The sequence below is a fragment of the Falco rusticolus genome, chromosome 11 (assembly GCF_015220075.1).
Source record: "Falco rusticolus isolate bFalRus1 chromosome 11, bFalRus1.pri, whole genome shotgun sequence".
Taxonomy (NCBI): Eukaryota; Metazoa; Chordata; class Aves; order Falconiformes; family Falconidae; genus Falco; species Falco rusticolus.
In genome coordinates, this window is record NC_051197.1 from 19,912,530 (window position 1) to 20,055,981 (window position 143,452).

Below are 143,452 nucleotides of genomic sequence, written 5' to 3' on the forward strand. Positions count from 1 at the left end.
TCAACAAGCTAAATATTAATAGCCATCAGCTTTATTTCAAAGTGATGTTTGGCTACAAAAACGGTACAGCAAAACACACAAAGGAAATGCCTGCAGGGACTGTGTGCGTTACCAGAACTGCTGCTTGTGAGGGAGATCAGACTTGTGCATCTTCGCCGCCTTCTTTGTTTTATTTCAGGCTTGTAAAGAAAAAACAACAACTCAGCTTTCATATCTCTACTTAAGGCAGACTTTGGTAGGCAAATAACTTGGCACTGTGTCTTCATGTTCCTGTTAAAGAGAACACTAGACCCCTTAAAAATGATGTCTTTTTCCCTCTTAATTATTTTGCTTCTGATGGCTCTTCTTAGAATTTCCCATCAGTTGCCCTGTTGCTCCTGAAGTTCACTGGGACACTTCCTTGGATGTCAGAGAGCTGAGCTCTGGACCGGCTGATCCGCATATGCCAGAATTTTTCCTCCCCAGTGGCAGGGAGCAGAGGACATGCATACACACACCTATTGCCAACAGACAAACTGTGTTAGAACTGTAATTATGTAGTGATGGAGAGAAATACCCAATGGTCTTCACAGTAGCCAGTGATGTTAACCTGGGAGCATGCTGCTCCAGGAGCCCAGGGAGTGCTCAAAGCCACAGGCCATCTCTGCCCCGATGAGAGGGGGCTGCTGGCCGAACACCTTAAAATTATCAAGACTTGATACTAAGGGAGTGTCCCACACTTCTTAAACTCTAAGCAGATGCAAAAGTGAATGATATAACCAGTTAATTCTAATGCAGAATGACTTTGAAACCTGAAGCTTTCTTTATTTTACCCTTAAGCTTCATGAATCAGTTTTCTGCTCTATTTTGGAGAGGAATGGAATTAGAGGAAGGGAGAAAACAGTAAGTTTGTGATGCTTTGTGCTTCTGTAATTCTTGACTTTTAGCTACCGCTTTAACATCATCTACACATGTAACTTTCCGTGTATGTTTTTCAAAGAGGCAATTTCTGGCTCTCCTTGGTGTGGACAGAGGTGCTACATTTACCATTTGGCTGATGCCTGCTCAGTGTAATCTGAGATTGATTTGAACATTTTATCTCCCCCCCCAAACTTGATTTTTATGCCACTTGAGCATGTTTTCCTTGCTTTTGTTTGAATGCAGCTCTGCATAGGGTCTGGACATATGCACATCTTTCAAGGAATGCTGTGTTCAGCCAGTCTTTCTCTTCATACTCCATTGTGTTTCCCAGTAATAACTTCAGAACAGAATTGATTTAAAATAATATGTAGTAAGTTTTAATGCAACTTCATGTTGCATTAGTCAAACTTATTTATTTGGATACCAATTGCAAAAGAATTAAAACACATGGACCTATGGATAGATCAGTTTTCTGATGGTTAAAATCTTCACACATACTTATTGAAACAAGGCTATGCTTCAGCAGTGCTAGTATTTTAAAAGGCTGGTTAATTAATCCAGTAATACTTTTACCATAATGGCCAAAATCTGAAAAAAGGAACAGAAATCTTCTCCTTGCTCCCTAATTCTGTGACTTCTTCCCATTATCTAGGCAGTGTTTTCTAAGTGAGGCTAATTCTTCATCAGAAATATTTCCCACTTCCAACATGGTATTCTTACAAGCTTAAGAAAATGCGGTGGGTTTTGCTTTTTTGTTAACTTTCCTTCATTCTCCTTCCCTGGACTCCCAAAGTAAAGCTTTACTTAGAAGTTAAGGTAATTTCAAGAGCAAAACAATACCCAGCAAGCGATATTCAGAGTGCTTTATAGGGTTATTTGGGACTGAAATGGTGCAGGGGAGAAAAGGCTGCTGAGTGTTGCACATGATGAGTGACTAGCTGAGACACAGTGGCATTTAGCCAGAGGCTGGCTACCATGGTGCGGAAACTGTTACTACAATAGTTAGGATCCTGAATCTGTTTGAATAGAGAGGTTTCGAATAATCCGTGTCACTGTTAATGTACTTCAGTAGATGTCAGAGGATGTGATTCAGACTTTGGGGGGGAGAGAAGGGAATTAGGAATAGCTGATGCTCAGATAACTGAGACTGTACCAGAATACAGAATCCTGAGGTTTTTAGCCACTTTATCCCAGATCATTAATCTTGTCCATTTTATGCTCGTATTGCATCCCACAAAACTTCAGAATTTCCAAAAGATGTTGAATGTGGGGTTGGTTTTTTTTCAGTGGGTTTTTCTGGGGGTTGGGGTTTTTTTTTGTGGTGTGTGCATGTGCTATGGAGTTTTCCCCCTCCCTCCCCTCTTCTCTCAAACTGGAACAAAGATTTAATATCTAAAGTAGTTACTTGCTTACGTTTTAATGCAAGTAGTACCTATTTAACACTCGAGTGATATTAATACAATGTACTTTGTGTGTGCTAGGTGTGCTCACTCAGCAGTAAACGCAGTATTGGGGATGGTTCTGCTCTGTACCCGCCATTCTCGCCTGTGTTCTGTTTGTATCTCCAAATGGGGGGTGTAGGGCAAAGCCAGAGCTGCAGACAAGTAGAAGGTACTGGTAAGGTTTACTTGTAAAGACAAAGGAAGATTCTAGTTATAGAGGTTAAAAACCCTAAGTAAACAGAGACAACTTTATTTTGTATCTGCATCCCGTAATGAACTTTCTTCAGAGGAAAAGCTTGGCAAATGAGCACGATATTCTAGAAATATTCATGACATCGCAGCCAGCACAGTTCAGCATTACAGACCAGCAGTACATTCAGCCTACACAGCATAAAACCTTAATTGCTTTGTGATATATATTCTGAATCTTCAATAAATCTGAAATAACTGGGGGTTGGGTGGATGGGTGTGTGTGTGCGTGTGTGTGTGGGGGCAAGGCAGCAGTAATAATTTCCCTCCTCTCAGAATTACCTGTTCAGTCCTTCCAAAGTGCAGCTTTACATGGAAGCAGCTCTTCCTCAGCCTTCCCGTTGTACCCCCATTCTTGTTACTCAAGGAAAAAGTTAGATGAAGATTTTCAGGAACTACCTCTAGGCTGGAGTTAAGATTAGGCTTAGAACTGCGACTGTGCTCTGAGACAACTACCTTTGCTTGTCAATGGCCAACTTCTGTCTGGAAGTGACCTAAGAGCGGAGAACCTCACACCAATAATTTTTGAAGGTATCTATTTTGTATCTAGCTACATTGCAAAATCTGATTTAGTGTACCCTTTTGCAGCCAGGTTACTTTTTAAAGGAATTATTACAAATATTAATGCAGAGCTGTTAAGGCAACACTTAAGTGCTTGTTTACAAATATTTTTCTTTTCAGTGTGGCTATAAAAAGAACATTAACAGTGATTCCCAGCTCTCATGCTTGCTTTTTTGCAAACGGTTGCTTGCAAAAACAATCCCTGTTTACTGCTGCTGAAGAGTAATTTCTGGACTTCATCTTGGCAGTGAATGTTGGGGAGATATCCTTTAAGCCACTGAATTGGAGGTTAGAACATTCATTTTGGTGTCAGCTGACATCCTAAGCTGGATCATAAATAAAAGCAGCAGAGTTCCATTGCACTGTATAACAATAAAGCAGGAAACGCTAATTGCCAAACTACTGGCAGCTCAAAGTAGAATTTACAGTAATGCTAACTGAGCAGATCTGACTGATATAACATTACAAATATCCACTTTTTTCTTAAACCAAGTAGAGTTGGGGTTTTTTATTTTTAAGAACTCACTGTGCACCAATGCATAGAAGGGGCAGGATTATGCACAACTACTTCACTTCATGGTTGAAAATACTTCTTAAATCTCAATATAAAAAAAATAAGTATTGTAACATTGTGTTATGGACTCCTTTAAAATTATCTGCTCTATAGTGCAAGGAGAACTTCAGACTACCTATGAATATTCTCTTTCTCTCTGTCTGTCTTTCTGAAGTTTATACAAAAAACTTTTTGAGTGCCTGTATAAATCCAGTACTGTCCAGAAGGTCTTCTCATTGCATAATCATGAATACCTGATTTCTGTATTTAAAGAAAAAAAACCCAAAACAACAACAAAAAAGAAAACACACATCTCCTCCAAAAGAAAAAAAAAAAAAAAAAAAAAGCCCTCCAAACTCCAAATGAAACATTCCGAGTGGAACAGTGACAAACATCTGGTAATACTGGACTAGTGTCTGTGCTACCATTCATGAAGCATCAATTTACAATAGATCTGTTTAATAAATATAATATTTTAATTTATAAAGTACTATAAGTTGTTTGAAATATTCCTTGCAGAGACCCCTCGCTTCTCCCATTTTTGTCTGTTAGATACTACTATTGCCCCCAGTCTCTCTCTGGTTAGAGAAACATGTCAAACATCTTGTTTAGCTTTGTTTCTCACGTACCAGCAAAGATAACAGAAGGTATGTGTAAAACTGATCTTATCAATCAACAAATACAGCTTTTCATAGATATATGCATGTTTAAAGCGTATCACTGGCATAGTTAAAAGTGAAATTGCTTATTTCTTTTGCTTGCCTATTTCTGCCTGACCCATTAACTGGACTACAAAACGTGCTAAAAACTTTTTGGGTAAGAAAGTAAAAAAAGATACAAGAAATACTAAATGTGAAATTTTACACTGTGTAGAATAGTCACCTGAGTTTAAATAAGCATGTTAACAAATGTTGATCTTCTTGTATCACATGCCACTCTCTCTTCTTTCTCCATTACCACTGTAGTGTGAAACAGCAATGCAGACGAAAAATGCTGTCCAAGGCTATCACAGTGAAAGCTACTGTTTTTTTTTTTTAAATTCTCATGCAAAATCCTGTCCCTTATGAAGCTGCTTTTTGTAAGAGGACATCTGCCTCAATGTACTTCCTATTGATTTCAACAGTACTGGTCATGAGACTATCATTATGGTATTAAGGAGGTATGGTGATTAAAAAAAGTCAAATCCAAGTTTCAGAAGGGTCTAGGTTAAAATTGTCCCAGGAGAACAGGCTGATGCTTGGATGCAATTTGTGATAACACGTTGGCTAAGCACACCGATAAGCTCATTTGGAGGTGAAAAAAGGATGGAAAAGATGGTCTCACTAGGTCTGTTTATGCTCTGTGGCCCTTTGCATAGGTAAAAGAGGATCTTTTTGCTTTACAAACATGATTTGCTTTTGTACCTTTTAAATGGTCTATGTGCTATTTGTATACAGCAATCTTTCATTTCAATGTATTAACTTTCATCTGTTATAACAGGATGTTTTTGCATGTGAAGAATTGTGTCAGTACAACTTCAGAATTTACTTTTGAGACTTCCACTACTGTCCCCATAAATTCTTAAAGGCTTACAAAATGTTACAGAACAGCACAACTTTACTGGAAGGGTCACTGCAGAATTGTAAGAAATTTGAATCTCTAGCTGAGAGTAGATCAGTCTGTTTAGCTTTCCGATAGGCCTGTTTAGCTTTCTTCTGGCATAACTTGGAAATAATCTTTGAAGCTGTATTTATCAAGAGTCAACCTTCTCATTTTGTTACTTTATTACAGTCCAGCTGGCACTCCTCTTTTATCTTCCCTTCCTCCTTTTCTGAAATAAAATTAACCTGTTTTCTAACATACATGCAATATATACCCTCCATTAGAAGACAACCAGGTCAAATGAGAAGCAACTCTGAATACTCAATATTTGTCAACTAATGCATATCTAGATAAAACAATCTGGTAACTAAAACTCATTTAGAATTTGGCTTCCAGGCTAGGGCTCAGGGAAGGAATTTCTGGATGCCTTCTGTTCTCTCTTGAATCTTTGCCACTTTTGATGATGGCATTTCCATAAAGTCATATTTGTTTTATTTAAGAATACATCTTCCCTATTTTGCTTTAAATCTTTAAGATAATTAAGTTTTCCTCTTTTGGAAGTGTAGAAAAAGAGGTAATGTATTTCACTCCAAACGTCACTTGTACGTAACACAAACGTGTTTGCCTTGATGTTAATATTTAAGGGAAAGAATGAGACACAGCAAAACCTAACAATCTAAACATAAGGAATCCAGTCAGCAACATTTGAGTCTTTGGCGAGACTCTGGGAGCTGTTTTCTGTTCCATGCTGGGAGCAGGAAGAATGCAGTTTTCCCCTAGAACAATGACAGTTTGGTTGTACCCACCTACTAAAACCAAAAGATAAGAGCCACTCAAAAACAAAATGCTAGTTTACTTCAGCTCCACCATGCTTTTGGAGAGAACTAGCAGTTATTTGAGATAATCTTTTCAAGGAAAAGTCTACCTAGTTGATAACAAAACTTCCCTTATGAGGATTCAAGCCAGGAACTCTTTTCTGTGTTCCATCCCTGATGGCTGGGATGCAGCGTTTTGTTGAAGGCTTTGGTCAGAGTCAGGCTGTGATCTTTCTGTTCCTGAGCTCTCCTGAGCTGTTCTTGTTGCTTCAATTTTACAGACTTCTGGGTCTTTTCTAATCCAAGTTTTCACCTGCTAAGACTAAAAAACTGCTGAGAAGAGTCCTTAACTCAAGCTGGCATTTGAACCATTAATCGGTAAGGAAAATAGCAACAAATATAAGGAAATGGGTACTGTTCCTCTCTCAGCTGATTATCTGGATTAAAAACCACTTTATATGCCCTATTTTAACCTGTGTTTCCCAGGTTGACCAAACGGAGTAAAGAACACTCTGTTGGGGTGCGCAGGCAGAGATTCTCCCAGCTTTGGTCTGCCAAAAGGCTGGCAGTGAAGCAAAGGGGGAAAAGTCTTCCCAAGTCCTTGAAAATGAGATTCCTCCACATCACACCTGGAGCGGTTTGGTTTTTCAGAACAACTTCTTGTGAAGAACTCCACCATTACCTTCAGAGCATTTACATCGGAGGTTACAAGTCCGAACAGGCAAGCGCCTTCCTTTAGCAGCACTCGTTGCCGTGCAGGTGACAGGTGGAAGAAAACCCCTGGAACTCCCCATGTTCAAAGGCAGGCGCACAGAGTTTATGAACCACAGTCTGAATGCACACCAAACCCCAAAATCCTGCCTTGGGCAGGGCTGTGAGGGAGGAACCGAGCAGCCGGAGATGCTTTCGGTGAGGTATAGATCTAGAGCAGGAGGAGGCTGGGCTACGTTCTGCTTTGCTCTGAACAGAAGCAGCATGTGAACTCAGCGCCGTTTGAGCCTTTGCTGTGTTTATGGACAAGGCAGTCTAGGAGTCTGCCTTGCTGTTCAGGCACGGATGGGGTGCATGAATGGAAGCATTCATCGCCTTTCTCTTCTCATGCTTCCCTAAGCCTCGGGGCGTTGATCCTGTGCTGTTGCCCCTTACCCAGAGCAGAGGAAGAGGCCGCCTCTGTCTTCATTCCCCTCTCCTCCAGTTCCCTTGAAAAACAGAAAGCAAAATTCAGCGCAGAGAGCACTAATCTAAAATAAACTACCATTAGTCATAATAAAGTCCATTGTATCTCCAATTTACCAAACTATCTGCAACTGTGCAGAAAGTCCTGATAAGATAGTCCTCACCCCAGGTCAAGGAAAAAAAGCCCTTGAACACATCAGATTTACTTCAGCCAGGTCATTTTCAAGGACCTGATGAGTACGTACTACACAGAGTCCTCACATAGTCTTAACCTATTAACTATTCTTTCATGTCAGACTAATCAAGGTTAAAAACCGCAAAACCTTTCTGTTCTGAACTCACATGTGACCACATCAAGGGACTCTGCTTATGCTGAGGACTATTAAGCCTGTTGGACAGGTTATAACTATGATGGCTGCCTTTCCCAGAGGGCCTCACGACGTCATGACAGTAGCATAACATTTTCTGATGATTTCTAATGATTTTCTGCATAAAGCAGACTATTCCTCTAGACCCTTGTTTCCCAACAGCAGGAACCACTCTTTCTGTTCCCTGCCAGAATAGCTGCTGCAACGTTTTGACATCTGATGCTGAGGCAAAGGCTGCAGAGCGCGAGTCTCCTCCTGCGGCAGCGCGAGGAGCTGTTGGTTCCACCAGAATAAGGCTGTGCAGTCTGTCGAGTGTTTCTACATCTCTTCAAGCTTTTTTCTTTGTATGTGTTTCTGTAGCCAGACACATAGCTCTGCGTGTGTACAGATGACAGATGTGTTTACATTGCTTTATAGGTGGAACAGTGTGCAGGATTACATCTTGCCAGATGAATGTGAAACACTGAAGTAGACTTTCACACACTTAGCTCCAACAAAATGCCTTTTAACAGTTGTTCCAATGTACAGAATACCACTTTCCATGACAAAATCTTAAGTGCATATTGTACTGCTGAAAGTAAGGTGCTTAAAGTAAGAAAACAGGATATAATGAAAGTCAAATTCACTGGATCAGGAAAAGAGGGAAACTCTGTTCTTTCACCTATTGCTGATAGTAACACTTCGGGGTTTTTTTTCTATATTTCAGAGCCTGAACCAGTTCAATTTTCCCAAGTGGCAGTTTGCTCTTCATGATGTAAATCTGCTAAGGATGTTTGCACGTAAGCTTTGAAGAAAGTACTTCTAAGTACTGTGCCTGTAGCATTGACACTGATCACCTTTTTATTTATCTTAAGCGAGCAACAATTTTCAAAAGGTGCACTACAGATTATAAGGACAGCTTTGACAAGCCTAGAGGAAAAATGATACTGGTTTAATGCTTTGGGGGTTTTGGAAGACTGTAGAGTACAAACTGTCATGAAGCCAACTTAACATAACTGTTTCCTTTATACTCCAAGGATTCACAAGGGACTTCACTGCTAGCATACAGGAAATAAAGTCTGTTGTGCTAGAACAAGACTTTGTTTCTTACAATTTAGAAAACTACACAAAGTTTCCTTACAGGAAATGTTACATTCATACAAATTCCAATATTTATTTGTAGACAAAAATTGCCATTCACATAGCAGGAAAACTAGATGAAAACAGACAGCATAGACTTAAGGCCATTATGAGGTATTGGTGAAACAGACCTGCATGACGGCAATAAATACAACTACACAAAAATGTGCTTAAATGTAGAGATATCTTTATTATTGTTTCCTTTTCCAGTACCAGCCTAATTTCTTAACAGGAATCTTTGAAAATAAATTGCTACATGAATGCATTTCTTCAGTGAGGAGCTTGCAGAGTTTATTTTAGGTAAGGCTCGTCTTCTGTTGTTACACTATTCGACCAAGATATATTGACTTGGGATATTTTTCCTTTAGATCAGGCCACTGAACGATGAAATAATCCGAAAAGTAGTACAGAATCTTTCCAGACAGGGATAAAGTTTCCACACGGCAGATGCTCTCTACATACACAATGATTGCTCTCTTCATTCCTAGAAGCCCAAGAAGAAGAGCAGATATACAGACAGGAACACATGTTCCTGGTCCATTGCACAATATCTAAAAGAGATGAAACATTTTACACAAGTAAAGCATGAGGTTTTTTCATATGGTGAAGAATTAAAAGTGCACACATTCATATAATATTACATTAAAAAAATATTTCCAAAGATATTTTATAAAACAGAAGAGGCAAGTGAATATGAAAAAAAAAGGGTGGTAGGGGGTGGTGGTGGGGGGAACAGCACAAACAAAAGGAATTATTTCAAAGTAGCTGCCAAAAAAGATAATCTTTCTTTACATGTCAAGGAAGAGGAAAAGAGCTCTGAAAGGGCACAGTTAATTTCTATGAAGGAAGAACTCCCTGACTTGTGGCTATGTAACTAAACCAGCTTTCAACCTCAGTCACAGCTTTGCGTCTCAATCATGAGATCTCTGCACAGATTAAGGCATAATAAGGCCAAAGAAGTTTAATTAGGCTTACTAAAGCTGGGATCCAGTTATAAACCTCTTGAACTTTGGCTTAAGTCAGCAAAACACTGAAGAGTTCAGCAAAAATGTGCTGATGAATTAGGACCTTCATCAGAATCTACCAGGGTACATTAGGCACTCAGGCATCAAAATTGATTTCAGGCAAGATGTTTCTTAGTAAATTTAACTACTACCGTGGAATCAGCACTTTTCTGCACAGCTGGGGATTATATGGAAATAAAGAGTTCTTTTATAAAATCATGGCCCTATATTCTATAAACTCACATGTCTTAACTCCAAATACAGCAGTATCTGAAAGATATATTGGTGGGGGGAAAGAAAAATACTAGTTTCTGTTTCAGGGCCGTAGCAATCATTTCAGAGTGTTTCCTTCCCTGCTTTGTGGCAAGATCCGACTGATGAACTGACTAACAGCACCTTGCCTCAGTCAAAAGCAGCAGCAGTTTTGATGCTACTGAGTTCCAAACTATCACCTATACTTTCCTTTGCCTTTAAGATGATGCCAGAAATCTAGCTTGGGGATGTGATGACCATGATGCAGGGCTTTCTTATCAGAACCAACAGAATGTAATACTGTATGCAAAATTGTTCTGATTTTATTGTTGATCTTAATTTAACTATTTATTCATGCAAGATTTACTGACTTTTTCTTAGAAGTCCCTTATAAGCAACAGGCTGTATACTGGTTTAATTTTGAAATTTTAGGTTATCAACAGCAACAAATACTTGTATAAGAAAACTGCAAAAGTGTAATTCTTTTATATTAGCAATTATTTAGCTAAAAGGCAAAGAAGCTGAACACTTCAACTTTGCATACTATATTTTTGAAATCAGAGTAATATACTATTGTTCCAAACCTGCTGAACCTGATTGCAAATAAATCCATGCTGGGACTTTAAAACATACTATACAACTTGCTGAGAAGGAAGATCTGTTTTTTATACATTTATACATGGCAAGCAAGGATATAACCACACACGCTGCCTTTTCTTATTTCAAAGAAACGTTTCCATACCTGTGAACTAAACCATGCATTTTGCCCTATTTCTTGACAAGTTTGATGAATTTGCACTGATGTTGATTGTGCTACTGGTACATGGCTACCGATATTTCAGTTAAGGCATGTTTAGGTATCTCTATTTGTAGTAACATTTGTTACTGTGGTGTAAACATAGGAAACAACTTGGAGCATTCTCCTGTGTTTGCAGGCAAAACCCACCAGGGTCCCTGATATGGAATCTGGTCTGTTTCAGACCAATACATAAGAAACACGAAAACAGACCAAAAAAGTTATTTACTACCTTTTTTTTCTGTGAGCTGAGTATTCAGTCTGACTACTGATTTCAGATTCAATATGCAGCTTTAAGCAAACAGATAAAAATGTGCACCATTGCTAAACAGAAAATCCACTTTCTTTTTCCTTTAGTAGAGCTACCTAGAGTACAAATATTGTCTGATCTTCATTGCTTCCCAAGCCCTTTTTCTGTTGCATTAATCTCCCCTGTCCTTTCTTCAGTGTCTTTCATTTTGATGTTTCTCTGTGCTCTACCCAGCCCTCAGATGTCTCCTCTCTTCCCTGGTTTTCTTTGTGATCTCCGGTATTCATCTCCCTCTGCATTCCTATTTCCAGGCGCCCTTCCACCTGTCTTCCTTCTGGACTTGTACTGGCTCTGCGCTCTCGTAGACTCCCTCCACTATGTAAGCTCAATCCAGTCGTCTAAAGCAAGTAGAGAGTTTGACTTTGGTCTCTTACTTTCCGCAGTCTGACATGAAAAAATACCAGTCACAGACATGATTTAGGTCAGGTAGGCATCCTAACATTCTCCTCAGCCCAGAAGTTGAGAACTGTAGAACAGGTTTTATAAAAAGCTGAATTATTACAATCATGGTCTTTATCAAGCCACTGTGCCATATGCTTCATCGTGCTTCCCTCCTCTATTAAACTTGTCTAGAAGCTCCAGTCTTTTTGGTATTCTTGTGTTTAGATGCACTCACAAAGGTAAATGCTAGAATGAATTCCAAACTAAAAGATCATGAAATGAAATAGTAGTAAAGGGGTCTATTTGTGAATCTATGTGTAGCTTTAAAGGCCACACTGAGTTGCTGTTATTACTTTGCTGAAGCGCAAAACAGAAAAGCGATAATCAAAAATTTAATTTATCATAATCATGATAAACTACCTTTACTATATCCAGGTTTTAATATAATGCACTCAGTTTATACCTTCTATTGCTTTCTTATAACTTGTAAGCTGCTTTTCAGATGCCCTTTGATTAATGGAAAAATACTTGCATGCGGAGAAAAAGGATCAGGAAAATTATGGACTAGGCATCTCTAAAAAAAACCATGATCGTAACTCATGTCCTCTGCTCTTTCCCCTTCCACACATATTGGTTCAAACAGGACAAAGGAGATGTGGTTCTGCAGGATCTCTGTATGCAAAATTCCCATAAAATACTCATCTGCCTATAGATGTTCTTGTTCTAAAATGCTTGAGTCTCGGAATTGTCCCCTGAAAGAGACTCTGGTACAAACCTGCTGAAGCCAACAGACAAAGAGATACCTATCTGAATTTGGGGTCGTGATCTGTAAGTCAGAACTATTAATCAATCTTTCTGATCATTAAAAATTAACCTTCAGTTAACCTTCAGTACGTGTCTGGAGACATGTTGTACCTAGGACTGGTGCAGCTGCTCATGTGTTGGAGTGGCAATTCCCCTCCAAAAATCTGGTCTGACCAGTCCTTACTTACTCCCTCTCACACTGTCAGCAGGAATGGAGACCAGTATTCCTTTTGCTTGGAATCTAACATCATACAGTCAACTTCTGAGAAAACAAGTATGCACATTACTAAGAGGAACCACTGTGGAATCTTTAAGCTAGAAATGCTGCTGTCCTGCTGCTGACAATATTCAAAGCTGTTGATGGTGGAAAGGAACTGAATCATCTACAGCCTTCCTTAAACTTGTAAGAGAAGATGAGCTGTCCTACTAGTGAATTTCAAAACATTGTTGAGAAGTAAATTTTGGAGAATGATTGATGTCTTCCACCTTGAAAAGACTTTTGTTTTTCCCCTCCAGCAGAATACAAACATCTCTCAGGGAATCCAGTGGCAATCATTAGTATGCTGTGGAGAAGAAGCAGGCATCTATTGGGCAAGAAGGGACCAGGGCCTCTACAAGGTCACAGGCTATTCAGGGTAAGTGTTTCCCAATATCTGTTTACTTTAGCTACAAGACTGCCTGTAGAATATTTGCATTGCACGAGGTCTCGCTGAGGATCTCTAGTTTATTTGGTTCAGCCTTGCTTGGTGAGGTTTGGAGACAATTTTTGTGTCACCTTTGTGACCTCTTGAGCTGCAACTGCCTAAGGACTTTCTTGGTCACTGGACTATCTGACTTTGCTGCCAACAAACTGTAAGGGATCATTCCAGAAGCCAGTGCTACAGGTCTCCCTACACCATTTACGTTCACCTCTAATGCAAGAAATGTCCAGCAACTGTTATATTGGCTCGCTGGCTGCCTGGCTTCACAGGCCTATAAACTAAATCCTACATACTAAAATCCTCCAGCAATTAAATGTAACTAGACTTTTAAACAGTACAATAAACTAATCAATCTGTATATTCATGGAGGTTTAAAAGTAAAGGATCAGAATACAACATTTATACTTAGCAACTCTCTTGATAAATCTAATTTCATATTAATCACTTTAATATAAAACCAGAATAGTTCTTGCCTTTCTGTTTCAGATATTTTATACAGTCGTTGAAAGAAAACAAGCTAAGCCAGCAGTCTGGCACACTGGGAACACTGGCACATGGCATCACTGCTGATAAAAGCTGCTTTAGTGTTGGTGAATGCAGCACTGTAGCAGAGTGACATTTACCAGCTAAGACACTGAAAGCATAGCTCACAGCTTCACTGGGATTAAATGTCAGGCCAGCGGTTAAAACAAATATGAATAAAGCAGAAAGCTTGCAGTTTTTCTCATAAATATATAAACATACATTTGCTGTACATCTTTAATGAACAAGTTACAACAATCAAAGGGAGGACAACATAAGTCCCCTTAAACTTAGAAGAAAATGGAAAACTAATGTGAGATTTGCTTTGCATAAGAAACTGTGAACACCTGCTGTTCTCCTTAATGACTTCCACAGAGATTGCCCTTTGCCACCTGGACAAGAGTAGAAAAACTGCCCAGCTTTCTGGGGCTGGGTGGACTTGTGGTGGGAGAAGGCTACTTGCTGCTGCAGGGTGATACACATATGTGAGCTGAAGACTGTGCTGTTTGCCAGCTATGGAGTAACCTCCTGGAGCACGTTTAGGACATTGCTCAGGCCTCCTTAGTCTTGGTAATGTTCCTTTCCCCACAGTGTTAAGTAACTGGAGATAAGGGAATAGAATGGTGGTGATAGAAAACTACTAAAAGAGGCAAAGGTGAGTGCAGTGATACAGAACTGACCCAAGCTGGGCTAGCAGCATGATCTTTGTACACCCAAGCAAGTAAACAGACCTACTTTTTTAACAATGTAGGAAAAAACTCCAAACAATTAGCTATTTTCTGCTTATTGAGGAAAAACTGTGGGCCTAAAGCAGTAATTTATTAATAATTTTTTGTGTGTGTGTTTTTGCTGGACTGCTAAAACTCAGCTTTTGTTGATAAGTACTTTGTTTCAATGGCTATTTAACAGCTGGAGACAAAAAAAAAGAAAAGCCAAGGAAATTTGAACAGCCATTCCTGATATTTTAAGGAAGGTAAGGGAAAAGGGGATTAAAAAATGACAAAATATCAAAGAGAGGAAGTGGGAAACCAGTTTGAACTATGACCAAAAAGAAGTTCACATCAGGAAGAAAAAGGAGTTTTAAAACATAGCCATATTGCCATGCTCCCTAAGAAGGGACCTGAGAACAAAGCTTGCCTGTTTGCAAATAAGACTTCATTCATAAACAAAAAAATCCCCAAAACAAATCCCTTAATTCCTCTATCAAGAAAAAGGAGGAGCAGAAACCAATCTCACTTGGCTCTGATGAAAAATTTACACCATCTACAGATGTGACAAAACTCCTCAGCCAAAGGTATTTTCAGCAGAATGCTCCTTGATTTGGACAGTTTGACAGGTTTCCACCTTCCTAGGCAAAGGCTTTAGAATGAGTCTTTGAAGGTCAGAAAGGAAACACACCAACTGGAGAAAGCAGCTAAAGGGATTGTCAGTCTATGTGTGTTATATTTTTGTTTTCATTGTGTGTTCTTAGTTGAGGACAGATACCCAAATGTTGGGTTGTTGGTAGCTGGACTTGTATAGCAAAAAAATGCCAAACCAAACACACACAAAACCCCAAAACAAACACAAAAAAACCCAAACCTGAAGTGCCATAGCAAGTTACAATACATGGAAACCTTACAAAAATCAGCTTTTAAGAAATGCTAGAAATAATGGTCGACAAAAATAATAAGCCTTTCACAAAGGTATCAGGAGTAACAATAAATGCAGTTCAATAACATACAAATACAGAAAACTAAAAGGGTGTAAAAGACATGGTCTTGACTCAAAGAAAGCCTCCTTCGTGAAACTACAAATCTGACCATAAAATAACCTGAAGGATCTTTCAGAAACAAGGGAAAGGGAGTACAGAATGACTCCAGTGACAGGGAAACTAAGCAGTCACATTTAGTGAAAGCTGAGTAGAGGTCCTTGGACACTGAAAGGAAAACTAAAAAAACCCCACTGTACTCCTTTTTATGTCAGGGCTAGTTTTGGACTCCTGCGTTCACCAGGTAGGTGCTAGGGGTTTTGATGTTTCAGGAGTTTACTGCCTTTTATGCTTTCAGAGTGGAATAACCAATGTTTTCGTTTGTGTGTTTTTTTGTTTTGCTGGGGGGAGGTTGTTTCTGTGGCACAAGAGAATCTGCAATGAATTCATTTGTATTCTGCTATGTAAATTACAGTATCTCATGAGCTCATCAGCCCTTGCTTGTTTTTAGTATCATGTTACTGTTTTGAAAACTTCATACTAATGCCCTGTGAGGTGAAGAATCCAGCCGAACATTTTTTTCCTTCACCTGCAGAAGTACGGAGTGCTACCTAAAAAGGCAGCTGTAGTCTGGCTTCTCAGCCTCTGCTGTTCCCATTCCTGCCCCGTGATTCACAAGGCCCAGGTTTCACCGGCTACTCAGTGTTTCCCGAACAGCCCCTGAGCCTGTGGGAAACACAACTGCAGGCATTACAGCCCTGCAGTTGTGGGACCTGCTTTCTTAATATTGGAGATGCTCTAACCGTGAAATTAAATTAACAAACCCATCAGTGAACAGATACCTCAAATTTTAACTGGAACTAGATTTACCTGATGAGCTCGTGACCAAGATGCAAGCTTGGAGAGTCAAGAAACCTGGGCTGTACTCACAGCTGTGCTGTGGACTTATCATGAGATTTGGGGCAAAGTATTTACTTTCTCTCACATCGGTATTTCTTACTTTAACACCAGGAAAACAATAGCTTACTCCTCACAAGGGATGCATCAAAATTCCTGTATATCCTTCTCAGTGAAGATCTCCAGGTATGGAGAGTATTGCTTTTATTAGCATGCATTTTGAGTCAGTAGCATATTCTGAGAATAAGATAAAATGTATGCGCTATTTTCTTTTGACTAGAATTATTTTTTTAATACGTTCAGATATAGCAGGCCCTATTTATTAAGAATCAATTTCTGCTAGTAACTCTGACGGCAACTTTAGTTCACCTGGATGGTGAACAGAAAAACTGTTACTTTTTCTTAAATGAGATAACTGTAAAAAGTATCAAGAAATACATTGCTCCTCTACACAGAGGTACTGCAGTTATGACAGAAACAAGATCTCTTCTACGGAATATAAATTTATTTAGTAATCAGGAAAACAAGACAATTCTGAGAATTTACGACAGAAAGGGATTTATCCTTAACTCAAATACTTAAGTGTGTGGGAGGGAGCGTTCTTATTAAAGCTCTTCTTGCTAGTCTAGCTCTTTAGCATGTCTGAAAATTCAAGTTTTGAACCTCAAGCAAAACTACGTTAGACTTGTTAATATTTTTTAAGGTGTTTTTTTTTAATAAAAAATTAGGAACCTTTTCCAACAATTCTTTATTATTGTTATTGATGGGGAGAAAGGAGAATTTCAGGTACTGTTTGAACAATATAAAGGTCATTAAGCTACCTACTACTTAAAGATCTTCTTTTTGAAGAATTAAGATCTTATCCAGTTCGCTTCCCTCCACAACCTGTTCATTAAACGAGCTAAAACTTCACAGCCTATTTGCTGTTTGAACTTACCTGTGGAATGCAGGCTAGGACAAAATAATCTAGATGTGTAGTTTGATGTAAATCAGACAATCAAGTAGAACTGAATTATCCCTGGGTACACTTTTATCTTCTACTGTCTAAATCAGTTGAATCATCTGGGGTGCAAAAAGATAGCTACAGCGTTCTGTAGGAACAGCTTGTGTTCAGGCTGGTCAGCAGCTATAGCTTTGTAGCATTGCCATGAAAACCTTTCTAGTCCACGTGTGTGTCTTGTTGGTACGGTTCCCATTGTTGTTATACAATACACACAGTAGGTGAGATGCTCTTCAAAACAAGCAGAGGCATGTGTGGTCTTACAGGCCGATCATGGATCTTATTTATCCTGGTTAGGTAAATGCCAGCATGGGGAACAGGGAAGTAGAAGAGAAAGGACTTAAATTAGCATACTGTGCAGTTGGGTTTCTGACATGCACTGTTTTTTCCCCTGAGTATTATTTTCATCGTAGGATGAATTATATTGGGAAGCATGACCAACTCCCTCGTTTCCATAGCTCTCACTTTATAAAAGCTTGGAGAGAGGGAGACAAAAATCCTACCTAGTGGATTTTTCTATGGGAGAAAAGGAGAGCTTCTACAAAACCACTAGGAACTAGATCTAACAACAGGATTTAATGGTAACAGCACCAGGTGTTGTCATTTCTGCCTTCTAGGCACTTAGTGGCCTGAACCAAAGTTACCAGCCCAGTGTCCTCAGGGGCAAAAGAAAAGAAAAGAAGTCCAGCTGATGTGATCTGGATCTGAACCCACATGCATAGTGAGGGAAGCTACTAGTTTCTGGATCTCAGCAGAGCTCAGGAGTTCAGCTATGCATATGGCTATCTGACGCTGTAAAGACTTAAACAGCTCAGGTCTGTTTCTGGGTACGCCTAGGGGCTTTACTGATGAAAAGGCAGATAACTGGGGCCATTAAGAACCTCAGAAGTTAGGCAGTAGTTTAGTAAGGAAAGTCTGAGAATCTAGATTTGGACGCATAAAGAAACCCCGCAGGCTTGGCTTTTTTTTTTTTTTAGTATGAAGCTAACCTTAGGCACACTACTTAGCTGTCTCTATTTCAGGTGAAAGGTGGCAGGTCCATCAGTGGGATTAAAAGGTCTTTGAAGTGGTAGTTTCCATCAGCATAATCCCCAGCCTAACTGCCAAATGTAAAATGAGAAACATAGAACCAATGAATGGAAAATACTAATAAATGACAGGTGTGAAAGTAGTACTAATGCCCAAGTCTGTGGGAACATTAGTGGTTATTAAAACATTAAACTAACACCCAGACTGTCAGTGGGACCAACCAAACATCATGACCTTTGCCAGAGGCTTGTGTCAAGAAACAGTGGCAGCAGTGAATCTTGTGAGAAACTATGGGAGACAGATAGAAGGCTGGTTAAAAAAGGACAAGATTGCCAAGGCAGATGCAGGCTGGAGAATAAACTAAGTCCTTAACTATGTGTTCTTGTTCTAAATGTCACCTTGGCTGAGTCTGAACCTGACCAAAGTCTCTTGGTCAGAGCACCATGAGAAATACCATCTAACCGTACAGACCCTACTTAAAAATAAGGGCTTATTTCACCTCCTGATATCAAAAACTACTGCTTATTATAGCAACCTGCTTCTACTCAAAAGGAAAGGAGAAATTACATCCAAAGACTGATGAATATAATCAAACATATTACTAATAATGGCCTAAAATGAGCCTTTAATTGCAAATCTCAATGTGTGTTGCATTAGTCAAGCATTCATTTTACTAGAACTTGAAAGTGGCATTTTAAGTTAGCTAGAACTGATATTTTTATGCGTATACAAACATCTTTGAGGCTATTGCCTAATCACTGCAGCTGGTATAGCAAGAATCTGCATCAAATACCTGCCTGAAATGTCTTCACAACGCAAAACTTAGAGGTGTTAGCAGTCTGTATCTGCATACCAGTGGCCTGCTTCAGTGGTCACATTCAGCAAGACCGTTTACTTGAATCCATGCTTTAAAACATACATGGAAGTGTGACCAGGGTGTTCCATTAGGTTCATAATGAACCTGATAGCTGATGAGTTAAGACTGACCAATCTTTAGTATAGACTCTGCTTCAATCTAAGCTGTCAGTTCATCTTTACTGCTACTTCCATCTTCTGTCTGAAACGTGGTGTCTATAAGCATGTCTAACTGGCGGTCACAGAAAGAGCAGAGCTACAACCTAGCTTAAAACTGACTGCTTTGAATAGCTTTAGATGTTTATCTGTGCTCAGCGGTGGCTGCAGGGTAGCTGTACACAGCGCACAAGGTAGAGGAGGGATAAGACTCATATTTTCATTAACACTGAGAAGTTAAACACAAATTTTGATGGGTTAACTTTGTTTTCTTTTTAGACTATATGATTTGTGTCACTGAAGGTCTTATTCTGATGTTCTTATTCTTCCTTATTTTGACTGTTTTGATCCTAGAAGAACAATAGTACATCAGACATATTGTCAATCTGGTTCAGAAGAATTATGAATAGTGGGGAAAGATTCAGTGTACAAAAGAATGCACTAGCTAGTCTCAATACTGCATTATACAAAGTTCACTTGTTATGAAGTGAATAGAGAAAAAACGCTACCACCCAGATTTTGTAGCTTTCCACAAAGTTCTAATAAGAACAGTGATATACAGGACAGTAACTTACTATTCGTCATAGTAATTTGTTAAAGTGCTATGAACTTAAGACATTTTAGGCAGGGCACAAAGAATGGAAAATCTTAGCTAAATGAAATAATGATCTCCTTTCATATTGCTTACTGTGTGAACACTTCTGTAACAACTCCAGAAGCTTGTAGTGAATTTAACCAGCCAGGGGAACAGGCATGTGTGATGGGATGTGCAGTCATAAAAGAATTGGTAGAGTGCTAGAAGCATAATGAGCTGTGGAGGTTTCAGGCTTCTAGAAGGAAGTTTAAAAAGGAGAGACTCATTCAATTGACCGCTGGCGGGGAGGGAGACAGCAGACCTTGTACTTGCTGTGCAAATGTAAACTTCTTACTACAGACTTCCCACGGGAAGGAGGCCCTAATGTGGAAGGACTGCTGCCTTTGCCTGATTTAACCCAGGTTTTTCCAAATAGAAGTGATCTGAAAGTATCTGTTTATTTCAGGCAGTAACAACTGCTGAGAATGTTGTCCAGAAAAGCAAAAAAAGTCTCATCCTAAGGGTCCAGGATGCACAGTCTACTAATGAATGGAGCTTTACATAGCATTTCTGCACAGTTCTAGGTGAAATTTAATGTAATTACATTAAAGGAGAGCAAATTGCTGACCCAATTACATAGCCTGTCTATGGCTGAGAACAAGGACTGGATGCAATCTCTGTACAGCTTACTGCTGTGTGGTGCACCCATATAAATTCTTTTCAGTTTTAATTTCAGGTATGCCAGAATGACCGGAATAATCACATCTGGCAAAAGGGCTGTATCACCTGAAGACCTGACTTCAGGGTTAATAAACTGGCCCAGAGACAAGGACAATAGTTCTGTAAGCAGCAAGAGAACTTAAGACTGGTTTCCTCTGAACTTGTACCTGTGGACGGACTTCAAGCATATTATAGGAAGGCCATAACATTAGTTTATTCCTTCTTAGACATCAAATGATCTATGTAAGACTCAGTAATTTTCTCTATTTTTGGGAAAAACCTCTGTGCAGCTTGTCTAATTTTCTGTAACTAAGAAGAATTTTCATCTTTCCCTAGAGAGCAGATCTTCTAACATCTCATTCTGGGTTTATGTTTCTTCTCAGCTTTTCTCTCAATGAAGGCAATAAAAGTCTCTCTTCTCTAACCAGCTGCCTGTTTTCACGGTAGGAATTTGCGGTCTTTGAAGATATGACTGTATGTTAAACCTGGCTGCAGCTGATGAATGGTTTTAAAAGCTTTTCTGGGGGAAGAAAGGTGTAGACAGTGTGTGTTGGCACAAGCCTTTCTTTCCTGGAATTCAAGGCTTCTGCATAGGAAGCCTATCTAAGGTTGACACGTAAAAACTGCCCAGCATACATGCAGAACACCGACACTTGTAGTCCTATAATTTTTGGCTATAGGAACATAAATGAATCATCACTTCTGACATCTTAATTCTGTTACTTGGTTTAATATATCTAAAGGGACTTAACTTAGCAGAGTGCAGATGTTCATAACTCAGAAATGGGCCTCTTGAAGATGATCTCAAACCGAACAACTAAGCTAACTTTTACATTTCTTAAACTCTCTGGGGGCCCATTTCAAGTGTGGGTCAAGTCCCGCAAGACAGCAAAGGTCTCCTGGAAGTTGTTCAGTTCTTTCTGAACTCACTGTCTTGAGGAAGGGTTAGATGGAACCGCTTTCTCATGCAAAGTAAACTAAGAAGCTTTGCCAGAACATCAGTGTGAGATACAAAGGGGACACAGTGCTCATGTAAATAAGCACATATAAAGTAATTCCTGTGCAGTTATATTTGCTGTTTCCCCTTTACAGCTATTTTGGCTCCACAGATATGCTAGTTATGCCAACCTAAGCCTATCTGCTCCAAATCTTGCTTTTGTGCACCTAATGGTTTCAGGCTCCCTTTGTAGTACTTCTGCATTCCTTGAAAACTGCAACGTTTCTGCTTTTCTCTAGCTTTTGGGTGTCTGGAGGACTTCAGTCATTCCTTCAAACATGCACATGTTTTTGACATGCCTAAAATAGAGTGTAAGGATTTAGGAATCACTCATACATACAAATGACTTAGAAGCAATTAAAAGCTGTCTTTTCCTCCTGCAGTTAAACAAAAATAGTTGCCTAGACTGAAAATGTACAGTACCCATGAGCTCCACTGTTTAAAAATACGAAGCTCTCAGCATGATGTAATACTGTGCTTGTTTCTAAACTCGGTGTTGATTTCCATGCCAAAAGCTGTAGATGAGTCCTGTAAACGCCAGGATTTGTCCCATCCTTTAGTTCTTTAAACTACTAAGCATTTCATTTTGCCAAGGGTATGAGGAGTTGCAATTCACTGTGAACATTTTCTTCTAAAGGTGATTAAATATTACCAGTTGCTTCACATACCACATACAATCATTTCACTGGCAATCTGAGGCATTTTAATCCCTGAATCACTATACTTTGATAAATGTTTTAAAATCTTTACAGCTCTCAGACTTACCATATTTTATAGAATCCTTAAACTAAGATATGCATACAAGTAGTAGTATGCAAGCAGCTTTCAAGTGGTGTAAGATTTGGTGTAACACCAGAGGTGCTTTTGCCAGTGGCAGTTACCAGCTGCTATTGTGGTTGACGATGGTATCTGGCAAAAAAACACTTGGAAACTCCCTCCCTTCAAGCCCTTCTCATGTCATGGATGACTCTTTGGATAGCATTTTGAGTCAGTGGTTCCCTTAAACACTATAAAGGGCTTAAGGGCCTTGCTAAAATGTATCCTTCATTTTACAAGGACAAGTGTTTTTCAAAAGCATTAGGCTTTTACCAGTTTATCAACTCCAACACCATTTCTAATAATTCTATGTGTAAATCCCACTGTCACTTTAAATTCTTCTTGTAAACAGAGAAACCATGGAATTAGATTAGTAACTTCCTGCTCTTCTATGATGTGCCCTGTTGACACTTTTGGTAATATATTAAGCTACACAGTGAGATCTTCCAGTCAATTACTTTTGCAATAATAAGTAAAATCCACCCCACCCCCCAAAAAAACCCCAAACTAAAACATTAACTAAAACCAGTGGTGTAGCAAAGTGATTCCAAAATTTGTTACCCATGTTTGTTCTAAGATGTCTGCTTCATGTAAACATCCCTCTGCTATTTCCCCTCTCAAATTAAAATCACTGTAAAAAGAATAGTAAGCCATCTCTTCCTCCTGTCCAACTTTATCTCCAGTTTTCAGAACAGGCTTGACAAACAAGAACTGCAAAAAGCTACCTCTGTTGTTCTGCTCACTAAACTGCTCTGAAAATTCCAGCAAGTAACTTTTGATCTGTTAGGAACTGCCGGTACTATTGAAAACAATGAGATCAAATTTATTCCCAACTTCTCTAAACGTTTAAAACATCACAAATCTATATGAGCCTCTTTAGAATTAGCCATACACTTCACAGTGACAGCTAAAAAATAAGTCTGCTTACAAAGATCCTCTATGGGTGTATATATGCTGCTACTAAATTATGAAAAATATCTTGAAACTGCACAAGTTTTTACAGGTTTCATTAAAATATTTTAAACCCCATACCATATTAATTTGAAATTCTGCTAAAATAATACTTTTTTAAAAAACCTCGTTTGAATAACTGACTACTTAAGATAGCAACAACTCTAGCAGAAAGCCACCTTTAACTAAAATTTCTCTTAAACAACAGTAGAACTTAAACTTGGGAGTCCAATGCGCTGCCTTTTGAGTCTTGGATTAACACAAAACTTTATTGATTGCCTCCCTCTATTTTAGTTCTATAATCTGCCAGCCCTGTATGCTTCTGGCTTGATTAACCCTGTGGAATATTGTAATTAGCATGAGAGTGCAGTTTTGTGAACAGCTTGAAAAAGTTACTGAAGTGCTGAGGCGTTGCCATTTCAGCAGTGATGTTTTTTGTTGAAGCAATTAATGCTAGTCAGCCAAAGACTAAATAAATATGCATGTAGCTGAAAAGTCCAGGTAAGCACAAGAACTGAATTTGTATGTATTTTCTGCTGGTCTGAACCTGCCTGTTCCAGACCGGTCATACCATTTCAGGAGCAAGTCCAGCCAACAGGACAACCAGGTTTTCAAGCACAGTTTGTGCTGTTGCAATCCTGAAGAGATAGTATCAAGAACCTGCAACCTTGTTTTTGCTGGCTCTACCAGCATTAACAAGGGAGTGACATGCTCTCTGATGTTACCTGCAAACTTTGAGAGGGGAAACTAGTATATGCTGCTCTAATTCACCAGCAGTGCAACCTGTTCTTTCTTTCTTGGTGTATTGCTGCTGTATCTCTTTCAGCTTTAATTTTACATTCAAAAATACCTTTTCTGAGAACCATAAATCATCTTAGCATACATATGCAATGTCTCGATATTACAAATGCTTTTATGATTGAAGATAAGCAAGTTCTCAATAAGTTAAAATTTACTTTACCTACCAAATCTGGTTTCCATTTGCAGGTCAAATGAAGGGAGTAAAGCATGGAGTGCAGGGTTGTTACCACTGAGGAGGTCCAAGATTGTCTAACCTCACGGCTTCTGGGAATGCTATCAAGGGTGAACTGGAAGAAAGCACGATAAGCTGAATTGTTATTTTTTTAAAGAATGTTGTTGCTACTTCTATAGTTATTAGATCTGTCTATGCCATCTTTTTTTTTTTTTTAATCTAGCTTGGAAAAGTTTGGGTATGAAAACTTTTCTTAGATGCCTTGTTTAGTGTCGTGCTTAACGCTCCTGGCAATAAAGTAAAATGTAATACTAGAACTGTATATCTATTTTTTAAATCTCGTCTCACGTTACTTTAAAACATTCCTAACGTAATAAACAATTCGGCTAGAGCAGCTTCACGCGCAGTATGTTAACGTAGCGCCCCACCTCGTGGTCACCGAGACACAAGTCTGGGTCTGATTAGATACAACCCCAACCCGGTGATACTCTTCTGTCTCTTGCCTGTTCAAATTCTTCGAGGATTTACATTGCACAAAATGTAACAACTTTCCTCAGTTAATGTCCGGTGCACACTACTAAAAATGTAACAGCAAATATCACTATCCTTTAAACAAGTACTCAATGAGTATTCGAAAGATACGCAAAATGCATATTCAAAATGCAAAAAAATTGCATAAAGAAACAGGAAATAACATCTTATCATTAAATAAAAAATAAGTGTAAGAAATCATTTTCTTTGTTCTTTCCCTAGGAAAAAGTAGAGCTTATTCACTGTGTGTAAAAGGCATCAAATTAATAAAACACATGTGTTTTGTCTCGGAACACTGTAAGCAGTTAACTGCAGTTAGGTTTCTTGTACTCTTTGCAGATGACTGATGCAGAGGAACTACACCTAAGAACTACTGCTACATCAGAAGGCAGTCCAGATGCCAATGAGATTTTTGACTGTTTAAATGAAAGACAAATATAATAGCTGCAGTGCACTGTTCATTGATGTTGACATATTGTTTAGATTGCTTCGTGGGACCGAAGATCACTACCGATCTGGAAGAAGTCATATTGGGAGTGAGAGACCCTAATTATCATTATAAATACTGAAAATTCCCCAGTTACTTAAGATATACCATTGCTAATTGTCATAGTTTAGCTCTGGTGATGTGTGCCCAGGAAAGATTACGTTGTCAAAAGCTAGCTGTACAGTAAATACAAATTACAAATCAGTCTTGAATAATGTGGAAAGAATAAAAAAAGCCCCAACACTTGCAAATGCAGAATATTAAGTTAATTTTCTTGACTGAAATTACCCTGTTTCATTGTGATAAGGTTTTTTAATTGCTGTGATAGTGGAAAGCATTAACAGATGTTAAAAACTGTTTGTTTTATGTTTTATTTGCAGGTGTTGAAACTCTGATTGCATTAGTCTGATAACAGAATATGGAAAAAAACATGCCCTCTGCTCCCCATTCAACAGGATTCTGGTTATCACTGCCTCTGTTTCTTAAAGCTTTGGAAGTGTTCAGGTGATAAAAAGAAATGCCGTAAGTGGAGTTTAGACCCTTGCATAGTATTTGGTCCTGCAAGGAATAAGTGTATGATAAGGTGGTTTTAGGCAGATCAGGTTTCAGGGGAACTATGCAGATGCTCCCTTCACTGTAAGAATGGTGTTAAACAGTATTTCCCAAAAAACTGTATGTAATTTTCTTCATCATTAAAAAACCAATTTCAGCAAAAATTGGCAGGGACCCCAAACAGTATTAAAGTAGAAATTTAGTTGCAGAATTCAAGTAAAGATCACACTGATTTTATCTATAATCTTCAAAAAACATGCTTGAAACTCTGCACATCAGTGCTATGTCATATGTTAGGACTTCAGCCCACATGTTAACTCTTAAATCTTAGGCTGAGAAACAAAACTGGATTTTGTTGTTGCTGGGTTTTGTTTGTTTAAAAGCCACTGCCAGATACTTTTGCAATCCCAGCCTTTCATCTGATGGAGTACTGCTAGTATTCCAGACAAAGGCATCTCCTGTATCTTTTGCTGGAAAACTGCAGAGTACATGTCTGATATCAGAAGCAGACAAATTGCTCCCCTATATTCTATGGTGTCACATTGTTGCATTTATTTTTCCTTATATTTTTAGTGGAGTCAGAAATCTTTTTGTTATTTGAAGACAAATGTTCCAAACTGGGAAGTCTATAATGGTTGACTGGGTACTGCAATTTCAAAACCAGTGATGTAGTCCTTTACCTAGTTAATGCTGTTGTTTTGCAAACATGCCAGGAGAAGTTGGTGGAAAACTGACACTGCTGTGAACTACAATAATATGCTCAACTGAATGTACTGCAATGCTTGCAAAGAAACTGGGTTTACATAGTGGTTTTTTTTATGTTGAGCAACAAGGTTTCTTAGTATGATACCTCTCATGAAACATAAAATGGAAAAGAACATGTGTCAGATGAGCACTACATGAAGGTTAGTTTATCCAGTTGCTCATCTTGGACATGACAAATGTGGATATAAGATCCAGTGAAGAATTCATGTTCTTCAGTCAACAAATCTAAGTTGTCTTTCTGCTGCTAGAGTAGGTTGGCAGGAGCTGAAGCAGGTTCTTTGTGCTGAGCACAGAATGTTCCCTGAGTAACAGCTCTGAGGGCATCCATGTAGAATAGCCGTGGTTACAGGCTGGGGGCAACAAAGAACAAAAAGACAAGTAACAGCAGGACCAGACACTTTTCGTAGGAGGCATTTTGGATATCTCTTTTTCCCTCAAAAAGACTTAGTGGGTAGAGGTGCAGCATTTTGCTTCCTGTAAGCAAGATGCTCATTCTGGCTTCCTTACCTTCTCCCTGAATACTGTAGCTTTTAGAACTGGGCTAGACCACAGACCAAAAAGAAATATTTTGGGGGGGTTTACATTATAATTTGTTAAATGAGTACACTGATTTCACCTTGGGTCATTATTGTAATGTCTTCTGTCCAGTCCTTAGTTCTGGAAAAATCTACTTTCCTGATGAGAAGAGAAAGGGAATGACCACAGGATGAAGCATTCAGACTTTTTCTTTCAATTTATTCAAAGCTGTAAGAAGCTACTAACACACGATTTTTAAATGCTTGATGATCTCCAGCATCCACGGTGCCAAAACACATACTACTTGAAACCACAATGAAAGTTAGCAGATACATGTTATAGGCATGTGACATTTACTTTCCAAAAGTTATCTTCCACTTTCACTCTAAATATTTTTGCTCAGTGGAAAAAGAATGGTCAAAGGAAAATGTTATCTGGACAGCAACCTTCGATGCAGCCAAAAATGTTCCTCTGACTTTCAGTGTTGAAGGAAAATACAGCTACCTGATCTTTTAGGAGTTGGAGGGGATATGGAAGGGAAGCTGCTTAGCAAAACTAAGTAAACTAGTGGAAAATAGCACAATCTTTTAATACTCAAAATACGTATTTTTAAGAAATGTAATAATCTAGGGTTGGACATTTTTCAGAGAAGTGAGTATGACTGTGTGAATGACTAATTAAAAAACAAGATTTCTCTGAACAGCAAATACCTCCAGTCACTTTACTAAACTTTCATTCTTGATGCACAATGGGAGAAGAGATAGCACGCTCAACTTTAAACAAAGTCGTCTTCACTTGGTTCAGCAGCTTGTGGTAGACAAGGAACCTTCATCTTCCATGGGGAAGTGGGGTAAGCAAACTTAAAAATGTCATTCCTAAGTGAGCCTGTTGCTCACCTCAGCAGCAGCTGCTTTACATTAAAAGGGTTTTTTTCTGAAAATCATTGGTACAGTCCTAAAATCTTTTGTCCCAGTAGCACTTCTGAAGACAACAGAAATATCAGAAGCGCACCATATGAAATCAATACCACGTAAATAATTATTGTGTTGTACTACTTGCTCAAAAGGACTAAGGTTTTTGTAGTTAGACCATTCATTTCCATTGTACTTATTCCAGTTTCTGAAAAATAATATAATCTTTCTACTGGTTTAACTGGACATCAGGTAACACTTTAAGTCACCAGAGTCATACCGCTGGCTGTTAATCATAGAGCAGACTAGCTCAAAGCAAGCAAACATCTAATAAAAAGATAGACAAGGTAATTTCAGGGGTTTTTTTCCCCATGATTTTTAGGAGTTCAGCATTTGCTCCGGTCATCAACCAGAAAACTATCTGATACCAAGAGGTATTGCATAATTTCTAAACGTGTAACTAAATGCTTAATTTTAAAATCCAATCAAAACACAGTCTAGAACACAAAAATAATACAATTTCAATTAAGGTTTCCTTAAAAAAAATACTTTTACATATAATTTCTTAAAAAAAACCCAACATGGCACCAAGAGAAATGCCAAAATAAAAGGAAAAAGACCACGATACTTCTGCCCCAGTATTTTTATAGCTAAAATTAACATTTTGATGGCTAACTAGTTCAAAAAATTGAGAGATTTATTTTCAGCATGCATGCTTTTCTTGAGCAAGACATAGTCTTCTTTGTACAGTCACTTTCACTACAATTATGTTCCCTCATTGCTTTAAATGGACTGAAAGGAGGTAGAGACCATTTTAAGAGAAAGTAAGGAAGGTGGTAGTGAAAACTGGTAGCAACAATGGCTTTTGCTATTTTTAGGTATATTTACTCTGCATTTTCAGTGTCTTTCTAGCACAACATTAATCAATAGTGTTTATTTAGTTCACTTTTAGAACCGTAAAACAAGTATGGACAGAACAGCACCTTTAGCTGAACTTTAGTGCAAGTGACTATCAATACCTAGTAAATCAAAAGCACCTGCTGATCTTAAAAATACCCTTTTAAAGAATCACTTCGAAATTGCCTTTAATTAGAATGTCATGTTAAGATAATTTTATCTTACAAGAGCATATTTAACAAGTTACCTGAGAATTGGGGAATGTTTCAGCCCTTTTTTGTTCAAAAGAACGTATTTTAGCTTCACTCATCTTATCTGAGTTTGCAAAAATATAATGTCTAGGAGAGTATGACTCTGACAAACAGCTAAGTAACCTCAGGATTTCTGTTGTGTGCCCACCTGTAAAAACAAAATGAAATGCAGTTAGTATATGAAAGATTTTGTAACTTTCAGTTTCTTCAGCTAAATCAGTCCCTTTTCCTTTTAAGACCTGTTAGTACTACACTTCTGAGAGTGGAGGATTCAGTTAAAGGATGGTTGAGACTGTTTAAGTAACATGGAGATGGTTCAGCTCTCACTGAAGCCGTATTGATGGAAGTTCTTCAGTTAAATAGGATTGAACCAGGATCAAACAGAAGTACATTTATGTTTAACATCCTGTACATGATGCAAAAATGACTGGGCAAAGAGTTATACTGTAGTCCATGCTCAAAAGCCATACCATGGTCAAAATGAAGCTGAACAGCATCCAGCTTAGACCTGCACCACGGGAGCGTTAACTCCCACTGGCCTGGCCCAGTGTTCAGTCCTACAGCCTGTAAGAGCAGGGGCTGCACTATCCCAGCTAGTAATACTGAAATGAAGCAGGCAGCAAGTTCGCTCTGCAGCTAGCCAGTGTAAAAGCTGAGTGCTGACAGAAGAAACAGTCCAGCTCCTGCCAAGTGCTTTAACCGCTGCCCTTGGACAGGTGCTGACAACCTTCTAACTGCAAGGTCACTTTGTTCAGGTAGCTAAATTGGCTCTAAACTGGAGAGAAGGGGAGGGTGTACTTACTGGGGTTTTGGGGAGTGGGCTTTGGTTTTGGTTTGGTTTTTTTTTTGTCAGTTGCGTTTCCTGAACAGGAATACGTGTAATGGTGGAAGAGGGGAGAGGGAAGATGGTGTGCGTAGGTAAAGTGGAGCTGGCTCATCTTTTAACTTTTGGGCTGGATTGGCTCAACATCAAACCATACCCCTAAGTATGAGCATAAGCGTTTACTAGATGTGTTACTTTTTCACTCTGCTGGAAGTTGAAGACCGAAACAGTAAACAAAATGTATTCCTTCTACCTCCTGCTGTCCAGCATCATTAGCCTCCTAAGAGACCTTTGCTATACAAATCAAGCACTCTTAGCTGGCAAACCGACAAGCAGCAAGAGCAACGATGTTGCATTAGACACGAGTTTGCCACCTTTCTACAGAATTCTGTGCACTACTTTTCAAATGTGTTTGGAGGGATTTTCTTGTGAGTGATGGTTTCTTGAAGGTTTCACAGATTTTAATGCAATCATCTGAGTATTCACAGAAGAGCAGGAGATTCCTACTTCAAAGAACTCTTGAAAAATAGGCTTGAATGTTATATGAATCTTAACTGACTTGTGAATTATTTCATGCAGTAAGCATATGTTCAGTGAATGTATTTTTGTAATATGTACAAACTGGATTCCAAAGGACTGAAGGAAAACAAGCACGTTTCCAGCCCTGGCGGAAGTAAAGTGCCAGTCAAACTCTGATTGCAGAAAGCTCGTGGGATTATCACTCAATTAGCCAGTGCACAAAAACTACGGAGACACTGAGGTCATGAAATCAAAAGCCTGCCTGGATTTGTCAACTGCAAATTTTCAAGGTAGTCTAATTCTGGGAGGCAAATTAATTGCTCTGCAGCTCTGGGGAGGTAACAAGGAGTAGCAAACGCGTGTGCGTCCCCTTAGTGTGGGGGTGACTCGGACAACGGTGCTGCCTCTGTCAGACTCACGTGAGGCTCTCGTAAGTAAAGCACAGAAACGTGGTTCGGGTAAAATCACTACAAAACACCTCACACGTAAGGGGGGTCCCGATCTGTGGAACGCCTTGCCCTGAATCACCGTCAAGCCCCTTCTGTCAGAAGTTCCAGCAGCTGCACAGGGCTGTCCTGCATCAGTTTTAGTCAACGTATTTGTTAATGATTTCGGGGAAACGCATGTGCTGCCCGATGAAAAAGTTCAGAAACCAAATCGTAAGGCACAAATACGGGCGAAAATGCCGCAAATAATACTGAAGCTTAACAGTTGCTCAAATCAAGAGCTAAAAAGCCCACAGGCAGGCGGCGGCCCCGAGGGCGCTGGGCCCGGCGCGGGTGGGGTCCAGGAGCAGCCGTCGCGGCCAGAGCGGCGCCAGTCACAGGGCCGCCGGCGGGCAGGCCTCCCCTCAACCCGCCGCCGCTCCCGGCACACACCGGCGCGGCCGCCTCGGCCGCCTGGGCCCTCGCTCCGCGCTGCACGCCGGGAGCCGTAGTTCCCGGGGCCCGCCGCGGAACCCGCTCCCGCCGGCAGCAACCCCACTCACCGGAGCCGGCCACCACCAGAAGCCTGAGGGGAGGCGTCCGCCGGCCGTGGCGCCTCCTCGCCAGGAGCCCCAAGGGGACGAGCAGTAAGAGAAGGAAGAGGAGCAGGAGGGCGACCAGCCGCAGGGGCTCCATGGCGCGGCCGGAGCTGTCCCGCCGCCCCGCGCAGAGGCGGGCGGTGGCGCCTCCCCCGTACGGCAGCCGGCGCGGCTCAAACCTCCCTGCGGCTCCCTCAGGGGAGCGGGCCGGGCCGGGCCCGCGGTACGAGCGTGAGCGACGGGCGCTGAGGGGCAGGCGGTGGCTGGGCTGAGCCGGGGCGGCGGCGCCGGGCCCGGGCCAGGTTGGGTTGGGCTCGGCCGGGCCGGGCCGGTTTGGGGTGCCGCTGCGGCCTGTTCTCGGCCGGTTGGGCTGGGGGGCCGCTGCGGCCTGTTCTCGGCGGGAGCGGGCGCGGGTGCAGGCGCAGGCCGCCGCCTGAGCGGGGCCGCGCGGCAGCCCTCGGGTGCGCGGTGCATGTCAGCGGTAATAAAGTGCGAGGCGCTTCCTAAATGTGGAAAGGCTTCGTCTGTGCCCCTGTGTTTGGCGTGTGAGACCAGAGTTGTCCTTTATCCGTGGGAACCGCGGAAACCGGCCGTCACCGCTGGGACTGCTCCTCGGCCGGGGCCCTGGTGCCCCGAACATACCCCCGTGGCGGAGCCTGACCACGAGGGTGCGTGAGCACCGACCGTTCCACAGCCCCGCATGCCGGGCCAGCTGCCCTGCCCCTGGCCAGCCTTTTCTGCATGAACTGCGGTCAGCCGAAAAGAAATCTCACTGCTTTAGTTAAATTTGTAAATCAAGAAATGCAGGCCGAAGGAGTCATGTGGCTCCATGGCGCGTACAGATTCCTGCAGGAATTTGCAATCGTGCGCAGGCATAATCTTTGTCCAGGTATGTATGCTTACAGGTGACTATAATTTTACATACCCTACAATAAGGCATGAAATGAAGACTGTTGATATTTCACTGCCTCTCATGGTTGTTGTTTACATTCATTCTAATAGTTTAGCTTTTTATTTCAGTAAGAAGTGTGGAGCAACAGGTCAGCCCTCTTTTCATCTCTGTCAGCATCCATTCTTTGTTGGGGAGATGGTGATGATTCAGCCCTTGGACTAATCTCAGATGGGATGGATGTGCATTTCCTAGAAAGAGCCAGATACTACATTTTAGGATTAGGGGAGGTGGAGTTTGTTCATCCTTGTCCTCAAATTATCTGCCAGGGAGCAAGGCACTCCTCTTGACCTATGAATCAGGATGAGTGAACTCTAGAACTTTTTGGAGTGGTTTGACACCATTGCTTTATGGGGTGACCTGTCAAGCATATGAAACACGACGGCTGTGCACTTGTACCGCAAACACAATAGATCAAACGCATTGCAATTCTGCATCTGTCTGCATGTTTTTTCTGGCTGGATTTTTTTTCCTCTTGTTCATTCTGAACAAGTTGGACTTTTTGTGTCTGTACCAGCCTTGGAACCTGAACATTTCTTTCTCAATTTTAACAGAAACTTGTACCAGTTGAGGGTTCCAGTGGTTATTGCATATTTACAAGTAAAATATATACTTTTGAGCTTCCCTTTGCCATCTTAGGATCTGAAGTAAAGCGAATCTTTTTGATTTATGTCTCACGGTTCTACAGATTATGTTTTGGTTTTCTTTGCATCGGTGCAGCATGTAATTTTGCATTTGTTTTAAGCAGAGACTATTAAAAACAGTGTTAGCATGGTAAAATTTTCCACCCAAATGAGTAACCTCGGAAAAAATACTTCACTGCTTAATCATTGTTGACATTTGGAAACAACAAGGTTTTAATTAATAGCTATATTGATGATGTATGAATGTCAAAAAATCATTTATCTTTCCACTTAATTAGCTACATAAAAATAGTAATTAGGGACAACAGAGACCCAAGTCCAAATTATAGAAGGAAGAGGAAGAAAGCACCATAGTCCTTGTCAGAAAATAAACCACTACATTAAAACAAGACAGTAAATTCTATAGGGCAATTTAAATACTAATTTTGTCTGTGGTGATCTTTCCCCTTTTGTACCTTCATCAGTAAAAATAATTGATGCAGAATGTATCCCAGGTTGCCACGGGGTGTATAGCTACCAATTGTTTTATGTAAAGAATTTTTTCCCCAAGGCTTTTTTATATCTTCCCTTTTGCTCTTATTCTTCCTACCATGAGAAGTGTTAAAGAACTGCTTTCTATTAGGCATTTAATACAGAGAAAGAATCCCTGAATCTCATCAGCAGAGAGTGACATTAAGAACTTCAACTTATTTTCTCCTTTTCATGTTATTTCTTCTGTATGTATGTACTTCCCCTTCTTATATAGAATTCTTCTGTAAGGCCGTTCGGTGAAATTGATGAGGAACTGACCTAAAATGACTGAAGTTGGAAGGGTAGGGGTTTTTGCTAGGGAGGTCATTTAAAAATGAGGAGAAATAAGAGTGATGCCTACCTGTTCTTTGGGCTGTAAAATGAGGATCTGACAGTTCCTTTGACACAAAGCAAACATCCTGACTTTCAATAAATCTAAAAAGCTAACCAGTGAGATTGCCTCATAAACTAGAACAAGCGTTGGAAGTCTTCTTGCTCATTGGGAATCCTGCTTGAATAAAGAATATAGCTTTCAAGTAGTATCCACAGCAGATTGCAAGGGTTGAGGGAAGAGTCAGGGCTTGGTGAGACTAGTTAAAACACCTACTTAAAGATTGAAGCAATGGACTGCAAGCTAGATGCCATAAAGTTTTGCAGGCTTTTTTTTTTTTTTTCTGTTAGGAAAATTGAGTAGAGCCCATGAAGATCCCATTTGCCATGTAACACTGCTAATTATGTCTTTTCTCAGTAGGACATTTCTGTATTTGTGTGTTTTCATCATGGCAACTCCCTGTTCACTTAATACAGACAATGTTCTGGACCAGGGAGACTTCAGTCCAAGAACTGTTATGAGTAACAGAGCAATCAGGTTGCTCTGCACTAATTCAGTTGCTCTGCTTGCTTGGTGCTTGATTCCCATCTGTCAAGTGCCTTGAGAATACTTCGTCTCAGCATCAAACATACATGTGAAAGTTAATATGAAAAAGCACTAACTGTCCCAAAGTGTAGCACAGCATGGTAGCGTTAGCTAAATAACACGAAGTATAGGACTTCTGTGAGGAAGGCAATGGCTAGTGCTGCATACTGTTCTCCAGTCTGTAAAATTAATAATACTGCAAGTGATGGTATAACCTGTTTGTCTGGGAGGAAGCAGTGCATTTGCCCTGAAAAGTCATTTGACAGAAAGTGATGCAAATGCACTAATTGTAAGGGCTGTCTCTGGTACCTCTGCTACTAAAGCAGGAAGTTAGCTTTGAACTTACTGAAGGAGAAATAAGCCACGTTCATTCTAAATAATTGATCACTGTTCAAAAGAAAACCCTGAAACTCCTGAATGGGGAGAAAACAGGTTTTTATACAATAGTACAGTTTTTTCCATTTACCATTTGTGAAACAATGTTCCGAAGAAAAACCTGCTGCTATTCTTTCTACATGTGAATATTCTCTGTGGAAGCTTACTAGTACATCTGGTGCATGTCTCCTTTGAAAGTTACACTGGTGAGTAATAAATTGAACTGGGGAAGACTCATTCTCTTCATGTTTCAGTTTCTTTTGTCTCCAGTGGGAAAGGCTGCAATGGGAATGTAAACAGAAGTATTTTTTTCCCTGAAATGAAATGTAAGCAGCTTTGGCTATCTGGTGGCCATTCACTTTCTGAGATTCCACTTCAAGTGATTTAACATTAACTGTTAAACAATAGAGTCTTTCCAGCCAGCTGAAATACACCTTATATTCATGTTTTCTTCACTGGCGTTTTGAATAATTGCTTTCCTTTTCTTCTAATTACAAATTCTAAAAGTAGACCTATGAACAAGAGCGATTGTAGTGTTGTTTTCTTGAATAAGGTCTTTTTGCCTTGTTTTGGCTTAGAATGCAACTCTACAAGCAGTTGCATGACCAGAACGGAGGGGTAAAGAGCAATAGGGTGGAAGGAGTTGGGTGAGGAAAAGAGCAGGAACCTCTTACTCAGGCTTTGCTACTGGAAAAATTGTAACGTGGAACCATTTATCATGTTAAACCTCAGACATGTAGTTTGCCTTAGTTTCTGCATGATTATTTCATAGGAGAAGTGATTTGAAAATCAAGGTGTGTTATATAAGTAAACTTGATTATTTTTTTTTTCTACAGGAAACAATTCTTTCTTTTTGTATGCTTATGGTGTTTTGGTGGCAGAATTAGGATGTTACCAGAGTTGGGCTGTGGCAAAATTTGTCCCTTTTAGCAGCAGTTACTTTCAATTAGTTTGGGCTAAGTGCAATTTACTTTCTTGTGAGTCATTACAATTATGGGAATGTAATCTTAGAAGTCCTGATTTGTATTTGTAATCAATAACATCTGTAATATTTATGTTAACATTACAGTTAGTTCTGTGTTTTCGTGTTATAACAGCACTTCTCATATATATTTAAAATGACCCCCATTTGTTTAGATGCAAAGTGTTTGCAAGCACTTATACACTGTTTGTCCTAAATAGCCAAAAAGATAGAATGAAATTCCCCAAATAATGAGATTTATTCTCTATTGAAAATTAATTAGTTCTCCCATGCATGCTTGCCGTTCTTTACACTTTAATTTCCAGTGGTGTACTGTGGGGTCTAACTGCCATCAGTGACAAACAGCAAAGTGGTTGTGAGTTTACACAAACTCAATAAATAAGGTATCCTTCCCTCCCACTATTTAAAGATTTCCTGGAAACGCTAAGGTCTTTGTATGTAGTCTTTGGAAGTGGGGGAGGAGGTTGTTTTTAGAAATTTGTCAGGGTCTAAATATGGTGTTAGAATTTACAATCAAAGAAGCAGTTTGTAGGGAAAAATGTTTTTTTTCTAACAGGGATGAGCCACACTGCTAGCAGATGTTTCTTTAACCTACTACATCTGACAGCATGGCTAGAGAGCTGGTGCATGTAGCTTTGATGACACAAGGTCTGGTGACACTTTGGGTGCATTCTGAATGTGATTTTTATGAAGCAAGAACATTTGTAGTATACAGCACCAAAATTACATATTGCAACTTGCTGTAATTACTGGGTAGCATGTTCAGGGAGCAGTCCTTGTAACATAATGTAAACTAATGTTCTTCTGTCTATTCAAAAAGCCAGGAGAAAGAGACTTCTGTTTCAAATCTTAAAAGTACAGAGCGTCCTGGAGGTCACTGGGTGCCTCTGGCCTCTCAGCCTGTAAAAACAAGGCCTTTTAAAAAAATACTGCTAAAAATAGATTTGGACTCTGATATTACCTTCCTGGAAATATATCTTAAAATCTGTTTACAACGTTAAATGAAATTTGCAGGGGTACTTGGAGGTTAGAATGTAGCATTCTCTGCATACTCACTGCAGGTTTTTGAGGGGTTTTCCTGAGCTTTCCATGGATCTGTCAGGAGGATGAGAAGAAGTGCACTTTTTTATTTAGTCTTTCCTGAATTCCTGTGTTCAGAAGACTGGCCATTGCTTGTGCATTGGTCTCATTTACCAGCTTGCTTCAGTGCATACCTCTTCCTCTCTCAGACTGAAAATCAGGTAGCTGGGGCGGTTGCTGCTGCCATCACAGGCCATCTGGATTTCAGTACTTGGCCCTCAGCATTCCTAGGCCTGAAAAAAAGGCCCCTCACCCTTCAACGCTCTCTCCACCCTCTCCTTATGAGCGTACAAAATGCATCAGAACTGATACCCTCCACTGTAGAGACAGGTTTCTGAGATGAAAGTGAGGACAGTTTTGTGAGCTGTTTAGGTTTCCAAAAGCCTAGCATTGAATTAATGACATGCTGGTGTTGAACTGATCATATTAAAATAGAAGAGATGATGTGTTCTGGTTTTGCTCTACACTGTCTTTGATTTTCTTTTCCTCCCATTTTTCTTGTGTCTTTTCTTTATGCAGTTCTATTTAAAAATGTCATTTATTGACTATTGTTTTGGGGATGTCAGGTTTGGGGATTTGCCCAAATCCTGTTAAAGTCAAGTGAAAGTAATGACTCCACTAGCTCTCAGTGGAGATAAATTGAATTATTTGTAGAGTTTGCAAGAGCTGGATAAGTTATCTTGGCATTTTAATTTCTGTACATTTGTATATAATTCTTGCAAGACAATATTAAAATTTTGAAATCTGAAATTCCTTCTATTGCTTCTACCTTTTTAAAGACATGTAAGATGTCAAGCACAGTAAACAGTGTTAACAGAAAGCTGTCATAGTTAAAAGTCCAGCTGTAGCCAATATAACTCTCCTTCTGCACCATATTTTAACATTCTTTAATTATGTGATTACATAAAATTTAAAACCAGATCCCCCTCACATTTTTTTCATCAAACACAGGTGATGTGTAACACTGTTCTATCGATGCTTGTATACAGTAGTACAAGAGAATGCCCTTGCCTATATTACAGGTTAAATAAATGTTAGGAAATTACACATGATTTGCATTAGTTATTGTGAATTTAATGCATTGTTAGGGTGTCAAGAGAGTTGTTTGATTCCTGTTGTTGTGAATTAAACAGCGATAATAAGGCAGTTGCTTAGAGTTATGGTATTAATTATTTTGCTGACTGATGATTAATATATTACTGAAAATTAAAAATATGTTATGCATGTGGAAACACTTAGGAGTTTTCATGGCAGCTTCTGGTTTACTAACGCTCACCTGATTTCCAAATAGGGATCTTACGAGTGGTTTCATATTCTTTTTGGAATACTTTGAAGACAAACTATGTTGTCTGATTGTACCTTTGTTTGAAGACTGGTACAATTGTATTTACAAGCAGTTCTTAAGTAGATAATAGTCAAGCCAAAAGCTTGTATAAGCTTTGATTATTATTATTATTATTTAAAAGAAAATAATTGAGAAACTGTAAGGTAAACTTCAGTCACCTTTAAAGAGTACTGTACACACAAAGACAAAAAAAAAGTCTGTTTAAAGTGAAACTGAAGAGTTACTGCCCTGGACTTGTTACCTTCTCCCTTTGTGGTGTATTTTTGTAGTTAGGAACCAGATCATGAGAAACCTTGATTCCTGTAACTTCCACAGTGGTGATGGGGCGGTGTGCAGTACTGTGTTCTTGTCTAGGTTATTTTTTTTTATTGTTACAACATGCAGGAATTCTTTGGGACAGGCACTATGCAAAAGTCAAATGAAAAGGCTGTCCTTGTTTTAAGGAGATTTACTGAAATACGGACTTTTTAAAAGAAAGATTAATTACACAAGGTGCAGAGTATTACCTGCTCCAGCACCTGGCTTCATGTATTTTTCCCTAGGATAAATTGACATATAAGGGTTTGTTCAGTGCCCAGATGAATGCTATACATGAGTATCAAATTTGCAGAATTCTGAGCATCATGGACTTGCTGCATGGTATGCCTGGCACAGCCAGTGAGTCAGAGATGTCCAGTCTAACACTCAGTGCATATGCATGGAGTACAGTATGTCCAGAACGCATCTGACTTGTGTACTGCAGAACATGACGTTGGACTTGGACTAGAACATCTTGGTCTGCATATGTGCAGGTACTGTTGCCCAAGATACCTTGAATCTGGAAGTTCCCACTTTCAGTGGTGAGATTCCTGTTTCCACTGAGGCATAATTTCCACACAGAAAAAGAGGACGCCACCAGAGGAACGCCAGATGTGTAATAGCCATTACTCAGCAAATCAAATGAACAGGTGCTGAAATGTTGGCTCTTCAAGCAGTCCCAGTAGCATTATTATGGCACAATGTGTGTGTTTACAACAAAATAAATGTGCAACACTGGAAAACCCCCCCCACAACCAAGATGATGTAATTAGTGTATATTACAATACAATTTTTCTGCAATTTATTCAGTTAGACAACATATTTGTTGCAATTCACAAAGGCTTTTCAAAACTACTTACAATGTTGGCACGATATATTTTTAAGGTGGAACTCTTCCACCTTAGCATTTTTTTCATATATATCACATATACAATTAGGATTATTTTTCTATTTTCCTTATTTTTAATTTTCCTTGGTTTTATATTCAGTATTTTTCTAATATTTTTAGATATCTGAGTAAGCCGATCAGAGTGAGTGTTGCTTGTCAGCAAGACAGTGTTGAACAGTGTAATTGGAAGTGGAAACCTAAAATAATTCACCACTTGATCTGGAAGGCAAGGTTTATTTCTGTGTTTTAGCACTGATGTACTTAAATGTACTATTTCTTCTCTTTGTATCTTTCTTACCATGACTGCTGTATTAAATCTTAGGTTTGGAAGTTACAGTAAGGAGCACAATCACCTTCACATGGCTGGAAGTGCACAGAGGGACAGAAATCTGTCTGTATGAAATAACATGCAGATCCAGGCTTTAGAGAGGGGGGAAAACAGTAGACCTGCTGGCATCAATGGAGACTAAGAATTAAACTCTAGGTAAGAATCTATAATAGTGCCAATACAAAATTTGCAAATAATGACAATATTAACAAGTAGCACTGCTGAAAGCAGTGCCTTTGGTAGAAGACAGTATCAGAAGTGAAAGAAGAATGAATAGTACATTCTGCGGCTCCTAAACTGACAAAATTAGGACATAAAGTGTATTTCCTTTTGAAACAGTGTATTATAACACTTTAATATCTATGTCAAAATGCGAAAAAAAAGCTTTACTATTTAAGAGAAATCAATTTTGAAATCAGTTCTCCGAAAAATATAAAATTATTGCAAGTATTACTGAGTACTGTATTTGAGAACTAAGTGAAAAACAACTCCTTGTTTTCTTATTCAGGGCTTTTCTGACGGATTTCAACAGCATTTAGGTGTATATAATGGGAGTGTGCACCAGGTTTCATTGTTTCCTGTGCCACTAAGTAATATTCCTTCCTTGTTTCCTCAAGGCTTTTACAGATCAACAGAGGATGGAAAAATCACTAAAACTTATAGACACATTTTTGCAAAATCTTAAAAATTGGCAGACACTCAGGGGACGCTATATTGTCTGAAGAAACTACTTAACCTTTTCAGGCTAATGTATCTGCTGTTAAAGTATCTTAATAAAACATTCTTTCTGCACTGTGGAGCATGCTGAAAGAGGCATAGTTAAATGCTGTGCAGCTGCTATGGCATGTGCCAAAGTTTAGACTGATCTAAGCGAGGCTTAGAAGCAATCTTTAGCATACAGATGAGTGATACTGTCCCAGACATGCGCTCTGTCCTTTTACCTGATGTGCTGCTCCTCAAAATCTATCATGTAAATCAAAATACCTAGCATCACCAAGAACCGTGTTCTCCGCTTGAATTATGCTGATTTTAATTGACAGTCTGAACATCTTAAAAAAGCATTGCTTTCTGACCCTTTGCATGTTGAATTGTTGGGAAATTGTTTTTAGCACCCCTTGGCACCAATTTAATGCTTTTCAGTTGTATCCCATTACAAAGTACATCTTTCATTTTCTGTTGTTCTGACATCATCAGGTTCTAGTCACTACCTGGTTCTATGGTGCTCTTGTGGCCAAGAGCCCAGACTCCTATAAGGCAAAAGGAAATACGTGCATGTGAAGAGAAGAATCCGGTATTGTTTCAGGCTTCTTCCAGCTGTTTCTGGTGTGCTCTGTCTCTGAGATCAGGGAACCGAAAAGTCATGTTAATCTCAGAGCTCTCTGGTTTAAGCCTTTGGGAATGGAATGTTTTCTAGACCCCTAGTTTGCTGATCCCAAAGATGCACCCAGGTGCAGCTTTGTTTACCAAAGACCCAAGGACACATTTAACAAAGCTGCAGTACTGCCTCTGTTACAATCCTTTGTGCAGGCATGTCAAAGGAAAGAAAATGCATGGAGGAATGTGAAGTGGACAATGAAGGAAGCCAGGGGAGGATGACTGTGGGGAGGAAGAAAATGAAGTGACAGAAAAGGTGATAAGGATAAAATGGGAGAGGGCCAAAAGAGAAGTCAGAAGGACCTGGGAAAGAAAAAAAAGAGGCGGAGTTCTGTGGATCATAATCAGCACATCTGTCTTAATGTGGTTTGATGTTTTGTCCTAATGCTGACATGGTGCATTAGTGTAGCGCTTTGTAATGCAGCATAATAAACTCACAACGTGCTGTTTTACAGGTTTCAATAGCTTCTGGATGATTATAATCAGGACAGTAATACCAATAGAGAGGGTAATGCTGCAGGTGAGGTGTAACAGGGTGAAAGAGACAGCATGTGATGAGAGATAAATGGAGAAAACAGAAAAACTGGGAGAAAACTGAAGAAGGGAGACTGAGATAGAGGAAGAGGTTAGTGACCAGACAGCTTTCCAGAAACAAGCCCTTGTTCCATTACTGAGAGTAAGTACTACTGGCAGAAATGCTGTTTTAAAAGGGGAGGTGGCAGGAGCTAGGGAAGCTAAACTAACTGACTTAAGATGAAAAAGGGAGGGTGTGTTTAAAGGAAGTAAACTAAAGCAGGGGAACGTGAAAGTATTGTTTAGTACAGTGCTACCTAAAAATGTACCAGGATCTGTTACAGTGACCTGTGCTGGGAAGGTAAGACACATTCTGCAGCACTCAATCTGAGCAGGTGTAACACAATACGTATCAATACACAAAATGTGTCTGCTGTTTGGAAAATGAAGATAACACTTTTCCTTCAGGGAAGCATACAGCTCAGCAACTGTTAACTGGGTACATGTAGGGTGTTTAAAAAAAGACAACAAACGAAGCATGTAGATTCACTCTTTTTTTCTATGAATTTTTGTTTGAGGGAGTGAGGATTTTTTTAGAAATTGAGTCTTTTTTTTTTTTTTTTCTCCTTTTCTGTTTTCCTGACGTTTTTCAGCTTTAGCTAAAACCAAATTTGGATTTTTTTTCCAGTCTCCTCTTTTCAGTCTTGGGCTTTCTGAATTAAATGCTGTGATATTAGCTGCCTACAGTTACTGTGATTGGACTCCATGGGTGGCCCGAGTAATTTTCAGACAATGGAGCTGGTTCTTTTCTCACTCACACCAGTCTAACTCTTTGGCTTCAGTGGAGTTACTCTTGATTCACAGTGTTGTGAAAGGAGAATTGTGCTTGCTCTTTCATACGTTCTTTCATCTCCATGATATTTTTGCTTACATGTATAATTGATTTTCTGGGAGTATCTCCTGCTGCTGACAGGTAGACCTAGGAACTTCCTAAGACAGAAATAAATTTAAGCATTTTTTAGGTCACTGAGTTCAATCCACTGCTGCTGCAACACCATGTTATATAATTTTTTTCATATACTAATCAGGCTTTACCATTCATTAAGAGTCTATTTTTACTACAATTGGTAAATTCAGACAGAAAGGTTAGTTACATTCTGTGTAAGTTCAAAACCACAACCAAAGTAATTTTCAAATGCTCTGAAAATATTCTCCTTTCTCACATATGCCTCACTTTTCAGTACAGCAACCACGATAAAAGCTTCATTCTCGGCAGAAGTAGGCTCAGCTCTGAGAAAGCACGGTTCTGAAATTACAGGTGTGCTTGGGAAGAGGTACTGTGTAGTTTTCTATTTATGGTCACATCCCTCTCACAGATTTTAGTGGGAGTTACAAGCAGTCACCTGACAACATATTTTTACCATACCTGAAGTGCCACCCTGAAAGTAATTACAGAATGAGAAGGGTATGGAACAGGGTGTACAACTTGGCTGAGGATGGATTACTGCAGACTTCAACTTCCTTACATTGGGCTACCTTCCTCTTTACCACCCTGTCTTAGCAGACCCTGTCCGTTTCAGCAAAATTTGTTCCTTGTTTATGGAGTTCCTGGGCCTAATTGGCAGAAAGCTGAAAACGATGAATATATCAAAGAAGTTTAATTGTAATTAAAGCATAGATGAAAAGCAGAGCCCAATTTTTCTCTTATGCAGTGTAAATAAGATGATTCAGCTGAAGCCAACAGAATTATGCTGTTATCTGTGAATGCTACTGCGATATCTCCATGTTCTACCGTCCCTATGGTCTTTCAACCTGTGTGCCCAACATGGAATATAATTTCATTTTTTGCCCTGTGTTCCTAAATCTCTGTTCTACACATCACCTTAGCAAACCCATTGCCTGTAGTTCCCTACCCTGCTGAAGCCTGGCTTCAGAAGTGGCATTTGTTACTGGGGGAGTTCTTGACAGTTACCATATAGCGGTGGCATCTTTGGTTTGCAGCTGCTGGAGAATGGTGGCTGTGTATCACAAGGGAGTGTGGAAGAGATGTATTAGTTGTGAAAGCCAGACTGTGGTCACTGTGTAGCAACCAGCTGACTGTGATGCCACTCCGGTGACTGTTTATCCTGCCCTTTGCTACTGTACTTGTGATGCACAAATAGGTGCACAAGTTGCATCATCTAAGTATAGTAAGCCTCATACATTTGAGGAAATGCTCAAAGTAATTATTAAGTTCACGCGACGCTTTGTAGGAGTGGTAGAGTACACTCTTGGTTTTGTTGGAATTGCTTTGCACATGGAATACAGGCCCAGTGTCTTTGCTCTGAGGATCTCTTTGGGATTGCTGGACATGGGATACCCAAGGCGAGGCTGCTGCGCATATGCAGTAACATCCAACTTGATGAGATTATTAGATACCAAGAATCCCAGACACACAGGTGGCTCTCAGAATCTTCCTGGAGAACATTTCTGGTTGGAAAGACGACAGACAATGAATCTAAGGCAACCTGGACTTCTGGCAGCCGCATCTAATCACGTCTGCAGGCCTCCCTTCTACTGCAATACCTTCATACCTGTCACGTTAGAAAGGGGGGTTTCCATTAACCCTTTATATTTGATCAGCCTGTCAGTTTCCCAAGAAAGATGGGACCCTTGTGTCCGACCAGTCTGTCCACTACCTGCATTTTGATAGCCCGCCGTATTGGAGGGTGATTTGACTAACCTATTCAGGGTCCCCTGCTGACAGCGTCACTGAGTCAAATCCCTTATGTCAACTACTCAGACCTCTGGAGACTTACACAAAATGAACTTCAGCTGAAGATTTTTATTATACAAAATGCAAGTTTGTGACAGGATAAGGTTCAAACATTGCTGGTGATAATACACTGACTGCAAAACAAGCTTAAACCAATACTCCTAATAACAGCTAGCACGAGTTCGTCATAGAATAGAGTTCCTACCCAGTAGGCGTCCCTATGGAGAAGACAGGTTCAGCCCATCAGCTGATCCCAGAAGTTATGATGGAGTCTTCCCTAATTTCTCTTCTTTCTAACTTACTTTTATACCTTTTCTTTACACTTAGGTGGAGCTTGGGTGACTCTAGTCATACATATTTTTGTTACTGATAGGTGTAAAATTCTCTTGCTTTACCTTTAAAGGTAAAGTCAAATAAAAACATAAAATGCGTGCTCAGTGAAGGGTGGTCATGCCTTGGAGGCAGTTAACTTTGGGATGAGGTGCATGTGGTATTGCAATGAGGTTATAATGAGCAAGGTTTGCCTGAGGAAAGTAATTTTGCCACAGTTGTTGGCTCAGCAGTGGGCATCGCGTGTATTCTTCATTTGACAAGCGCTATGTAGCTTATCAGCTGTGCGGTACCATCGAGTTCCCATTCCTGCAGGAGTACAACAGAGCCTGGCTGCGGTGTCTCCACTCTGCGCCACCCGTTACTGCTGACAGCATGTGGTAAGATGGCAGGGTGTGCTGCTTAGGGAGCCATGGTAAAGTAGACTCCGTGCATGCCGACCACCCTGAAAGTGGTAACTGTATGTTACCCTAAAAAGCTTTCTGTAATACTATGCTTCTATTAGGTCCCAGTTTTCCCTGATTTCCTCCAAAGTAATTTTCCCACAATACCCTATAGCCAGTTCTCTTTTATCTGCAAATTCTCTTTATCAGAAATCTGAGAGATATCCTGCTGAGTGCTCCCACGGAGAGCAGTCGCCAGCCAGGAATCCATACTGTATCGCCATTCTCAGCTTTACAGTCAATGAGCACATGTTGTTGGGCTGTTGAAAGATGGCATTGCCTCTGGTCATGATCTGCTGTGTGCTCCAAAATGTGCTGAACATGGGCCAAGGAGAGAGTGGTGAGGCAGGTCAAACTAGTTTCTTTCACCCACGCAGCACTGGGCCCAAGGAATTGTTTGGTAGGTTGTGTGCTACACAGGCTCTCTGATATAGAGGGGTTTGGGCAGGGTCTGGTTTGTCTTCTAGATGCTTCCTAACCTGTAAGTGTATGATGGTGACGCGTTGTTTTGAGGCTTAGAGCCCTGATAGGTGGTCTTTGGCAGAGTTACCTGTTCAGTTTAAGATATTGCCACTCTCAGCTGTCTGCTTTACCTTGCTGCTAGGTATTGCCACACTCTTGCGGTGGGGACTCCAGGTCACAGGCTGGCATATTAAAAAACTACAGACTTTCATTGTTGTCCTTTGCTAGAACGGTCATGACCTGAGGCAGCTGGGAGAAATAACATCTTAAAACACAGCAGCTAAATCTGCTGAAGCTTGTTGTTCAGAGCCTTTGGTTGTTAACCATGAGCGAAAACAGTCATTGCCTGCATCCACAGACCTGAGAACAACCATTCCTGCCTTCACTGCCACTGTAGATCCTCTGTCACCCCAGAGGTCCACAGCTTCTCCATGTGGAAGGCTGTTGTCAGAGTTACAACTTACAAGGGCAAGTGGTATGTACAAAGAAACTTCAAAGTCAGTGATGTTGGATTAAGCAGAAAGTACTGTTCTTTGGAAGGTGAATTATTGAACAAAAAAATTTTTCTGAATGTTTGTAGTTTATGTCATCTTGGAAATGGTTTATGATCCCACCATGCAGTTCTTAGGTTTTAGTGGCTGTTCTGTTTCACTAAAAACTGTAGACACAATAAAAATAGGTTGAAATCTTCCTGTATATGATGAATAAAATGACATCAGAGTAAAAGATGAGGGTTTTATCCCAGTTTTACTAAGATACTCTGTTGGTATGATACTGCTGTTTTTATTGGTCTACCTGTTTGTTTCTGGAATGGAAGAAGATTGAAAGGAGGAATGGGATCTCTTCCTTTACTCAGCTGAGAACATTTTGTGGAGTTTTGTTAACAAAAATCAGTTTAAAAGCTGGTCAACCGTAAGACACAAGTGGATAGTCCAAACTTCAGTAGTTCTGATGGTCACACTTACCCACAGTTTATGTTCAGCAATGGATTAAGCCAAGCTGGCTTGAAACAGTTACAGATGCTGGCGGGGCGCCCTGCTCACCTCCCACAGGTTACGGTTTCTACAGCAGGAATGGCTCAACGCCTCATTAATCAGTACCCCAGTTTCTGTGTGTGGCAGACCGGCACATCAAGGCAAGCCAGCATCAGTTTCTGTTCAGGCTCAGGCCACAGCATTCCTGCCCTGGGAGACATCTTGCAAGAGAGACCAGTGTACGTAGTTGGGGGAGATGATTTGCCAGCTGTAGCTTAATCTAGGGAGACATATATGTGAATACCTTCCACATTATGTTGTTTGAGAGAGGAGAATTTTTAAATTATTGATCTGAAGGATCAGGAATCCTTAACGGAAATGGAAAGCTGAGGTGGTTTAGGATGCGTATGGGAGCAGGACATGGCAAGAGCAACAAGAGTCCTGACCATTATGCTTTCCATTTGGTAAAAAACCCAAGGCCATGCAGCATCATCATATTTAATTTTGTCAACGTAATTTGGCTTCTCTTTGATTTCTCAACATTATCCAACAGTTCAAAAATGTAAAATAATAAAAAAAAAGATGTGATTTTAGTCAAATCCAATTTATAAAAAGAGCAGGTGTCAGCAATAGCTGTTGTCAGTGTGGTGAGCACGTTGCCTGTGACCCCAGGTTGCTGCGCAGCGCCATCAGGGAGCGCAGAAACGGGTTCAAGGGGGCGGACGGTCCCATTAGCGTTTTTGCGGGGACGGGTTGAGACAATGGGGCTGCGTCCGCGCACGGCACCGTGACCAGGGCGCTGCGGGAAGGCGGGCGGGATGCGATGCCTAACGGCGGGGCTTCCTCCCCCAGGCGGGAGCTGTTCTCAGCCCCGTCCGTTCAGCAGGACCCGGGGGCCCGGAGCCCCTCCCGGGGCAACTGGCAGAGGCGGCCAGCGGGCGCCGGGGCCGGCGATGGCAGCTGCGGTACCGGGGCGGCCGGCCGCGGGCTGCCTCCCCGCCGCGCCGCGCAGGCGGCCGCTCCTCTGCGCTGTTACCGCGGCCGGCCGCCGCCGCCGAGCCCCGCCGCCCCAGCGCCCCTGCCGGGGGCCGCGCCTCAGCCGCCGCCAGGCCCGCGGGGCCGAGCGACAGGGGGAGCCGCTGCGGAGAGGGGAGGGGCCGGGGGAAGCCGCCGGCCCCTCAGAGGCGGCGAGCGGAGCCCGGCGGCAGGTGGCGGCGGCTGCTCGGCCCCTTTAAGGCTACGCCTGCCGTAACCCGATCGCCGCAGCCGGAGCCACCGGCGGAGCATCCTGCGCCTGGGAAGGGCTGTCCCGTCCCCGCCGCCGCGGGGAGGCATGGCGGAGGCGGCGGCGCGGCCCCGGTAGCCCCGCTCCCAGGTGCGGCGGGAGGGGGGGGGCCCGGCGGATCTGTCGGGGCGCTGAGGGGCCGGTGGGACGGGGGCGGTGCAGCCCTGTCCCCCCCACCCCGCGGGGCTGCGCGGCGCGGCCGCTGCCCTCCCTCGGTGAGGGGCCGCCCCCCGCACGGCGCCGCCCCGGGGCCGCGGGCCGCAGCCGGCGGCGCTGGGCGCTGTGACCGCGCAAAGTGCGGCGGCTGCCCGCCTCCGCCCGCCGCCCGACCGCGCAGCCGGTGCCGCGGCGGCTGTGTGCGGCGCCCGCCTGCCGGCCGGGGCTGTCGCCGGGGCTGTCGCCGCGGGCGGGCGCGGTGCGAGCGGCGGGCGCCTGGGCCGACGGGGAGAGCCAGGTAATGCCCGGCGCGGGGGAGCGCCCGGCGGCTGCTGCTGAGCCGTGCGCCGCCCGGGAGCTCGTCCGTCGGGGTCCCGGTGCCGCTCCGGGCCGGGGGGCTGCCCCTCCCTGTTGCTTTCCGACTGCGAACTTCTCCCCGGGTTGGAGGGGATCGGTGCCGGGAGCCGGCCGCGCAGCCCGTTTACCCAGCCGTTACAAAAAGCGTGCTCATCGAGGGGCTTGGGGGTCCTAAGAGCAGAAAGCAAAGCGGAGCGTGGGGTGTTAGTTAGCCCTCGCAGAAAAAGGAATGGCTTCAGCTGTGAGTAGCTCGAATTTTATTGTGTTTTCTCCTCCGTGCTGCTTATTGAACTAAGTAAGATACTGAATGCAGGGTGCCTCATTGAGTAGGAGCAATGGAAACCACCGTTCAGAACCAACAGCGCAGCAAAACTCAAGCACTGCAGATGTTTTATTACTGGGTTTATTATAAAATGTGCAAAGAGTCAGTAGTCCCGCGTTGCTCTCTGCAAATTAGTGTGGCAAGTTTTATGGTGATTGGATTTGGCTTTCGGTTTTAAACGGATCAGGAGAGCATGTGGCTGAATGGGATGTCCTGGTATCACTGGCAGCTTTAGGTGTAATCTTGTTTGGAAATTGATCCCACTCATCTTGAAATCCAGCCTTAAAGAAAGCAAGGGCTGCAGGCCTTATGCCTTCCCCTGGGCCTCTTTGCTGAGTCTTGTGGTGATACAGTTGCGTTTCCCATTTTTATGATGTAAAAATTGCTGTGGAAACAGTGAAATGAGGAGAAGAGAAATGCTAAATGCCGTTGATGGTACAGCGCTTGGTAACTCTTCCATTCCTTTATCCTCTTTCACTAAGTGCTGACTTGTTTCTGTGAGAAGTTCTTAAGGGTATCGCGTTGGGGGTGAATGAATGTTGAGTCTTAATGTTGTTGGGTTTTTTCTTCTAAATTTCTAGTAGGACAGAATTGCAGGAAAACCACAGCATGGCAATAGCACATGAAAAGAGCGTACTTTCCGCTCTTGCTGAGTGTGATTGATAAGCTGTGTTGTTAGCTTTTTCAAAAATACTGGGGTCAACAGAGTAACCTGATACAGCATTAGACATGTGTAAGCAATACCTAGCTGAAGATTGTTAGTTTCAAGTGTTTGTTGATACTTATTTACCTAAAGACTGCACTGAAAAGCTGCAAGAGTGAAGTTCTGATCATTAGTAACTACTGTCTTAACTGAATGGCTAAGACAGTAGTTTTTGGGTAAGCTAGGAAGAGACCACTGCTAAAAAAGTAACTGTGAAGAGCCAAGCTGGAGGTAGGGTTTTGATAAAAGAACTACTTTGTAATTCAGGAAAAAAAGTACTATCTCCCCACCCAGCCTTCCACTAACTCAGAAGTGGTATCAGCTGACTGAATGGTAATCAATGACTATGCAGTTTGGGTGATAAAGTGTCTGCTCATATATAATCCATGAACTTCTGTATCTTGATCAGGCTTTGCTGGCCGGCTATAAGAAGATACCGGGGCAGAAAAAACACAGTGTAGTTGAAGCCACCTTTGACTTACTAACTTTGGCCATAGTCCTGAGGGCAAAGAAATTGTATGTAATCAGAAGCTTATTATTTTTCTTTTAAGTGAAAAGCTTTGGTTCAACAACATAAATTATTTTTCTTTTAAACAAAAAAAACAACCTGTAAACAACAGTTAATTTTCATGTGAAACAGGATATGGTTGAAAACTTAAGAGATGCAAGAAAATGTTCATAGGTGAACTGTTCTTCCATCTCATGTGAAATGCTGTTTACACCTGGTCCTTGAATTGAATTAAAATGCAGCACTTGATTTGTCTAAGTAAAACATAAAATTATTCCTGGACTTGGTAGTTAATGTATTAAACAGCGTCTTAATAAACATATATGAAATCACCTTCTGAAATCAGTCTTGCAAAACTCCTAGGAGTATCTGTGAGACCAACCAGAGAGGCTGGGTGACTAGTTTCAGCTCTGCTGCCATCATACCTCTCACCTTCGTAGGCATCACTGTTCTACACTTGATGCTAAAACTCCTGAGAGAGGTACATAATGCTTCTGAAAGTCAGATCGCACACTTTTCATGCAAGTACTTTTTCTTAAAACGAATTCCCTGTACAGGCTCCTTAGAAGAAAGATGAGCTCTTCCAATGCATTTTTTGCATGGGAGGTTTTTTGTTTGATTCCATAATCTCCTGTGCTAAAATGAACACCTGTCACACGCTGAAATGTTACTTATCTAATAAAATCTTCTGATACTAAGGAAACAAAACAAAATATGGTTTTCTTTTGTCCAAGAGATTATGTCAGTGTCTTTGAAACTCAGAGGTATTAGTATAGTCATTGCAGATGAATAAAATTGGTAGCATCATGAGAATTGCTATATTTTAGTCAAAAGGATGAAGTAGGTGTGATTGATGTTCAGTGATTTTGCTGTTTTTCTGAAGAGAATTGTCTTCAACATGCATTTTGGCTTGCTTTGCTTTAGGAATTAAAGCATCTAAGATTTTATTATTTTTTTTCCTTACGTGGTCCAAGAGAGGACTTGCTTACTACAAATGAGATGATGTAATAATGAAGTTTTGGCCCTGGGAGTAGAATCTGGAATGGACCCTGTACAGTGCTTATCAGTGGGTTTAAACTGGAAGATATAAAACTGAATTGGTTGTTTCATTACTTCAAATGGGAAAGTTTTAGAAAACCAAGCTTAATACCCATTGTCTCTAGTACTTTAAGCTGTAAAAAGTACATAAAATTTGATTTGTATCTTCTTGGTTAGTAGGCAAATGGAGAAGTATGTGGAGAAAAGTGTAAGAAGTACTTGAGAGAATACTGGATATTCAGGATAGTGTTTGAAGTTGGAAGTTTTAATAAACGGACATTAAAAAGTGTGCAAGACCAGTATGCTGCTGAACTAGAACAGGCCATCAGATAAACAACTGGAGTGAACCAGAGTTTGTTGTTGCAATTTGGTTTGGAGTAAAAATGCACTTGGGAACTGAATCTTCTGATCATGCCCACCTACTGCCCTTTGGTTTGTGTGCCACAGCTGTCTTGCAGCATGCAAGCTGGATTCCTTTCGTGTTAAGCTGAGCAGGAAGATAGGCCTGAAGAGCAGATCAAATGCAATCTGACAAGTGCGGTGTCCCTAGTACAGAATTAAAGCTGGTCTGAAGTAAACACTTGAAATCCACGTGATAATAGATGCAGGTTTCACTCGGCAAGTCTGCTCTTACTGGTCTTGCATTCTGCTTATATAGTTGTAGCTTTTACTATGGGTACTAGTCAAATAAAGTTTTCAGATAATTCACTTTCTTTTTTTACTCTTCAGTTCCTGGCGGGGGGCGTGGGGGGGTGGGGTGGGAATTGTAAGAGGAGGGAGAAATTTTTGAGATCATTGAACTGTAAGCTTCTAAGTCTTTGCAGAGAAAGGTATTTTTTATTCCTGGTCTGTTATACACCTTTTGTTAAAGTTCTGAGTTTAAATGTAAATCATGTTTCAGTATATTCACCATTCACACTACCAAGTGAGAATATTGTACTTAATTTTTTAAAAACTTATTATTTTAACTGGTGGACTTTTCCTTCTCCCCCTGCCCCCAAGTGCATTTTTTTTCCATCTGCAATGCAGATGAAATTTAAAAAAAAAAATCTAAGGCATGTTTCCTCATTCCATAATGCATGTGAACTAAAGGTGGACACAAATATATAATTTTATCAGTTTTTGCTGACTACTACGTTGTTGTAGTAACATCAAATTATGCCAGCCTCTAAGTCTTAATTTTATTTTTGGATATTTTCTTCAGTAAAAACAATTTAAATACTGTAAATGAAGCCGTTTGGCTTCTTCCCCCCCCCCCCCCCCCCTTTTTTTTTTTTATAACTTTGTAACTTGTGCTAGTCCTGGAACAGTTCATAACACGATCAAACTGGAGATGTATGTCAGAAGTTTGTGGCTTCTGGGAAAATATTCAGTCTTGCAAAATACTGGCGACTCAGGAGAAATGATTGAAGCATTTAGAGACTGACATTTCTGTTTGGAATGGTTTAGCTGTTTATTTAGGCCTCATGAGATAGCTAAACATCCAGCATCTGAAAAGTGCATTTGCGGTGATGATAGGAAGCTTTTCAGTGTGTTCTGAAACTATGCAAAGTTTAGACTTCCATGTAAAGAAGGAAAAAAAATCTCAAATACAATAGCCTACTTGCTATCACGAAGAGGATCCCTCAACTGTGAATGAAGTGCAAACTGAGAACTGCTGTCTGTAAAGTATACAAACATAATGCTGCAGCGAGGCTATTGCTTCCTGAGGCTGACCTGAAAATCTCTCTACTACGCTTATCTGATTTCACTGCTGCTTTTCAAAATCCTGTCGGCAGCAGTCGGTCTGGTAAGAATGAGATGAGTTTTAACTTTGCAGCTTCTTGGGACAGGAGTAGAGGCTTCTGAGGTGGCAGGTGCACTGGTCAGGAGTCCTCCCTGCCCCTTCTGTGTGATAAAATACATGCCACTTTAGACAACAAAAATTTATAGTATGCAAATGTTAAAAAAAACCCGAAACCCAAACCAAAATACAACTTTCATGTATAAAAGTTTGGGGATACTTTTATACTATTAAGGCTTAAGTAGGAACGTTGAACAGGATGAAACTTCTAGTGAATAGTATTTCTGTTGATGTTAGCTCTCAAAAACACTTTCTGTGGCTGCTTAAAATAATTAGATGGAGAATGGACTGAAATTACCTTCTGCTTCTCTTCACAGGCTGATGAACAATGGCATCCTTCAGCAACCTGACTATTGGCATCGCTGTTGCCAGTTTTACTGTATTTCAGCTCCTGTTCCATGTTTTAAGTTCTTGGGTGTCAACACGAATAACACCTGGTTTTAACAATCTCAGCGAAAAAAGGAAGATCGAGTGGAATTCCAGGTAGACTGTTCAAAACAAACAGCAGTTAATGACCTATCTGAAATTGTCAACAAATGAACCACCTGTGTGTGTATGTGTAAAGCTGCAGGAAACGTTGTTAGTTAAACATCTGTAAAGGTTAGAGGGACGGCTCTAGGCACTTGACAAACTCTGAATGTCAAATGCTGAAATGTGAAAGTCAGTAAAGAAAGAAAAATGATGACTGGTGAGTGTTAATAAGCCGAGGTGGATTAATTTTAAATGGCTCTCCTGTGACACATCTGTTAAAGAGGTACAAAATTCCCTTCCCCCAAACATACATGAAAATCAAAAGTATCGCAACTTATTCTATGATGTAAATGCTACTTTACATCTGGTTATGCTTGTTTATATCTGGTTATGCTTTTGGGTGCAAAGTAAATTGTTCGCTCTTCTCCTGGTTGTATTACACTACAACCTGTTGTATATAAGTTACGGTTTTCTAAGAAATTTGATGAATCTTTAGTGTAGCATTGGAGTGAGACAAGGTCAGACCAGTACATCTGTGTGTTGCTGGGGAAGGAGACCACAAGAAGCGGAGGGGGAAGCTGTGACAGACACAGGTTACACATTTGGGATGGGAGTTGTGGAAACTCCATCTGAAAACCTTCCTCATTCCCTTGTGTTTCTGCAGTTCGTCACTCAGGCAGTTCGACCTGTATTACACTTGTCTCCCCAGACAGCACTGTTAAAAACTTGTTCAGCCCTGTGAATTTCCTGGGTGCCTTCCTCTCTTTTAAGCTATAAAAGAAGTACAGGGTAGTAATTGCAAACAGGGTGATCACTGAGGTTTTATTTGCAATATACTCTGAAAAGGGTACATATAGTACACAAGCTTCTCCAGTTGAAATGAATTGATACAGTATAACTTTATGCTTGAGTAGCCTATTACAACTTTAAAATATTTTCCAGGTGTTTCTCAAATTTGAAGCTCAAAAATGTGTACTGTGTGGCTGGACTAAAAATGCATTACTCATATCATTGTTCCTCAGTGCTGTTCAAAGGCAGTATCAGGTGGATACTTTTAAAGTTGTTTCCATTGTTCTAGGCAGCATTAGCAACTCAAATAGTCTTGCTCTGCCATTTGGCAAATGTCCACCTGCAGTGTTCTTAAAGACACCGTCTTAATTTCATTCCATCTTTGAATAATTACCAATCTACTGGAACAACTGTAGGATGCCAGTTCTAGATACCAGTGCAGCTTAGGTTTATCTCTGTGTTACAATTGACAATACAGGCTGACAGGGAAACTATATTAAACTGTTAATCATGTTGAAGCTGAACTTTTGTCTCTAAGCCACATCAAGTGACCCTTGAATTGCATAATAGGCTTTCTGAGAACTTATCCCATGCCTGGTAGCACTATGCTAAGTTGTAGTGCTTTTCATAATAACATGTCAATTGTTTTACACATCATAAGTGTGCTGGAAGTAAGCTGCTCTGTAATTTCTGGGCTACTTTGTGCTAAGGTGTTTAACTACTGAAGTTAATACAGCATCCCAGGCTGTGTCATTTTTTTTACTTCTTTCCCCATGTTTTCCCTTGGGGCTGATGAGGGATGTAGATGTCAGTACACGGATGAGTCATGGTGCAGTGCTATATCCAGTTTGGAGTCAGAAGGCATGAAACACAAAGCATCGTTCATTAACAGGTTGTTGATGTTACACCTGAGGAGGGCATGAAGTGAAAGAAAGGCGAACTGTGCTTGCATTTCTAGAAAAGCTTGCCTGTTAGCTCTGCTAACCCCACACGGTGTTTTGTCAAACTGCCTCATCACTCCAGTGTTTCACCAAAACGAAGAGACACCCCAGGGAATATCCTGTATGTTCAGAGAATGTAGATGGACATATGTACTCTGCAGACAGCTGTGCAGGTAGAGAAAGTTACTGTCCTCTGGTAAAATGAGTTGGGTTAACCTACATGATTGAGAAGTAGATGGTTGTTATTTTGTCCTATATTGAACTGGTGTGGGGAGTGCTCGCACAAATGGTTCTGTTGGCAGTCCTGAAGGAAACTGGCACAGAGGATGGTTATGCATTTTTATCAGCTCAGCTGGGTCTGGAAGAGGGCATCTGCCTGAAATGAGCTGTAGCATTGAAAATATATTGTTGCAGTTCGGAGGGTTTTGTAGTCAAGCATATGAGCTGCAAGTCTGGACTGTGTTTTTCATACTGTCAATTTTTTCATTCTGACCTTCCAAGAATTAAGAAGCAATAAAGTAATTGCTCCTGGAATCTTTAGCATGTAGATGCTGAAGCTGAGTTAAAAACTACTTCGACACAGATGTAGCATAACTCCTTAAGTTGTTGTGCATAAATTCCTTTCACCTCTTCTGTAACACGTTTGTACTGCTATTAAGCAGTTATGAAAAAAATATATATACAATGATAAAGGAACAAGTATGCAACTTATCAGTGCAACTTCTTCCTTTGCAGTTTAATGAGGAGTTAAAGGATGCAAGCTTTGACAGTAATTTCAAGGAAATGTGCAGAGCTTGATAGCTTGACCTAGATTCCATATTAAAGTGGAGTGTTGCACTATTTCCCTTCTTGTGTCCTCTCGTCTATGGAGGAACCTCAAAGTCCAGACTTCAGGAGGAAATCTGCTTCCCCCCCCGCCCCAGCCCCTTCTCCTTGAAGTGCTGCGCTTGTGTATAGCTTGTATTCTAAACACTAAGGTTTGAATAAAGTCACTCCTGAGACGAATTATAATTGTAAATTAATGAGCTATATTCTAGGACAAATTGTACTTCTTTCAGCATTATGCTCTCGTAAAGTTCAAAAATCCTAAGTATTTCTCAAACAGTAATATATGCCATGCTTTGTTTTTAAAAAGGTAAAAAGGAAGAAACGTTCCTAGCTCTCTGTTAATTCTGTTGCAAGAGTAGACTTTTTAACGGTAATTAATAGTTTAATTAAAATTCTGATAACTAAATTTTTCTTTCTTTGTTTAAAAAAAAAAAAAAGCAGCTGTGCTGTGATAGTAAATGTTCTCATCCAGCTTGTTACATTTGATTATTCATATTATATTAATCTGCATTTGGTTTTTGGAACACTGTTGAAAAAGTTGGTGAAAACACCACGATGATGCTCTTTAAACAAATTGTAACTGGAGACTTCTTTTATTAAAAGTTACAGAATCTAATGCTAATAGACAATAATATAACTTCTGGAAACAGACTGGGGATTATAACCAACTTTGCAGTCTTCCACAAGACTGAAGATGTTTTCTTGAAATCGTGTGGTAGAGTTTAGACTCCTGAGAGTGACTTAAGCACATTTAAAATATTAATAACTTCCCAATACGTGTATTCAGTATGGTCAAAGACTAATACCTAACAGCATCTATATGTTTTTGTCATATTTTTAATGCTGTGAATACTGTGCAAAGGTGTTTCCTGTCACACAGTATTGAACTTTAAAGTACTCATCTTTCAAATAGTATCGGTGATTCGGTAAGAGCTGTTTTGACACGTAGATTTTTTTTTTTTTTTTCTTCCTAGTCACGCTTGAAGAGTGGGAAAGCAGACTGTAGCTAAACAGCATGGGATGCAGTTTACAGTAGTGCTAAACCCATGGCTAGAGGAACAAGGCTACACGTTTTGGACCCATGCCCGCTGCGTTGTGCTGCCTTCCAAGCCACATGTGAACAGGAACGGGCAGGCCTGGCCCGGGAGCTGGCACAAACCTGCCAGGCCTCTGCAAATTGGCAGTTCCCTTCATGGGCTCGTTAACATCCAGCGTTTATCTGCAGTCTGCATGCAGCCTGTATGCTTGAGAGGGGCGTCTTTGGGGGGGGGGGAAAAGTGTTTAGTACCGAAGTATGGATAAGGCCGCTCTGATGACTGTGATTTTATGTAGGGCAAGAGGAGTATAAAATAAAGCTGTGAACTGCTAGTTCACATGAACCCGTAGCTGTTACACCTCAGGCACTCCTCTACAACCTTTTGTTATACAAGTTTTCTCTTTGGAAACCAGAATCTACTTCAAGTGCTCTAGATATTCTTTCTGAAGCTTTACTCGATCGGATTTCTCATTCAATGCCCTTCTTTCTGAAACCTGGACTTGGCAGATTTATTATGAGTCATCTATTAATTTGGTGCCTAAAAGGAGAAACTTTTAGGACTCATGGGCCAGTCTGAATATGAAATGCATACAGATTTCCCAGCAAATGGGACAATACAGTGTTTGTTGGAGAACTGGATCCTGTATTGTCTTTAAGAATATATTAATACATGGGATAATTGGAGGAAAATGTAGATCTCCGTTACTTTAAGACCCTACTTTCTATTTAACGTACCCCACCCTCTGCTCCAGTCTAACAGATTCCTTCTTTCTGCCTTTTTTTTTCCCACCTGTCGTTGTATAAGTGCTTGGATGTAGTCTGAGGAAGAGCTGGTTGTCTTTCACAGGGGTGTCTGGATGCAGCTGAGAATGTCTTCGGAAACATGCTACCTTAAGCGCAGTATAGGAGGTTGTGAATGGCACTACCGCCTCGTGATTGTGATCTCTTTTTCAGGACAGTGTCCACATTCCACGCCTTGGTGGTTGGTGGGTTTTGCCTATATATTTTGATGTATGATGACGCTGTTAATGCTGACCGACTCTGGTAAGGCTTGTTACGTATATGTTGTGTTTACACAATAACATAATTGAGAAGGAAAAAAATAACCCCGCAGGGTCTTAATTACCAAAATAATTGTTTCATTTCCCATTAAAACATGCAGTTGTGATGTGTTGATTTTTATGTCTGTACTATTTGATAATACCAATTTTTTTTGTCAGTATTAGTGTCTTAGTGCATTGTGTCTCTGCGAAGGGGAATAGGTAAAATAAAGCAATTGATTTGAAATAGCATACTAAATTACTAAAGCATACAACCAAGAGTGTAACTGTAAGTCATCATGACTGCTATTTACTATAATAATTTTAAAGTGAAATTGAAATGCTGTTCCATGTCTGGACTGCGTAGGTGGGGGGAAAGCTGGAGGGGCCTATTATATGTATAAAATATGTGTCTAAATTGATAAATTACAAAGTTTATCTTTCTGCCTCCCGTAAAACTTCTATCAATCTTTGTTTTAAAAAAAGGATGAAAGTTTCAAGTGCTGTCTTCACAAAAATAGGAATATTTAATCAATGGACTTCTAATATTTTTCTCTAGCTAACAAAATATTCTATATTAAGCTTATCTTTTCTTGATTTCTAGTTATATTGTTTTGTTTCACACTTTTTTGATGGAGAAGGAACAAGATGGCTCTATTTTAATGGAGTTAATTATAGATTGCTATTGGTGTTTTGACATTTCACTCATTACCTTCTAGAACTCTTTCCCTAGAGAAGGAAGAGGCTAGATTTTTCCTGAAGACTAACTACTTTAAGTTTCATTTCATATTTCTGCCATAGACTGTTGTTTTTAACTTTGTCAAAGGACTACACTGTGAGTTAGTTTAAACTTAAATAAATTTACTGTATGATGCTTGTTTGGTTCTTTTCATATTGTAAATTAATGATAATGCAGCATGTGGTAGATAGGATTAGGTGCTTCAGATGCTCTGCCACTGACTTGTTATGTGGCTTTAATAAATGTAGCACTAATTCATAACACAAATTTAGGCAAGATTGGCCTCTTATGTATGTAGCGATATATGATTAATTTCTTGTCTGTGTTGGATTTTTTCATTGTGTTCTGGTATTTTTAGTGAGACTACATATGGTCTGAATGTCTTATGAGATCTGGTAACTGTGTGAAAAGCTGCACGTTATTATAACTCTCTCAGTGTATGTTGTGGTAAACTTTATCAGATTGAAGCTTTTACCCTGGTTTGTTTGATTAGACCTTGTTCTAAAACAGTACAAAAGAAGTCATGCAGAAATAAAAGCCTCTCGGTGACAATAAATACGAGTCTTCACACTTACTAAAGTTTCCTGGTATAATTCCATGAAAATATCAAATTGAGCAGAAATTGAGCCACTTTTTTGTTCTTACTAAGTTCGCGAAATGTTATATTAGATATTTTTGAATTCTGCATTGAAAACTTAATCTTGCTCATGGAGCCTTAGCATCCCAGATGATGTAAAAACATTAAATCTTAAAAAAAAAATCTGTCTGCTGTTGGGGGATTTTTTTCTGTGTTTCTAGTATTGCTTCTAAATAGTTTCTTCTGTTTGGATATGTTTACAACAATTGCTGTCAGTGGTTTTATTTACATTTGGTAGAGTAAGGAAAACTAGATATATTTAAAAATCTAGTGGAAGTATATCCAATCCGTGTTTTAAATGAAAACTTCAGGTTCATTTCAGGGCAGTATTTCTGTAAATTGTTTCTTGGTCAAAATTATCTTAGTGGTTTCAGGAGTCTGTCAATTAAAAGTGCACAGCACACCTTCTAGATGTGGAAATCAGTATTTTTAGTTATTCAACTAATAGTTTTAAAATGTGTGAAGTATCACTTAATGTATTTAAAACAGTTGCAATGATTTGAATTCATGTTCATGCAAGTGATTAAGTGCAAAGGAGGACCAAACGTAATATTGCCCATGGCTTTATAACTACTTGTGTGCAGCATGTGAGTAAAATAAAACTTTGTGTTAGACTTTCTTCTGCCAGTGAAGTAGAATCATAGGGTGGTTTTCTCAGAATTTACAGATGTAAAAGTCAGCCTTAGAAGAAAATGTACATTACTCTCAAAAATGAGAATGCTAGCATTAGTCTCTGCATTCCCCCATATATTGTATTGGTTTGTGGTACACAGTAATTAAAGCCTTAGCTGACCATGTGGAGCTTTAACCATTTATTTTTTCCCAGTCTATTTTATGGCTTAGCTGTACACTGAGTCTTAAGTTGCTTATCATTTTTACATTGATTTGTAGCTGAATCCACATAGTCTCGATTTTAATTGAATAAGACTGAAGAGGAAAAAAACCCAAGTTATACAGGAAGTGCCAGATGGACCTTTGCAAGGCTGTTCAGTCTGGAAATCTAATACCCTCTTGAAATGCAGGCATAAAGCTGTGGGGCTTGAGCCTTATGTGTATATACATATATATGTGTACACACACACACAGATGTATATGAACTATATACACAGACAAGCCTTTTTGTAGGAATCTCTTATTAGCAATACAAGAAACATCTGTGAATCTAGTTTCAGTAGTTTAAGTAAATGTTCAGGAGTCCTTTGTGTGGCTTCCTTGCACTGTTCTTGCTCAGGTAGCCTGAAAACATTACACAGATGCGCCAATTTTAGACCACTGAGATGGTTTTGATCCATTCTTTCCCTCTAGCTATTGCTATCCTCTTTGTGTAGGCATTGACTTTATGACATACCCAACCAGTTCTTTTCTGCGGGATTTAAAAAGATACCTATACCTATAATGGAAAGTCACAAGTTCTGAGCCTCTGTGTATGTCAGCCTAACTTCTGGGCTCAAATGCATGTTGTTGACATGTCTTGAAAGGGATCAGGACTTCTCCTAAGGGTTTGGGTTCAATGGAGAGAGGATATGGTATTATTGCCAGGTAGTGACTGAAACTAGATATGACAGATGCCAACAGACGATAATAAAGTCTGGAGCATTGATAAGTTACAGGGAGCCATCAGCACTGTGTATGTATACTTTTTTTGATGGTCTAGGACTTCATAACGCTTAGCCTTTTTTTTTTTTTATATGTAAAACAGACTAGCTAACAGATGATGTAGAAATTGTTTTTGAGATGGTGAGAATAACATGTGGAGGTGGTAGAGATCAGATTAGGAGAGGGAGAACATGTAAATAAGTAAACTAAGCTGTAGCTTCATAGAAGAGCAGGCTTTTTCATATGACTGTCCACTTTACAGTTGCCAATATATGACTTTGTATCTGCAAAGAAGTTTGAAGAAAGTTGGTCATGTGGACTTTTATAGCTGCCTATGTATGTTCACGTGCAATTCATTTGCCAACACACCTCCTTAGCAATCACAAAAGAGATCGCTCTTCCCTCTTGCTTATTAAGTCACTCCCTGTTTGTTACTCCTGGCTATTGCTTGCATCAAAACTAGGCTGCAAACGTCAGGGTTCATAAGCTCCATTGCACTTCCTATTCAAGGAGATAGGTCAGGAGATGTAGAAGATTTTAGACTAAATTCTAGGTTTTCCATTAGTTGAGATTAACTGGGGGTTGTAACATGGACTCTTCTTGAAGGGATGTGACAGATGGGCAGTGCAGCCATACATGTTGTTACAGTGTTGGTTTAGAAAGTCTAGAAAAGGTTTGTTGCAAGGTGGCTGTTCTCATGCAAAGAACAAAAGGAATTGAGTCATTCCTTGTCTCATCCAGTTAACTCATGTTTACCTATATCAAGGAACCGATTTCACATGCTTAGTCCTTTGCATCTTCTCTAGAGAAGAATAGGAAGGTTCTTGGGCACAGGCTCAGTCTTGGTGCTGACGTGTGTTGGGAGCCCTCCCAACAACAAGTTCAGTTGTGACATTGCTGCTGCTGCAGCTGGGAGATCTGACGGAGGGCTGTAACTCTCTTGTTTCTGCTAGTTGTGAGAACACATCTGTCTGTGCTTGGGGTCTAGCTGTGAGTTTTAGAAGAGCTACCCCTAAAGAAGCGCTTAGCCCACAACCTATGTAACTCATGAAACCAGGTTTTGAAGCCATGGAAGGATGTTCCTGTCTCAAGTTGTAGTTAAGAGAGCTTCTGTGGCCAGCGTTAAGAGATGGAGTGCGCTTCAGGCTCTCCTGGTAATCCTTTTCCTCACCTAATGGCAGAATTCTGGTTTTGTGAGTCCTATTTTCCTGTAAGCTACCCCCTCGCTCAGAGAAGCAGTTAGTTTTAGACACTAAGAAAGCCTTCAAATCTAGTGAGCAGATTTTAATAATACAGGAAATCTCTCCCACTGTTTCCTTCCGATAGGATTAAGAAGTAATAGCTAAGTAATAGCATTTTACTGCTTTCTAGCTGAGGTAGACTTTGTATTGGAGGTGGCTGTAAGCACAGTTATGTTCCTCTTTTCTCAAAAGGTTTACAACAAAGATTGCTGTCACAGCTTGTCTGGAGCAGTGCACGTTTTATAAATCTGTGGATCTGTCACTTGAAGCTCAATTCATACTTACAGAAAACATCTAGATTAGATGCACAACTTAGTTAAAATAAAAGTTACGATCTCTGTGCTGAGAAAAAGAGATCTGCTTACAAAACTCCTCAAAGTAGGAATGCAGAGGGGACAGTGGAGGAAAGAACAAATGTTACTTGCTTTAACGTGGATGCTGCCCTCTCTTGAGCTGTATTCACAAGTTTGGATTTGTTGAAAATCCTAGAGGAACTGAAGTTGTGTGTGTGCTAAGAGCTTTGCCTGCTGAATGTTTGGCACCAAAAGGGAAGGGACAGAAGGTGTGAAACTACTCTGAAAAGCATTTCTTCTTGAAGGCTCCTTGGCTCCAAAGAACTGGCAAATAATTCCTTTCATGTCTTCTTCTACTCTGCTTATCCCTATAAGCATCCATCCTCTTATGAATATGAAAAGCACCAGTTGAGCAAGATATTTTTGTCACCCTTAACAAAGTTTTAACACTGGCAGAAGAACAAAAATGGAGACGCAAGAGTGTCAGTTAAAGTGCTAAAGAGCCACTGCCTGCGCTGTTCTCTCTTGCTCTCTGTTTCCAGAGAAGCCAGCTCAGGGTACTTGCTGGGTTTCAGCGCTGGACCCTAGCAATAGCAAGGCTCTTGGGGGCAGTCTCTATCCAAAGGCAGAGGGTAGTCCTGGTTAGGGTAGTTAGTCTTATATCTGGGTAAAAAGTAATCCATTTGCGTGACTAGGACCTTTTTTAACCAAATCTCATAAGGTCTTACTGATGGGATAAGAATAAGGTGACCCGATGGACATTGTGTTTGGTATGTGTATGTCCTTTGCAAATTACCTTGTTATAAAGGCTGTAACTGTGTATTTTTGGTATGTTTACAGGGGTGACCCTTCAATTGTGAAACTGAATATTGCTATTACCACAGGCTACCTCATTTCTGGTAATTATGCAACATGTATATAACACACACGCAACCTGTATATTTATATTGAGTCACTATGCCTATATGTTTATATTGAGCCACTATGCTAGAGATAAGATGTGTATACAATAGTTTCTGCTGTGGCTTTTAAATTGCTAATGGAGTTGTGGGTTGTGGTGAAATCACAGGATCTTGCCAGTGAATGTGGAAGATGGAATGATATCTCCCCAAGCACTGAGGAAATGCCACCGTGTGGCTTTATGATGGTTTGATACACAACCACCAACTCCAGCTCAGTCTTGTTTTTCAGCCAGCTGAGAAGGTGTTAAAGCAGTGCCCTTCACTCCCTTCAGAGTGTCTACAACTTGTAGCTCTTTTATCATGTTTCTTCTGTGACCTCAGAATGCTGGCACAAGCATTTTAGTAACCCTCAATACAAGCTGAGCGAATGATGCCATAGGATCCTGCCTGTCCACCTTTCAGTCTCACTTTAAGCCAAAATTTAGTCATGTGTAAACATGGAAAATTTAGTTATTTTGTTGGTATGGCGTTTACCCCTATATATGTTTTGTGTTCCTCATTTACTGTCAACTAAAACTGGCATGCGAATTTTGCTACAAAATGCTTTGGAGTTTTCTTTTGTGGTGTGTATGGATAATACTGACTTACCAAAGCAAAAACCTGTTGTGACTTGGACTATTTTCAGGGAAAACTTCTCATGTTAGGATGGAGTCTCTGGTCAGAGATTGGGCTGTGGACTTGATTGTATCTCAGACTACATTTCTCACCCTAGTGGAACTGATAATGGGGTGATCAGCACACTCAGTTAAACTGTGGGATAGTTTAAGTCTGTTTTTTTGTAAGAACTTCAGCTCCCATCTTTAAATTCATTGGTATCTATTTTTGAATAATTATGCAGTAGACTTTCATTATGAATTAATGAATGCCTTTGAACAGAGACCTGAACCTGGGCACTCATTCTCTCTCGCTTCTTTATATAGTTAATGTTTTAATTATTGATAGGAAGTGGCATGGCTAAGTCAGATGATGGAGTCTTGCCTGAGGTTAGCTAATATAAAAGACATCAAGGTAATCACTGGAGATACAAAAGGCACAGGGAAGAATCTTTGATTTGGAACCTTGGTCACTAATATTCCAGTCCAAAGTACTCATTTGGAGAAAGTAGGGGCAGAAATTGCTTGTTCCACTAAAGAAAAGAAAATCTTCTGAAATCTCAGACCATCATGGGAGAAGAAGGAACTTTTGTGTCAAAGCTTTCCTGGTAACAGTAACTCAGGTCCACTATATCACTTTTGTGGTAATTGGAAAACTCTGATTAACTTAAGTAAACATGCTACTCATTCCAAGTGCCCATTACAAAATATTTTTGGTAAATGGTTCCATTTGCTAATATAACTAGTTCTTGATTCAGAAGTTCCCCATAATAGATCCCTGCATTTATTGCATGTATTTTTATATTGGCTATGCCGCTCGTAGCCCACTCCTCCTCCTTTCCTCCCCCCCCCCCCCCCCCCACCCCCTTATTTTTTTTGGTCACTTGTTCCAAATATTTGGGTTCATAAGTGTGAAGTTATGCTATAAGATCTGGGATCCACTTTTTCCTTCCAAAATATGTCAGCTAAAGCTGTCACCTCTGTACTTCCATTTATGTGGAAAGTAATAATTTATGGCAACTTTTGGAAGAATACTGTTTCTTAATGCTTGGACTAGTAAAGTCTTTAGGATGAAGTTTTTCTGTTCACAGATAATTCAGAGAGTTTCTACTGATGCCGTATGTTGGCATTTATACCTCTAAAACTTAGAGAAACGCTATTCTGAGGTCAGTGGTAGTGTAATAAATTGTTCTTTATCATTATTTCTTTTCTCTTGTAGATTTGTTGCTTATTATTTACTACTGGAAGGCAATTGGTGACAAGTTTTTTGTAATACATCACTTGGCAGCTCTGTATGCTTACTATTTTGTACTGGTGAGTGCTCTATTTTCCAGTAACATAACAAGCAGATGACGTTGAAGACAATGCTTTTAGAGATCTCATTTGCTTAGTGTTTAAAATTTTTTTTCACTGGTTGGTGTATTAGTTTTGTGAAAGGCATATTCATATTTTGAATCATCATTATTTTCTAAATGGTTTTATCAGTCATTTGCGGTAAGTGCATGCCTTTTCAATGTTACAGTCCTTCAACAAAAAATGTGTAACTTACCAAAGTGCTGAAATTAAAACTCTTCTCAGTTTTTGCTGTAGAGAGACTTTGATAGAGGAGCTTTTCACATGGTTATAGAAAAGGGTTTCAAATAAAATCACAAGTGTGACTAGTTAGTTAGAAAGTTAGAAAGAAATGGTTTCAAGTGGTTATGTTCTGCTCTTATTTGCAGAGGCCATAGGTCAGTGATCCCTAGCTCTGGTGAATGTACTACAAACAGCTGGGTGTGTTTTTTCCTGGGATTTACACACACACACACCCTACCGCCCCCCCAAATCTGTGGTCATACAAACTGATCCTCTGAGGCTTCTTGTTTAAGGTTACTTTGTGGGGAAGCAACGGATGATTAACTGTATATATCCACAAATATCTGTGTCATATGTACATTAAAGGAAAAAGAGGAAGAGAAGGATACTGTTGAGGATAAAGACTTGGTTACTCTTTGCTGCTGCTGGAATTTCTCGGAGATGCCCATGTGACTTGGTACAAATCCCATTGACCTCCAGAGTAATGCTTCTGAATTTCTTCTGAAAAGCTCATTCAATAAATAAATACATTTTATAAAATAGAATTTAGTTCATTTACCACATTTCTTTCCCTGCCTACTGTGTGAATCCCAGGATTACAATATTAAAAGTGTCGAGATGCCAGATTACTGTCAGATTTCCCATGTAATGTTTTAAAGAGGATGAAGTACACGGATAAGTAAATGCTCTGTTTCGGGTTGAAGATAATTAGATCTACTAATATTATCACGAATGAAAGTGAATTAGAGCTGAATACTAGAGAAATGAAAATACCACTGCCAAGGCTAATCCCTGATGCAGAAAATCCATTAGTTTTTTTCTGGAGTAGATAGAAAGCGTAGTGTTAGTGTGAACTTTTTAAAAGCAGTTATTATTTGGATATGTCTCTGTGTTACTGTCATTCTCTTATCTTCAGAGAACGTTATTCCTAAGTATCTTATTTCAAAAATTGCTCTTGAAGATAGGAGAGAATTTGATTAAGAACACAAATTTTCTGTTTGGTATTTGGTATACCAAATTCTACTTGGTATTTCAGTGTGAAATGACATGAAATGCCTGAAGTAGTGGGCATTAGCATGCTCAGGGGGGGAACTAGGAATCGTGACACACACTCTATGGGTTTTTTCAGGAGACCTACCAAAATTTTTCAAAAAATCTTTCTATATCTGCAAACTGCTGCTTATCCAACCATTGTGTAACGGGATACTATTGCCAGCACAACCAAACGATAAAGCAGAGAATATGCTGTACTTTGTCACTTGGAGGAAAGGGCTCAGTTTACGCGTATCAGTGTAAATGTACCACACCATTACCTGGATGCTAGCAAGGAGAAGATGTGGTCTTCTTCTGACGGCCAGGGCACGGCAGGGACTGCTGCAGAGCTGGTGGAAAGGCCTTTGCCTGTCATGTGGAGGAGAGAAGGGCTCTGTGTGATCTTTCTGCTGCCAATTAAGAGCTGGGGTTCATCTTCACTTTGGCAAATTATGTTCCTAAAATAATGCAGAGACACTTTTCTTTAGCTTACAGTGTTTCTGTTCAGTTTGTTTAGACACTGAGAAATCCAAAAGGTAAAGTAAGGAACTACTGATTCAAGATACCTGAAGGACAACCGCAGCTTTTGTAGTAAACTTCATTTTGAAATTGTAAGGAAATTGGCCACAGCTGACAAACTCACTATGAGTTTTAATAAGGAGGTTGAGATGTATCATTCTGTGTATACTTGAAGATTTTAATCAAGATTTCACATCTACATTGTTGATTTTTGTATCTCTATTTTGTTTTGCTAACCAGAGCAAAGGTCTGTTGGCTTATTTTGGAAACTTCCGTCTGCTTGCAGAGTTTTCCACTCCTTTTGTCAATCAGCGGTAAGTGGTTAGGGAGTTTTTGTGTAGTTACTTTAAATTTGAATCTGTATTATTATTTCTGTCACTTAAGAAGGATTTCTTTTTTGTTGAATGTCTGCTGAAAGGGAATTTATATATATATATTGAACTAAGGATTGCTATGCAGATACGGTTTTTGCTATGAAGTTTTTTCTGCTATAGTTGCAACAGTATAACTAATGTATTCATACCCAAGTTCCTTTTTAGAGTAGACCTGCTTTCATATGAAATGCCAGATTTTTATGAAACTACTGAACACACACTTCACAAATAATAATATTGGTGTTTAACCTCTGTATGTTTGTTTAATTATTATAATAAAGCCATAATTTTCAACAGGGGTTTTTCTTTTAGTATTATGGGCTAGGAAAAGAAGCAAGATAGCATTGTCATCCGAGTACAAGAATGGAATTGCATTGCCCTAGATCGTTTGAAGTTTATTTTGCAATACTGCACGTTTATAGATCAATATTAATATAGGCATATGAATACATAGAACATTATAAATGTTTATTCTTTATTTACTTTAAAAATAGTTCTGTAGATTATTTTAATCCCTTAAATTGGAAAAACAGTAAAGCATCTAAATGGAATGGTTAATCTTCACACTTGTGATCAGAGAAGAAAGTGGCAGAAGGCTCTTTTGCAGACCTCAGTGGGAGTCAAAGCCTGATACGGCTTCTGGTTCTAGTGTTGCTACTAGAACTGGTGCTGTGAGTATCAGAAACGGACCGTGGTAACGCCATGTACAGCAGGTAGGGGAAAGCAGTCAGTGGAGTTTCCCGGTGCTCTGGGGAGGGTGGCTTCTCTCCTTACTCTGTAGCCACCATAACCCAGCTGGGGACAGGGATTTGCCCCAGGAAGACTTCACCTCAGAAGAGGGGCTTTGGTATAAGCAGTGCTACGGTTCTCTCCTCTTCCTCTGTTTTTTTGCAATGTAGGGTCAGATCTTTCAGCATATCAGCTGCCTGTTCCTTAAGTGTACTTTTTGGGGTGTATTTTTACTTTACTGAGCGTACATGTGTGGCATCTGTTTTCTTTTCCAGGTGCCTGGTAAAGAAATGATAAGGTTTGTAAGGCAAATAGGAACTGTAATCCTCCTGCAAATAGGGTACTGAGTATTACCTGTTACTACATTATGACTGTAAACTCTGAAATATTTTATGAGACTTGACCATTCCTCAGATCTCTAAGAATAAAAAAGATTGTGCTGAAATCCCTTTAGATCATTAGCTTGGTAAGTGCAACTTACAGGAGGGTAGGGTGGGATAATGGAGCTCCTCAGAGGTTGCTTTCATTTGCCCACGCACAGTTGAGTAGGAGGTTATAGTCTAATGCAGTCCATACTTCATGTGCACAGAGAAACTGAGGAGAAAATTAACACTTTAAACTTATTTTAGTAATACAAGGAAGAGGAGAGTAAGAAAATGGAAAAGGTGGCATTATATTTTAGGTTTCTATATTGAAATTCATGTCCTGGTGGATGGCTGTTCTCCCAGCTGACATCTACCAAGATAGGATTTCATCCTGGGTTTAAGTGGTACCTATACTGATGCTTACCTTTTGGGCTGGTGTTTGGAAGTATCATGGTACATCTGGCTATTAGAAGTAATATATGTTATACTTTTAAAATGCCTGTGGTGAGATCATGTGTCGTTGAATACCAACATTTACTGCTTTCTCAGAGAAATGGAAGTCACTGTAGGAGATAAGGTCCCTCGCACTAAGGGATGTCATCTCATTAGTGCATGAATGTTTGCGTTTTTTTGGGGGTTTGGGGTGTTTTTTTTTTTTCCCCATTAAATTTGAAGAGAACCAGACCCTGAAGACAGTAAGTAGTGGATAATGATAATGACTTACATTATGTCTCTTGTTTGCATTCTTAGTATTGCCAAAAGAGCTATTATTAAAATATAAGAAGATATTCTAATCTCAGAATTGTCTGTATTTCCTGTCTGTGTTGTTAGGGGTGTCTAATTGGAGGTTGTCTCCATGCCAAGCATTTAGATCTTTTAATGTTGGTATCAGCATTTCTGTAATCAATTATGAACTGTGGTGGGTAAAATTGTAATGATAACTGTGATGTGCTGACTGTTATTTTTTTAATTTGCTGGGAGAGGGAAGTTGCTAAGCAGGTGTCCAGTTGCCTATACTGGCACATCACAACATATCTTACAACCTTTTTTGATACTGCTTTTGGAATCTGCATCATATATGTCAATGAATTTGTAGACTCTGTTAGTCTGACCAAATATACCAGGTCTCTCTTTTTATCATCCCAGTAAGTGTTTCTGTGGTGAGGTATCCTGCTTCCAGGCTGAACTGCTACCTTGAGAGCCAGGATTTTAATTGCCTTAGTTGCATGTTTAATGAATTCCTGGACTTTTTCTGTTAGAGCTGGATGTCTGGCAAATCTTTTTAGTATATCTATAATTACCTAAGTTGTAATCTGTAGGTAATTAAAAATACTTTTAAAACCAGTTTTAAAACTGTTATTTTGTTAAATAGTTTTACCCCCATATCTTCTTGGAATGAAACTGATTATTCCACTTCCCCTCCCCATCCCCCATCATGAATACAGTAATTTTAGTAGTTTTCCTCTGGTCCTGTCTTTAACCTGCCACTGTTGCACAAATTTTCCTTGCTTTTATTCTGGTTTAAGTGTAAATGTTAAAGAATTGGAGGAGTTTGTCCCTTTTCCTAGGAATTCAAGCTGTAGGATCTGTATTCTAGGCAATAGATGTTATTCCTGTCTATTAGGGAATTAATATGCAAGATTATTATTTATTTTTTTTTTTAAAGATCACTTATGACCCAGTAGTAGGAAAGGCTGGGGAGTTAGATTTATCTTTTTCATTAAGTAACATACCTAGCTGTGACATGATCCAGTGCCGTTTACAATGTCTGGTTCTGAAGTTCTGGTTTTGGGCTGAACAGAAGCAGTGAGAAAATCCTGAATCTGAGAAACTGGAAATTAAAGCTGCATCTAGATTACCATATCCAAATGCCATGCTAGAATTGCTTTCAGGGAAACAAATAGAATTTTAGTTGCCTATTGGTGCAAAATGTAGTAACAAGTAATAAGTCTGTATTTGTAATTTTAAAAGAGATTTTGAGTTATAGTGTGTTATACAATAGTCACTGAAATACACACTGGCTGTCAATTGGTTTACAATTCAAAGCAAGATTTTCTACGCATTGTTCTGCAATGTACTGGATATCACACACTGCTTAAGCGGGGAAAATAAAATGCAGCCAAGCAGAGGAATTTGTAACTAAGCCAAGACACAGTGCAGTTATTTAGAAATGATAAGGGTAGAAGCAATTAATAAAGTAAATCATTAATTAGAAAAACCATGACATAAAATCCTTTTTTAATGACACGGCTTCAAGTCTGCCTGGTATCTGTGAACAATTCTTTTGCAGGTGGTTTTTTGAAGTACTGGGATATCCCAAATCTTCAAAGGCCAACATCGTCAATGGTGTGCTGATGACAGTTGTGTTCTTCGTGGTGAGGATTGCCGTCATGCCTATATATTACAGCCATGTACTTTCTTCATTTGGAACAGAGGCTTTCCAGAGATTAGGATTTGCAGCCCAGAGCGCCTGGATTATCTCAAGTGTTGTCTTGGATGTTATGAACGTGATGTGGATGGTCAAAATTGCAAAAGGATGCTACAAAGTCATTTGTCTTATTGGACAGGAGGAAGCCAAAACGCATAGAAATGGAAAATATGACTAGAAATCATATGCATAAAATGAAGTTTCTGCTATGAAAATAGTTTGGGTTCACTGAAACAGTGCACATTTCTGCCATGGAATGCTCCTTTTAAGGAAACAAGGTATTACCTCTGTACTGACCTTACTCTTTCCCTAGCCACACTGCCTGCACACACAGGGCCATGCTTTACGGATCCTGTCCAGTGAGGAGTAAAAGCAAAAGCTCACACAAATGAGTTCCACGTGTCTGTTCTAAAGAGTTACAAGCTACTGAAATTAGAAAAGAGCAGACTGGTTACTTGCTTGTCCACCAGTGTGTTCAAAGTGTTTCACTCAGGTTTCTCAGATTAATGTCTTTTGTAAATCCCGTGAATACTGACATCTCTCTTTTTTTTAGAAAACAAAAAAAAATCCCCAAACTCCTGATACAGTGCAATTTTCCTGGCACGTTTCTATGTTTTCTTCTAGGAATAACAATCAAGATTTCATTCTTGACAACTTTTTAATTTTTTGCAAGAAAAGCTAAAATTGTAGCTTTGATTCTGTGAAGTCTTTTACTGCTTTTTGTTCTGCCTTACGTGAATGCAAACCAATTGGGGAGATTTATGAAATAATTTTATCTAAAATGCTGTATTATAAGACTACAGAATATTTTAAAAATTGTGAAGATTCTCTGATTTTGATGGGAAGGATTCACTTTTGCTGTGTTAGGTTACATGCAATAGTACATCTATGTTGCCCATGGAAATTTTTGCATAAGTTAATATGGTAAATGATGTGTGGAAACCGCATAATTCTTACTGGAGTGCTTTTTCTTTTGCTGCTACTACCTTTGAGAAGTGCTGCAGCTCTCCTCGGAGTATTTTTAACCATTGGCTATTTGGATATGAAGTTGAATTGTAAGGAGATAATTCTTCTGTATATGTGATATGTAATGTTTGGTAATATTTTTTTCTTTTGTGACAGAAGTGACCCATTTGATGTGAAGTGTTCATTTTTTTTTTTTGTCACACTTTCCTTGTTAATCGCATCAGAAATCTGAGTTTTTGACTGAAAACATTCTCTAATTAACTGTGCCAAACTTCTGTAAAGCTGTACGGTAATTCCATAGAATAATGACAGTTCACTTTGTAGACGACATGTTTTATTTTTTTTAAACCATGTTATTTGTCAGTAGGTACTCTGTTCCTTCTTCTGCAAACTTCAAGCTTTGGAGGTTATCAGGAAGTGATCTTACCACCTAGGAGTAGTCTTGAGTCTAATTTATAATACAATTTGAGGAAATCCTGTTTTTTATTTCTGAATGATTTTGAAGGCGGCATTTGCATGTAGTTTGGTTTTGTTTTGCTTACTTTAAACCACATCTGAATTGGGACTGATTAATTTCTGTTCTTTTTCTTGGTGTGGGTTTTGTTGTTTTGGTGGTTTGGGGGGTTTGTGTGGTTTGTTTGGTGTTTTTTTAATGTTACTTCTTATCTGTTATACCTTCTGGTAAGGTGTGCTGAAAGTGTCCATTTTGGCTCAGTACTTTAGTGCGCATCCCAATGATTGTAGCAGGCTGTTTAAGCGATTTATTTTTTAACGGAAAGGTAAAATATTTACCCTGCGTAGGCTGATTAGTTTTGCTCTTGCCCTGTTTCCTCTAACAAAGCTGGGTGTCGTGGTTTAACCCTGGCCGGTGACTAAGCCCCATGTAGCTGCTGAAACCGGGACACGGGGTGACATGAGCTCTCCCCGCTGTGGTTGGAGGTGCGAGCATCCCAGTACTGTGCTCTCAGGTGAGGGATAGAGCGTTCCTGTTTTCCTGGACTCTGGTGTCTGTAAGACCCCAAGAGGACTGCTCAGGCAGAAATGCCTTATAACCAGGGCAGCTGTGATGAGTGTAGTTCCCCAATTAAAATGATGCCAGGGAGCATTGTTTGGGCTAGTGTGATATGCACTTTTATAAGCCTAGTTCTACTGTTTAGCTGGGCAGGCTTTTTTCCAAAACCGTTTCCCAATCCTGCCTTGTTAAGGGAGATCAAGGATTGTTAATACTTGTGTTTTTTGGGTTCTGTGCTTACTAATACCTCGCAAGCCTACAGACAAAAGATCTGTTTATGCCTTGGGAAAGCTGGCAATCTGCTCAGCGGTGTGATGTGAGCGAGCGCGGTACCTTATTGGGTACCAGTAAATCCATAGCCCGAGAGCTGATCCTGTGACCTGCTTTGCTGAAAGAAAGAGTCTCCCTTTTACACTAATTTGCAGAATGTGGTATCTTTTAAAATAGTGATTTCAGTGTATCTAATGCAAAAGCTATGCTACGTATGAAGCTTCTGTGTTCTGTCACCTCTATGACTTAAAGGTGTACATTAAATGCTTTTTCCTCTGCTTTCGAAGTCACTAGATCAGGGAACCATTTTGTAATAGCTCGTTCATTTCCAAAATTAATTTTAAATCGAGTAAATTCAAACACTTGGGAGAATATGTTTGAAAGTAGAAGTCTGCTTTTGTTGTTCAGGAAGTAGGAGGAAAGAAGTTGATTGGGAGCAACTCTTAAAGGGATAACTCACAAAATTTTTTGAATTTCATCCCTTCTTAGCATTAATCTTTAACTTCAGGATTTAAAATCTTTTTTATTTTCAATGGAGAACATTAATTAAAATGGTCCATTTCTTTCACTTCCACATAGACTTGTATGTGATGGGGGGGGGGAAGTAGGTCAAGATATAATAAAATTATGTTAAAACTACATTAAAAACAACAACAAAAAAAAAACCTACCCAAAACCCTGCACTATACACTTCAGGGAACAAGGCAACAATCCAGAATGAAAGGGCAGTGTGACGATTATTTTAAAATGTGTAAGATTTTGGAGTGCTATACAAAATTGGTGTAATTAAAACAATGTTTTGCAATGCATTAGGTTTAAATTTTCTAATTTGTTTTTTTTAATATATTGCAGTTATGTTACGTATTTACTATGTGTCAGAAGACAATTTCCTGATGAAAAAAAAAAATAAAATCATTAACACTTGTGTATTCAGCAAGAAGTGTAGTAAACAGGCTGCAAAGTTGTAATGTACTGAATACATTAGTGTAGGGCACTTCTTACCTGGCATTAAAGGCTTATAATACAGCAAATTAGATAACTGCAGCACCTGTTCTTCAATTGCACTTTATTATTTTAAAACTGTGGTGAAACATTGATGAAATTTAATGTTGCAAGCTTGTGTCTTTGCTTTTTTATGCAAAAAAGTAAATGCATGATAAGTAGCATCGTAATAAATGCTACCTGTAGAATGTAATATTCTCTTATTAGTGGCTTAAAGCTTCTATTTTTAACAGATGCATTGTCTAGTGTAAAAGCAGACTCTTGGTGTGTCACCAGGTGTCTTTGGCATGGACATATCAATTGGAAGGAGTTAATCCTGTTAAAATTGCTCAGATATCTTAGTTTTCTTTTCTTTTACATGCTTCAGTACCAGGTGACATAAAATTAGCACGATGATCATGGGAGAGTCTGTATTGATAAGGCTGTATGTAGGAATGCAAGTTTCCTTTTTTTTATGGCTTAACTTCTTCATCAAAAGATGAGTAAATACCACTTTCAGAACTACTACAGGGGAATGGCATGTCAGGTTTTGCTTTTACAATTGATTTGTGGATACGGTACTTGCAGAGAAGAAATGTATTTCAAATACTCATTTTCTCAGTGAGTGTATCGGTGGATTTCAGTGAAGTCGAGAGCGCCTTACACTACAGAGATGCTTTATGGGTTATCTGTGTGCATTCTTCAGTGGTAAGAATGACATCTCTGAAGCCTACTCTACCTCTATAAATACATGCTCTCTTCAGTGAGCTCAATTTAATAACTTAATTGCTTAAAAAACAGAATCTATTGAATAATGAAAAATATCCTATGCACAGGAAAATGAGCAGAGCTGATTTTATATACCAGTTCTTAACAATGCCAAATTTTGTATTAAAATTTCTTAAATTAATCAGTGTCTGGAAGAGAATTACTTCCATCTTTACTTAGAAAATTACAGGAGAAGATTACTCATACTGCAGAACTAATGTTAACCTATGAGTAAAGCTTACACAGATGAGCAAATGCATTCAATCAGGTGGAGGAGAGGTGGAGGAGACTTTGAGAACATAAGAACAAAGATTCAGATGTCTTCCTACTGCTCTGGTTGAGACAACAGCAGACCGATACATAGCAGAAAGGTTTAGGTATTTCTATATCTGTTCACAGTGGAAAACTAATCTATTTACAATTTTCAAACTGTATAAAATGGGTTATCAGTTGTTGTTTGCTGTATGAAGAGGACTTTTTCTCTTGGACTTGTGTGTTTTAAGTACACGGACATACAAGCTTTCCATAAATAGAGAAATTTGTAAAATTGTTTTGTGATGCTTCTGCTGAACCATTCAGAGGAAAATAAAGGGCTGCTTGATAATTACTCCAGCTTAGGATCTGGTGCAGTGTTGGCTGTCAATAAAGCAAATAGAAAGGGACTAGAATTTTCAGACTAAAAACTGCCTGGAAGTGTTCCAGGCCAGGCTGGATGGGCTTTGAGCAACCTGGTCTAGTGGAAGGTGTCCCTGTCTGTGGCAGGGGGGCTGGAACTAGACAATCTTTAAGGTCCCTTCCAACCCAAAACATTCTATGACTTTGAAATGTATGGACAACCTTCTTGCATATTTTTAATAGCCTACTGTACAACCTCATTATCTGGCTACAGGGAAGGATTTGTTCCTGGTGGGGTTTCTCTGTCTGTGGAATATATCTGACAGCTGGAAAAAGAACAGTACTTCATTGCTGAGATCCTGACAGCAGTCAAATGGAAATGATGATCAGTATTCATGAACTTTAACATTCATCCAAACCCAGGTAAAATCTCTTTGTTGGGCAGGCCAAGGTCTGAGGATTTCCTGAACACAACTTTCAAGTTCTTTTTTTAGGGTAGAGAAGGTGAAAGATATGTGGGATCTTGGGATGTTTAGAGATCTGGAATTAAGCATCAGATCATACTTTTAGGTGACTAACACTTGATAAGGTTTCTTACGTGTTATAAATCTCTACTAGCTACCTCCTTTGACATTCTTGCTCTATTTATAATAACCAAGCACTTTATAGCTCAGTAAAGAATAGAAGGTAGCTATGAAGAATAAATTGTATTGTTTGGTATAAGAAATATTTTGGCAAAATTTCTTCCGAGATCAGTTTCATTGTGTGATGTCCTGCACTTGAGAGGGCATCTGATTATAACCACGTACATAAATTTTTTTAAATCTAGTTGTAAGGTAAAGGAAACGTCTTTAAAAGAGTGAATTATGAAGAGTTCAGCATGACTTGGTATCAACCATATAATGATTCAGTGTGCTATTTATAACTTCCCACTTACTGAAATTGAAAATACAAAAGCAAATAAAATATACTGTAGTGTATCTTTATTTTTAATCTATGCGTGGGATGTCAAACATTGTACTTGTCTTGTGGACAGGACATGCTTTTATGAGCCTATAAATATTTAAGTATATAAGAATCTGCACCCAAGTGGAAGATGTTGCATGTAAGTTTTTAGATTTTGGTATTTAAAAATCTGCTACGTTTGAAAGCAACATTTAAATATTAATACTAAGCTGTAATACATAACATTTTGAATGCAGGATATTTTGGATATTTTGTTTATTGTAACCCTGTTCAAGTTTCACAAAATAACCCACGATGGGGGAAAAGGAGGAAAAGGGCTAATCATGAGCTCGGCTATGTAATTTGCACACTTCATATGCACACATCCAAATATCCTGGATTTGGTTCTAGCATGCATATACCAAACAGTGTTTTCTTTAATATTGACAGGTATCTATATATATGTAGAATAATTTAACACGTAAGCACAGCTAACTTGATATAAAACCAAACCACAAAATCTCTTGGGAACAAATGAGTTACAAGTTAGGCATAAGTAACGGAGCCTGTAATTCAAAAATGTTTATATAATCTTCTGTCTAAGAAGAAACTTTATAAATGTATCTAACTTATGTGCAGAGCAAGGCTGAAAACTGTAAATTCTGCTAGACTGATTTCTGGTACATGTTGACAATCTGGTTTGCAGTAAATACTAATGCTGTCACAAAATGTCAGGATCACATTATTAAGTTCAAATTATAATGTGGCCTGATTGTAGTAGCAATCCTTATCACGGCACAAAAACTTAAAAATGCAATATAACAATTCTGCAGATCAGTGATAAAAGTAATCGGTTATGGTAAAGCAAATGATTAAGTATTATAAGTTTAAACTTACTTTTTATTATAAATTCTGAGTTATTTGTTTGCATTTCAGTGGTATTGTGAAGCATTTCTGTATTTTGTTTGAACAGTTTAGGAGCTTGCATAAAATGATACTGGCTGATTTTTTTTTTCCCCTTTGATATATGCAATAATGTCAATAAGCAATAAATTGCATGTTGTATGCAAGGTATCGGTACTTCATAATAAAGAAAAGGAACACAGTTTCTTACTTTGTGAATTTTTTCTTTCTTAATATGGTATTAGCTTATGCACCCATAATGAATGCATCATGAAGGAACAGTTTTCTTTGGGTTCAGTTCAGAAACAGCTGGCTTATATGGTATCTTGAAGTTCTGTGCCACATCTTTTTTTTAAAAAAGAAAAAGAAGAGGAGGGAGTATGGGTTCTGAGCCACACTGTTGTTCAGGTGGCTGGACTTCTAAAGCCTGAAATTCTATGTAGGACATCACTGGGGCCAGGAATGTAACTTACACTGAGTTTTGTTGTGTATAGAGAAAAAGCTTGCATTGGATGGTATGATTATGTTGCACTGTGTTGTAATGTCACATGTTTCAGGACATAAGCTGGACAGTTGTCTGAAGGCTCTAGGGATAAAGAGCTACTCTTACGTGGTTGGTTGACCTTGGCTGGATGGCAGGTGCCCACCAAGCCGCTCTGTCACTCCCCTCCTCAGCAGAATGGTGCGGTGAGAAAAGACGAAAAAACCTTGTAAGTTAAGATAAAGGCAGTTTAGTGAAGCAACAACAAATGTTGCACACATGGAAGCAAAGGAAAACAAAAGATGTTACTCTCTGCTTCCCATGATCAGGTGATGTTTGGCCACTTCCCGGGAAGCAGGCTTCAGTACGCGTAGCGGTTGCTCTGGAAGACAAATGCCGTAAATAACGAATGCCCTGCCTTCCTCCTCCTTGCTCTTCGCTTTTATATCTGAGCAGATGTCATACGGTACAGAGTATCCCTTTGGTCACTTTGGGTCAGCTGTCCTGGCTGCGTCCCCTGCCAAGACCTGCCCCCCCCAGCCTGGGGTGGGTGGTTGGAGAAGCCGTGGTGCTGCGGGAGCCCCGCTCAGCAGCAGAACCCCAGTGGGCTGTCACCGCCAGCGGGCACCGGTGCGAGCGCAGCACTGCAGGGCTGCTGGGGGCTCGGCCAGGCCCAGCACATGCTGCCAGCGTATTCCAGATGTGATGCACTACACGGTCCCTTTCTGAATGCTAAGGTGGGCAATTAAGTTCCTTAATATGGCAATTCCTAGATTCTGTATGTGCAGTGAATATATGCGTAGGGAGCGAGCATCCTTAGAGGAAGTTGCTGCAGTTTCTTAACCACTGGTTTCCAAGCACAGGAACTGCTTGTGGTTCTTTGAGTTTTCTTTTATATCATGCAATGGTTAAATTACTAGAAGAAAACGCAAAGCATTCCAGTGGGTTTTACTTTTATCATCTCGTCTTTTAAGGGGTATTTAGTTCCACTTGTAAATTATATTCTTAGGATACTAATTTTACACTGTTAGTGTAGAAAACTACTTATTAACTAGTCGGTCTCTTTGGAAGTGACAGAATGTCTGGCAACGTTATTTGGGGTCAGATGCTATATAGGTCAGATTTCCAGCCGCTTGAGGAAGGACAATGGGGGCTTGGTGGGAGACTTTCGATTGGCACGGGGCAGCTTGCAGCACTGAATGGTGGAAAGGAAGGGCTAAGCATGGCTGGGAACAAGGGCTGCCTTTCAGTGAGCCGTTCTTAACCTGACAAATCCAACAAATCTTGCTTAAAGTGTGGGAAACATGCCTCGCCCCAAGATGTAGGATATAGAAAGTATTTTGTATAGCCACTTCTTTGTCACGTTCTGGTGCAAAGTTGCTCTTCGTTTTCTCCCAAATTTAATTTTATTACTCTCTTCTTGCTGAAAAATGTTTTCTGTACTTTTATTGGTGTGATAATTCTGCATTAGGGTTTTAAAACTTATTTTTTATTTAGTCTTCACAGTGCGTATCTGTCACTTTTTAGATGGTGGACTACTGTTGTATCTTCTTATTTTGCTTTGCTTTTCTGGACTTCACAGTGCAGCACACTTAAAGGTAGATTGTGTGCTTCATTGTGATCTTCGTGTTCTTTGTAATGCTTTACCTTGAGGAGAAAGTATTTGCTACTTGACTTGTCTTATAAAGGGTGAAAACTATTGTCTATACAATGACAATAAGTAGTGCAGTTGTTGCTTCTGGTGGAGTGTGATGGTGGGAAGCAGGGGGGCAGCATATTGACATCAACAACATCATGTCCTTTGAGAGGAGGGTGTAGAACCAATTCCGTGTTTGAGAACATCAGAGAGAGAAAAATGCGTTTTTACCTTAAGAGTCGTTCTGCCACTGTCTTGAAATATTTGGAAGCAGAGGTGTCAGTTGGTCTGCAGGAGGCTCTTTTTATTAAACTGTGTTGTCAAGTGCAGCAAGTGAAAACTGAAATGGTTTATCTTGTTTAGTGCTGCTTTTACACAGCTGTTACTGCGAAGAGTCTTAAGAGTTTTCAGCAAAGCCAAATACGCCTGACACTTGGGCAACGATGGAGGCAATAGTGTTGTTCTCTAAGGTGTATGATACTCAGTTACTCACGTGGTGCCACTTTCCTAACTCAAGTTCTCTGTATGCTGTGCTAATAATTCCTGCATGCAAACAATTTCCTTCTGCATAATGAAGATTATAAAAAGGGCAGAAATGAGTGAAAGGATGGGTATTTTATATTGCATTGTATTTTTTTTAATTCCATGTTCGCACCAAATGGCCATGTCCTTGTTAATAAGAAATACCCAATTTTGAAAGATGGTATGTGAACATGTTTTTTGAAGTATTCTTGAGAGGAATGTATAAAAGAAGTTTATTAATTCAGGTAGCTATGTAATTTGAAGTAGCACTTGTTAGAACTGCCTTAGTGTGATTTAGAATTTGTCTTTATTCATCTTCCTGATCTTTTTCAAGAGAAATGGGTGATAATCACTCATTTCTTTCTTTACACCAAAATACAAACAGAGAGCACAGGAGGCTCCTCTTCCAGACTTTTAACTGGGGATGAAAAAAACCCAAATTCATGTAATAACCGGGCCACTTGAAGCTTAAATGCCTCCCTACTTTATTTCTAATTGCCCCAGTGAAATAGGATGTTTCAAAAAAAATATGTTTTTTGATCAGTTCTGATTGTTACACATTTATAAAGAATGTTTGTTTTGTGTCTCCCCACCCTGCTTTTTGTGCTTGACAGCCTATTGAGACTCCAGGTTGTGGGATGAGCATTGAAGTAGTCGTGCAGGATTAGTGCTCCCTCTTACATCTGTTGCTCAGAAAGGGACGGGGCAGGAGCAGGAGTTGCTCTGGTGCGAAACGAGCTCCACGTTGTGCACCACTGTGCTGCAGCGTTAGCGCAGTACTGCACACGTACAGCTAGCTGCGTCTCCTGGCTCTGCGGCGACGCAACGTTCTCAGTGCGGCCTGCAGCGCTGTGGTACTTGGCTTGACGAGTTGATGTTTAAAAATCACCTTAAGGACCCACGGTATCTCTGTAGGCTTAAAGACGCGAAGGGGTGCACCTTCTCCGTGCGCTGCTGGCGCGTGCACTGTTTCTAATATGCTTCACAACACCATTTTGCAGGTGTGAGGGATGATGGGTCGCCAACGACACAACGTGAGGCCAAGCGGTGACCCAGCCGCACGGGGGCCGCCACCGCGCCCCGCCGGCTCGGAGCCACCTGCGTGCGCGCGGCCCCGCGGCCTCTTCCCGCCGCGCGGGCTCCTGAGGTGCCTGCGGCCGTGCCCCGGGAGCGCGCTGCGGGCCGCCTCCGCCGCCGGGCCCGCTCAACGCCGCCCCGCCCCCAGCCCGCGCGCGCCCGGCGGGCTCGTGCGCCGCAGCCCTGTCCCCGCCCCTGCCGGCGGCGGGCGCATGCGCGGAGCGGGCGGGCGGCGCGGCGGTCTCGCGAGGGGGCGCGTGGCGGCGTGCTGCGCGCGGGGCCGTGCTGGGGGCCGGCGGCGGAGGCGCGGGCCGGGCCGGGCCGAGCTGAGGTGAGGGGCGGCGGCCGCGGGGCGGGGGCGGCGGCGGGAGGCGGGCGCGGCGGGAGGGCGCAGGCCACCGGGCCGGCCGGCTGGGCTCGGGGGGCGGGCCTGACCTTGCCCGCGGCCGCCGGGTCGGTCACGGCGTGTGTGGCGGTGCGGCGGTGCCGGTGCGGCGGGCCTGGCGGGGGGCAGGGGGCGGGCGGCGGGCAGGTGCCGGTGTCCCGGGCCCGGCGCCCCCTGGCCCACGCCGGCCCGTTCGCTGTTTGCCCTGGCGGCCGCCGCGGCCTCTCATTTAGGCTGGATGTTTATTACAAAGACTTTTTTTTTTTTTTTTTTAAATTTAATTTTTTAAGTTGTGATGTAGCAACCTAACCTGTACTCGCGTTCACCTTAATAAATAACCAGCGTAGTTTTGTATTATTGGATGTTTGTTTGTTTGTTTTTTAAATTTATTTTTGGTTTTATAATTAGAACCGGTGTAGAACGGGCAGCCGTGCAGAAGCCATGGGTTTGTCGGCCTCCGCTCCGGCTGCTGCGGGCCAACCGCTGAGTGCGCCCCAGCACCGTCAGGTGGCATCTCCACCGTCGGAGTGTCCAATGCACCAGGAAAAAATGAGCGGTAATTATTCTTGAAACTTAAGTGAAATAAACTCTTTATGTGGAAACCAAAAAAATATTTGGGGGAAAAAAAGAAAGTGACCCTACAAATAAAAACTTGAGGTTTTCTTTTAGCAAAAATATCTCTCAAGTAATTGTTCATGGAAAGGAGTCAGTTGTTCTCCAGAACAGCGTGCAAGCTGCTTTGTCAGCAGAGGCACTTGGTGCTTGCAGTAGGACCTGTGGGTCACTCCCGGTTGTCATGTTTCACAGGGGCCCTGCAGGTCTGTTCCCATCCAGTCATACATCCACAAAGGGTCAGGGAGCTGCAGGAGCCCCTGTGAAGGTGGTAGCTGGGAGCAGGTGGTTGTCGCTAGAGAACATGCATCTAGAAAAGGACAACAGAAGGGTGGGCTAAAATGAATGTCTGGAGAGAGAGGACATCAGCATTTCCACTGACACAATCAACATGTGTTGGATTAACATTGCTGTGGAAATGTTAAGTGCAAACAGTTTGGTATAGGGGCCAGCATGGGGTGGGGAATGAGCATTCAATGACTATGCAGGAAACTTAGTTCTTACCAGGGTGCTGGGTCCTGAAATGCAGGCAACGTAACAGTTAAAACTTGTAAAGCTTGGAAGAAGCAGCAAAATTCAGTTTGTATTTACATGAGTATTGAATGAACTGTTTTCCATTTCCTGTCATATCTTAAGAGTTTTCATTTTGTGGCAAAATAGATGCTATTTTTTTCCTGTATTTCAGGTTGTCCAATGCACATGAAGACTCCTGATCATAGAACTGAGAACACAGACGATGTTCCTGCACATCAAGAAAGAGCGTATGAATTTGTGGCGTGTCCGGTGAAGTCTGGTGCATCTGAAATGAAAGATGACATAGATCCTAGCAATATGGTAACTTTTGCTTGTTTCAGATGTTTTCTAAAGTCTTGTTTCTTCTGAAACGCTATCCTCAAAATGTACGTAGCGGTAAATGTCTCAGGTGGGAACTCTGGCAAATAACTGTTTTGAATACTGCTTTTTCTCGTTGTATGTGCAAATATTTTTATAAAAACAAGTTACGCTTTATTTAACCATTTCCTTCAGATCTGCACCTTTTTGATAAAAGGTGGTTTTCCAGTTTGTAAATATCTTTTGCTGCCTATTTCTGTTTGTTAATTACACGCATGGTTTTTATGCTACAATAGTGGGTTTTAGGTTCTGTGTAATAGCAGTATGGGTAAGTTCTGACTGAGGCCTCTCCAAGATTGACTTTGATTTACAAGAAGCACTGCTCTTTTAAAAAGTTTAGGCAGAAGGGTTCCTTTAGTCTTTAGGTGACTTGTGCAAAGAGTTCTGCTGCAAAAGAGAAAGATAATTTTAGTGGACTTAAATAAAGGCTGAACTTCTTGATCTTTGTAGCAGCTGACTGAATTTTTTTTACACTTTTAAATTTTCTCAAACACTGTAATGTAAAAAAAAAAAAGTCACGCTCTGGTTTGTTGTTGATTCTCCTTGTTTTCTAGATGCCACCTCCTAATCAGCAGCCATCTCCAGGTCAACCATTTCCATTGTCAACTGTTAGAGAAGAATCTTCCATTCCTAGAGCACATTCTGACAAGAAATGGGTCTACCCTTCAGAGCAAATGTTCTGGAATGCTATGTTGAGAAAAGGGTAAATACACTGTGAATTATCAGATGGAGTCTATGAATCTGAAATCCATGAAGTAATACAATTAGTTATTATTCATCGTTATTATTTAAGAGTTTATAACTAGCTGGTTTTAAAATTACAATTTTTATATCAACAGCTTTGTTTTAAAGGGTGAGCTGGTCTCAAAGGCCCATGTCTCCTCTAGTGATCAGCAAGATGGTAGGGAAGGTCAGACAGCTGCCACTAGCTCAGAAAATTTTATTAAAAGTCAGTGCATAGCTATAAACAAACTTTGCATGATTGCCAGCTTTCAAACTCAGTTGGCTTCGTGCTGTTCCTATAAACTGACAGTGAAAGCTCTGTGATTGTGAGAACAACTAACTTGACTTTACAGAATTGCTAAAAATGTGAAAATTGTTTGACAAGTAGATGTTTTTAATTTTCACAAAAAATCAGTGTAGGCAAGATCTAAGTGAATGTTAAATGTTTCCTGTGGCCTAAAAAACCTTCTGTGCTGCTGGTTCCTCATCCTTTTGTAATGGTTTGTTTGTCATTCTCAAACAGATCAACTGTAAAGGCGGTTACTATTAAAATATTAATTTCTTCGTTTACACATCAGTATTTTTCTTAAGACATTATGTCATAAGCAGTCTATATTGAACACACAAGTTTTGATCCTGTAAACACCTAAATGTGTTCAATGGCATGTCTGTTGAAAAGGAAGCATGTCATAGCGCAGGGTCAGAGAGATGAAAGGCACTTTAAGTGTATGCAGAATGTATTGAATACAGGAGTTCTGTGCATTTAGGAATGCAAGTGGGATTTTTCCTAAGCATTTTTACGAATACCATGGATGTGCTGATGTTTGCGCGCTGATAACTTTCTGATCAAGTTAAGCTCTTAATTTAGCTGTCTAGAATTTGTGGATCTCTATGATGATAACTTTGATAACTACACTTTTACACAGAAAATGAAGTGGTTCTCAAGATGCTTAAGCAGATGAGCCAGAAGTTTCTATACTTGCTTTGTGTCTCTGCATAAAACCTTAAATCTCTTGATTCAAAAGCCCATCAGATAAACTGAGGAAGGTGGAGTAGTTATGCTGTAATGCTTGTAAACCGTTTTCAAATTCTTATTTTTTTAGGTGGAGGTGGAAAGATGATGACATAACAAGTGAAGACATGACCAACATTATTAAGATTCACAATCAAAATAACGAGCAAGCTTGGAAGGAGATTTTGAAGTGGGAAGCTCTTCACGCTGGGTATGTACACATGAAATGAAAAGCAAATCCTTTGGTTTAGCTCTTGCTTTTGTAATTCTTTGAAAGTAGAATGTCTCTTCACTTTTCAGAAATACTCTGGTGCTGATACACCTCAAAAATTTTTGTCTTGTAAGAGCCTGCATTTTCATTAATATGGAAGAAGATTATCCAGAAGAGCTTAACTAGAACTGAATAATTGTTAAATTGGTAAAACTCATGAACGTTTTGGTGGGGGGGGGGTGTATAATGTGAATTTGGAGAAATTAGCTTCTTACCGTATCTATTTGGGAGTTATTTAATTGAAATCTTCATGTTATGAAAAATATATGAGATGTAAACTTAGATTAAAAGTGACAGGTGTAAAACAAACTCACTTTTTAGGTCAGTATAGTCTGTGCTCCTAGAAGAGACAGACTAGTTTAAGTATTTTGCACGTAGAAATTTTTCTCTGAAATTCCATGACCTTTGTTACAGAGTAGTTCGGATTGCGGTTTTCTGTTCTCTAAACTGTTAAGTCTATGGATTAGATTTGCTGAGTACTGCTCTGTTGAGAAGTTACAAAGTGATGTGGAGCGTAACAAAGCTACTTTTACCTTACCAGCAGTAAGTGCTGTCAGAAACTGGGGGACTTTTCTAACCTTAAAAAAAAAAAAATAAAATCTGGAAGCTGGTTTAGATCACTTGTAATTATTTTTTTACTGTTGCTCTTTCTAATATTTGTGTTTTCTGTTACTAAACTGAATTACCATAGTGGATAAAACACTTGAAATAAGACTTTTAAAAGCTAAAACCTGTTTCCTTTTTTAACTGCGTGCACAGGGAATGTCCCTGTGGACCATCACTGATGCGGTTTGGAGGCAAAGCAAAGGAGTATTCACCAAGAGCCAGAATACGTTCATGGATGGGGTATGTTGGCAGGAGAGAAGGCCTTCCAGTGAGGTGGGAGGGTAGGGGCATGTGTCTGAAAACATGGCGTAGAGTTAATTTTAAGATGTCTCAGAACTGTTAAAATTACCAGAAGACAGAAGTAGTGGGGATCTTATGTCAGTACCTGGATAAATAAATCTTAAATAGGACTTCCACTCCCTCTCCCAGGTTCCTAATAACTGTTAAAATATGTGTGTGGTCTGTTACCTGCCTTTCCAGATATGAACTTCCCTTCGACAGACATGACTGGATTGTTGACCGATGTGGGAAAGAAGTGCGGTATGTTATTGATTACTATGACGGTGGAGCAGTAGATAAGAACTACCAGTTCACTGTCCTGGATGTTCGCCCTGCATTTGACTCTCTCTCAGCTGTATGGGACAGAATGAAGGTAGCTTGGTGGCGGTGGACTTCCTAACTACTCCTGTGGTGTGTAGTCGAGAAGTAAACCACTTTCCTCCTAGACAAAGGATAAGTGAATACCGGGACTTGAAACAGAAGTTCACTGCAACTGTCATTATTTTCATCATCACCACTATTCTTTGGGGATGGGAAGGGAGAATGGGGAAATCCATTGTTAAGTACACTGATGCATTATGGTGTTTTGAAATAATAAAATTAAAGCAGCAAAAACATGTATCTTAATTTTCTTAAGAGCTGGGAAATATTTTCTTACTTAGTTGCAGATTCTGCATAAACTTTCCTTTACATTTCATGACTCCAGTGCTGCATCAAATACATTAGGTTTCTGATTCTGACTGCAGCTTTGAGTATTACTTAAAGAGTGAAAACTGGAAATTTCGTAAAGAATTTCATATACAAATAAAAGAGTATTTGGATACTTAGATGATGAATAAAGAGTAGAAGATCTGGACTGTTCCAAATTGCATGTTTTAATAACTATATAAAGCTATGTAATTGTTTTCAAATGGGCACTTTACCTGTTCAAATACATACTTCCTCAGAAAACTTCAGTCAAGTTTATTCTGTTAAAGGAAGTATAGTATAGTATGAATATTTTTAAAGGTGTGTTAGGTTGGAAAGGAAAATATACTCGGGCCTTAATCTGCAATTTATCTTTGAACAGAAGAACATCTGTTAGAAACAAAATGAGTGTGAGTGACTTTTAAAACAACGTTTCTAAAAGGAGATTAAATTGATATTTAATGGCTATTTATTCAAGTAATTTAAGAGGTTTGTTTTCTGATGTAAGAGAACTATTCTTTTAGTATTTTCATGTCTTTATTGTGTGTCCCGTAATGCATTCAGGACAGAACTAAGCCTTATTTAAAGAAACTGTCATGCAGTGCATCTGTATTTTGCATCTTCACTTCATCAACTGTACCATAGTGAGGTTTTTTTATATAATATGGAATTGCACAACGGTGTATGACTACACGGTCATACATGTTTCTGCATAGTAATTATAGTGAGACTTATTACAGATGTTTATATAACTTGGCTAAAAGGGTATCAAAATTGCCAAGAAATAAGGTTGATTTGAGTGCTTTCTAAGAGTGATGCACATTAATGGTGTGCGGATTAAAGATTTGAGTAATGTTTGTGCTTAATAAGGGAAAATTTACTTTTTTTTTAAGTCTTCCACTGTAATAGCTTTAAATTTGCATGGCTTGGTAAATCTCAGGTGCCACATACCCCTAAATTTAAATTATTCCTCCCTTTCAGCATATGTATTACTTTTGAGAAGGAGTTTTTCCTGCAAAACACTTGAGAATGGAAGGAGTAAGAGCATCACGTTGTAGTTTCTCAGATGGGGGGAGAAACTTCCTTCAGGAAACTTCACAACCTCAATGGGGAACCAGCTGTACATTCACTTCTTGAAAGTTGTGATTTTTAACTGACATTGGAAGCTTTTTCTTTTTTCCTGAGGGGAAAGCCCCTCAATGTTTCAGTACCCAGAAGTCCAGAATCCTAAGAGAAAACTACACTCTTACCCCTATCCACTTTCCTCATTCCTTTTTCACCTTTTTAGTGATTCATATATGTATTTACATATATATATATATAAAAATGAAAAATAGTTTGGGGCAAAAACGCCCTCCATCTGAGTGGGCCATGTATATATGAGATACGTGAGAAGAATGTGAGCTTGTATGAAGCATATCTGATAAAGAGCTGCTCTTCTCTGTTCTAGCGTGAAGACTGAGGCTTACTGTTTTTTGGGGTGGGATTTTTTGTTTGTTTGTTACATACATTGGGTAACTTGATACATGTAGATTCTGCATTTTTCACAACTAGATATGGAAAAGGTACGCCAGTGTAAGGAGCGCTTCAGAAGCTTCAAAAGAACGAGTTTGCTTTATTGATTTTGGAAGCATGATGTCGAGTGCATTATGGAAATTGTAATTGCTGCTAAATCTGGTGAAAGGTGTCACATGCTACTTGATGCGTTTACCGTCTTCCGTTATGTTCCATCTCACATAGATTCAAACCTGTTCTTTTCTGTGCTACTGTTAATGAAATATACTACTTTGTCATCAAACTACAAGAAGAATCAAATAAATGTACTTTTCTTAATTGTGGTATTTGGTGATCATATTTTTAGCTGTACAGATTATTAAGATGAGCTTTTGCATGTGTCATGAGATTATAGTCTGTTACAACTAATCATATCTTTGAATAGATGTTACTCATTTATTAGGTGAATACAGAACCAAAACCCAAGGACTAAATTCAAATGTTTGCCAAGCAAACCAACAGCTCTCAAGAGTAAGAGCATATAGCAACAAATTCATTCTTAGTCCAGCTAACTTCTTAGGAGGGGAATGCAAGGAATTTTTTTTTCTTTAATCCTTAAAGTATGAATGAAATTAATTCATTTCTACAAGCAGTAAAACTTAAGTAAACATGCAGTTTTCTCTTTTAGGTTTGGGTTACTTTATGCATGATGCTAGCAGTTCACAATTTCTCAGAATATGTGTGTCAGAGAAATTAGAAGTCTTAACATAAACTTGAAAAACAGTGATTTAAATTGATACCTTTCACGCTTCAGGAAGATGTTTTAACTGTAAAACTATTGTTTAGGCTCAATTAAAGATAGTGTGTGTGTATGTGTGAGTGTATATGCATAAATAAATACATTTATATCCTTTCTTTGTAAGTACAGAAAGGTATGGAGAGTTCGTGAAGCTCGAAAAAGTGAAGAAGTATCCTGACAGGCCCTTTCATGGAATTCTGCAGCAGCGCCAGGTTCCCAATCCCAGTCAGGCTGAAGCAGAAGTTCAGAACCCAGCATCTCAAACCAGGCTAACCTTGGGTACATGCAAAAGGGAAAAATCTGGACACTGTAACTACAGCAGGGCCACTTTTTAAATCGGTTGTGCATTTAGATCGCTAAAATTCACCTGTGTTCTGCTTTACAGTGTCAAAGCCCTGCTTGACCTATTGCGTTTGACTCTTGCAGTTAAAACAAGTTAGGAGAGAGCTCCTGTTCCGCAGCTGAAGATGCCTCCTTCAAGGATATTGCAGTGCTCAGAAACTGCAGTCTCTGTGACAGATTGATAGAAAAGAACTCCAGCTTAACACTCCAACTGTAACCAGGTGTTGGGTCATATATAGTTAAGAGTGGGACTGATCTTTTTCTTTGCTGGAGCGGGAGCCCCTTCTGCATTTGGATACCTGGATTTGGGCTCTTGCTGTCTATCGCTTCAGGCAGCCAGTGACTGCCCTGCAGTTAGGGTGCCTGGCAGTCTAGAGGGGCACCAAACCTGTGGTTGCTGTGCCTACAACACCCTCCCTACTCAGGAACGTTGGTGCAGCTCTCTGCTCTTCCACGGTAAGTCCTGTTAGCATCTGGCCAACGTGAGGACCCTGTAATGAGAGTGTCCTGGTTTTGGCTAAGTAGTGCTTACTCTAAATCGAGGACTCTGCACGTTTCCCATGCTCTGCCAGTGAGCAGATGCACAAGAAATCGGGAAGGGACGCAGCCAGGACAGCTGACCCGAACTAGCCAAAGGGATATTCCATACCATAGAACGTCATGCTGAGTATATGAACTGGGCGAAGCTGGCTGGGGGCTGCCGATCGCTGCTGGGGGACTGGCTGGGCATCGGTCAGAAAGTGGTGAGCACTTGTGTTGTGCATCACTTGCCTTTTTTCCCTTTCGGATTTTATTCCTCCCTCCCTCTCATTCTTATGACAAATGTTGTTACTATATTTTATTTTACTTACGGAATTATTATCTCAACCAGTGAGTTTTACCTTTTTCCCAAATCTCCTCCCCATCCTGCCCTGAGGCAGGGAGTGAGCGAGCAGCTGCATGGTACTTGTTACTGGGACAAGGAGTAATTCACAGGCTTGTCCTTTCAGGATGCCTGGATTTCCTGGCTATGTTGGGTCATCCCATAAAATTTTGCCTTTGCATTGTACTAGTAGGCAGTTTGGAAAGGGGAATGGTAACTTTTCTGTTACCCTTTATTTATTTATTTCCTTCTCGCCTAGAAACAACTTTGCTCCTCCTTTTCATATGCCAATGGTCCTAGCTTCAATCTTTTGAAGAATTTTTCAACTAAGCCTTAGAATTTCTGCCCTAATTTGCTATAGAAGGAAGAGACTGTGTTGCTGGTAAAAGGTATTTGTGTCCATTGGTGATTAGTGCTGGCTTTTTACTGAAAAAGCAAAGTGTTCTGGGTTAGCATTTTTGGATTTATGAGTGAAAGAGGTATGCTAGTTTAGTGTGAAATGGGACAACAATGCTGCCTAATGTTTACATAATGTATTTACTATCAGGACTTCGATGTGCTCTGTAAATAATTATTTAAAGTCTAAAATATGATGGTGAATATTGTTCTGTGTCCAAAAGGTGTGAGAGTGGCAAAGGATCTCTTGGTGCTCTGAAGATGATCATAGTCTGTCATCTTATGCACTCCCATTTTGCTCATTCAACTCTTGTGCCAAAGTTGGGGGATAATAGTTCATGTGCCAAAGTTCCAAAGATGAAGGCACAGATACTAAGGTTGCTGTATCTCAGCAGCTAAAAATGAAGGGAACTGGTAAATGAAGGAGAACCGCCTAATTTTTGGACTCTTACTAATGTTGTGGGTTTTATAGAAATGTCCCTTCCAAAAATACCACTACTATCTGTCCCCAACATTTACTAAATTAAATGACACTTTAATCTTTGGTCTCCCTTTGCTTACACCTGGAGGAAAATCCATGTGGTAAGGTTCCACAAGCAGATGTATTTGATGTGGAAGCTGAACTTATTTTGAGGATAGAATATACTACTCATAATGCTAGCTGAGCTTATGTCTTCAGTGTCACACCCTTCACTACCCACAAGAATCATTACATATGTTCTTTTTCAAAATACACCATATTTGCTAGTTTTCTACAAATTTTTAGTGGGCAACTTCATGCATTTTTACTGTCACTGAAAAGGTGTTCTATTTATTGTTCTATCTTTGCACAAGGTAAATTGCAGGCAAAGATCTATATGCAGTGAATCAAGTAAATATTGATTCTCTTGGCAATGTTAGTAATAATAAAAACCTATGGTCATAGTAGAGATGTCATTTTGTAGAAAGCATCCTTTTTAGTTTGCCTTAAGTGGTTAATCACTTTTCTGTGCATCTCCTTCAGGAAAGAAATGGTTTGCCAAACTCCTGGAGAAAGAATCTTAAAATTATTTTACGAATGTGACAGTTGCATTTATTTGGTCTTACTAATTGTACATCAAATTGTATGGAACCTTGTGGGCAGGGTACTAGTCTTGACTCCAAACGTCAATGTGTGGCCTTGAGCATGTGTGATATGATGCATTATTTACCAGTGAACCACTGATTCTGATGGCAGCTACTCACAAGACACGTCTGCATATTTGCAGCATGGGTACATATTTTTATGACTGGAGTCTGAATGAATCGAATTTTCAAAGGATAATGTAAATGTATTGGAAGTATTGGGATTGTTATTAGCCTTCATTAAAAAAAGTTAAAAAACCAGTTTCCTTTGCTGACATTGTTTGGACCATGGCCTCTCTTATAAAACAGAAACCATCACATTTGTTTTCAACATACTATGGCAAAACAACTCCATTACAGACTAAGTCATGATTTTGTTTTTTCTTAATGTTTTGCCAATTTTGTGGTAACTACAGAAGGTTTTAGCTATTTTTCTAACATGCTGCTGCTCTTGCCTCCAGCTCCTGAAGACTGTGACCCCATAAACCTCCTGTCTATAGAGATAGCTAATGCTTTAATTGATCATTAGTAGACTTTCAAAATGAGTTTCCATCTGCCAAAAGATTAAGTGTCTTAGGGAATTGACTTAGAGCAGTTTGATGCATGGAGGATAAATGCAAGTGCCTTTAAAAAGCACTGCTAGACCACAAATCCTTGAAAAACTTGCTTCTGAAATACTTACAAGGAAAAGTAATAGAAAAGATTTTTCCCATGATTTTTTTCTCAAATTAGAGAAGGCTTTTTTTATATATCTATGAGAATTCATTAGCTCATTTTCAAAAACCAAAGAGCAAAAACCTCATGAAAATGCTGAATTTAACCTTCGAACAAACCACAAAAATTTTGGCAGCTTTAATTTGCAACATGAATTTTTTGTTAAATGAATTTATGCCAGCTTTAAAAAAACACATGCTTTGGGCAAAAAAAAAAAAAAAAAGAAAAAAGAAAAGAAAAGAAAGACAACTTTTCTGCTGGCTGTACTTGAGAATTCTGAGGAAAAAATCTCCATGTTTTATCGCAAATTTTCACAATTACAGGGTTACAGGGGTTGGTTCTCTTTCTGTTTTCTTTCAGCTTTTGCCTTCTAGCTTATTTGGAGTGATTTTTACAGGTTTTCATGTTGCTTTCTCTCTGCTGTTTTTGTACAAGCCACTTTTGAGAAAACTTCTACCATTGCAATAACACTTACAGTATTTACTACAGAAAGAATAGCTTCTTTCTGAAGTATCTGAAAAACCAGTGCTATTTAACTCTGTTAAGAACAGTTCTGACTGGTAAGAATACCATTCGGGCTGCATTAGAGCTGTCAACAGTGTTGTAGCAGAAAATATAGGGACTGCAGCTGTCCTACAGCAGTGCCGAAAGATGGATGTGATTTGTGCTGCATAGGTTAGCCATCACACTTCCCTGTGGTTATGGGTTCCTTGGTAGCATTTGTCTTATGACCCCAAAATGGGCAACTTCGGTGATTTTTAGACTCTTCCTAGTGGTCCTTTAATGCCTTCTTGAGTACATGCTTTTAGGACTGCTTACAGTTGTGGTACCTGGGTGGGCAGGGTGGCTGGCATGGAAATGACAGTAAAGATATGTGGACGGATGTTCCCAACGGACATTTCTTTCTAAATGTCTACTCTCCCGTCTCTTATTTGCCGCTCAGGTTAGGGGAAAATGGGTCTAAATGCTGAGTTTTCTATGTAATCACTAGTGGTTGTTGACGCAACACCTAATTGATTGGGGCTGTAATTATAGTGAGTGGAAAGCAAAGGATACTACTTTGCAGATAACACTGGGAAGATTAATCTTACCTATGGAGGAAAGGTTGCATTCTGTTTGCCTTGTCAGGCAAAGTGGAAAATACTGGTATTGTCAGTGGCATATCTGTTTATGACAGGATGCTGGAGCTGGTTTAATAGGCTGACTCTAAAAAGCAAGATTTTTTTGAACTTTATTTGCCACATGTTGATAGGAAAACATCCATTTAGAGAAATGAATATGGCTAATGTTATTCTATCAAACACTGCAATGTTTGAAGAAATCATAAAAAAAAAAGGGGGGGGAGAAAATAAGATCTTGACTTGCACTTTAATAATAATGGAATATGAAGGCCAGATTGTAACTGTGGAAGTTCATTTCAAATTTAAATATTTAGCATTTTCACTAGTCTGCGAATACAAGAAAATTTATTACGTTAAGATGGAATTTAGATCTTTGACATGAAGCTGATATTTTCATAGCGTGAAAAATATCAAGCTGACATTATACTGTCTCATTTGATGACTTCCAAATGTCAGAGTGCAGTAACTTATTCATAGGGACCTCGGTGTCTTGTGATAGTGTCAATTTAAAAGACATTTACATCGACTTTTTTTTTTATTTAAACATGTAAAATGGAATATGCAAAGTGGATGAGGAGAAGGGGAAAGACCAGGGGCAAGAAAGTTCTTAATAATAGGATGAGGCACTTTTAAGGCTAATTTCTGCTGAAGCCGCCTGACAGTGGCATGGACGGGGCTCCTGGCAGTGCTGACAGCTCCTGTCTTCCCGCCCTTCACAGCATTTCCCTCATTCCTGGCTCCGCACGCTCATGTTTCTTGTTATTTCAACAGAACTCGGGGGATTAAAAATAGCATGACATGCTTTCCTGAAAAAGTAACCCGCCCATCCCTTGCTTTTAAAAAGTGGTTTTGCAATAACGGGAGACACTGAGTGTTTCTTTTGAGGTGACTGCACCTGGGCGTTTGTGCTGCCATGGCTGCAGAATGCCTCGGGTGGCTGCTGACGGGATTATAAACCCACAACATCCGAATGCAAGAAGTATGAACTTATATTCTAGCAAAACTTTCTCTGGGAGTGTGCGGCCGTGCTGTTGGCTGCCCACAGCCTAAGGGCCACCAGGTCGCTCCCTCCCGCGGGCCAGGGGGCCGCCACGCCAAGCGGTGCAGCTGGCAGCAGGGAGCGGGCCGCGCCGGAGCCCGCCGCCTCAGCGCGCCGCCATTTTGTTGGGCGTCGAGGGAGGCAGGCCCCCGCCCCTGCTGCCGCCCGCCGCCGCTCGCTGCCTCGCAGCCTGCCGGGGCGCTCGCCGCCGCGCCTGCCCGGGCCGAGGGGCAGCGCTGGGCGAGGCCGCCGCCGGGCTGGCAGCGCCCCGCCGGCCGGGTGGCCGCCCCGTGGCCGGCAGGGGGCGCCGCCGCCGCCCCGTCCCGCAGGCCGCGGCCATGTCGGAGCTGGCGCTGGAAGAGCTCTCCGCTCTCGCCGCCATCTACTGCGAGCCGGACGCCTGCGAGGTGTTGGCGGTCTCAGGTGAAGGCGGCCGCGCTGCCCTGCCGACAGCCGCGGGTGGCCCCGCTCGACACGGTCTCGCCGCGCTGCCCCAGCGAGACCCGGCGCGGCGGCAGCTCCTCAGCCGGCCGCCCTCCCGCCGTGCCCCGCCGCTGCGGCCCGAGCGGCGCCGCGCTGCCCGGCCCGGCCCCGGGAGGAGGCGCTGCGGGGCCGCTCAGCGGGAGCTCCGGCCCGGGGCCGCGCCGCCTCCGTCGCTTGCTGTGGGCGGCAGCGCGCCCTGCCCCGCCGTGTGGCGGTGCCGCTGGCCTCTGCGGGGACGGGGCCCGGCGGGCGCTGCCCGTTCACAGCTAGCGACCTTCCCGATGGCGGGTGCTCGCAGCGTGCGCAGAAAACCCGCAGTGGGCGAAGGGCAGCGCCGGGGGCGGGCTGGTGCCCTGTAGGGAAGTAAGCAGTTGCGTCTCATGTGTAACGAGCAGGTATTTGTGCTGTAGTAGTTCGTAGGGGTGCAGCTGTTGCCGTGCGTGAGAGGCCTTGGCTCATCTCTGACTTTTTCCGGGGTAAGGTAACAGGCTGGGCCTTGCGACGTGCCGAAGGGTCTCCAGCTTCAGCCGTACGTGTGTGGCTGTCGGTTTTAGGGGGTACTGAGGCCAATCTTGCGTGTTTGCTGCGGGCGGGAAGGTGGGGAGGTTTGTAGTGTTGGCTGCCATCCCCTGCTGGATGCTGTAGGCTGGGAACACAGTGAGTGTAGACGCCTGTACACCACGTTCTCGGCACGAGGCATGGCGGCCACAGATCAGAACATAATGTTAAGAGGTGACTTTGACTCGTCCGTGCTGTCACGGTGCTGTGAAGATGTCCCTTCAGCGAGGGAGAATAAATCTCAGTAGTTCCACCATACAACAGCAGTTCCTATCGGGCTTAAGGAGTGTCAGGTGGGATGCGTGTGTGTTGCGTGTCTGTTCAGATCCAGAGCATAAGCAAATTTCACTTGGCGCCTACCCCAGATGTGACAGCTTTGTGTATTTGTTGGAGATACATACACGCAGACAGACGGAATACGTGTGTGTTCCATTTCAATTCCTGCTCCCTGTTGTCCTGGGAGCTCTCGCAGCGTGCTGCCCAGCTCCCTGGTGGAGTAAGGGACAGGACAAGCAGCTTCCCGCTGGTTGGACTGCAGTAAAGTCCTGGGGAACACTGGTAAAAATGGATCCAGTGGCCTGCTGTCAGATTTTGGCTGTGCATGTATTCAGCCCAAAAGAACTGGGATTCATAAGGAAACGCTTTTGAACTGTCAGGGTGACCGAGCACTGGAACAGGTTGCCCAGAGAGGCTGTGGAGTATCCATCCTCTGAGATACTCAGAAGCTGTCTGGCTGATGCCCTGGGCAGCCTGCTGTAGGTGGCCCTGCTTGAGGCTGGACAAGATGACCTCCAGAGGTGCCTGCCAACCTCGACCTTTCTGTGATTCTGTACAAATAACTTCATGCTGCTTTGGTGTGAAATTACAAGTGGCTGCTCTTGAATGACTCACTTTAAAAAGTTACTAAGAAATTAGTTGAATAAACCTCAGACTTTTATTTGAAAATAGTTGTTGAAATAGATTTGTACAGAACAGCAAGTGGTTATTTGGAAAGAGGACTTTGTGTGTAGACAGCCTCAAGAGGGAGGAAGGCAGTGTCTGCATGGAGCACAGTTAACTGGGGTAATCTAAAAAGCAGAATTGTTTTGTGTCTAGATCTGCACGACACGCCCTTTGCTCCAGTGTAGGCTTGTAATTCTGCCATTTTATTTTTGTATTGGTATTTAGAGATGTATTTTAAAAATACAGTTGATGAAATGTTTTGACTGAGTTTTATTGAAGTGAAAAAATCTTGGAATGTTATTTAGATATAATTTGAATACTTTATTCAGGCTTAACAGACCTTTATTATAAAAAATATGAACATATCTGAACATTGCATGTGCACATCCATTCCTCTAAATCTGTTAGAGAAATATACGTGCATCCTTCTCTGTGCTTCATACATAGAAAAATAATTTCGTGTTCATAAGTTAACAGGATGTAAAAGGCTTAGAAGCCTTCCTGGAACATAAAGTGAAGTGCCACAAGTGCACAATGGGAACAGGCTATTATATATTTATGTTGATGTTATGTGACCTTGCATAGCCTTTAGCCAAGCTGTGTTCATGGTATGTTAGGATCATGTATATCTGGTTGATTTCCATTGTTTTTTTGCTGGAATTAAAAAGATTATTTACAACAATGATTACTGGTAATTTTGATACTTTGGGAGTTTACTTCTCTTTTATGTTGCAGCTACAGAATCCTTTAGTTTGCAAACAATTAATTTTTGCTGTATTCATTAGCTTATGTTTGCTTTATCTCTTCAAAACATATACATTGTCATTGACAAAGAGTGCACAGAAGTAACTTCCAGCAAGACTGTTATGTTATACTATCTCTAATAACATTAAGAGTAATTTGCGTGTAGATCCCCAGGATCAAAAAGGAGGCCATCGGGGATTTATGGTTTTGAGGAATGTAAGAAAATGCTTTTGCAGATCTCTTGGTATGCTAAAAACTTTGGCTTTCTGGAATTTAACAATGAAGTATTCAGAATGTAAAATATGTTTTTATCAAAACCAATGTGTTGATTAATTTAAATAAACTAATTACAGCATATTTTTTCTACCTTATGTATCTATTTACAGAGATTAGCATTACAGATAGAAATCTATAATTTATTTGTTAATCTGTTCTTCTCTGGTTTGCTCACCAAGCTTGCTATAAAAATATATTTATATATTCTAAGCTTGTACTTTAGTAGGTGCCATTTTCTGAATTTAAAAATAGACTGCATGTGTCGCATAAAATGCCTTTGGGCAGGAGAGGAGGGGGATATCTGTCTGGTTGACATGGAACATAAGAAAAAATCTGAAGTATGCTAGAGCTAAATATACTGATAAGCATGCAGCTATGGGGGGGGAAATGAGTTAAAACGTATTGAGTTTAGTCTTATTAGCACATTAAATGCCAGCAGAATGGTCATACCCAACCCTTTATTTCAGAAATAATCACCATTTTGCTGTGAAGACAACTCAGATCTTGTAGCGTGTGCAAACAAAGGAAATATTTCTTTAGAGCCTCGTTATGCAGGGCGACGGTGGTTTGCTCTTTGTTCTGCCAGCCGTCTGCAGCGCTGGTGCAGAAAATGGACGCTGGAATGTTTAAATAAACTTTAGATGCTGTAGCCTCACAAATGTTTTGAACTGGGTCTCCTCTTTAAAAGTAAGTCTGAAGCAGATGTAAATGAGCACGGCTGGGCTTTTTGTGATGGCTCAGGGTGATACACCTTGGGATGTGAGGCTGCGCTGCTTCCTTCAGATTAGTTCATCATCACAGGGAAAGGTGTGAGATTGTTGCAGGCTTAAGAATATGATCACTGCAGCAGGAGGCCCTTGCCGAAGGGGCAAGGTTGGCCTGTCTGTTTATCCCTCACTTACTTCTGAGTTGGTGAGATCTGTTATGACAAGCTAGTGAAAAAATCCTAGGAGGATTATCAGAAAGGTAACATGTTCTTCTGTCACCGTAATTAAGCTGGCAATAGAGTAGTATTCTTCAGCTCATTTAGAGGCTGTGCAATTTCTTGGCCACATAGTTTAAAATGAAGTGATTCACAGGTAGGAAGAGAGTAATGTTAATACCGTTCGGCCAAATGCAGTTGGCTTTCAGCTGGCCGCGTACCTGGTGGGGCTGCCCTGGGTAAGGGGCGGCTGGATGGAGATGGCTCGTCAGGCACTGGCTGTGTGTGGTGCGATGCTCAGGTGTGTGGAGACCCTCCGTGACGGCCAAGAGGGTGCTGGGGGTCCCAGGAGGTATAGTGCAGGCTTTTCTTCTTCTACGTCTGGTTATGTGTACCGAGCCTAGCGTGATGCAGAGGAGCTGTTGTGGCTGGTGCCCCATAAGAAACGTTTGTCAGGACAGCAGAAGGCAAGGATACTGTGAAGACTGGGGTCTCTTCCAAGCTGGTGCGTTTCTGAGGAATAAACTTGCCTTAAAGGTAGTCTGGAACCTTTCATAGGGTCTTAGAAGACTGGAGACCAACTCCTGTTGGCAGGGAAGGCTTGGACACGCAGTGCCTTTAGGTGTGGGCTTGATTGGGTGTAATTTCGTTTAATTCACTGGATTTGCATCCACTGCTTTCGGCACTTGATTTGACTAGCGATGTTTTGAAGATGTTTGGAGACTTCTTTACAATAATGCTATGGTTTGATTATTGGGTTTGGAGCGTTTGCTAATTTTATTTTGTAACTGCTGTGACCTAGAGAGTTCTTCATATGACCCAAGAAGGAGGTTTGGAAGCAAGCCTTTGGCTAAGCTCTCTAAAGTGCTTCTGTCTGTCCGAGTCACTTTTAGGTTCTTTCACTTATTTAGCAGGGTTCAAATATAAAATCATAGAGAGCACTGAGGTTGGTTAGTGGCATCAGTGATACTAATCAAACATAATTCAACTGACTGTCATGTAAAGGAAGGTAAGATAAGGTAGGGGGAGAAGGCGGCAAGTCACTTCAAAAGAGCTCCTCTGAAACTCAGCTCTGCTCTAATCTGCCTTTCAAATCTGGCTTCTCCTGCCCTCATAGAATGAATCAACCTGACATTTTAGCAGTTTTTTAAAGAAAAGGGGTGAAATGTTTGGAGTGCATCAAAGGGGTGAAGCAGAGAACATCTGAAGAAGGTAATCTTTTATCTAATGCCCTCTTTTCTTCATGGCAGAGGAGCAAAAGTACGTTAGGTCTTTGTCCCGGCATTTTACTTTATGAAGTTTTGTATTGTTTTTCTGTGAAACATGTTTTAGACAAGAAGGCTTTCTTGCAGGAATAACTTTCATATTCAGCATCTTTAATTATGTGATTTCTCAGGAGGATGTGGTCTTTTCCCCTTCCTGCTGCATAATGTATGCATCCTTTTCAATCCAGAAATAATTCTGTTCTAAAGTGGACCAACAACAGGTTTTGAGTAGATATGCAGATTATATACACATGCACTTATATAAGTATATACACGTATAAATATATGTATGTAGTGTCTTGGGTCAGATGTGCAACAGAAATGTTTTCGTTACACCAGTCCAACTTCTGAAATGTACAGAAGTTTGCAGAAAATAATTAAGCATGTTTTCTCCGAAAGCTGCAGGGGACAAAGAATCTGACTTTCTTTTTTCCAAGTCTTTCTTCAGCGTGGAACTGCTTTTGAATGGTTGTCTTGAAAAATACTCAGTACAAGTCTTATTTGCCTTGTGCTGGTACTGATGTTAGAAGTCTTACACATTTCTCTGGGAGCAAAGTTAGGGCAGTGCTGAGTCCATCCAGAAGAGTCTCTATTTTTGGTTGTCCCTGCTCCTGCTGTTGAGCTGTAGAAGCCTGCTTAGGTGTTTCTGAGAGAGACAGGTCTTTATTACTGGCCTGTCTAGACTTTGAAAGAGCCAAAAGGTGTGAATACTTCTTAGAACGTGTTAATAACTTTCCTTCTAAGTATGATATGGAAGTGTTTCATTTCAGGATTCCCTGTAAGTATAGCTGCGCCATTGGTTGCAACCCCCTACCCTGCAAAAAAACCCACACCCCTTATTTTATACAGAATGGTAGTCATTTGAGTTGAATTGCTGAAGAAAATAACATGACTTAATAATATATATGTATTCAACTTTGAGCAAACTATTAATGGTTATTTTTTGATACTTTCCAGAGACGCATGGAATCACATTTAGAATTCAAATCGGCGTGAAAGAACTGCTGGATACAGATGTACTTTTAAAGCTGTTATTTCATTTACCAGTCAATTATCCATCAGTTCTACCAGATATTTCTGTTAACTCAGACCAGCTTACAAGAGCCCAATGTACGGATGTGAAAGATAAATTACTTGAACAAGCAAAGAAGCATCTTTCTGAACCCATGGTACATGATCTGATCCTTTGGATACAGCAGCATCTTAAAGATGTCATTAAGCAATCAGCAACAGTTTGCAATGAAAAAACTACTTTGTCAAAAGGAGCAAGTACAGAGGATCATATCTGGATGCTCCTTTTGCATTTAGATCACATGAGAGCAAAGGCAAAATACGTCAAAACTGTGGAAAAATGGGCTTCAGATCTAAGGCTGACTGGAAGACTGATGTTCATGGGCAAGATAATATTGATTCTTCTTCAGGGCGACAGGAGCAACATTAAGGTGCAGGAACAATGAATGTTGACTAGTTCTATTGATTTACTACTGAAACCTATGTGTCTGAATATTCTGTGTGTGTTTTTCTAAGATTAACAATTTTGGAAGCACATTGATCATTACAAGAGTAGGAAGGCCCAACAACTTTATTTTGTATTTAAGGAAAACAAGGTATTATGTGAGAAAGAAACCAGTTATACCTGTAGATCTGTGGCCTGTATTGCTTTGCTTCCCACTGTGATTATACTCTTGTATTCCATGCGTTCCCTGACTGTAATATGCCTAAGTTGTCTCCTGTATTTCCCAAATGCCCTAGAAAACAGAACGTTTATGATTAGAAATTAATAACAGACGTATTGTGAGCTCATTACTCTCTCTTTCCTTGACTTAGACCACGTGGTGCTCCTAGCACACACCTGGGCTTTGAACTTGTCTGTACTTAGGAATTCCTGCTGCGTTAGGCAGGTATTTGTGGTGGTATAGGAGGAGGATGTTTTGGTTTTTCAAACTCACGTTCAATAGGTCAGTTAAGACTGCACTTAACTTCAAGCTGATGAATAGAAATAGTCATGTGCTTTTTGGGATGGGCACTTTCAAAGTTTGATTCCTGTGTTCTGAAAAAAATCTGTAAGTTTCGTATAGGTTTTTGCATTTTACTAAACTTCGAAGATACTAGGTGACATTTAATATTTTATTCTTTTTTGTTGTTTAGGAGTACTTGATTCTTCAGAAAACTTCTAAGGTAGATGTGGACTCAAGCGGAAAGAAATGCAAAGAGAAAATGATTAGTATACTGTGTGAGGCAAAAGTACAGTCACAGCATAAAAGGTATAATTTAGTACTGTTGTGGATAGAAAAGTTAACAGAATCGATAATTACATTCTGACAAATCTAGGCATATTCATGAGTTTCCCTTTTATAATGTAGGTTTCAGGCGTTTGAAGTCAAAGAATATTCAACACTGGATGAGCTACAAAAGGAATTTGAAACAGCAGGACTTACAACTCTTTTCTCTGAGTTTGTGCCTCCTCTCTTAAAGTAAAATTAAAAGAAAATGCTGGACCTTTGACCAAAGCAGCAGTTGATTGCAGATGCCGATGGAAGATGAAAGGACTATTTTGGCAAACAACATTAAAGCTTTTCTCCAAAAAATGCCAGAAGTAGCCATCCTCTTGCAAGAAGGAGAAGGGAATTCATCGATTAAGAATTGATAACTTGTTGACATTTATGTATTGCTCACTTTTTCCAAGGAATGTGGAGTTAATTGTGATTATTGCATGGCAAGCATGAGAGATTGGGAAGAAATCATGTTAAAATAATAGTCTTCTAGTTAGACTCTGTTTTGCGATCCCTGTGTTTCAGTGTTTTGGTTTTTCTCTCTCATGGTAGTGTTTTTTCATAATGGCTTGCTAGAAAGCATGATTAATTTTGCTTTGAAAGCTTATGTGCAGATATTTCTATAAAAAGCCTAGCAAACAGATTTGAATATGTGAGGACAGCATATACTTAATATCCCTTAGGAGTTCATCTGCTAACTTTTCCTTCTCCATTTATTTTACTATAAATGCTAGACTGTTGATTTAAAGAAAACGCTCATGTCACTTGAGGCCTGAAAAAACAGAAGTGTCTTTTTGAATGTTAGTTTTTATTCTAAAATGTATAAAAACACCCAAGTGGAGAGTTTAATTTATTAAAAAACTAGGGTAAAGCCAATAGTAATATTTTCTTTGATAGTTTACAGATTCCTTTTTGCACTTTATCTGGTTTTACTGCCTGTGCATCTTCAGATGTCTTGATTCTATTAAACTGTCAGACCAGTATGCATACAGACTTCAGTCTTCTTTCTCAAGACTTATATCAAGGCTTCTGTCATTTGAGAAGCTGGTAAGCTGTAACTTCCTATTAAAATTTCTCTACCTTTAACATTTATTTTTTTTTTGGATGGGTCAGTGGCCTTGGCCAGCTTATACATTTTTTTACCACTAGCCTGTGTTTTACTTCAGCATAATGTTACAAATATATATGTAGTTTTTACAGATTAAGTTGTGCAAGTTCTGTTTGCCTAGGGAGAATTGGATACCTATTTCTTAGAATTACTAGTGTCCTTTTGGTTTCTCTTTTACCTGATACCATTCTCTAGCAAGACTAAATTGTGCAGGAGTAAAAATTCCGAAGTCATGGGTTTTTCAGTAACTAGCAATGCCATTTCAATTGGTTTTAGCACATAGCTAAACATGGGCTTTACTGCTTTCTGAAACTCACTCCCAGAAGCTGAATGACTCATGTATTCTTTGTTAACTGAAAAGATTTGATCAATTCAGTGTAAATTAATTTATCTCCATTGTACTGGGTGAAGACTGGTACGATTTGGTTAGCTCCTGTAGTGTGGTTTGGCAAATCATTACCTAAGACATTTTGATTTCCAGTTTCATACCCAGACCATAAGATCATACCTCTTTCTTTATGTACACTAGAGAAGCAACTAAAGCAAACTATTAAGCGTTTTGGCATTTACTGTCGAGGTTTCAAATGCATAAAGGGTTGTAGACCATTTGAGAGTTTCTTAAATTTTTAAGGAGTTTGGTCATTTTCCTGATATGGAACGTCTCAAATACGTATGTTGCATGTTATTTTGTGCACTGAGGCTTATTTAGTGAGTCAGTTGCAAAAGCTCTTCTTGATGAGTCTTTCATGTGTAGCATATATAGTACTTCAGGGGCAGTAGAAAACAGACTGGATTAAACAAGATTTACAAATCTATTCTATATTATTTTGAAATGGTTTCCTGAGAGAAAGGGAATCTCATTTTCTGTCATTGTAAGTGTATGTGGAGGTAAGTTTTTACTTTTATAAAAAAGAATAAAACTGAAGTATCTTTAAAATATTAAAATATCATGTATTTTAAATTATAGTTTTCAGAATTGAGCTATTCTCAGTTAAAATACCCATTCTATGTCAGTTCAGCAGGAAGTCTTGAAAGATGCAGAGGCTCTCTCCTTGTACTATGTGGTAGATCTGACAAGTATCAACAAGAAAAGGCTTATGCATGTGCAGCGTAAGAAAACATAATTAGTATCTCTCTGCAGATCTAAATGTTGTACAGTTTTGCTGGATGGATTTTATGTCCTCAGCCAGATACTTCCTTTAAAATGCTTCACTTTTCTGGAAGGAGAATAGCAAGGTACTTCAGTACAACCTATATTACAGTCTTGGCCATCAGAGTCTAGCAAGGGCATTATCCAACATGCATATACATCAGTTGTGTATCCTTTCTGTGAGAACTGGGTTGAATAGCGTACATAATCATGTGATCTCAAATTGCACGTGACTGCAAAATAACTGAGGCACGCAGTTGTTGCGGCCATCTTTTCTTGCAAGATCAGATGCAGACTCTCCCAACTGTTTCCTCCCTGCTATAAAAGCTACTGTCACTAGCAGCATAAGAAAAGCCGTTTGTAGGGTCAGTGGTTGCCAGTTGCACTCGGGTATGAACTCATGTATTTTCTTGAATATTAATGCCTGATGCCTTCTTGGTTAACTGTTTGGTTGGAGCAGCAGGCAGTTTAAAAACGTAAAAGAATTTAAAAAGCAAATAACAACTGGGTAAGTTGCAGCTCTCTTCTGATCTGTGCTTATCTTCTTGCCAAATGAAGCTGTAGGAAGCTAGATGATTTCTGTATTTCAGGAGCTGTAAAAAGCAGTTTATGCAGTGCATTTTTATCATACTTGAATTTGTTACTAACTTATATTGGACAAATCAACAAGTCCAATGTAGGGAAGGACTGCAGTTTTTTTGCTTGGTTTGATGTGCTTCAGGAGAATTACAAATCTGATCAGCTTGATACTGTTCAGACATCAGAGAACATGAAAACTGATGTCAGTCTGATTCTGTGAAAGCAAATGCTTTTGCCTACCCATCAATCAGTCACTTATTTTGAAGGGTAGGAGGATATCTTGTGTTCAGACAAGGAGACAATATTTTTAAAGGTTGTTCTTTTGGAAGGATGTTGCAGCTGTCTGTTAACTGGTGGTTTGTTTGCATTTATTGTAAAAAGAGATGGGCAAGCCTGCGAGCCCCTGGGGCACAAAAGTCATTGAAACGCATACTGTGGTGCATGTTCTACCCTCCAAGGGAACTGAAGCAGACACAGAAGAACAAAATGCAGGGAAACAAAGTCAAGACTCCTGAGAATTGTTGAAGAATGCATATCAGTGTCTAAAAAGTTAGTGAAGTGTATATAGCTATCAGAATCAGACAATGTGACTGCAAGGAAAAAGAAATCTCTAAAGAAAAAATGGTTTAACAAATTCGAAGCTAGATTTCTTGTGGATATTGTATTATAAATAATTCTTTGAACAGCATGTTAGTAAAGCCTTGTTTCTTGTGGACTTTCTTGTTTCTGAACAATAGCACACATGAAACCTTTCTTGCAGAAGAGACATTCATGATGGTGTTCTCCCAGGTGGGTTCCCCAGTGCCTGATATTGATTGTGCTGCCTGCATAAGTTGTTAATATATCAGTAGCATTTTTCTTTGCTGCCTGTTTTTGTCGAAGTTGTAGGAACTTTGTTTCTTTCAGGCTATTAACCTCTCATTTTAATGGAATTGATTTGAATTCAGAAGTTCTAGAAGAATTTTGTAGTATAAATATGTGTGCTTCTGTATAGACAACCCATCTGCATAATCATAGTTTCCTTTGAAAATCAGGCTAAAATGAAAGCTGTTGCAACAGGACTGACAACTTGAAGAGTCAAGTTTTTATGATTTAAAGCTGAGGTTTGATAGGTCTTTTTGAATCCCTTGGTGTAATGTGTGAAGAAAACAAAAAATGGGTTAAGAAGGGATACACAGGAATAGGAGCAAAAATGCCAACCCTAATGTCAGCCCTGTTTGCACAGTTGTTTTTGCATGGATGCATCGCCACCAAAGCACTTGTTCCAGTCCTGGAGGCTTGCTCGATCTGCAGAAGGATGTGCTAAACCACGACTGAATGAATGTCTTGGGTGGTCATTTGCCAGTCTCTGGAAGAGATGGCACTGGCTCTTGTTGGGTGGGTTTGTAGGCAAACAGCATGCGTTTGCTTTTTCTGCTCTTTTCATATGATTCATGAATATGAATATATGTTTTGTATGCATTGTATGCCTGCATTTTCTGTGGTACGAGAAGGATGGTCTGGTATCTGAGGAGCACTTCTCTCTCTTTACCCTTTGTGTGGCAAGTGTAAACTGTAACCAAAGGGTAACATGAGACCAAGATAATTTTTACTACTATACGTAACATCACGTCTTGCTATATATGTATGCTACTACTATGGCAGAGTAGTGATGCCTGTGGAAACAAGGACATCAGAGTGCTAACAGACTAAATTACTAAATTCTGCAAGAAATCAATCTTTGTATAGTTTTGGTTTTTAGAATTATTACTGACTGCCATTATGACCAAGGTCTGTAGATAAAATCATCTCTGTCTGGTACAGGGAGGAGCAGGAATAAAACTCCCTTCTATTCTGTATTAATTTTTCAAGGCATTATTTACAGTATTAATATGTACAATTTATATTTAAGGGTTGCTATTATCATCTCTTGAAAAGAAACCTTTATGAGCAGCACATACTGTGAAGAAGCCTGCCATTCAGGAGAATAGCATGACTTCAGTGGAAGCCATGCAGAGTTCCAGAGCAGGGAAATACTTTAGTGGGGAACATCATCAGTACTGGGAATCCACCAGCTTTTTTTACTTATTCAGTCTCATTAAAATTATCATTCTTGTACCCACCCACCCCCTTTGTTATTTGCTGGTTTTGCTGTTACAGGGAGGATAAGATACTACAAGAACTCATAGATAAAAAACTGTGACATAATCAATTAAAAAAAATTGAAAGTAGATTTGATTGCTTTGTGAACAAGGCTAATTTTTCTGTTTTGCAGTTCTCTCTCATTTTCCTATAATAAGTCTGTTTGCCTCTTATTTCTGTGTGAATGACCCCAAAACCCACCAAGATCAGTACAAATTATAAGTACTGTAATGAGCCTAAAGAAACTTCATGGTGGAAAATATTTTGTTTACATTTTTTCTTTTAAAAATAGTTCAATAAACCCTACATGTGGATGATTTAAAACCTAGTGTCCCTTGATTTGTTCAGCTTTATCTGTGAAAATACAGACATAATCATGTTATAGTTCATTTGAAATAAGATGATGAAATGTTGCACACGCTGTATTTCTGCCAGAGTCTGAGACTGAAATTGCTTGTATTATGAAATAGTGCAATTGCTGGAATCAACTTTCATATATCTTATAGTAGTATTAAGCATTATCATCCTGTCTCTTTGTGCATAACACATGCAACACTGGCAGCACTCTGTTCTGGTTTTATATTTTAAATGTATACTTAATTTTGTGTCATCTTATGCAAGAGTTATGATTGTTTATGTGCTTAATTATAGACATAAATGGAACTTTAAATGTAAATATGCTAATAGCATTTTGCAGTTATTCTGTGCCATTTTCATATATTGGCTTTTATATCAATATTAGTGTTTTCTAACCTCAAAGTATTAACTTGCAGTGAAGAGAACTCTTCAGAGTGACGGAAGAATTTCTAAAAGACAATTTAAGAAATTCTTTGGATGCTAAAGATGAATCCATTAATGTTTTCAGTTAATTATGCATTCAGGTGCTTGAATTTTGTATTAATAAGGTAACAACCTTCTGATTTTCTTTGTGTTTCTCAATGTAATACAAGTAATCCATTTGTATCCTGCATTAGAACACAGCTGATCATGGAGTTGGGGTCAATTCTTTATTAGTATTTCCCATTATAAATATCTATGATTCATTGTATGTATGCATTGTTATTTATTATAACTGGAATGCAAAGAGTCATTTTAGGATGAAACTTAGATTCATAGAATCATGGCATGGTTCGGGCCAGAAGAGACCTTAAAGATCTTCTAGGTCCATCCCCCCTGCCATGGGCAGGGACACCTTCCCCTAGACCAGGTTGCTCAAACCCATCCAGCCTGGCCTTGAGCACTGCCAGGGATGGGACATCACAGCTTCTCTGGGCAGCCTGCGCCAGTGCCTCGCCACCCTCGCTGTGAAGAATGTTTTCCTAATATCTAATCTAAATTATAAACCTAATAACCTAATCTAAATAGGGGACCTACTAAAAAGTCTGTCCCCACCTTTCTCACAGGCCCCCGTTAGGTACCGGGGGGCAGCTGCAAGGTCTCCCCTGAGCCCTCTCTTCTCCAGGCTGACCCACCCCAGCTCTCTCAGCCTTGTCCTCACAGCAGCGGAGCTCCAGCCCCTCGACCACCTTTGTGGCCTCCTCTGGACTCGCCCCCACAGGCCCGTGTCCTTCTCGTGCTGGGTCCCAGGGCTGGACGCAGCGCTGCGGGGGGTTCACAAGGGCCGGGCAGGGGGACAGTCGCCTCCTCCGACCTGCCGGCCGCGCTGCTTTCCGTGCAGCCCAGGACACAGTTGGCTTTCTGGGCTGCAAGCGCACGTTGTTGGGCCACGTTGAGCTTTTTGTCCACCGGCACCTCCAAGCCCTTCTCCTCAGGGCTGCTCTCAGCCCATTCCCTGCCCAGCCTGTACGGACACCGGGGGTTGCCCCGACCCAGGTGCAGGACCCTGCGCTTGGCCTTGTTGAACATCAGGAGGTTCGCACAGACCCACCTCTCGAGGCTGCCAGGGTCCCTCTGGGTGGCATCCCTGCCCTCCAGCGTGTCGACCGCACCACTCAGCTTGGTGAGAGCTGTGTATGAGAATGACGACTGTAGTTTGTGGTTTTTTCTTATTGTCACCTTTTACATTCCTGCAAGTAAGAAATGAAGACTGATTTCTATGGGAAATAGTCAAACGATCACAGTTTCCTTGAGCTGAACTTAACAGGCCAACTCACTGCGTTACACAAGATCCTGATACCTGCTGGCTGGAGGTGGGGTACCACTTTTGGCAACATCTTAACTGCTCCACTGAAGCAATTAACTGGGTATTTCTTGAACTTTATGCAGAGAATTGAAGGAGCTAATTTCACCTATGCAGAAAACAAATGGTTGACTGCTGCTTGATCTGAGCTTTCCATCAGGAGAGCAGCCTGGTGCTCCTTTTATGTTAGTGCCACAGGGACTAATAACCTAAAATTTACACCTGTGCTTGTCACCGAGAATGCTGCAGAGCAAGATCAGCACCACGATTTTAAGACTGAAGGTGCTAAAATCAATGTACCCTTACCATTCCTGGGATGCACTTAGAAGAAAATCAACACAAAATGATTTTGTTGGTCTCTGATTGATCAGTAATCTGTAGTAGTATACAGAGGCAGGGTACGTTTTTATGGGAGTTGATGCTATGAGTACCTTTCAGTCAAGATAATGCAGACAGCAGTTCTTTTTTAAAGTAAAATAACTGAGTTACTTGTGGAAACACTGTTCACGTGAGATGCTGAACAGAAGCTGAGCTGTATGGATAGAGCTATGCCAGAGGCTGATTTTTATTTGGTAGAAGTGGAGGTGTTAGAAAGGAACAGACGGCAATAAAAACACTGGTGATGTGGCTCTCAGAGAAGCCAAAAGAAAGTTTTTTTTGGATGGATTACTCCCTGGAAAGAGGTTTGGGAATACGAGCAAAGAAGTTGCTACTGTATCCAAGCTTCAAGTAGAAATGCCTGAAATAAATATGCAGCTTCGTTGTCGTTTTCTCTTGTTAGCAGAAACGACGTGTAGAACTGAGAACAAGTAATGGAAGTTTTCATGGGTGTAGAGATGACTAACCTCACTCAAGAGCTGTAGGCTGTCTGCAGAGGAATTAGAGCAATTCTTAGAATTTTTCCTCAAATGACCCAGGGATGACAGAGGCTTTGTTGAGGCAACAACCTCCAAAAGTTTCATAAACTGGGAAACCAGGCTGCTGTACCTCCAGGTAGTTGGGGAAGATTGATCGAAGAGGTGACCAGCAGCTCCCAGGAGCAGATTATCTGCAAAACATGGGCATTCTGCAAAGCAAGGACTAGGAGTGTTGACAAACTGCTTTTGGAAAAAAAAAAATCTGCTTATGTGTGGAATCGGAGAACACAGGTAGGTGTTTAATTTTTTTGAGCCTTTTTTTCTGCACTGATACTATACAGACCTGGCGTGGAGATGTTACACGGTCCTTGCTCAAGTAGTGCATAATGTCTAGGGATGCCGACATATTTCGGTTCCATGTCAATTACAAAGATCGTTTTGGATGATGACGGTGGTCAGTGGCATTGCAAGGTTTAAGATTTCAGTGCTGCAAACCTATTCTGGGTCAAGGATTTGCTACAGGATTAAGAGCCACTCTTTATGGGTTAGATAAGGCACATCTAACAAGAGCAAAAAGGGGAGGGAAAGAAAATACTCCCCTGGAATGGCTAAGAGTTCCAGAAAATTGTGTTGCTGAGGTACCGGTATGGCAAAGGAGGACTTCAAGGTTGCCTTTGCATTGACAAGGAGACAAATGCTAGAAACTCAGCTGGGTATGAGAGTGTCAGTCAGGAGGTTTTGGGCTGTACAGTACCTGGGGAGTGCCTGGAGCCTGGTTCAGAGCGCATGCCTTTCCTGCCAGCCATGCAACACATTTCTTTCTTTGCTTTTTTATTATTTAAAGGCAGCTGCAGCCAGGGAGCTGGAAGCTGCTTGCTGTGAATGCTGTTATTTACTTCCTACAATACTAATTATTAAAAGATGCTACAGGTTTCCTTCAGACCAATTTTGAAGAATCGATGGAATGCTTTTTAAAACAAACAAAGGAACAGTGATAAAACCTCCGGAGAAGCTGTTCATTTACATATTGGTGCTGTGAAAAAAAAATATTAGAAAACGAAGGACAATGATAAAGCAGAGCAGGAATAAAGACATGTCCCTGAAGTGGTCCAGAGTTGCTATCTCTCCCAGCTCCTGGAGGAAGCTGACGTTAGTGCTCAGCAGAGGAGAACAGGTATCTGCATGGCAGTGCCTGTGGCTGGCACTGAAGAGCTCTGTGGGGGGAGATTGGGGACAGCTAAAGGCAAAGGCAAAGCCTGCAAGTACAGGCAGCACACTGATGATTTTTAAGGTCTCAGCTTTTAAACAGCTATGGAAATTGGGGTACTTGATGTGTAACAGTGTAACACCCACAGGAGCTCTGGTAATGGCTTAGAAGTGTTTGTTTAGCTGATCAAATCTATTGGAAAGGCAACTAAATTGAAACCGTGGAATAGTTCCAAGGGGAGAGAGTGTTGTAGAAGGTAAAACCGTTCAGTATTGGGGAGAGCTGGTTCTGAAAGGTGGGCAGTTGGAATGTTCTCCGTAGCTAGGACGATGAAAAGCTAATCACTGGGATTTTTTGGCATAGTTAGGAGTAATAGCTGTGTAAAAAAGGAAAATAATTGATTCTTAGTCATTTTCTTTATGTTTTTTTTTCCTATAAATTCATTTCTGTGTTGAAACAAATGAGTTGTGGATAATCATTTAGCAGCCAAATAGTTTTCCTGCCTTTAGGTAGAATGTGAGATTGAAAGTCCTAAGACAAATTTTAGCTCTTAGGTTTCCAATGGATCTGAAGTAGGAATGTGTTACAGCTCACTGAAAATTTCTTATTACCAGCAAATCATTAAAAACAGCAACGAATGTTACAAAATTTCAGCTGCTGTGGAATAAGCTACTGCAGATCAAGATGTGAGTGTGTGTAAATCCTGTTACTCAGTGTTTTGCAGGGACTCTTGGGAGCAGCAGTACAGTGGTCTAAGATTTTTCTGATAGAAATTAGGATTTACATTTTTTTTTTCCTGAGCCAGCAGCAAGCGATTCTACTTATGTTATTTTCCAACACCAGAAAGAAAAGGCATGTACTTCTGTAAGCATACCATGAAGGGGTAACAGACCTTTTAACAAATCTGTACATCTCATTCATAAGTTTAAAAAACAAACACAAACAAAACCCAAACCCCACACACATGGAAATATTGAAGTCTTTCTAAAGGATTCTGGTTCTTTATTTTGAACGGAGGTTATTTTTTTTCTTGTGTAACAGGCTTCTTTTTGTACTGGCCAGTAGCAAGCAGGAGAGGAAGTAGAGACCTGGGAAAAGTTTACTGTTGTGGCAAAAGAAAGCTTGTGGCAACCTGAAGTGGCAACTCTTGGGTTGTGCACGGACATGTTTGGGAGACCACGGGTCTGTGCAGGTAAGGGGTGGATTTTGGTTTTGTTTTGGTTTGGATTTTTTCCTATTAAAGCCAGAGGGGATGCTGGAAATGCCAAAACACCTGAACAAGAACTTGTACGTGAACAAATAAACTGCAGTAAACCTTAGGTAGCCACTTAAGGTCTAACATGATGTGAGTTGTTCCAAAAGGTAGTAATTGCCCTTTGCATACAAAGTAAAAAGGGTGGACTTTCCACTGGCGAACAGAAAACTGAGGCTGTGCCGAATTAGGAAGATTTGGCAGTTCTGGAAAATTATTGCACAGTGTGGTAAAGATCAGAGATGTGCAGTGGTTAGCAGGCTGCTCCTCGGTCCATTTTGTTATATGTCACATTATCCCATTAACTATCCAAGTTGTTACGTGGGTCATTCTTATATATGGGCAGTTCTAGCCCTGACACTAGTGACTGTCTCACTGTTGCAAGGATGGGAAGATCTTAATTCCAGAGCTCTGTGCTACAGAACACCATCCTTCTGTGGTTTTACCACAGAATGTCTTTCCATTTGTAAAGTGTAAGAAAATGACCAAACAGTGAAATCAACTACACAGCAAAATGGCAGAAGTATGGGATGCAGACTGTCAATCTGTGACAATCTGTCCACTGTCACTTATATAAATGGAACAATAATTGTTTGTTCCTCTTCAGAAATGTAGTTTATGCAGCCTATATAAAGGCAAATTATTTAGTGCAGTGCAAGGAAAATTCTTTCTTTCCTATCTGAAACCAATTTAATATTAACTGATGGAACCATTAGAAGATACTGAGCCCAATATGAATCTCTCTGGTGGAATACACGATGTGGAGGAGTGGCTTATCTCACAAAAAGCCTGCCTCCATTTTGGAGGTAATAGGTTTTTTATTTTTTCGCTTTCTTAATAATTGAGGAAGAGAGAGGAATAGATCTGCTAGAATACTCTCCTTATCGTCTTTCCAGCCTATGCTCTCGTGGAGAGGAGCAGCTGAGAGTTGAAAGGGGAAAAATCCTGACTATTGTGCTTTCCTTGAGATAAGGAATATTTTAGAGTCCCTTGTCTCATGCATGAAACCTGGTAAAAGGGAGTTATATTAACATACGGAAGAGTTTTGGGGAAAAACAGATCTTAGCTTCAGGAGTCTGCTTTTGACTCTTGGTTTGTCTGGGTGTTTTATGTGTCTTTGAAAATGAATGCTAAAAGGGGGACTATGAGCCACACGGGCTGAGATTGCTGCAGTGACCTCAAGAGGTGAAAGCACAATTCAAAAGGTCTATTTTAAATGTTTAAGGAATTAATAATAGCTGAAAAGTGCAGATTACTAGAAGAACAAGCATCTTATATGCCGTGTTACAGACAGATCCGGCACTCATGGGAGGCATTTGTGACAACAGTCTTTCAGTGGGTGACATTTATGTACATGATAAAGAGACAAGACCTCTTTATGTAAAATTTACAATGAGCTTTCTAATGTAATCAGTTTTTTTAGGCTTAAAAAATTCCTTCTCTCATAAAATTAACTCCTCGTGTTCAGTGATTAGCTCTTGGGGGTCGTGGAGGAGAGCCTGCAGGCGCGTGGGGCAGGGGCTGTGCCGTGCCGGGAGGCTGCGGGGCTGGGGACCCGCGGGGGGACAGGGCCGGGCGCTGCTGCCCGATGGCCTGTGGCAGCCGAAAGGGCTGTCTGCATCGGCCACTGCTGCTGGGCTGAGCCTGGCCGAAGGGGTGGCGGGGAAGACGTGTCATTACCCTTGTTTTTTCTGGAAGTGCCTTTGGGAGTTGGGAAGGAGCTTTTATGTCACTTTTTAGTGATATAGGGCCAGCAAAGAATTACACAGTAGAGAAGAAACAGGGTGGAAACACTGAACGAAGGAGAAGGAAAAAGACACTGGACTAGAAACTGATGCTAAGCCTGGTGTGAGGGAGCGGAGCGCACCATCTGAAGGCAGAAAGCGTGGATGGAGATGACCAGCTGCAGCGAGGCTTTGCGTGGGTGCCGGGACCCCGGCCGCCCCGTGCCTGGGGGCTGGGGGGGGTCACGCCTGCCTCCCACCTGCCCTGTGGGTAGCAGCCCGGGTGCTGGCCAGCTGCTGGTGAGGCTGCAGGCCGCCCTGCGCCGGGGGAGAAGCAGAGGATGGGGGTTCCCAGGTCCTGCTTCTTGTGTTTCCAACAAGAGACATCTGCACAGGGAGCTTTCCCTGGCGCTGCTCAGCTTGGCATGTGTCCTTGCAGCTTTCTGGCCTCTCTGAACAACGCTGCTTTGTCTGAACCTGCCACTTGGTCTCCCAGCCTTTGTAAACCCCAGGTGTAGCCAGTGGCTGCCTGGATCCCTTGCTTGAGCATATGGCTTCTATGTGATGGAGATCAAGACAGAACAGGATGTACTGACTTTAATTAAACTGGGAATTTCCACTTGTGGTGAGAACCCTAGTGAGAGATTTGTGGCAGTGTTCGCTTGTAATATTTGCAGGTTTACAATGTGGGAATTGATAATCACTTTTAGTAGAAAGCCATATGCATTGTGTCTCTTGAAAGCAGTGAGGCTCTTCAACCTCTCAAAACTCTTCAACAGATTAAACCTACTAAAAACTAGAGGTGACCAATCTGAATTAATTTTAGTAAGAGAAACTCTATATGCTAGACTTTTTGTTGGGTGATAAATGGACGAGGCTTTGGATTCAGCCATCACCTGATATTCCTACCTTCAAAAATAAGTGTTTTGTTTCAGGATATTTGAAGTGGCACCTGTGGGTGGGTGGGCGGGCTGGAGTTTAAAGGACAAATCCTGACACACTGTCTCTGTAGGATGCAATCCAAAAAGGTGTTTGCCCAGTTTTTCTGTACAAAGAATAGGATATGTACAGGGAGGCTACATTTGGCTGAGCAATGCTCTGAAAAGACAACTTTGTGCATGGGCCTGAGAAACCCATGGGGGTGAGTGAAGGGCTCTGGGGAAGCAGTGGTCCCACAGGGTCGCTGACCACACACCTCAGCTGGCCGTGGTCCCGCTGGACTCCCTTTGACATGTTTAGTATGGTAGTAGTAGGTACAAGAGAAGCTTTATGGTGAAGATGTATGCTCCCGCTGCCCTCCCAAAACTTTGCCTTCTCACGGAGCCTGCCATGCCCCTGATTTAATCCAGAATAAGCTGCATTTTGCTAAGAAGTGCAATAACCCATTCAGATACTGTCTTAGATCTGGCAGGCTGCAGCGCATCAGAGTGTTTTGATAAGCATCATGTCTCCTTGGAAACTACTACTTAGCAGTAACTTGACGCTACATTTGGAGTGTTATGATTAATTTAAGCCTTGCTTCTGCAAAGACACACGGTATAGGCCTCCTCCTACAGAAGTGAGGAGTCTTGTTGAGCTTATCAGAACAGCTCGCATGTTCGAAAGTGTCCCCGTGGGGTTTAGGAGTTCTCTGAATCTCTTCAGGCTCTGCTTTAAGCTCGTTGGTTATAAATCCCGCTTGTTATCCCTAGGTATATTTTTAGGAGTCTGTTGTCTAATTCGATATTTTAGAAACATTTCTAAAAAGTCTACCTCTACAGTTATGAATAAATATAAAGCTCCTTCTGAGGCCATTAAATAGTATTTTAATTAGGCTGGCAAAATTGCTTTTGGCTTGTCTTTAAAGTCTTTAGTATCTTATTTCTATTAACAAAATGGTAATCAACGCTAAATTCTAAAATGTAACCGAAGTAGGTCATATTTTTATTAACTGGAGATAGATAATGAATATGCCCTATATAAAGATTTGGATTAAATCTTCTGAGATGCTGAGGATAGTGTTTTAATTAAGGTAATCCTTATTGCATCTAACAAACACTATTGCTGCTTAGAAATTTAAGACCTTAGTGATGCATATTAGTGCATTACCTCAACGAATCTAATAGAGATTTAATACTTGTATTTGAAGTAGCAATCTGTCATAAATTAAGAGCATTTGCATAATAAATTTAAACTATGTAATTCTTTGCAGAGTTTTATATAATTAAGGAACACATTCAACATTAAAATTTTGTAATTTTTGTAGTGCCAGGAAGGTGTACTTTGTTGTTGCTGTTAAATTAGTCCTTGTTTCCACCTGCTTGTATATAGAGGTGTCCAGCTATTGCAGCAGGGTTACATATGTGTGCTAAGTTTCTCCCTAAGCCCCCAAGTATTATGGGACACTTGGCATAAAGAATGGAACTGTGTATACCATCCCACTGAATGCCGAAGTGGGGTTTACAAGTAATGCTTTACAAACTTGACAGACGAGTGACTGATTTGCATTGTAAGGTGTTACGAGTCCAATGTCTGAAGCAGAGATTTGGCCTGGGATACTGGCAATAGGCCTGTACTTGATATAGCATGTTATATCTATCAGTATAGATGTGTAGGCAAAGGCAGTACTCAGCTGATTTCAATGAGAATTAACTTAGAATTTTAAGTTATTTTTATGTATTAAATAATGTAACTGGAGGCTTTTACATTGAAAACATTCGGAGCATCCTTTGTCCATGAAGACCTTATCATTCCTTTGGTTTCTAGGTTGCATTACTTAATTTTGGAACTCTGCCACTGCACTAATTTGCAGGAGTAACAACTGCAAAGTGAAGCAGACAGGCACCTTCTGGTGCATCGCTTTGCCCTCAGAGAGCACTGTGACACCATGGTTAGATGGAGTTTGAGTAAGAGTTCTTGCAATACCTGTCACTGAGTTATGAGAATTGCTGATTTTTGAACACTGCAAAAGCTTAGCCTGAGAAATACCATTCGGGGTGCAATGGGGATCCTGTCTGCCTCAGCGCTCATTCCCTGAAAGCAGCTGGTGGACAGAGTAAGGAAGGGACAACACCTGCAGAGGGGCTCTTCCCCGGTCCCCGTCCTTTTGGCTTTTGCTTGCACTGGATTCTCCTGAGGACACCATGTATCACTTAAAATAGGTGGTGTACAGAGAATTTCTGGCCATGCTTGCTGAGTATCATCTGCAGAGCCCCACTCCCCACAGGGAGGGAAGGATGTGGCAGCATATCTGCTGTCTTCTTCCATTAAAAGCTCTCTCTGTGCTGGTGTTACTCTCATTGTGCTAGATCTTCTTTCCATTTTACATGGTGAGATGCACAGAGCAGAGTCAAAGCAGCTTTGGGTGTGCTTTCTCAAGTTCCTATATGGGTAGGGGTTTCCCTGCCTCTTCTAATTCTGCTCTTCCCCATGGGGGAAAACTGTACTGGTATTAAACCTTTAATTTTTGTTTGCATAATTTAACCCTGCTGCTGCTTTGAGAAGCGTGCTGCACAATTCTTGCTTCTTGGGTATTTATGGCCATCAGAAACAGTTTTTTTCCTGCTCACAAACAAAAAAGAAAATCAATGGGAAGATCATAAAGATCATCTTTATTAGCTTCCTCCCAGCATAACTCCACAACAATAAAACAACATTGTCCTGTAAATTAACATAAAAGAATGCTCCTATTAGGAGTTCCATGTTATATGCAGTCAAGTAATATTAAAGACTTCATTTATGTCAAAGTCGCTGAACATAACATATTCTTGCTATCTGTAAATGACAACTATTATAGCAGTCACAGATGAATCTCTTTTGGGATGGACAACTTTGCTACCTGATCTTAGCTTGATATTCTCTTTTGTGGTTTAGTGAAGAACGTAAAGGGAAACCAGAACTACATGGCCCAACGGACCAGTTGTGTTCAGGGTCTTCAGTAACTGTTAGTGTTTGCTATTTGTTAGAAATATTTTGTCCTTTAAATTGGTAATTGATACATAAATTTTACACCCATTTACGCTGTTTGCTTTTGGCACTGCTAGTTGGCAAATGACTGTCTTTCCTTTGTTTGTTGTACTTTGGATGCTGGTTGCAGTGATTTTGCTTCTCTTTTCTCTTTATTTTAGCATTCCTTAGATTGATGCTGAAAATTACATGTTATTTTTTCTTCCTTCATAAACCCGTGTCACAGAACTAGAAAGACCTCAGCTATTGAGAGCAGGGGTTACTAAACTTTGCTGGATAGCATGGCATAAAGTTCGGCCGTGATGAATGGTGCGAGGACTTGAAATAAGAGTAGCAAGTCTAAGAGCATGAGTCACTGTACTAGGTCTTCATGTCTGCAGAAAATTTGTGTGAACTGCTGGCTGAAAGCATTGACAACTTTCCATTAGTAATGAATTACAGTAGTAATTTCATTAATTTCTTCACCTCAGTCAGGATATGTTAGTGTAAGTTGCTTAACCAAGCATCAGAGGAACCATTGCAGTTAACCTTTAGTCCTTTGCTGTGTAACCAGGACCAGTTAAGAAGTAAATTAGCGTAACATCCCTTTTAAAAAAAATTACTTTAGATAAGCAGCGGACATAATTTTTGCCTGTTTTTAATTTAATAGCAGGTTTATGGTTTTATGCAAAACCATTCACATTACGTCTGACCCTCTGGGAGCTGGGTTTTTTCGTCTGTGTAATTTGGTGTCTTTAATAATCTGCTGTCTGTTAAATCCAGCACAGGCTTGATTAATGAATTGTGATGAACCAATGCATTAATTTACAGGTTTGGTCTAATACCCTAAAAGGCTACATCAGTGCTTCCAGTTATTAATGCTAATAAACTTGAGAGAAAAAGCAATGTGAGGAGGGGTAAGGGAAGGTAATATGTGACAAGTCTTGTCTTTATTCAAGCATTTATGTCTGCAGCTACTTTTCTTACAAGAGAACTACAAAAGCCCTTGACAACACCCCATCAAATCAAGAACAGCTTAGTGACGTTTAAAAAATATTGCAAAATTCCTGAAGCTGTCTGTGTTCTGTAGTCAAATCCTTTTTCAGTGCGTCCTTATTCAATATAGCTTTTCATGCTGTGTTTTTAAATACTGTGTAACCGTTTTGAAGTCCTTTGCTGTTAAATCTGTGGCTGAAACACAGTCTTGAATATAAATTTCTTTGAAAAGTCACTCCACAGCCCCAGCAGGTGATAGGTAGGTATGCATATAAGGTAGCATATACATAAGAATGGTGGGTATTTGACATTGACAAAATTTGCTGTGACGAGCAACTCATTCCTAAGATGATATGGAGGCTTTTAAGACAATCCTTTTGAAGACTTTAAATAAATCTACAAGCAAAATTGCAAAATTTGATTTGATTTAATTTTTTTTTTAAACCCTTCATGTGTCTATTGCATGTAATGGTTCAGAAGAGTGAAGTACGTTCTGCTAAGTCTCAAAAGAGCTGGTACATTGAGGAAAGGGAATAGTAATTGATTATTTTTTATTGAGAAAGTAGGGTTTGGGAATGGGATAGTAATACGGTGTGAAGATTTTAGGTTGGTGTAAAAAAAGTATGAAATTTTTTCTTTGATGCTGAGCCTTTAGATCTTGAAAACATCTTAAAACAGCATAGAAGTTCAAAGAAGGGGCTCTGTGTCCTCTCTCCTTGGGTATTAGCTGACAATACTGGAGCTCAGACTTCTTCAAATTACAATTCCAGCCTTGCCTTGTTCTGATAAATATAATCGAAGAATTATTATTTTAGACATTGATATATCCATCTTTCTGTCTATTAAAATATAGCATGACGTTTAAAGCCCATTTTAGCAATCATGCCTCAGGCATTTTCTTTCTAGTGGGGCACAGGAATTTTCACTTGTCCTTGAGATAAATGACACTGGTATAGAATTGGCATCTCTAAGTCTTGCTTCAGCATCTATGGCACCAAAGCATCGCTGGAAACGTTGGAGTGAGACAGAGAAATTAACGCTGAGCAAAATCGATCCCCCCTGTTTCTGTTGCTTCTTTCACTTCCTTACTGTTAGGGAGAGAATAATCTCTGCTACATCTTGGCTATTTTAATAGGATTCAGAACACATGATCACATTAGATACTGTACCTGAGGCAATCTGTGTTTAGACTGGTGATAATTACATGCAAAAGTCATTCAACAATGAGGCAATTAATGCTGATGAACTTTAATAAAGTCAGCTGTCAGCAATAGATATTGCTGGCAAATTTTCTAATCCTATATTTATAATACTTTGAAATTCCCTTATTTTCTATTCTAAAATGCATTTCTGTTTAATGGGTTAACCCCCCCCCCCCCGCCCCAAACACAAACAAGAAGCTTACCACCAGAAAATATTGCCAGCAACATATTTATATATGACAAAAATATGAACAAAGAGGTCAGAAGTCAGCCTACTTATCAGATTTACTCCAGTGATTGGTGTTTACCAAAGAAGATGATAGACGGAACAAGGCAAATCCTCTGGCGCTCTCAGCAGAGGAGAAGGAAAGCATTAGATAAGGAACGGAGGGCTTACACTTCCCCTCATTGTTGATTAACAAGCATTAAATTATGCTTAATGTCAGATGCAGGCAGGTCATTGTAATGTGGTGTCAGTGTAAATTAGAAGATCAAGCCAGTTAGTGTCTGGGATTTGCAGAATTCTGGAATCTGGGTACTTCACTGCAGAGACATACTTTTGCGAATTTCTTAGTTATCCTAATTGTTTATATGGCTAGATTAATTTTGTCATTGGAAAATTCCATTATAAAGCCATTATTCTTTAGAACAGAAAGCAGACAGTGACTCCCAAGCTTTTTTGCCTTTCCACAGGCAACTGTGAAGTTGCAAGGGCTGGGCTGATGGGGGGAGTTAAGCGTCCTCCCCGTTAAAATGTACTGAACGTTACAAAGGCAATGCCAGGAATCTGCTCTGACACACAGTAGATGGACGATATGAAAGAAATTCGTAAGGGTACAGGCGTGACAGCTAAGGAAAGAGTACGTGTCCTTCTGTGAAACGACATATGAAATCTAAATGTGGGAATAGTTTTAAAATGGCAGAAATAACATTTCTCTCTTTGCCAATCCAATTTAATACATATAAATCACATACACATTGTAGAGCTGTTATGCATTAGGTTTAGGGCAAGAGCTTGCTCTGGATCTCCTGGAAGAGCTGTGCTGGCGGGAGCACTGGAAACCATCAGTTCAGGGAAGGACACCTTTTGTCAGAAGCTTTCTCCCTTTTTTTAGGAATGCAATGGGAAACACCAGTGAGGTGTTTCTCCTCTTTGTATGTTTTCTTTCCAAATACAAAGACGTTATCTTTAAGGCCAGAGATGGCCAGGGGGACTATCCCTGCAGGCATATGCGTTCTCCTTTTCCCTGTTGGCCATGCTTAGAGCCCTTGCCTGGGTGCACTGGTGGTCTAAGCCAACATGACTCTTCTCACCCTCTTCTTTTACCTGCCTGTAGCAAAAGCAGCACTGACAGTCCCGCAGGGTGGTGAGCAGCTGTTAAATACAGGTTCAGTAACTGAAACTACACGGTGTTTTCTATTTTAGCTGTTGTGCTATGTTAATCACTAAAAAACATGGGCAGCCGAGGAAAATCTAGTTATGACAGTTGAAAGTATATTGTGGTGAGTGTTAAGGTTACGGAAGGTGGTTCATGTGTACAAGCCCTTGGTTTCAGTTAGAAAAACTCCAGTATTTGGGATGAGGTTAAGTTTCTAGTGTGAGGTTGGAGATGAAACACAGCTGGATTTTGGCTTTTGGCTTTAGCGTCTACTAATCTTTTTCCAGCAGCTGGCAGAAAGATCATATTGAACTAGATAAGCTGTACAAAATTCCTGCTGTTTTAACCTGAAATCATATGATGGGAAGGTTGAGAGCTGGAAATTAAGAATGTAATGGAAATTGTTCCTCATGAAGTGTTGGAGGCAACCCGCAGCAGAGCCCCAGCAGGAGACAGGCGAAGAGTCAGGAGAGTCTCACTTGGCCCTCTCTGACCGTGGAAGAACTCTGTTTTGGCCTGTATGGCTTTGGCTGCTTGTGTCCTTCAGGAGTGGAGGGAGAAGGGAGAAGGGAATCTGAAACAGGGACCCTAGGGACAGTGGGGAGGTGGGGCCTTGACACAGGCAGGCAGAAAGGCAAAGGCAGTGGGGACTCGGCAGTTATGAAGAAAGAAGCTAAAGCTGTGGAAGAAAAATGGGGGGAGTCGCCTCTTTCCCTGTCTGTGTTGAAGCAGGTGACAGCAACATGGTCTGGCTTTTACTTGCTAGTTAGATGTGTAAAGTGTTTAAACATCTGTTACACTGTGTAATAACTCCTTAAATTGCTCAGGCACTTACAAGGCAATGCTGCAAACTGCATAAACAGGCTTGTCTCTAATGTCGAATGTAGGACGTTCCTGTGGTTTTCTTACTTCTCCACTCTTTGCTGGGAGAAATAATCTTTCCAGTGATTGGGTTGCTTATTCTCCCTCTTGAACAGGTTTGTACGCTGACATTTCTGTCTGTGTTTCATCAGTACAAGAGAAAAAGCTTTTAAAAAAGGAGGCGGCTAACAAGTGTCCAAATGAGGACGCTAAGGCCCCGGTAGGTGGTTGACTAGGTGGATACAAACATGGTTAGGTGTGGGTCTCACTCTGCATCTCACAAGTGCAGTGCCAGGGGTCTGTCCTGGGACCTGGCCTGTTTGACACCCCTGGCAGTAACCTGGGGAGGTGGTGGAGTGCACCATCATCATGTTTGCAGGTGTCACTAGACTGGGGGAGGGACACTAGTCAGCACACTGGAGGGCTGGGCTCTCTCTGGGTAGACTTAGCCAGGTTGGAAGAGGGGGCTGCCAGGGACCTCGTGAAACTCAGCTGGGACAAGTGCAAAGTCCTGCTCTGGGGAAGGAGGAACCCCTGGGGCTCTCCTGGCATGGACTGTCTGGAAGCAGCTCAGCAGAACAGGGGTCTGGTGAACAGCATGCTGGACGTGAGCCAGCAGGTGCCTCAGCAGTAACGAAGGCCAACACCATCCTGGGCTTTGTTAATGGGATCAAAGCCAGGAAGCTGAGGGAAGTTCTTCTTGGCACTTCTGAGACCACTTTCTAGGTACTGCGTGAAGCTTGGACCTCCAATACAGGAGAGACATCTTTAAAGTGGCTTGAGTTCAGTGAAGGGCCACCAAGATGGTTGGGGCTGGAGCCCTGTGAGGAGAGGCTGAGGGAAGGGGGCTTGCTCAGTTTGGGGAGGGGGTGGCTTTTGGGGGTACCTACCAGCAACCTGCCAGTGCCTGTGAGGAGGTAATGGAGGTGGAGCCAGGCCCTTCATGCTGGCTCCATGTGTGGTGGGAGGGCGAGAGGCAGCGAGGGTAAGCTGAAGCAACAGAGGCTCAGGCTGATACAAGGAGGGACTGTCCAGCAGGGTCCAGGGAGGTTGTGCAACCTCCAGCCTTGGAGGTTCTTAAGACTGAACTGGATGAGGCCCTGAGTCACCTGGTCTGGTCTCATGGCTGACCCTGTCCTGAGCAGAGGCTGGGCAGGAAGGACTCCCATGGTCCCTTCCAACCTGAATTGTCTGACAGGCCTATGAAACGGGGAGGGGGGTGTAGAGGAATTATAGAGGAATGAAGGCAGGTTAATTAACATTGATAATATCCAGCTGTGGGCTTGCTTCAGGGGCGGTGGGTTGGCTGATGTGGATAAGGTGCAGCTGTGGCTGGTTCCTGCTAAGTAGTTAAATAGCTCTAAGGGGTTATGGAAGAGGGACCTTAGGTGAAGAGAGATTTGGAAGAAGCAGAGGGAGGAGAGTGCCTGCCCCAGGTGTAGGAGAGACAAGGATAGGCCCTGGGAGAAGAAGGGGGCCTGGGTGAGGAGAGTCTGGCTGGAAGAGGGGCCTGGAGAAGGAAGAATCCAGATGCAGCAGAGACAAGAAGTGGGGTGAACTGGCCTGAAGAGGATGAAAAAATAGCATGGATGGTAGGTGAACCTCTGAAAACCTTGTGGGGGATTGGTGGCTGTGTTGGGGCAAGGTGTGGGAATTACTTATTGAAGTTAACCTGGTATGGGATGGTAAAAGCCTTGTTTCAGCCAGCTAGTTTTGATATTGCTGTGACAGGGGGGAGACAAGAATTGATTAAAATAGATTGTTCAGAAATTCAGTGGTGGACAACCTAATGACACTCAAACATCTAAGTTTCAGATTTTATGTGGATTCCCCAGTCCAGGATGTTTGGCCAGTGCAGTCTTGTTAGGTTATATTTAACCATTTATATGTGTTTTGGTTAGCAAATTCCTGAAAATAACACTGTGGGCTAATTCAGCTGCTTTTACTCAGGAGAGCTCACTTCTCCATGCTGGAATGACCCTGGGGAGATCTGTATCTTCAGGTGGGGATCTCAAAGGTGAGTCTCTCTTTCTTTATTATTTTTGGGTTTTATTTTTTTTGAAAGCTCTATTTTTCCCACTTAGTTTTGAAAAATTGTTAGTATATAAGACACACTCTGGCTTAGACTATGTAATGACACTGAAATGGTAGACTTTCAAGAACACTGCAAAATGCAGGGCTGCGGGTTTTTTTTGTAGAGCAAGAAGTAAACAAAGCTGGGAAGCTGGTTGTAAAATTCAGCTGCTGGTGCCACCTGAGCTCCATGAATGAGCAAAAGCAATTCCGTTCCTAGGTGCAAGAATGAGTCATGCATCGTGCGAGAGTTCGTGATGTAGGCAGATGTACTTGGGCTCACATTCTCAGGTGGTGTGGCAGCTCCTGCAGCTCAGCAGCAGCACACGAGCTGCCTGTGCTCCCCTAACCCAGTAGTGTGTCTAAGTGCTTACAAAAAGCATCCAGCACTGTCTGTAAAAAGGAGGCAGGATTAGGAGAGGAGATGGTGTGTAGTGGTTTGGTTTGTCCTCGTGAGGAGGTCATTATGAGATGCATAGGTCCAAGGGGTTGCTGCAAGGTGGTCTGAGCCACCGTGCTGGCACTGAGCGGCGGCTCCTGTGCTTGGTGGGTACAGGCCTCGGTATTTTGGGGGTGACGGGGACATAGCAGAGACTGGGCAAACACTGTGTGATGGCCCTCTGGCCGGGGTTTAGCATGAGCCCCTCAAGCCTCTCCGCAGTCTGTCCCCCAGGGCTCTTGTGGGGCTGTTTGATGCCAGGTAAGTAGCAATTATTAATCATTAGGTAGGGCCAAGTTTATTCGTGCTGTTTGCTTTCCTCACATTCATTCCGCCCTTTCTTGTTCAAATAAAGTAATGTTTGGTAGAAACTTACAAAGGAGCTTTTTATCCCCCTTTCGGTGGCTTATTTATTTCATTGATCTCTCTCTAAATCATAATCAAACTGATTTTTGTAACCAGAAACTGATCCTGCCGCTGCCTTTCTGTGCAGGGGAGGAAGGGCTCGGTCCGGCGGGCCCGCGCCCCTGTCGGAGCCGGGGCTGGGCCCGGGGCTGGGGCGGCTGCCGCCCCCCCGCTGGGCGGGCACGTCCCGGGGCAGGGGCCGGCGCAGGCCCCTGGCGGGGGGTACTTGCCGGGACGTTTCACCCCCCGCCACGCCTGGCGCCGGGACACCTCCGGTGTCCTCGTTGAGCAAGAGGTCCCTTGTTTAAAATGGGGGTCCGTGTGGGACCCCAGCGCCGTACATGCCCTTGTAAACACAGCGAGGGGCGCGACGTGAGGGAGTTTTTTTTTAATAGGATTCCCCCCCTCACGTACAGCAGCTTGTCTGTTAAATCTTCTTTCTGAATGTAACGACGTTTTAGCGGGATGAATCGACGTTTCTGAGCATCACCTGCTGATTGTTTTTCCCCTCTTGGAATGCCAGGAGGAGCATCGGGTAAGGGTACAAAGAGAAGCCGGGCGGGACCGGACCCCGGGAGGGCGGCATGGAACGGAGGCCGAGGGGGGCGGCTGGCAGCGGTGTCCCCCCAGCCTGGGGTGCGGGAGCGGCCGGTACCGCCGGGGGCTGCCCGGGAGCCGGCGGGAGGGACCGGGGCGCCGCCTTCCCCGGGCTCCGCTAGGGGCTGCTCGTGGATCGCGGCGGGCGGCTCCCGCGGCACCCCCCTCCCTTCTCCCGGCACCCCCCCTTCTCCCCGGCTCCCGCGGCCCGGCCCTCCCCGCTCCCTCCCGCGTTCCCCTCCCCCCCCCCGCCCGGGCTCCCAGGACCCGCAGCCTGGACCCTGCCCCCCTCGTCTCCCCCGCCAGCCAGTGTAATGCGGGTTGTAATTAATTCCTCATGCCGCTCGGGATGATTTTTTTCCCCCTCCCTAAGACGTTAATACGGTGATTAAAACTTTCGGTCCGAACCCGCCGGTGTGCTGGGGGGGCCGGGCTGTCGTTCAGCCTTAGCGATAGTCTGGCGGTAACGTGTTTACAGGGGATAACTAACGCGTCTGCCTTTCTTCAGGCGGTATCAGTGAGATTTTTATCTTGACTATATACTAAAGACAGTGTTGTGGTGCTTGATTATTTCCCTTGCCATGCTCTAGGATTGTTGGCTCCTTTCTGCTTGTTTCCTGTAAAATAATGCCTTGAAAATGCACTGTTTTAACAACGAAATTCTTCTAAAATGCCTTTGGCAGTGCCACTGTTCAAAAGGCCGATCCGTGACAGAGACCAGCACTAGCAGCAGGCTTTGATCCATGGTAGAAGTGTGTGAGATAATATGGCATTGAGTGATGCCATTTTTGTTTTCATGAGGCTAATAACCCACATGTAATAGTCAATGAGTTAACACCAGAGCTATAGTAGATTGCAATAAGCAAAAGACGAGGCTACACAGATTTCATTGAAATTTACAAAGAAAATCAGGTGTCAAGCAAAAAGTCTGTGTTTGGTGAAAGTGAGGTCACGGTAGTTACAATGTTTGTCTAAAATGTTTCACCTATGTGATTGGTGTCATTGCAGGTTTATTCTATTCCTGTTGTTCCTCAAGCCTTCTTTTTTTTATCCCCCAAACTTTTGCAATAGTTGGAGCAGGAAGAGCACGCACAGGGTTTTGGAGAAAAGGAGTTTGTCCTGGTCTTGTTTTAGTTCTGAGTAGGCTTCGGAGGGTTTGTTAGTAACAGTGTTTAAAGCATGTTTGTAACTGTGCAATAATTGTGTACTGTCAAAAACCTTAACAGACCTTTAAGTGAGTCTAATTAAAGCAGCCTTTGATAAAGGCAATAATAAAGGATTACTTTAATTGACACTATAATGAAAGGATTGTGCCATTAAACATTACAGGAAATAGGGGAAGCACTTTTCCAGAGTAGATAGAAATTGCATGCTGTGCTTTTATGATCTCTGTGAAGTCCAAGTGATCCTCTTTCACACCATCAGCAAGAACTTCAGAAATGAGGTAGGTCTTCCCTCTTCCGAGAGAAAGACATGTGTAGTCCAGTTGTCCTGTTCAGTGTTTCCAGCTGGTGGTTCTTCTGCAAACCTTGCACATATGCCCCAAAAGCCGAACACCAAGCTTTGGGCTGGAAATGTTATAAGGTTGGCTGGTTGTTTTGGTGGTGGGGTTTTTTTTTTTTGCCTTGTAGTTTCTTTTGCTGTACTTTTGTTTCTTGCCATTTTGCCCATTAAATTGGGATTGTTCCAGAGACATGAAATGACAGCTTCTTTTTCAGAGCACAATTCTAGATACCAATAGGGTTGCCAGCCTGTGAAGAATGGTGTGGTATGATAGACATGTCAGCAGGACATATGGCTTTATGCTGCAGGTTAATCGCTAGAAAGCCTCATGTCACTTCTCCACTTTTCTGCTGCAGGTTCTGGTTCCATTTTTGTAGTTTAATGAATTTTGTATTTATTTTTGTGGGACTCTGGCTGAAGCCTGAGTTTTGAGAGGAGAACCCAAAAAAGAAAGGCAGGAATCATGTTATTTCCTAAGGCAAATTAGAGCCTTGAAGTTAAGTTATATTTGATTGTCTAAACTTCCCGTGTTCCAGTGAATGGACATACAAAGTGGCTGAGATGATATGACCAGTTCACACGTTGTAATAGTCTTTAAATGACAAGCTGTTAGAAGGACTAAAACCATTTACATTTAAGTGTTGAGAAACAAGAATAAGATGAGAATTCCTTAGAGTGGAATATAAAATGCTGCTGCAGCAGCTGGGACTCATGCTGATTCTGTGTATTGTAAGGAAAACACCATAATAACAATAAAGAAAGGATAAGCAACTAAACTGTGGATTCCAGGTTCACTTTTCCGTTCTACCTAACTCTCCATAACTTTACAATGAAAGATTCAGAAATTGGAGCCAATTACCATAATATGTGGTGGTTTGGTGGGAGCATGTTCTACATCAGACAGTTAAAAGGTTTTATTGCTATTAGGAGCTTGTTAATGCCCTTGATAATGTCTCTAGTTGCTTTGTAATGTCTCTTGTTGAAGTATAGAATTCTTTTATCTTCTTATTACATTATGCAGAAACTTGAATTGAAACGATATTTGCAGGAACATTTAAAGTAGTGCATCAATCAGTTTCAAAGAAGAGAAAATGTTCTCAGAATAGCTTATAAAAGGATAACTGTCAGTTTTATTTTGGAGGAACAAAGAAACCGACGTAAAAAGCACTTTATTGTAAAAGCATACTGTGCAATTCAATAAATATTCCATATAAATATAAAGGAAAAGAAAGTTCATAATTATCTGATGACTTGAATGTAATTTAAGTAATACTTCCAGAATATAGCAAGCAGTGAAGCATCTTCTTTCCTGTGTATTCCTACCTCCAGATCAAGTCTTTGGTAGGAGATGGCTTAAATAATCTTGTTAATAATTTGAATGGATATAAGCATGGTAATAATTTAACATTATCTCACAGGAATGTAAAGGTCCTCACAAACCACCTCACTACCTTAGAAAAATAGTAGCAGCATCTTCCCTCACTCTTCTCAGGTTTTTTTTTTCTTTTCCTTCCCCAAGAAAAGGGGATTTATTGTTATTTGTTTTCCCTCTAGCATTTCTTACCTGCTTTAGCACAAGGTTATTTGAGTATTTATACATTTGGATTATAACGCTTCTATATGACTCTGTTAGAAAACACTTGCACGTGGTGTTATTATCCAGGAAAACAGTTGCAAATAGTATGCTCCCTGAACCAGCAGTAGCTTGCTAGACCACACAAAATATGGCATGTTGCAAATCCTGTCTTGTAGCCTGTAAACCAGAAGCAGCTCTCCCCCCTGCTTTATTTTCTAAAAAAAGAAAATGCCAAAGACTGCACAGAGTTGCAAATGCTCTGCTCGCACAGCAAACGCCTTCCAGAAAAATTTGAGTATGTTTTGCCCTTTGGATCTGTCATCTCTTCAGTGTCCAGTGTTCACCACTTGAAATCTTCTGCTCTGTTGAAGTCTAGTTTAATAATTGTATGTTTATTTCTGGAAAGTTTACGAAGGCGAAGAAGTAATTGACTGTGAATGCATTGATTTTTTTTTTTTTTATTTGGGTAACTAAATTTTATGCACAAAGGATTTCTAAATTCTTTTGGGTGTGATTCTGAAAGGGTATACAGCATATGCCTGTATTAAAGCGTTTATTTTTCACCTCAAACTTCGGAACGAAAATTTATTTTTATTTAATAATTGTACCAAAGTACTTGTTCATGTCCTCTTCTCAATTTTCAGCTTCAATCTAGCTACATTTTTAAACTTGCAGGTGGTTTTTAAAATCACATGCTACTAAAAAAAACCCTATGTGTTTTAAGGACTTAAAATAGTGGCTCCAGAGAAACCTGCTATAATCCATCAATCAGGTCACAATATTTGATATGTTTAAGCTGAAATTGTATTTCTGTGATACATTTTTCTACATAGGACATCCCTCCTTTTAGCTGCTTCCCTTTATTTCCATGGCTCTGTGGGAGCTCCAAAGGGTGAGGTGCCTAATGGCCATTGCCCCCCAGCACACCCCACCTCCTGCCCCTTTGCTCCCCTTTTCTCTCTGGGCAGGCACCTGCCTTGCTTGGCACAGGTGTAGTTGCAATACCCCAAAAAAGTTTATTTAATAATGCTTCAAGCAACTTCTGGAGAGGAGCCTTCGTAAGTTACTGAACCCTTGAGGAAACAATAATTTACAAGCAAGTTGGTGGGTTGCACACATCTGCGTACTCTGCCAGGGAAAATAAAGGTGGTTGCCATGGCAATCACCACATGCTATGTATGTAACATGTTGCTAGTGAGGCAGGGGCTTCGTGTGAGGTGAGCCCTCCTTGGCCCTTGCGTGGCGGGGTCCATGCTTTCCGCTGCTGCACGGCCAGGCTGGTGTGCATCTCCGCTGCACCTCCCTCCTGAGGAGTGTGCTCCCTCCCTTAAAACACACAAAAATGAGCCCTGGCTGAGACACCCCAAGCACCCGAGGTAAACAAACATCACTGTTTTAAAAAAAAAAAACAACCCACTGCACAGAAAGTGCAGGCCAGCCTATGATAATCTTAGGATCTTCTTACTATAAGGCACTGTTCTTCCAGACCATCAGCTCTTCCTGCATTTGGGAAAGTATATTTATTTGCCTCGGATTTATTTGTCTTTTAGCCTTAGTTATTAATGAAACAGACTTTGCTGGCCTGAGGGGAGAGTGGGGGAACAGTGGTGCTTTCTCCAGGAGCATACATCAGAAACCTGACTTGAGTAATACACCGAAACCACACAGTTAAAGCAGCTTACGCTTTATTTAGCTTGTGTTCCAAAATTTAGGTTACTACGACAATTGCGATGTTGACTGCTATCGTTTTGCAGGGGGATACCTGGTAACTAGACCCCATGCTGTTTCGGAGCAGGACTTTGGTCTGGGGTGTCGCTGAGCTCTGCTTTCCGCCTAAAGGCACAAGAGAGGTAAAACAGAGACCAGCCTGGGGGAGATGGTGGCCAAGGGTTTGTAATCTGCTGTGATTTAAACAGAAGAGACCTGTGCATATAAGGAATTATACAAACATATGTAAAATTGTTGCTGATTGAGCTGGAATGCCTCTTGTAACATGCAAGGCTTTAAATAACTCTGGAAAGAAGGAAGGAGGAGGAAACTGGCTTTCCTGGATAGAAGCGTTTTCAGATATACACTGGGAGTAGACGAAGTTATGAATAGATATGACAAAGGCAACAAGATAGACATTTGCATGAAGCACAAAGTTGATTTATAAGAGGAAACACTGGCTTGGGTGCCAATAGTGTGAACCATAAAGAACCTTAAAACCGAGGGGTGTTTCTTGGTTTACTATGATATGACAAAGTGTGTAGCAGTAGCACCTGCAACAGCCAGCCAAAAATGAGAGACATGAGAGGCTCTTCCTCAGTGTACCAGCTGAAACCAGGACAACCAATTTCTCAAGCCTCCCTTCTGTTTTGATTTAGAAGGGAAACATCGAGCCTGAGGAGCCTTACCCGGTGTTTATGCTGGCTGCTAGTGATGCTCCTACAGGTGTGACCTGACTTAAGGTACAAAATCTCTGGCCCAGGTATTGAGCATTGCAGCGCTGTGACAGAATGGGGTTCAGTTCAGATTGCAGCAGAGGAGAAGTGATGTTTTAGCAGAAGAATTGAGTGGGAAGTGACAGCTCTTGCTGTAAAAAAAAGTGGAGAGTGTCTAAGAGTTAAAATAGATTCTTCTCTGAAATGCCCATGTAGCTTCAATAGCTCCACAGGAGTTTTAGGATTACAAATGACAGCAAAATTTGTGCCATTCTGCATAATTGTGTTCTCTACAAAGGAAGTTTCCTACATCTCCTAGCAAAGATGGTACTTTCATTAGAAGGAAAATAATTTCAGAATGACATCCCTTTGTGCCAAGGATTAAAAAGGTCTAACAAGGAGTTCTAAAAAAAAAATAATGAAGCATTTACATTGAATCCTTTGGTTTTACAGGTAGAATAATTTTTTTTATTATTATTTTCGTGTCATTAATTGGCAAAGGGAAGAGGAAATGTTTTAGTTCCTGACTTGTCGCCATGTTCATCCTCTGTTGTGGCTCCCATCATTTTCACTGGCAATATACAGAACTGTGTTTGTCTTTACTGAGGTTCAGCTCTGTTAAAAACAATCCAGTTTTATTTCTCTGTTAATGCAAGACTTCAGCCTTCCTTAACATGTGTCTCTGATAGACAAGGACAACCTGGAATGTCTTGGTTTGACAATGGTTCAATCCCTTGTAATTTTATTAATTTAAATTTAGTCACAGGTGGCACACTTAGGAAATGCCATCTCTTTTTGCCCCATCGCAGCCTAGAAACTCTTCGTGATCACTCAGTTGTCATAGCTGGAGAGCACGAACCCTCTGTGCTCAGCTTACAGTTCCGATTGCCATGTATGGACATTTTTAATTACTTTGGAGGCGCTCCATTTTGTAGTGCATGCATAATTAGTTAGTTATTTACATTTTATTTTAGCATCTTTTCTAGCTGGTGCACTAATGAAATCCCGGTGTGACATCAGAACCTTCCTGTTGAAGTGGGTCTTCCCTTCAGGGATCAGTCACCCTTTTAAATTAATGAGCCGCTTTACAGAAACGGCTTCATAATTTTATGTGCAGTGTCTGCAAGGAAATTTATAAATGGCCCGACTCTTTTCTTGGGGTCTGATCCAAAATCTGTCGGAATTAAAAGAAAATCTCCCCCTAGTATTGCATGCTTTCGGTCATCTCTTATGTGGATTTTTTATTTCACGTGTTTACAATAATAGAGTAAGGGAAAAGGGTCCTTCAACATCCACCCATGTGAGCAGAATTATGGGTGGGAAGGAAGGGATGGATGTAAGGAGGCTGATTAACACTGGAGCCCCCAAAGTATAAGATGGGCTATAGGTAAGAATTTGTTAACAAACACACTTTTTTTCATTTGAAGGCTGAGTATAGGAAATACAGTTAGTTTCCCACAGAAATGAGCATCTTTTGAGCTGTTGTTTTGGCCAAAAAACTTGAAAATTTTGAATTTTAACTTTTTTTTTTGTTAAAGAATCTGTGAAAGCATTAGTAAAACTTTAAGCAGCATCTTCTCTTTTGGCTCACATCCAGCACACCCTGGATTTTTAAAGTGTAATTGAACCAAAAAAAACCCTCCAACACCCAAACGAAAGAGAGAGAGAAAAGGTGTTGCTTAGCAACAGCCTCATTCAAATGATCCGAAATTGGTATACTTGCCGGAATTTGGGAGACATCTCAGGGAGCTTGCCAGGTACATGGGCTAAGGAGAGAAAGGAGCTGATGTCCAAAATGGAGAAGGAAACTCTCCTGCAGTTTAAGCATGTGCAGTGGATTCAGCTTGGTTTGGAAGGTGCCTCTGGCTGCCCAGGTTAGGCACATCGGGGCACCCTTGTATGCCCCATCATCGTTTCAGTAACAGGGACCTATTCTGTGGCAGGTAAACGTGGACAGTTCCTTTGTGGTGTTTGTAAATGTGTTTATCTATCTTCGTTTTTAGACATGCTTATCTTCCCTCTCTTCAGCCTGGTTTAGTTGACAAGCAAACTAGTCCTGAAGACAGCACTGTCCCTTCGGCTGGGCGGGAGGGCCCACTGGGTGATGGGTTTGCAGCACCAACTTCTGCCTTGCGTGTTCTTGCCCGAATTACTCTTTGAGATTCCAACTCGGTGAGGAAAAAGAGCAAAACCGCGGAGCGTGTGTACCTGTTTGTCTGGAGCTGTATGTGGAAAGGAGTGGGGGAGAAGAGGACTTGAGAGTGATTGTTCCCAAATGAAATCCTGCACATGCCGTTTTCTCGTAGGAGAGGTCAACCCTTGTGCTGGAGGCCTGGGAGAGCAACCTTTGCTGGGTAGGATATCCACCAGGCAGTGGAGGGCTGTCTCATGGTGTTCTGGCTGTGAGCTACAGCCTTAGGTGTCTTTTTGTCTCCATGTAGTGCTGTCGCTGCTTTGTGCGCTGCTAAGGTTGACCACCTCGCTTTTGGGCTGCTGTGTCATCGTTGTTTTGTGACCTGGATCCCCACCACTAACCTTTTGAAGTTCCCTTCTTTTCTTCCCATGGTGTTTGAGGAAAGAGAGAGAAGTGACTCGTGAATTCCTCCCCAGGTACTCTTGATTTGCTGTTCTGCAGCCTGGGGAAGGATCTCCATCCTCTGCATGGCCTTAGGTCAGGCAGGGTAAAGACAACATGTGGGACTGACACTCCGGGTACCTGGACTTCAGGAAAAGCACCCCTTGAGGGTGTGCATTAGCCTGGTGTCGCAGGCTAATTAAGCTTCTTCTGGCTTTCCCAGTGTTACTAGGGATTTCTTCAACGTCACTGTAAATAGCATTTGTAAGACCAGTTGTTCTTCTGTCTGGAACCCAACAGGTGGATTTGTGTGCTGCAAGAGCTGGAGCCGGTTGTCTCTTTGTGGCAGCCAGTATATATACTCTCCTGTACGATACAAGGAAGGAACTGCAGGAGTCTGAATGAAATGCCATCTTTATTTTGAAATGGACTGTTGCTTTATTCCTGCCATCCTTGTTGCTTTTTGGGAATGGTTGCCTTTACCACACAGCTCCAAGAAGACACACAAAGGAAAAATCAGTAGTTTTTCCCTTGCACATCAGGAGGGAAGAGCTCTGTGAGGGGAAGAGTGGCCAGGGTTCACAGGCACTAAGGAGGAAGCTAATTAAAATTCTGCAGCTTGTTGCCTTTATAGGGGGAGAATCCCTTCCCTTCATGGATCGACTTGCCAATTCATTTGCAGAAACAATTCTAAAATGCAAATATTTATGAATCACTGTATATGTCGTAATCTTATTTTCAAAACAAACATTGCTTTGTACTGTGGCTCCTAAGTGCTGGGAGTTGAGAGATTTTCCAGCACGTGTCGTATTTTGAGCATGCAGGGAATAAATGCTGCTTGTCAGATTGAGGAGTGACACAGTGACTCCTGGAGCATTAGGTGCTGCTGGTGAGTTGTTGGCTTCGTTCAACAAGTGTTTGCAAAAATATTCAAATTAGAGTTAAAATCGGGGGTGGTTTTTTGGTATTTGATTTTTATTTAGGCAAGCACTTTAGCCAAGCCCTGCCCGGGGTCCCTGCGCAGTCTACCTGCTTCTCACAGGCAGGAGCCCCCCAGCTATGGCTGCTGGTGCAGCTTTTGTCCTCTGGCTGGACCGCGGGGTGTGGGAGATGCAAGGTGTCTGCTGAGATGGATCGAGGTGGAAGTAGCGGAGAAGGGGAAGGGAAGATGGGGAGATGACAGAGGGGACTGTGGAGGTTTAGGAGTTCAGCTCTGGTATGGGGAAGGGAGTGCTTTGCGTGCTCACTGGTTTTAGGAAGGTGTGGACTGGGAAGGTAGTCAGGATGGGCTGGGTTCTGGCCAGGTGGCCTGCATGAGGTGGGACGGAGTGTGGTGGTGGCAGGGCCAGCCCCGGCGCCTCTGCCGCTGCCCCTCGCACCCCTCCCTGGCAAAGCATCCCACAGCGTGGTGCTGAGTGGGGGCTCTCCCCGTTACTGGGTGTATTGGAAAGCCTCGTGTGGAAAAAAATCACTTGTACTGATTCGGAGAGAAAGCAACTTGTAATCCAATATATTGGCAACTGGCAGGAAATAAAGCTGCTGCCATAAAGTTGCCCAATGAATATCGCTTTACAGGATGAATTCTGGTGCCTTGTCTTGATTATGTTTTGTCCTGTAAGAGAAAATATTGAGGCTTTTAGAAAGGGTAGCCTGGCTGCAAGGAGCTCCTTTATTTCTGCAGCAGCTGGTAATACAGTTGTATACAAATACTAATGGCTTACATGAAGCTGGAGTATTTCAGAGGCTGGATTAGTTATGAAGATTAAGACCAGGCCTGATAGATGGGTACAATGTCCTTTATCAAAATACAACATAAAATTAAGAGAGAGTTAATCAAAGTGTATGGAGGAAGTGGATTCTCTCGTTGCGGAAAACATCTGAAGCATTAATCACTAGTTTCCGTTTGCTGGATGGATGCAAACATGACAAAGGAGGTTATTTCCTTCCAAATTATGGAGCACAGTGGTTTTTAAGTAGAAAATTCATTCCTATGCAGAAGGCCACCATGGTAGGTGCTGGCTTCTGAGCTGAAGATTATTATGCACTTCTTAATTTGTCTCTTTATAATTAAGCTCATCACATATACCCTGATTTATTCAGACTCTAAATGCATTATTAGGATGAAGTTATATAATATGTATGTGCCTCTAATACTAATAGGTTATATATGTCTGCAATCCACAGCTGCATGACACAGCGTATTTATAAAAAATCTAGCATTTATATATTCCTATTATGGCAAATTTTCTCTCAACTGCTTGTGAGCCTGGGGGTATGCAACATCCGTTTATCACTGTACTCTGATGAAACACTGATAAAAATGAAAATGCTGCATGTGGACCTACAGTAATATGGGAAGCTACAATTTCAGGGGCTAATACACTTCTGTATCTCATAAATTGACTTACGCCTTTGCTTATTTTCAAAGAGCTCCTCTATAAAATAGCAAAGAATATGTAGTCTCTGTATGCACAGTAAGGCAGAGATAACATAAATAGCAAAAAAAAAAGTAATGGAAATTGAATGTAATATTATGTATTTAAGATGGAAGGAAATTTGAAGAAAAAAACCCTCAGTTGATAATATACCTACTCAGCTTGTACCCAATGCTTTGCAATATTCTCAAAAAATGGTGTTTACTTAACTATAAAATCATAGGAGTGAAAAACAGGGAAGCCTGGTAATGTCTTTGGCGGAAGATGTTTAGATCTCTTCCCTCTGTGATCCCAAGGGCACTCACTTGTTCAGATGGAGCGTCTGAAGGCAGAGTAGCAGAGACCGAAGGCTCCTTGCTCTTTTCAAAAGCTCAGAAAATCCTGTGGCCCAGGCTAGGTGGAGGATAGCTTGGCCATTTCCATTTGAGATGGCTATGCGGATCGAGCGTGAGCCAAAGCATGCTGCCATGTCTCACCGCTTGCTGCGAGGGGCTTGGCACACCTGCGTGCAAAGCGCTTGGTAGGTGACCAGCCCCCCGCGCTGGCACCATGCCCCCCTTAGCCACCGAACTGTCGAGGCTCGGGTGGCTTCTCGTGCTTTGCAGGCTGGTTTTAGCTGTTCTTGTGGGTTTCCTCAAGAAGTCAGACTGCTTAAGGGGTAAATAAAAGTCTGGATTCCAAAGTCCAGCCACTGTCAGAAAAGATGGTGAGGGGCAATAAATGTGGAAAGTCAGAGCTTTTCAAACCTTTTTTTTTTCTTTTTTGTTTTTGTGGAAAATGAGAAATGCTGCTTTTTGGTTTTGGAAAAAAATGGTGAAAGTATGCTCAAACCCCACAATTCTTGCCGAAAGATCATGAAATGGGCTGCAAAGACATTCCTTATGTTATTGGATTATATTTCTAACAGTTTAGCTTCTGGGGAAAAGACTAAGCCCAATAAAGTTGTTGTTTTGAGCAGTCTTATAGCAAATAAGTAAACAGAAGGCAGCAACTATCTTCCTGCATTCCAATCATCAATGTTTTTCTTGGACTATAGAAAATGCAACAAGAAGTTTGATTGTGAGTTATTGGAGGCAAACTGGAACATGCATGTGCTTTCTAAAACATGATGGCTGCTCCCGCTTGCTGAGAATGTGATTTATTGTCAGGTACTGTAGTATCTCTTCGCTTTTATCAGGTCTGATAGCTTCGCAGGTGTGGGTACAAAGATGGACCTAAACCCACTCCATTATGTAATAGAAAAAACCAGGACAATTTCTATGACACAGTCCAAAATCTTTTTCTTTGGCCATCATGTGGTGTCTATTTCCTTAATCTTCTTTTTTTTTTTTTTTTTTTTTTCCCCCATCCTTTAAGCCAGACTGCTGAATGATGAGAGCTGGGTTTGTGCTTCATCATTTTCTCTTACAGGAGCAGGGAAGCACAATGCATTTTATTTCATGTTATTAGCTGGGCTATCGCTGGGTTGCTTCGTGATTGCAGGTCTTTTCCTCTTGCCTCATCGTTTTCTGTCATAATGGGAAAAGCACGATGGTGATGAAGGAAGCAACCAGCCATCAGGATGGAATGTAAAGGCAGTAAATTACGGTAGGGCAGGAGGATCTGTAAAGATCTTTTGCTGCTCTTTGCAGGTATCTCTATTATTGTACTAGTGCTTGGAGGTGATGTGAAAGGGAGTAAACTTTTAAATAGAAAGGACTGTTGGCAATTGCAGCACATTATTGCACGTGCATGCATGAGTGAGAATCCTCCTCTCTTCATAGCAATACCCAGTGCCATATATCTTGTCTTGCAAGCTCTTACGTACCGGTGCAGGAGTACTGGAGCAGACTGAACCTGTCTCAAGGAACGAAGATTTCAAAGAACTGCTGTGGTGGTCCCACTGATGTCAAAAGAATAGCTTGGAGTGAGCCTTGTTTGAAAATGCATATTTATAGCAAAAAAATCTAGAAGGTCCTAAAATAAGGAGTGTAATAATGAATGACATAGGAGGATCACATCCTTTGTATGTATGAGATGTGAGTACATTGCAGAGCCGGAACCAGAGGCAGGTAAGGTCCTATCAATATTTGTCTTCATCACTCCACAGTTGGCAATGTTTTGTAATGACTGCTGTAATGATTGTATTCTGCCTTTGCAAACAAAAAGGCAAAAATATATATCAACCAAATTTTCACAGGGCTGCCGATTTATAAAAACTGCCCAAATACTACCTGTGTTCAGGATAGCACCTAAGCAAGTGCTTAATTTGAACATGTCCATGATTGCTTTGCTGAACAGAGATGCTTCTTTGAAATGGGCTGAGGCAGTGCAGAACTGGTTGCAAAGACAGTTATAAATGGTTTCTTCTTTGTATTTTTTTTCCTAGCTTAAAATACTTCGTGGCTAAAACTTTCCTGAGCTTCATAATTAAAACGGCCAACGTGTATCTTTTCAGGGCTTAGACCGCCTGAGTATTTCACTGTGTTAAAAGCTAATTTTTGACGAGACCTTGCAGAATGGGAATAATAGACTCAAAATTTTTGTGTTGTGGAGCTGCAATCTACTAATAGTCCCTGGCCTGTGCTGTTGCCTGTCCAAAGTTTGGCCGTAGTGGGTCGGGGTGGGAAAGAAATACTAGCCGATAGTAGAGAAATACAAATATTCTGGTCCAGAGGAACGTGTCCATAAACAAATACTTCATAATGGAGTTCATAAAACAATTGGTTCTGAACTGCTGAAGGGTAAAATTGAGCATTTATGCTTAGTTTTCCTGGGGGTAATTGTCACAGCAGCTAAGAACTGAAATGAAGTATTGGTAACTACACGGTTTATAAACCCCCTCACTGAGATACAACACCTCTTGTTTGCATGGGAGTGTAATTATGCTGTAGGTACCTGGATGTATTGGCCTGTAGAACCATCAGTAAGAGGTGATGCTCTGTTGACTTTTGGGAGGTTAGCAACCTTCAGGGACAAAATACAGAGATGGAAAAATACGTAAAAAGAAAAGGCTCAGCATAGACTTTGGTGACAGCCCACTGACTCAAGGCAAGAGAGTGGAAGGTCAATCCTTCTGACAGGCCCTCAAAAAATAATACTTAATACCCCAAAGTAGGACTGTTGTGCTGCATTTAATGTGACAATTAGAAGATAAGTTGTTTGGAGACTGAGGATCCAAGAAACATCAAATCAAGAAGGAAAGAATTGGTCCAGAACAGCAAAACATGATGAGCCATGTTACAAAAGAAACAGCCAGTTTTAAATGAGCACCAAAAGCAAGAACTGCAATTCCAAAAACATATTATTGAAAATGTATTCTGGCAGCACAGCATACAGTTTTCCAGCAATGTGTAAGCTTTTAAAGAACAATACAGTACTCTGGATGGTAGGTTAAAACTTATTATTTATTGTATCCTCTGGTGCTAACCTTTTTTGTGCTTGACTTTTGGAACTGCCTGCCAGTAGCTTCTAAAGTTATACTTTTGTCCTCTGAATTGCTAAAATGGACATCTCAGCCGACCAAAATATTATTTATTCCCTATGTTTTTCATTAATTCCCTAAAGAACACCAGAGTAAACTTTCATATTACCTTCCTGTTTCTCTGTGCTCAGTAGACTTTAGTAAAGAACTGGATGTTTCAACCAACCCCCACATTAATCCTGTGGATGGATGGGCAGCCTTTAGGTAGATTTTTAATTTTTGGATTTCGCACCTTTCCTGCACTGACTAGAGCATCTTCTGGGGGCGGGTATGGATTTTCTCCTCATTAAACCAGTCCATAGCCTGCATATCTCTGCCCATCCTAATTGTCATTTGTATCTGTTCTAAAATGACATACTGTTTTTAATTTCCCTGCTTCTTTTAAATAGCAGCGACTCTGCACATAATGTGGAAACTTGGACTCAATTATTTAAGAGGTTGGGATCGGACTGAAGAAGGAAGTGGGATACTGTAGTGTTTTAGGAGTGTTGAAAACACAGGTCATGATTTGGACTTTGTGGTGGAACTGCCTCCTTATCTGTAAGTAGACCATGACTCCTACAGAGGATGGAGTGGTATCCATCAGATTTGCAACAACAGATTTATGGTTAGGCTGTCAGAAGGGAAAAGAAGAAGTATGTCTGAAAAAATAGTGACTGAGTGTGCCTTAAAAAATGAATTGCTTACACTTAAGAGACGTAAGCCCCATTTAAGTATGGTTTTCTTCTGAAAAGCAGGTGTCATATTCTTACAGCTTTCTAACAGCTGACCAGAAGATAATAACCATTCAATGTTATTATATACTATGCTCAGCTCCTCAAATTTTATTTTTTTTTTCCTGAATGATGCAAAATCTACCATTCACCAGTGGGCTGTTTTATTAGTGGCTTGGAGGAGGGTTGCTCCTCATGCTAGTGGACTTCTAATGCAATTTTCTTGCAACCGACGCTTTTAGGAAGTGGCAGAGATGTGAGTCTTAATTTTGTAGATGCCATTTCAGTCACACTTATGCTTTTCCTACTGTCATTCTGGAGCTCTTTTGCGCTAGTTAAGCACTTCATAGATGCAGTTATAGACTGAAGGATTTGGATTCTTGAGCTCTCTCTATATTCTTCTTTGTTTACAGTCAAAGGCAAATGCATTCTTAGATTAAAAAAAAGAAGAAAGAAGAGAGGCTGGGGAAACAGGAAACGCAATGATCTTGTAATACTACAGCCTTTTTCGTTTCCAGATGGAATTCCATTTCCTAATGCAATTGAGCATTGTGGTTTGCTGGTTTGGGTGAGCAACCCCTCACCACACGCCCGGGCCATGCCCCGGTGCGGGTTGTGATGGCTGGGGGGTGGTGGGGGTGGTTCTGCCACATTTTTCCCCATGAGGAGCCTGAGGGCAGCCCTGCTCACCTCCGCTCCTGAGGTCTTTACCTCAGTGCCTGGCTTTTTTCCCTGGTGCTTCTGCTTAAACACGCTCAGCCAGGCAATAAAACTGGGATAGTAAGTGGAGCATTTGTGAATACTGGATGCATGAAATGTTTCCTTGTGGGATGGGAGCGTGTGTGTCTGCAAGAACAGCAAAAAGCAAAGAAAACTCATACTGATACTTCTCTCTTAATATATTAGAAGTTGTGTCATAAGTACAACTCCAAAGAGATTTTTAATGGTCTTGGAAAAAGCAGACTAAGAAAGAAGACTAACAGAGATATAAACTACCCACACAGTTGTAAATCTTGTGGTTTTTTTTCTGATTGGCACTACCCATGTACTGTAATGTCTGGCAGCTCCAATCTTTTCATTTAGCTGACCAATAGAAATATGTGTCAGCATAAGCCATTTAGACTGAAATGAAAAAAAAAAAAAGCCCACCACGCTTTTGAGTTAAAATCATTCTTCAAAGTACAATTTTAAGAATTATGTATAGCCTCAAGCAAGTCCTATTGCTTGATCAGACTCGGTGAAGAGTGGCTAGGGCAATTTGCCTGGCCCAGAAATGGAAAATGATGCTGTGAGTGTTCAGAGTGTCTGTCTCCTGCAAAAAGAGGACATAATTCTGAAGGCATAGAGTTCTGCTACCTCCATAAATACTTATGCTTATTCTGAGGGTATGAATTAAGAAAGTGGGTGTTATTCTTCCCCCCTACTCCCCCCAAAGGATGAGAAGGCTGTTTGAGGAAGCAGAGGCTTTAGGTGTGACAGTACAGTCAGTTATGCTAGGAATACTGAGGATTGATTTTATAAAAGTTAATTTTTCTTCCTTTCAAGGACTGAAGGTTGTATACAAGGGCAAGAGAATATATTGACTGGCTGGGAATGAATGCAGGGTTTAAGGAGTCTGAGGTGCTTTGTGACACATGTCATTTCTGGAAAAATGAGCCATCCAGAGAAACAGTTTGTCTGCCCTGATGTGCCAAGGAACTTTATGTATTGGCAACAGTGATGGAGTGAGAGTGCAGCAAAAGCTAAGCATTGCAAAAGACTTGAATTTTCATGAGGGACATAAGCAAAAGACAGTCAACGCTGTCTGAAACACAGACCATAGACACTGTGCTAATGCAGTGAGTCTGAGCAGCATGCTGGGCAGGCACTGTAATGCAGGTATGACAGTAACCAAGTCAGGAATGGTTACAACCCATCCAGTTAAAGGACAAAACACAAAGCTTAGGAAGGTACAGAAGGTCGTTGGTTGCTCTCCTTTATTTCTTTTTCTTTTTTTTTTTTTTGTAACTACTAGTTTACTATCAAAAGATGTTTTTCTCTAAAATGCTTTGAAGATTAGCTGCCTGGGGTCCTATCTCTTAGAAGGGATCTTTTGAAACTAATCTTTTTAGTTCTGTTATCCACAGGTTTGGGAGCCATTTACATCTGATGGTGACTTGCGTTGCCTACTTCTTAAGGTTGTGAATCTTTCCTATCTCCTCAGCACTTAAGAATTTAAGGAGAAAGTGATTTTTGCTATACTCTCTGCCTGCTCTGCAAGAAGTTATCTTTGGTATGCTTAGGCAATCTTTGTTCTCGCATCCTGCAACTGGTCTCTTCTGTTCAGGAGTAGAGCAACATTTACTTAACCTCAGCCTCAGGCTGAAAGATGGCCAATGGCTTCATCTGTTGGGACAGCTCTTAAAATATCTTCTTGCAAAGGTAATTTTGTTGAAATATTGTCTTCTGACTCATGGATGCAAGTCTGCTGTTCTTGCCATCATTCTGGCAGGGTGGAGGGATGGAGCAATGGGTGTAATGTTTGAGGTTGTCTCTTGTTTTGTTGAGGGAAAGGTGTGCATTCATTGAATCAAAGAGAAGAACACAGAGGAAGAGAATACTGCAGGGGTTAAAGTAAAGCACAGGAAAACCATAAATGCAAGAAAAACCCCAAACCCAAATCCCTAGCATCAGAGAACCTCCAGGTTATGACTCTGGTTTTCAGCGCAGTTTTGTAGACCGTTTCTTTTCTGACGTTTTA

The 143,452-nt window shown here is 40.9% G+C and overlaps 4 protein-coding genes across 9 annotated transcripts; 3 read left to right on the plus strand and 1 right to left on the minus strand.

Annotated features, from left to right (window-relative positions):
• Positions 1–8,929: 8,929 nt before the first annotated feature.
• ALG14 (ALG14 UDP-N-acetylglucosaminyltransferase subunit) lies at positions 8,930–31,692 on the minus strand. Of its 2 annotated transcripts, none has more exons than XM_037404445.1 (4): positions 31,433–31,692; positions 29,099–29,250; positions 24,185–24,307; positions 8,930–9,315 (listed from the first exon to the last, which is right to left on the minus strand). In XM_037404445.1, exons 1-4 carry the CDS (start codon positions 31,563–31,565, stop codon positions 9,085–9,087), a joined length of 639 nt encoding a protein of 212 aa, XP_037260342.1. In that variant the 5' UTR covers positions 31,566–31,692; the 3' UTR covers positions 8,930–9,084. The 2 variants fall into 2 exon arrangements, with proteins under 2 accessions (XP_037260342.1, XP_037260344.1); XM_037404447.1 differs by having other exon boundaries at positions 8,930–9,248; positions 24,181–24,307.
• A 413-nt stretch (positions 31,693–32,105) lies between these two features.
• Positions 32,106–77,699, plus strand: LOC119155609 (TLC domain-containing protein 4-B-like). 4 transcript variants are annotated; one of them, XM_037404444.1, is made up of 7 exons: positions 32,106–32,357; positions 53,164–53,329; positions 57,866–57,955; positions 63,298–63,356; positions 65,232–65,326; positions 67,379–67,452; positions 70,897–77,699. In XM_037404444.1, exons 2-7 carry the CDS (start codon positions 53,175–53,177, stop codon positions 71,210–71,212), a joined length of 789 nt encoding a protein of 262 aa, XP_037260341.1. In that variant the 5' UTR covers positions 32,106–32,357; positions 53,164–53,174; the 3' UTR covers positions 71,213–77,699. The 4 variants fall into 4 exon arrangements, with proteins under 4 accessions (XP_037260341.1, XP_037260338.1, XP_037260339.1 ...); XM_037404441.1 differs by lacking the exon at positions 32,106–32,357 and adding an exon at positions 47,815–48,009; XM_037404442.1 differs by lacking the exon at positions 32,106–32,357 and adding an exon at positions 48,221–48,373.
• A 3,800-nt stretch (positions 77,700–81,499) lies between these two features.
• LOC119155608 (cytochrome c-type heme lyase) lies at positions 81,500–88,509 on the plus strand. Of its 2 annotated transcripts, none has more exons than XM_037404439.1 (7): positions 81,500–81,541; positions 82,004–82,151; positions 82,893–83,041; positions 83,653–83,801; positions 84,925–85,044; positions 85,864–85,950; positions 86,191–88,509. In XM_037404439.1, exons 2-7 carry the CDS (start codon positions 82,037–82,039, stop codon positions 86,387–86,389), a joined length of 819 nt encoding a protein of 272 aa, XP_037260336.1. In that variant the 5' UTR covers positions 81,500–81,541; positions 82,004–82,036; the 3' UTR covers positions 86,390–88,509. The 2 variants fall into 2 exon arrangements, with proteins under 2 accessions (XP_037260336.1, XP_037260337.1); XM_037404440.1 differs by having other exon boundaries at positions 81,510–81,546; positions 86,191–86,601.
• A 6,320-nt stretch (positions 88,510–94,829) lies between these two features.
• On the plus strand, positions 94,830–107,292 carry RWDD3 (RWD domain containing 3). Its single transcript, XM_037404190.1, has 4 exons — positions 94,830–94,970; positions 100,695–101,179; positions 101,886–102,001; positions 102,101–107,292. Exons 1-4 carry the CDS (start codon positions 94,886–94,888, stop codon positions 102,213–102,215), a joined length of 801 nt encoding a protein of 266 aa, XP_037260087.1. The 5' UTR covers positions 94,830–94,885; the 3' UTR covers positions 102,216–107,292.
• The last annotated feature ends 36,160 nt before the right edge of the window (positions 107,293–143,452 follow it).

Coding starts and splice junctions, on each gene's coding strand:
- RWDD3 (XM_037404190.1), top strand. CDS start 94,886: ATGTCGGAGCTGGCGCTGGAAGAGCTCTCCGCTCTCGCCGCCATCTAC. Junction 101,180..101,885: donor GCGACAGGAGCAACATTAAG/GTGCAGGAACAA, acceptor TTTGTTGTTTAG/GAGTACTTGATTCTTCAGAA. Junction 102,002..102,100: donor GTACAGTCACAGCATAAAAG/GTATAATTTAGT, acceptor TTTATAATGTAG/GTTTCAGGCGTTTGAAGTCA.
- LOC119155609 (XM_037404444.1), top strand. CDS start 53,175: ATGGCATCCTTCAGCAACCTGACTATTGGCATCGCTGTTGCCAGTTTT. Junction 63,357..65,231: donor CACAGGCTACCTCATTTCTG/GTAATTATGCAA, acceptor TTTCTCTTGTAG/ATTTGTTGCTTATTATTTAC. Junction 67,453..70,896: donor ACTCCTTTTGTCAATCAGCG/GTAAGTGGTTAG, acceptor ATTCTTTTGCAG/GTGGTTTTTTGAAGTACTGG.
- LOC119155608 (XM_037404439.1), top strand. CDS start 82,037: ATGGGTTTGTCGGCCTCCGCTCCGGCTGCTGCGGGCCAACCGCTGAGT. Junction 82,152..82,892: donor GCACCAGGAAAAAATGAGCG/GTAATTATTCTT, acceptor CCTGTATTTCAG/GTTGTCCAATGCACATGAAG. Junction 85,045..85,863: donor TGGGAAGCTCTTCACGCTGG/GTATGTACACAT, acceptor CTGCGTGCACAG/GGAATGTCCCTGTGGACCAT.
- ALG14 (XM_037404445.1), bottom strand. CDS start 31,565: ATGGAGCCCCTGCGGCTGGTCGCCCTCCTGCTCCTCTTCCTTCTCTTA. Junction 29,251..31,432: donor TCTGGTGGTGGCCGGCTCCG/GTGAGTGGGGTT, acceptor TTGTTTTTACAG/GTGGGCACACAACAGAAATC. Junction 24,308..29,098: donor AAACATTCCCCAATTCTCAG/GTAACTTGTTAA, acceptor GCTTTCTTCCAG/TTCACCCTTGATAGCATTCC.